This window comes from Lissotriton vulgaris, chromosome 3_1 (genome assembly GCF_964263255.1).
Source record: "Lissotriton vulgaris chromosome 3_1, aLisVul1.2, whole genome shotgun sequence".
Taxonomy (NCBI): domain Eukaryota; kingdom Metazoa; phylum Chordata; class Amphibia; order Caudata; family Salamandridae; genus Lissotriton; species Lissotriton vulgaris.
Window position 1 is genome coordinate 1574218427 of NC_141689.1, and position 144179 is coordinate 1574362605.

Here is a 144179-nt window from a genome sequence, read left to right on the forward strand (position 1 = left end):
AAGGGGAATGTTTTGGGCTGGAAGAGTTTCATCAACAGCCATGATATTATTTGCTTCCAGGAAACATGGTGCAGGGAAGATGTTAATTATGAGGGATTTGTCTCTTACAATTTATTGGCACAAGCCTCCCCTTCAGGGAGAGCTAAAGGCGGCCTTTTGATATTGGTTTCTATCAGTCGGCAAATCATAGTAAAAAGATATTTGATTGTAGGTAAACATGCACAGATTCTCTGGCTCGTTGACGACCAAGGGCGTAACATTCTGTTAGTGAACTACTATAATAATGTCTTTGATAATACCAGGACGACAGTAGTTAATGATTTGGCTAGCGCAATCGATAATTTTAGTGTAGAAAGCTGTGTTTTCTTTGATATTATTTGGGTGGGTGATTTTAATATCCCGCTATGTGAATTGTCAACCCAAAAAGTGTGTGGGGTTACCAATAACGGTGGTTCGGATGACCTGCATTTTAGACATAATAGCTATGGTGAAACGTTGCATAAGTTTATGGGATGCTATGACCTGGAAATCCTGGACCCTGCCAAGGATGAAAGGGGCCAGTCTATTCCCACCTATAAGAACAAGCAGAGTAGTTCAGTCATAGACCATGTGATTGTTTCTTCTAATATTACCCCTTTTTTTGCTCTTCCTAGGATTGAAGTCACAACTCTTAGTGATCATAATGATATAATCCTAGATTGTTCTCTTTGGGGTAGAAGCTCTGTAGGTACAGGAACCATAATTACGAACGTGGAACCCCACAGACCTAATGGAGTTCGATTAAGATGGATAGGAGAGAAAGCCAAAGAATTAATAAGCTCTATCGTTAGAGAAAATTTGATTGACATTACACTTATTCTAGATAACAACATGGATTTTGAAAGGGTTTTATATGTTTTTAATTGTATTAATAAATCTATTGATGCCAGGTTTACCAGACCCAAGAGAACCCAGAATAGTAATGGACCAGGTTGGTTTGACCATTCGTGCACCAGCTTATTAACCGAGTTAAAACACGCACTTGCCAAAAAGCCCAGGGACCCAGGCCCTATAATCAAATTAAGACTACAGTACAAGCAACCCCTGAAGCGGAGGAAGTGTGAGTTACAACAGGAGGCTTGGGATTCTCTTAACCAAGCCGCGGAATTATCCAATAATACACTATTTTGGTCAACGGTAAATTCCCGTTTTTCAAGGAGGAAAATATACCCGAATTAACCTCCAATGTACCTAGTGGTGGATGGGTTTCGCATTTCTCAAATATTTTTGGCTCTGATAGCTGTATAGATACTAATGCTGGTAGGTGGCCCATTATACCTCTGGGAATAACTGTTAAGGAGGTGGAACTTGGGATAAGTGCAAGCAAGGGGGGAAAGCCCAGGGACCCGATGGGGTTCCAATAGACGTTTATAAAGCAGCTCCAGAGATGTGGAGTCCCCTTTTGGCTATTGTTTTTAACGCAGCAGTCTGCACTGAGGCACCAAACACCTGGTAGGAATCCATCATAATCCCAATATATGAAAAGGGCAGCAGGGCAGATGTAAAGAGCTATCGCCCTATCTCTCTTCTAGACTCCTCAGTTAAGATCATGAGTAGAGTCATGCTGGTTAGATTAGAAGAGTGGGTTGAGCAGGAGGCCATTTTGGCTGATAGCCAGTATGGATTCAGGAAGGGCCGGGGTACAGTGGACCAGTGTATAAACCTCGATTTACTGATCGGTAAATACATGGAAGCTAAATATGGCACACTATACCTCTACTTTGCAGACTTAAGTAGCGCTTTCGATATGGTTGACCATTCCTTATTATGGCCAACCCTGTTACAGCTTGGAGCCCCTGAGGGCATAATCTTTTTTCTTGCCAGGCTGTACCAAAAGTTACAAACTTGTGTGCGCTACGGTACTAATGGGGAATGTACCCCCAAATTTGGTGTCAATCGTGGGATCAGACAGGGCTGCGTACTAGCACCACTCCTTTTTATATTGTTTATCAATGAAATCGACGTTATTTTAAAAAATGTAAATGCGGATGCCCCTAAGATCCAAGGTGTTTCTGTGCCAGTGTTATTGTACGCTGATGACGCTGTACTGCTCTCAAGAACTCCGCGTGGATTACATCGCCCGATTGATAGATTTTCCACCTTTATTAAGGATAGAAATTAACAAGGGGAAAACATACACTATGACCTGCGGGGAAAGAAGCAAACTTACTAATGCCTTTTTTATTGACTGTGAAAAGGTGCAACAAGTGGATAAATTCTGTTATCTTGGTATAACCTTCTCAAAAGACAGAAAATGGACTAATGAATTTCATAATATTAGCAACAAAATGGCCAAAAACTCCTATGATGTTTTTAAATTTGCGGCAAAAATTGGGGACAGAAGGACCAGGGATATGCAACAAATATACCAGGCGAGATGTGTGACCATAGCACTGTATGGGGCAGGTGTCAGGGGTCACAGATGTGATCATAACTTACAGAAGGAGGAGAACACCTTTTTAAAAAAGCTTCTGTGTTTACCTCCCTCCGCCTCTTCTGAGTTGATCCATCGGGAACTGGATATTAATTTTTTTAATTATCTATTATCACTAAGGCCCTTTTGGCTTGGCGCTCTATCTGGCTCCAGGATGAAAAGTCATTTAATAGATCTATAATAGAGGATTGTTTATTGTTGGATAAACACCGAAATATCCCTTGGCTTAAATATGTTGCGGATTGTTTTTTTGAAAATTTTTAACATAAATGTATTGGTTGACCGAACCGCCGCTTCTCAAATTCTCAAAGCAGAGCTAAAAGCCAAATTTTTGACTAGTAGAGCGAGGAAGTGGGCTTAAGTCTTTGGATCTTTGTTCACTGTCATGTTTTACAGTAAATATATCACAAAGGAAGGTTTCCCAGTTTATTTAACCCTGGTGACCAGGCCATCCCATAAGTTTGTGCTGACCAGACTAAGGTTTGGGGTAGCACATCATTTAGTGGCCCAACCGAACCTTAAGAAACACCCGATGGGGCCGTGTTTGTGTGATGGCATTTCTAAACAAAGAACCTTGCACTTTTTACTATTTTGTAGACTGTACATGAACTTCCGAACAGCCTATTTGAAACCTTTGTTTGTCAAATATGGTGTACGTACAGTTAATCAGGCAATGAGTTTAATATTCTTTTTGGAATTTGTCGATGTCTGTTTTTATATTGCTACATTTTTAAATCAGTCTATCAATGCACATAAAAGTATGTTATTTTAGGAATTTGTATGTATTCTTATTGAATCTTTTTACCGATTTGAATTCTGAACCCTATAATATTTATATTATGTATTTTTCTTTTTCTTTGTGCTTTTATGGTCATTTTACATGTACCGAATAAAGCTTCATGAATTGAATTGACTGTTTTAGGGTTAGTATGCACTTAAGCAGCCACACATGGGCACATCCTTCCTGTGGCCAATTACTTGGCTTGCCCATGTGATCTTTCAAATTGTTCATTTAAGCTGGAAATTCAAATAGTTGTCACCCAAAGAATTACCAGAATCCATATCTGTATACTTCATGAATTGGATGTGAGGTACTGTGCCTTCACTTACTCTACTAAACAGATGCACAGTGGGCAGAGCTGTGGCCTACTTTTTTGTAAATAGCTCTTGATAAGTATTTCTATAGAGGTATAGGTATACTTTGCGTACAAAAATTGCGATAGTGAAAACTTGACGCATTCAGTGTCAGCTGTACATCATATATACACATCTGGTTACAGTGCTGAGCCAGAATGAATAATTACAAACAATAACAAAATCGCATTACCCACATTATCTCAGGTAATAGTCCACTGTAATCAAATGTCATATCACCTTGCCAACCCCATCACCCTTGAAGAAGAAAAGGCGCAACCGCTGAAACGAGTGTTGTTTGTAATGTGTAATGGCCTACCCGTGACGTCTGCTAGTAAGTACAGTATCACTCTCCAATACGCTTTACCTGATTAAGACTACTAGACGCAGATTCCTTCACGTAGAATTATCCCCAGGAGTGAGACTGGATCCGGAAACATTTTTGTCACAGCATCCCTGCGCGCCGGGGGGACTGCATCACGTGACTCCGCCGAGGCGTCGTCCGCGTACATGACATCAGCGAGGTCACATAAGTACCGCCCCGGCACGCCTATGTCAGTTATTTTCCTTTTCCACGTGCAACGCGGATCCGGTTCGTGCTCTGGGCCGGTTTAGGCCTTCCCTTCGCTATTGCGTGTGTTTAAGGGAACAGTGTGCGGATGCCTTCGGGCTTTAAGACGTGCTCGTCTTGTGGACGCCGGATGTCGGCGACGGACCCTCACCTCATTGGCATGTGGTGCTTGGGGGAAGATCATGGCTCCACTGATTGCGAGGCGTGCCAACGGTTGAAGCCAAAGTCGCGGCGGGAGCGCCGGATGAAACTTCTCTCGGTGCGCCTGTCCAGATCGACTTCGTCCCCTCGATCAGCTTTTGCAGAGGGTTTTCGAAGTAGTCGTCATCGTCCTCATCCCTCTCCTATGCCGCAAGCGCGTCGCTCCCCTGTCTGTGTCGCAGTTTGTCCCCAAGGGCTGGTTTCTGGCCTGTGGGGGCTCGGGCTCTCCGCGGGTGATGCGGCAGCGCGTATCATTCCCCCTATCTACCGCTTCCTGGTGAGGGGGCATCGAGAGCCCAGATGGACTTTCCAGGCCACGCTGGTTTCTCTCCCTCCTCCTGGGACGTCGGCGGATCCCTTGCGATGTGCGGGGCCCTCCACGGTGTCGCCGGTGGCTCCGGCGCAGACTGGCTCGGTTTCAGACTTAGAGGATGTGGTGCTGTTGGGGTGCCTCCCTTCGGGGATCCCTCCTTCGGACCACGGTGCCTCTGCTTCGCCGCACACTCCCTCGGGAGTCCCTGTGGCGTCGCAGAAGGTCGCCGGGGCTCGGGTCGCATCCTCAAGCCACTCTCAGTCCTATGGACAAGCGTCAATCTTGTCTGAAGCCGAGGTGACGCCACTACGGCACCAGCGGCTGCTGGCCCTGGCAGTACCACAGAAGTCGGCGGACCCCCTCGTCCCATCAGGGGTCGAGGCTGGTGGGGGACCCCTCGCCCCTCCTCGGGCCCCTCGCAGGCGACTGGCCCGTCAGAGGTCGAGTCGGAGGTCGAGTCGGCTTTGGCGGTGACATTAGGGTCGGCGGGCCCCTCTCACCCCCTCATGGGCCGAGACAGGCGGAGGACTCCTTGTCACTCCCCGGGTCCCTCTCGTCCCTCCACGCAGGCGGCTGCCTCGTCAGAGGTCGAGTCGGCGCCATTCTGGCGTCGGTCCTTGGTCGCCTCAGCTCCGGTCTCCTGCGCTGTGTGGCGAGGTGGAGGCCTGCCCGGCGTCCCCTTTGGTGCTGGACGACGACATCCTGCCTCAGATTGTGGACTCTATGGCACCAGGTCGATGACTCGTCCTCGGACGCCTCTTCTCCAGAGGTTCGACGCTTGTTGGTGTCATCCTCCCCGGAGACCGGCCCACGCGTCGTGGCTTTTTCCCCGGCGGCGTCTAAGGGCGGCTCCACGGTGTCTCTGCGGTGTTCGCCAGATGAGCTGCAGGCCCCCCACTCCTCGGTCCCTCTTCCTTCTTACCGGACCTGGCCCTTACCCACTCAGATTGGCTTTGGGGATGGCCGCCTTAGTTTGCAGCTGTCGCCTATGGAGAAGCTGCTTTCCCAGCCGCGAGGCCCTACAGAGGTGGGTGCAGCCTTCGCTCATGCGGTCTCCACGGCTGTGGGGATTTTGCGCATGGGTGATCCGGCTGCCCAATTTCCCGCAGATCATCTTCTGGAAGTTCTCCATCAGGGCTCTGGTGGGAGGGAGTTAATGCTTCCCTTTGAGGGTTCACTTCATTCTTCTCCGATGGGGGATTGGGGAGCCCCGCCACGGGGGATCCGGTGCCCCAAAACCTTCTGCACCTGCACCTTCCAGCACCACCTGACCCGGTGTTTCTTTCCCTCCACCCCTCTGCCAGAGGCCCTCTTTTGCAGACTGCCTTTCCCTCCCTGCCGCCACTGTTGTCTCCGCCATCTCGGGAGGCCGCTGGCTGGACTCTTGGGGGCGCAATATGTTTACTTCGACCAGTGCGGCTCTGCGGGTCTTAACACTTTGTGTGTTGGCTAGGGCCACTTCTTGCTTGTGGGAATCGGAGGAGTCCCTTCGTGCTGCCGCTTCTCAGGAGGGTGCTGGGATTGATTTGCGGCACCATGCGTTAGATGGCCGGGAGCTGGCGGTGTTTATTCTCCGCTCTGGACATCTCGGAGGCAGTGACGTCACTAGGGTTGGTGTCACCCGGTGCGGGTAACTCATGGTGTCACCCCCTCACGACTTACCGCATGGACCTCCTCCGCTCCGAGTCCGCCAGTGAACACAAATGGCAAATAACGGGACTTCCTAAGTAACGTTTGTAAATTCAGGTCCCAAATTTGGTAATGACTTAACAGCCGCATAGTGTCTACTCAAGATAGTAGAGCGAGACAGAGACCATGTAGGTCTACGCAAGATGCCTACAACTTGCCCACCTCCATGGAAATATAACCGGCACATGCACACTCGGAAAGAAGCCATTGTATCCCTTGGGCAAGGGTTTGTCAACACCAGATTAGCACAGAAAGAGGACTAGCAAAACAGACGTTACGAGGCCTATTCACAAATGCATTTGGAGTGCATAAAGTACTAGTTAAGGGAGAGTCTAGCATATTTTACAGAGTGGATGTCAATTGACTCCTCTCCTGAAGATACCAAGGATACCAGTAAAAACCCTGGGGCTTATTTTATTTACAAGCCCCTTGCGCCGCCACTTTTTTCCATAGTCTTTAGGCAGCTGAATAATTTTATTGAGTCCTCTCAGCTGAATAATTTTATTGAGTCCTCTCAGGCCCTGCATCCGGCTCAATCGGGCTTCAGGGCGGCCTTCAGCACCGAGACGGCTCTGGTGGAAGTCTCGGAGGCCATCAGGGAGTGTTTGGACGGAGGCGGCAGTGCGGTCCTGGTTTTGCTGGACCTATCTGCCGCCTTCGATACGGTACCCCATGCTCTGCTGCTGAACCGGCTGGCCGAGGTTGGTCTGTCTGGCGCGGTTCTGGCCTGGCTGTCCTCGTTTTTGTCGGAACGGACGCAGCAAGTTTGGATGCCTCCCCACGCCTCGTCTCCCAAGAAGCTCAGCACAGGGGTCCCCCAGGGGTCGACGTTAAGCCCTCTGTTGTTTAACAATTATATGACCCCGCTGATCCATCTGGCTGAGCAGTGGGGAGCCAAAATAATGGCGTATGCCGACGACACTCAGCTGTTGTTTACCTGGCCTAAAAATTGTTTAGATGCCAGTGTCGTCCGCTCTTGTCTATCCAACGTCTTTCGGTGGCTCCTTTTAGCCCAACTTAAATGTAACGAGGACAAGACTGAGCTGTTGTTTTATGGCAATTTTCCGGCCAATTTTAAGGATCTCATCTGGCCGTCCGATTTTGCTTGCCCCAGCTCTCTTGGAGGCCTGGCTAAAAACTTGGGGGTCTGGTTTGGACAGGATCTTAAGTTTGAAGCACACCTAAAAAAACTTACGGCGACCTGTTTCTTGACCCTCAAGTCACTAAAAAGATTCCTTCCACTGCTCCACAGGGAAGCAAAAGAGACGGTTCTGCGTGCTCTGATCCTATCAAGGCTGGATTACGCCAATGCTCTCTTTAGTGGTCTCCCTAAATACCTCATTAACCGAATGCAGATTATTCAGAATGCGGCGGTTCGACTTCTCTTCTCTCTTCCAAAAAGAACTAGCGCATCTGTTTATCTCCGAAAGCTCCATTGGCTTCCAGTGGCACAGCGTATTGTGTTTAAATCCTTGGTTCTGGCCTTTCGTGCCCTGCACCAACAGGGACCACAATATTTGCACAAAAGGTTCATTTTCTATACCCCTCGCCGAGCACTTCGATCAGCTAATCTCCTTCTGATGGACATGCCTAAATTCAGATATGTGAGATTGGGTGGTCAGTCTATTTCTGTCCAAACAGCCCGTGCCTGGAACACCCTGCCGCTCCCTCTGCGAGCGTCAGCGACACTGATAGAATTTAAGAAAGGATTGAAAACCCACCTTTTTAAACTCAGCATCTAGCTGTTTTTCCTCTCTCTTTGGTTTGGCTCTGTTTTAGCTCACATATCGCGCCAGGATACTCTGTATTAGCAGAGCGCGTAATAAAATATTTTATACATTTATTATTATACATATTAAAAGTGATGCTTTTAATATGGGCTTGTAAATAAGCCCCCATGTTCCACTCACTAGTCATAGCTGCCACCAGCTAGCTGCCTGTCTCCCGTAGACTGGTGAGGGGGCACTGTACTAATACCCCAGCGGGCTTCAAAAACAACAAGGAGCACGTCCAATGAGATCCAAGATAGGAAGCCTTTCGTCCTTACAAAAAATCTGCTCTGCCTCTAAACCCCCCCCCCCCCAAAAAAGACCTAATCCAGTTGGCTCTGAAATGTTATGTGTTTTGGCGAAGAAACTATGCCAGCAGTCCCTTCCAGTTCAAGGCCTTCATTTTCGTCCACTGATTTATAAGGCTATGCCTCAAGTGCATAACTGCAGCACACAGGTTTCGACAAAAATAGACCCATTTCTAAAGAGTTCTGGAAATTTTACAATGTTGAATATTGACTTAACCTACTAGAATAATCAGCACTCAAAGGGACTTGTGCACTGACTGATTCTATACCAAACCATCCAGGGCAAACCAACACAACTGGTCAAAGCGGCCGCGTACAGATCTTTGTGGGGTCCTCGTTTTGGGACAGAGAGTTCGCTCTCATGGATTACCCTTGCTACACTGCTGACGCCATTCTTTTTGCCAAGAGTGATACACAAACATGCAGAAACTTGTACCTCAAGGGCCCACATGCTTTGAAATTAGTCCGGCATTGAACTAGCTGCATGCATGGGTAGTACCAAAAACAGAGCTGTGTTTACGCCACTATTGTTTGTCCAAAAGCCATACTTAACTGTGCTCTAATCCCTCTGTAAATGGACAAACACTGGGGTGTAAACAGAGAGGGAGCCCTGGCAGTGGGGTTGGAAGCTGCGATAACACTTCAATGCACAGCTGTTTTTATCAAGAATAACCTCAAAGAGTGGAAGCCTGTAAAGATGAAAGATCTCAAAGTACGGCCCCGAGGCCACATGAGGCCCTCCTGACCTTTACATGTGGCTGCCAGTTTCAAAGAAGCAATGGGATGCTGTTTACTCGACTCCACTAACCTTAAAAATACGTTAAGTAAATAGGCAATCATTTCTTTTAATGTTGGTTGAATCTTGCAGCAAACTATGATCAGTAAATTCAAAAACTGTATTTTGTTAACTTGCTATGCCATTTCATCTTAGTACATACGGTTATATCAGTTAATTGAGAAGTAATTTTTAAAAGTGATAGTTTTCAAACATGAATTTAGAAACATTCACGCTTCCACCCACCCTGACAACAATGCCAGTAGAGAACCAAGAGGCAAGTCAGTTGTTATGTGCATCCTTTGGGCAGCCTGCGTTGCTATTACACAGAAACAACATTATAGGTTATTAAATTAAACACAGGTTTTGTACAGCGCAAATCCCGAAGTCTTGTATTTGGAGGTCCTCTTATATGTGATAATGAAGTAAAAGGAGGGAAAATGAAATAAAACCATTGCCTAGGATCACACAGTTTGATCAGGTGGGGAAGCCAGGATTGATCCAAATGTTACATAGTGCAATTCAGCCACTAGATGTATGTTTCACCTCCCCTACACCCATCTTACCTACACCTGCCTCCTCAACTGACACCATGCTGGTTTCAATGCGGCCCTCTGCCACATACACTACATAGTTTGCTCCCTGGGAAAATGTTTGCGACTGCGAGTACACATCCAATGGATCATACGTAGTTTAACTGTAGTACACCGAAAGCAATCCTCGCTGCAGCATTTAAAGCCATCCTTAAGTCACAAAACAGTATCGAAAGCAATCACAGCACAATCCCTGGAAGATAGAAATGAAAGAAGGACTCACCGCAGCAAGGTGTTTTATTTCTGCAAACGTGTGTACCCTCTCGGGATAGCCGGCAATGGCATACCAGTGCCCGAGGTGCGGAAAGAACTATCCTCAGCCTGGACACTTCTGTGCCCTGCATCTCTTCTAGACTTTTAGAAGCGGCACTCGAGACCCACGCCAGGGCGGATGAGAGATGGCTGGGCGAGGGCAGGCCCAGCGCATCATCGCTGTCACTGAAACGGATGCAATGGCAGCATCGGGGGCATTACCGAATGAAAGGGAGACGACGGTGCTCGCAATATCAAACACAGACAGAGGTGACACTTATTCTAGCAGCGCACACACTCCAGGTCTTGCAGAGACTGTCTCCACAGACATGGTGCTGGCGCGCGAACGCCGTGACGCGTCAAAGGAACACAGCGCGCGGGGGCTGTCCCAGGGCCGTCATTGGTAGCGCTAAAGATTGACCGCCCTGGGACCCATGAACTGTACTCCGCCGCGCATCGCACCCGCATTCATCAAATCACCACTATAGTAGGTGATGCATGCGTGCATGGCGACGTGCACTGCACTGCACTGACTGCAGTGTTTTAATTTGTATTATAAGCAGGTGCGCACCGTGCGCTTGCACTAAAATAAAGCGTAAAGTAGACTCGTACCCCAACACCACATAAAGCAGCAGAGCAGAGGTGAGGCTGCAGTGCAGAGCTGTGTTTGTGTTACACAGCGAGACGAGCCAGCGTGCGTAACCAGATTGGTGTCACCCCATGATGGGGTGACACCCGGTGCGGTCCGCACCCCCAGCACCCCCCTAGTGACGCTGCTGCTCAGAGGTGATTGGTCGAGCCATGGCTTCTTCGGTTGCCCTTCGCCGCCATACTTGGCTTCGGTACAGTGTGTTCCCGGAAAAATGTTCAGGAACAGTTGGTAGATCTTCCCTTCGATCGCACTCTCTTGTTCCATGCCCCGACAGATTCGGCCATCCAGAGGTTCTTGGCAGGGTTTCGTTCTCCTCCTCCTCTTTCTTCTCCCCCTCAGTGACCTGTGGGTTGATCTGGTTCTTGGAGGTGTTCTTCCGTTGGGGCCGGTCTCCCCAGTTGTGTGATCTGTGTGCTTCATGGCCACTCGAGTCCTCCTTGTTGGGGTTGTAGTTCTGTTGATCGCTGGCCGGCCCTTCGTGACTGTTTGTTTTTGCTTTGGGTTTTCTACAACATGCTGGCCCTGAGACTAGTCCTGCTGTTTTTTCTCTTTGGCTGCTTGATAAGCCTTCTGTGGGTTTTTCCGAAGGCATTTTCTGTTGTAAAAGTAAATGTGTGTGTACTTGTAAAGCGCAACGGTCACCCCATTTCGGGGTCTCCTGGCGCTGTACGTATACCGCTGTGGCGGTAGGGTGACTGTGGCAGAGTCTTCCCCGACCCGCTTGCTCATTCGAGGTGCCTGAATTGTGAATAACGCTGTGCACAATAATTTCAAAAGCCTGTTACTAACGTGCTGATGATTTTAATTTAATTTCTAAACTAAAAAGTTGATTTGCAAACTTGCTCGTACTAGCCTGCATTTTAGCGGTGTTTGTGCTGTACTCTCTCCCCTTACCTGATTAGAAAGGGGGAGGACGGTATCCATTGGGCAGCTGGGAAGCCTGGGCTCAATCATCACTCCTGCCCACCCCGTTCCGACGCGGTAGCCAGAACCGTTGCACGGAGGGCGGGTCAGGGAGAGCAAGGCACTTCCTGTCCAACACTGCAGCGGTTAGCGCTCTAGTGGTTGCATTTCCCTGGGCTATTTAGGCTGAGCCTGAACACCGGCAAGCTGCGGTAGGGTGACTGTGGCAGTCTTCCCCGACCCGCTTGCTCATTCGAGGTGCCTGAATTGTGAATAATGCTGTGCGCAATAATTTTAAAAGCCTGTTACTAACGCGCTGATGATTTTAATTTAATTTCGAAACTAAAAATTTGCTTTGCAAACTTGCTCGTACTAGCCTGCATTTTAGCGGTGTTTGTGCTGTACTCTCTCCCCTTACCGGATTAGAAAGGGGGAGGACGGTATCCATTGGGCAGCTGGGAAGCCTGGGCTCGATCATCACTCCTGCCCGCCCCGGTCCGACACGGTAGCCAGTACCGTTGCGCGGAGGGCGGGTCAGGGAGAGCCAGGCACTTCCTGTCCAACACTGGAGCGGTTAGCGCTCTAGTGGTTGCATTTCCCTGGGCTATTTAGCCCTCGCCCCCTCTGAGCGTGCAGCGTTCGCGTGCAGGGGAGCTGAAGACACTCCGAAGAGTAGCCGCGACAGGACGGGGCTAGGGGCTATGGACTCTGTCCCAACTGGCGCAGATGCTATCAGGAAGCAGTGCTTTAGGTATACAGCCAAAACTCTAAAAGATTTGCAGCCACTGCCTTTAGAGGGTTGTACTCGTGATTCCTGGCCATGCCCAGAAGGTTCTTTTTCCTGCATCCATTGCTGATTCCAGGCATCTCATACCATTAGTTTAATTGGGTGTAACAGAGGGGAAACTACAGTACCAAATGGCCTAAAAAGTTTAATCCTGAATATTCGCTCCCTACACAAACATCACTTTGAATTCTGGGATCTTGTCACATCGGTAAAACCAGATATCTGCTTCTTAACGGAAACCTGGTTAAAACCACATAAGGTCCCTGTTATCACTTTAGGGGTCCCCACGGAATATAAGATCTTAAAGCTTGACCGTCCAATTAAAGTTGGAGGCGGCATTGCCATAGTGTATAAAGAAGGACTGAAGATTTCCATCATTGATCAAAGAAGTTGCTCTCAGATGGAAATAATGATTTTCAAAATTAGTTCGATGTCTAAAGCTCACTGGAAGGGAGCATTAGTCTATCACCCACCTGGGCCCACCACGGGCTTTACACTATCCCCGACTGAATTATTGGCCCCGCATTTTAAAGCCAAGGAAGAATTTTTTCTTTTGGGGGATTTTAATATTCATGTAGACACTCCCGATCATCCCGATATGCTGTCCCTACTCGCTGATCTTTCCCTAATAGGGTTGGAAATACAGAATCCTGGCCCTACAAACATAGGAGGCCACACTTTAGACTTAGTCTTTTCTAATTGCCCTAAAATACAGTGTCGATCAATGACACGAGTAAGCTTGTCGGATCACTTTATGGTGGAATTCTCTTCTTGGTTTGGACAAACCGAATCAAAGGTCCTTTCTTCCCCCCATATGGCGCAGACAATGGCCCAAGGTGACACTGGATGAACTACAGAGGGTATGGAGAGAATCCACCATTCTGGCTGCAGATAATGTGGAGTCTGCTCTGCCCAGGTTTAACACTGCCCTCTTAGAGGCGGTTGAATTGTTGGCTCCTTTGAAACCTCACAAACAGTACTCCGCCTCCAAACAGGAGGTGTGGTACACTGTACAACTCAGATTAGAGAAACAGAGATGTAGAAAACTTGAAAGAATCTGGAGGAAAACTCATAATGAGGAGAGCAGGATAAAGTACTCAGAAGCCCTGTCCACCTATCATAAAAGCATCAGGTTAGCTAGGAGGAACTGTTTTACTTCACAGTAGGCAGAAGCAGGCAACTCACCCAAAGAACTCTATAAGATTCTCCAGACTTTTGTGAAACCTGTAGCCTGTGAGAGCCCTGATGACTTTTCCCAATCTCTGTGTGATGATATCTGTTTTTGGAAAATAAATAGTTGATTTATGGAAAAATCACACAAGCCGCTAGACCCAAAAGTAACATTATTAGCACCCCTTCACTATCACCAATACACAATAATGGTACATTTACTGTTTTTCCGGAGGTCAGCCAATCTGACATTAGTTCCTTGATCAGTCATATCAAAACAGGGTCCCTTGCGGACTTTCTACCTGCTAAAATGGTTCCTTCCTTAGGTAACCTGCTTTGGCCCATGATTCAGACAGTGATGAATCTCTCTCTTAAGGAAGGACAGGTACCCCAAGATTGGAAGAAAGCTGTAGTGAATCCCATCAGTAAGAACTCGGCCTTACCCTGGACAGACCTATCCAACCTCCACCCCATCTCTCTTCTGCCGTATTTAAGCAAGATGACTGAGAAGCATGTGAATAGCCATCGGTCTAATTTCATCGAGGCTTCGGGGGGTCTTGACCATACTCAATCTGGGTTTAGACGCAATTGCAGCACCGAATCAGCTCTCCTCTCCGTGACAGATACCATCAGGATGGCACAGGATAGGAGGCTCTATGATTCTGGTGCTGTTAGATCTGTCCGCTGCCTTCGACACGGTATCACATGAAATTCTTCTCGGTCATCTGCAGAAGGTGGGGATAGGAGGTTTGGCTCTGTCCTGGCTTGAGAGTTTCCCATCAGGCCGCTCACAAAGGGTCAGTTTTGGCTCCCATCATTCCATCTTCAGGGAGCTCACTAAGGGGGTCCCCCAAGGCTCATGCGTAAGCCCTACACTTTTTAATGTGTATGTGGCCCCCTTAGCTGACATTGTGAGAGCATATGGGTTCATTCCAGTGTCGTATGCTGACGACACTCAGCTTTTATTTCCATTCCAGACCCTCACTCCTGCAATTAAAAATTATTTTGCGGAAGGTATGAGAGCGGTGTCTGACTGGATGGCCTCCAATTGCCTACAATGTAATGTGGGCAAAACCGAGGTCATGTTTTTGGTGAAGCCCTCCTCCTATGGTCACCGGAACGGTGGTCATTGGAGTTAAGACCTGTTCCATGTCCCAAGCAGACAGTGAAGAACTTAGGCGTGTGGCTAGAACAGGCACTATTGTTAAAAGAACACGCGAATCAGGTAACTGGGTCCTGTTTTCGGGTCATCGGACTCCTGAGACGCGCGTTTCTGTTTTTGCCTGACAGTTACAGAAAGATTCTTGTCCAGGCCCTTGTAGTCAGCCGGTTGGACTATTGTAATGGCCTTTTTATATCTGCCAATGAAGATTAGCTCGGCAGACTGCAAGTGGCTCAAAATACTGCAGCAAGACTGGTCCTCAATGCCCCGCCCAGATCACCTTCACGTCCCCTATTAAAGAAACTCCACTGGCTGCCATTCGCCAGCGGGTTAAGTTTAAAATTTGCTGTATCATACATAAAAGCCTTTTTGGCTCGGGTCCTAAATATCTGGCTGAAAAATGTAATATCTATAAACCTGGACGCCTCCTGCGGTCTAGCAACCAACTGTTGCTTTAGATTCCCCTAATTAGAAAGGCAAGACAAGGTGGTCGAGCACTTTCATACAAGGGACCCACCCTCTGGAACACAGTCCCGTTTACTCGGAGGCAAAATACAAACTATCTGGCCTTTAGAAAATCACTGAAAACAAATTTATTTTTGACAGCCTAATTTTCTTGTGCACCTCCTGACTCAGTCTTTAGGCATCTACGGTGAACCAAGCGCAGAGATACCCCTTCGGGGGTCGAGTCCAGCGCTATATAAGCATATAAATAAATAAATAAAACCCTTCCTGGCTTTCCTGAGAGATCTCCACTTCTGGGCACCCCCAAGGTGAAGCCAGGCATCCAAGCGCTGCTGGGGCCGTTGTGGAGATTAAGCAAGCTATTGCCCAGAGGAACAGAGTGGGACCCATGATTAGAATAGGCACCGAGGCGAGAATTATCAGGTCCGGGGAGATTGAGTCCAAGAGCAGCCGGGGCGGGAATTGAACCCTGGTCCCGGGCCAGACCTCTGCATCAGGGTCTGCCGCTCTAACCATTGAGCCACGCTCGTCACCTGCTGTGGACGTTTGTTCCTAAGAGGTTCCCATGTTTTGGGACGTGACATGCCCTATCTGGGGCAATGGTAGCTGTTATATAGCGGTTATGCACTGTGGAGTTGTGATAGCCTTTGGGTGTCTGTTCTCCGTGGTGTTACGGTATGTTACAGTTGCAATCTTCTTGCTGATGACTTGGGATGGCTCGAGTTGCGCCCCGGGGTGTCCCTTTATGGGGTCACTGCGCTGTTTGCCTGGTCTGGCCTGCTGTCTGTGGCCGGAAGTCTTGGCTCTTCCTGGTTCCACTTCTTTTTGGCCTGTGGGTGCAGACACCTCTCTGGAGTGTGTCCAGCCCCTTCTCGCCTTCTTGCTCTGACGTCTGGCTTGCCCCGAGCGCATCCTTCCAAGGTGCTCTCGGCATCTGGCTCCGTTGCTGGTGCTGACCTACTGTTTTTCTGCACCATTGTGCCTTCTGGGTGCTTTGGTGTGACAGCATCCTTGCCTGGTCAGCTCCTTCCAGTAGGCCTTGCACTCAGTTCTACCTCTCCTCCCTGTGGGATGAGATGGTCCCTGAGTTATATTTCCATTCTGGGTGGTCTGTCCCCGAGGGGCACTGGATGGTTCTTCCTAGGTGACCTTGAGCTTCCCTTTTCGGCTTCCGCCTGCTTATTGCAGACAGCGCCATTCTGTCTGGTCTTTGCCTTTTGGCTGTGTTAGGCTCGGCTGCCCTCTTCACTCGGAATTTTCAACTAATAACAAAAGTAAAATACAGTCAGCCTTTTCTGGCCCCCCAGAACATTGCTTGACCCGATTTGATATAGTCACTGAGCAACATATTGCCAACATAATGAAAACTCTAAAGTCAGGTTCTGCCACAGATTCATGTCCACCAAAAGTGCTTGCCCAGTCTTCGATTTAGTAGCACCAGTGATAACGCAAATCTATAATTCTATGTTTACAGCTGGGATCTAGCCTGACTTGCAGAAAAACACCTTCCTCAAACCACTTTTAAAAATCCCCACCTGAATCCAGAGGATATTAAAAACTATAGACCTATAGCTAGCCTACCTTATCTGGCCAAGGTGGCAGAGAGGGCAATGAATCTGCAACTCTCCGAATTCATTGAGGACCATCACTTGTTGGATGATACGCAGTTTGGGTTCCGTAACTTACACAGCACTGACACTGCTTTAATTAAAGCCTCTGAAGACATCAGAATTATTAGGGACCAAAGAGGTACAGCTGTGCTCATACTGCTGGATTTATCAGCGGCATTCGACACGGTCGATCATTCCATTCTGATCGACCGTGTCTCGGCTATGGGCATTCAAGACAGGGCAAAAGAACTGCTCTCCTCCTTTCTCTCAGATAGGACTCAGGTGGGGACCTTAGGCCCCTTTCAATCAACCCAACTGACTCTACCGTGTGGAGTTCCTCAAGGCTCATCCCTAAGTCTGACACTTTTTAACATCTATGTGTTGGACCTAGCAAGAGTCATAAAAGCTTATGGGATGGGCCTTGCATCCTACGCGGATGACACCCAGTTGGTGCTAGCAGTAAAAAACGATGGAGAGAAGGTGGCAGAGTGCTTTCAAGAAGGCATGCTGGCCATCAGTAACTGGATGGCCAGTAACTGCCTCAAACTGAACTCCGAGAAAACGGAGGTCATGAGCTTTGGAAAGCTGTCCCCTTCATCGTCCAGTTCTTGGTGGCCATCATCACTGGGAACCTTGCCCAACCCGGTCACCAAGGTTAGGAACTTAGGAGTTTTGTTCGATGACAGTCTGAATTTTGGCTCTCACGCCAATCAAGTCGTTTCGACAGCGTTTTAAAAACTCAGACTCATCAAGAAAATTATTCCTTATCTTCCAGAAAGCGCAGGAAAAACTTTGGAAAGTACGCTAGTGATGTCATCCCTGGACTATTGAAACGGGCTGTTCGCCAACGCACAAAGCAAGGTAATCAACAAACTGCAAACTGTTCAAAATGCCGCCGCTAGAATGTTGTCAGGGGCCCCCAAACTAAGCCCATATCTCACGTGATTAGAAATTACCATTGGTTGACAGTTCGAAATCGCATAAAATTAAAAACTCTTAGCATTGACTTCAAAGTCTCACGTAAACTAGGCCCCCAGTTTCTGATAAATCAGTTATCAACATACTGTCCCAATAGACAACTTCATTCCCTGACTGCATATCAGTTACAGGTACCACGAACAAAGACAGTGTCCTGGGGAGACAGGCGTTTTGTGGCGACAGCAGCGAGACTGTGGAATGAGCTGCCGTTGCAGATCCGTTCATGCCAATTACTGTTGCACTTTTGCAAGCTGATAAAAACATGGTTGTTTAACCAATAAGCCAGCCTATTACTGCTTAGTCCACAGCGCTGAGACGCCCAAGGGCATTTGTTTGCACTTTATAAGTTTAAAAAATAAATAAATAAATGAGGGCAGGGGATGGGAGGAGCTCACCTCCAATGAACAAGTCCTGCAAAGTGGTGAAAAGGCCAGACGCAAAGCCCGGGTGGTGCGTTTGTCAGCTACTTCTGCCAGTGCTGGCGTCACCCGCAGTGTGAGATCGGCAGTACAAGACAGTTGTTCCTGCCCTTCTAAGGTATAAACCCCAGCAGGTTTTTATTATTCAAAGCCTCTTGTATAAGGCACCGTAGGTCTGGCGTTTAGGTATAGTGTGCTAAGAAGATCCCTATCGCCAAGGAGGTGCACTATGTCCTGTCTTTCCAAATCGGAGTTGACCGCCAACCATTGTGCCATCCAGCCCAGCTGCATTGCCACACTGTAAATTTCCAGGTTGGGTACTCCCATATCACCCAGGGCTAAGGGGTTCATGGCTTTATCCATTGAAAATGGCCCGCTTTGGGCGCCCCAAATTAGTCCTGAAAAGGTGGACTTCAGGGCCCTGAAGAATGTCCACGCCAAACTAAAGGGAAGGGCCATAAAGAGATATAGCAGTCTAGGGAGGACTATCATCTGGAGTATGGCCACTTGTCCCAGCGGGAAGAGTGGAAAGCAGAGAGCCAAAAAGGAGCCTTCTCCATAAGGTAGCCATACATCTATCTGGGTTACCCTTTCGTAGGTCATGCTTAGCATTTTAGAGCTGCATGGCCAGGTATTTAAATGTGGTAGGGTCCCAACCTATAGGGCCCTTAAATACGGGGCCTGCTTAAGTGACGGGGGTACAGTAGGAACAAACAGTACTTGTTCTAGTTTACTTGCAGACCTGACATTACTTAAATACCTCCAGTATCCCCTCAATATAGAGTATAGCGACTACCGGGAATAATAGTGAGTTATGGGGATGCCATGCTGCTGCATGATCTCTCGCCTATCCTGATCACCCACTATTCGGGTACGTACTCTGACTAGGGGGTGCGTGTATAATAACTGTATCGGTAGGGCCACAGTAGGGTATCAAAAGCCTTCTCAATGTCAAGAGGCGCCACAAACTGGGTACCAGGGCGACAGCCCACTAGGTCCATTATGTGGAATAGCCAGCAGAGGTTTAGATGTGCGTTTTGCTCTGCAGCATACTTGTTAACTTCATCCACAGTCACATTGTGGCAGATGTTCCGTCCATCGTATTACAAGTCTGTTATAGTCAATGCACTGCACATAATGGCAGGCTGGGCATCCGCCACGTTTTGCTACAGTTCCCTACAAGTCAAACTACAATGTCATTATTCTTTCTTGTAATGGTTTTGGGAACTCAAGAGTCTGCCTTGTGATTCTTACCACAGGTTTAAAATGTACAAATGCTTACACTGTTCAAGGACTTTCACAGGATTTCATTAAACATCCTGCAACTTAACAAGCAATGACAGGAGTTGGATTTGACAGTTGTCGAATAAAATTTTGGCAGTCATGGTGCTGATCATGAGCCAAATTCCATCTTGAAAAGCATAGTTCTGATGGTGCAAGTAGGACAAGCCCTCCAGAGACTATGCAGGCTGCCATGGAGAAGCGTATGTAAAGGTTCACCTGGCTACCCACATAATACAATCCAGGACTCTGAGTGAGAGAGACACATGAAGATTTAATCAAATGTTAGTCTAGACTAGTTTTCTTGTGTAGGTCACGGTAGACCATGGCAGAGGGTCAAGGTAGACGCAACACACAGATCACTACACCTACCACTACTCATACAGGTCATACTACAAACACCTCTCTAACCATGCATACAGGTACACCTATTTATTATCCACGATTGTGGCACTTCTGATCTGAAATAGACCATTAGTTATACCTTCCTTATTTTAGAATTACCCCCAGGCATCAGACTGGATCTGGAGACATTTTTTTCTTAGCAGTACTCCTGTGTCGGTAGGTGGCGTCTGTCAACTCCGCATCAGTCATCGGCATCCTGGTCGCCGGGATGACATCGCAGTGTCTACTTAGACGCCGCTCCTGCGCAATATCATTTCTTTCTTTTTTCGAGCCAGCCAGCACAGATCCAGAGAGAGCGTGCACGTTAGTCACTTTCTGACTAAACCTTTTTCGACTTTTGTCGACATCTTTTTTGATTTTTTGACTCCTGGTGCTCGAGGGATGTCCAGCCGTCGGCCCAGTTTCAGGCTCTGTGACTCCTGTCACAAGTTGATGTCGGTCACCAATCCGCATCTCGTGTCTCTCTGGTGCCAGGAGCGCGACCACAACCCGAAGTTGTGCTTCTACTGCTGGGCCCTGAACCCGAAGTTTTTGCGGGAGCGGTTCCGAAAGCTTTTGGAGGCCCGGCAGTCCGTTCTGCACCGATGGAGGGTAGGGTCGCCGGACCAGTCGTAGAGCCACCACCATTTGTCCTTGAAGTCTTCGCACTCCTAGGGTAGTTCAAAGCACAAGAAGAAGGCAAAGAAGCATATTAGTTTTCCCCTTTTCCCCCCCATCAGTCGGTCGACCCGGGCCCCGGAGCGTCGTCGATCTCCCACCACTGCTTCCTGGTACCTAAGAAGGACAAAGGCCTGAGTCCTATCTTAAACCTCCGGGACATCAACCACTTCCTTGGGAAGGAAAAAGTTCAAAATGTTAACATTGGCTCTGGTCTTGTGGGCCCTCAACCCTGAAAACTGGCTGGTAGTGTTGGATTTGCAGGACGCTTATTTTCACATCCCCGACTTGCTTGCCCACCGGCGTTACCTGTGGTTCACAGTAGGCCACGAGCACTTTGTTTACTGTGCTCCCTTTTGGCCTTACTAGCTCCCCTCAGGTGTTCACGAAAGGGATGGCGGTGGTCGCAGCGCATCTGCACAGATCAGGAGTTCCAGTCTTCTCCTATTTCGACGACTGGCTGTTGAAGGTGGGCTTGTCCCAGGCTGTTGTCTCCCAACTCCAGACTACGGCGGACCTCCTGCACTTGCTGGGATTCGATATCAACGTGCTGACGTTGCACCTGACTCACTCTCAGAAGCTCCTTTTCATCAGAGCAGTTCTGGATACAGCGCAGTTTCTGGCATATCTTCCCAAGCAGCGAGCCTGGGATATTCGGGCTATGATGCTGATATTTCAGCCTCTAACCTAGATTTGAGAGAACGGCCATGGGGCTGCTGGGCCTCATGGCCTCCTGCTGGTGGATCTTGAAAAATGGCATATGCAGGCTCTGCAGTGGGACCTGAAGTTCCAGTGGGCACAGCATCAGGGGAATCTTTCCGATGTAGTCCAGATCTCGGAAGGGACTGCACGTCAGTTGCAGTGGTGGCTCACAAACCAGGATTGGGTCAACGGCAGATCCCTCTTCCGTTCACAGCGGTGACAGATGAGTCACTCCTAGGAAAGGGCGGCCACATGGGAGAGGAAGAGGTCAGAGGTCTCTGGTCTCCACATCAACCTTCTGGAGCTACAGGCATTCCATCTGACACTGAAGGCATTTCTTCCTTCTGTCCAAGGAATAGCAGTGTAGGTTTTCACGGACAACACCACCGCTATGTGGTACTGCAACAAACAGGGCGGGTGGGGTCATGGACCCTATGTCAAGAGGCCCTTCGTCTTTGGACATGGCTGGAACGTCAGGGCATATCCCTGGTGGTTCAACTCCTGGCAGGTACCCTGAACGCCAGGGCGGACGAACTCAGCAGACCGTGCACGATGGATCAAGAATGGCGTCTTCACTCTGATGTAGAGCAAGGTCTCTTTCAGCAGTGGGGAGAGCCTTGGTTAGATCTACTCGCCATCAAAGAGAACGCTCAATGTCAGCAGTTCTGCGTGTTGGAGCTTCCAAGGCAGCACTCGGGCAACAACACCTTTCGTCGCGAGTGGAATTGCAGCCTCATGTACGCCTTTTCACCTGTACCACTTCTACCCAGAGTGCTGAAGAAGATCAAGCGTGACCGGGCCAAAGTCATTCTTGTAGTTCCGGACTGGGCATGAAGAGTCTGGTACCCAGAGCTCTTGAGCATGGCCATCGATCCTTCGATCAGATTTACTGTCGTAGCAGCAGGGGATGGTTCACTACCTGAACCTGTCCAGCCTCCACCTCCTTGCGTGGAGATGGAGCGGTGACAGTCAACAGCTTTCGACTTTCCTCCCGAAGTCTGTAAGGTTATCTTGGCAGACAGGCATCCCTCCACTAAAACGGTAAATGCCTGTAGATTGAACAGATTTGTGGCATGGTGCACAGCAAAGGCTGTGGATCCCCTTTCTGCCCCTCTTTCAGAGGTTCTCCTCTTCATTCTTACTTTGGCCCAGCAGGGCTCTGCTCTGGGCACTTTTAAGGGCTATCTTTCGGCCTTTCTTATCAGACTTCTCTTTTAAAGTCCCCAATTGTTAACAGATTTCCGAAGGGCATTACTCATCTCTTTCCTCCTTCTCCATTCGTAAAGCCACAGTGGGACTTGAATCTTGTCCTCACTTATCTTATGTGTGTAGCCTTTGAGCCACTATATAATTGTCCTCTTCGTCTCCTTACTTTGGAGGCTGCTTGCTTGCTTATCATCACCTCTGCTTGCAGGGTGAGTGAGCTTCAGGCGTTCTCTTCCAGACCTCCCTTTCTTGCTGTCTATCCGGACAAAGTGGTACTTCGCAGTAGCCCTCTTTTCTGCCCAAAGTGGTAACCTCTTGCCATATAGGTCAGGACCATCACATTGCACACCTTTCCGCCTCCGCGCCCTACCAAAGAGGAGGAGACACTCCACTGCATGGACCCAAAACGTGCAGAGTCCTTATCCCTTGACCGCACTAAAGATTTCCGGGTGGACGATCAGCACTTCGTGGGTTAAGTGGGGGCCAAAAAATGTTGGGCGGTGCACAAGCGTACCATCTCTCGATGGGTTGTCCTATGCATCAAGATCGGTTATTTTTTTTATCTCCAGTAGGACTGCGCGCCCACTCTACCAGGGGGACAGCAGCTACTACTGGTTTGGGACGTGGAGTCCCGCTGATTGACATCTGCCAGGCAGCCACGTGGGCAACCCTGCGCAAGTTTACCAAACATTATTGCCTGGACAGCCAAGTCCAGAGAGATAGAGTTTTTGGCTGTTCTGTTGTCCAGGACTTCCTAGTGTGAACTTGGTTCGCAGACCCACCTCCGGGGCTGGTATTGCTGAGGTATCTATTCTAAAGTAAGGAATCTATAACTAATGGTCTCTTTCAGATGAACAAATTACTTCCCTTCGGTAACAATGTGTCTGTTAGATACATACATTAGTTATAGATTCCTTACAGCCCCACCCATCTTCCCAGTTCTGCGAAATGACTTCTAGGGATAGGGACTCCCTTCCAGGGCCCTCGTTATGTGCATCAGTGGCCAGTGTCTTGCATGGCTCTGCACTTCTGGCGTGGAAAGTTGTGTCAGAATAAAAGTCAGCACACAGGTGCGGAATCTATGTAAACACTGCAACTTCATCCCGGTCAACCGAAGCACAGGGGTATTGCTAAGAAAACTTTTCTCTGGATCCAGTCTGACACCCGGGAGTAGTCCTAAGGTAAGGAATAAATAATGTATGTCTTACAGATACATTGTTACCGAAGGTAAGTAAGTTGCTCTGCTATACAAATGCCAGACAATACAAAAGTACGTTACCGAGTGCTACAACGGAAAATCTGATGATGAATCATGCCATACTATGAGGGCTGAGGCCTACCTCCCTACACAGTTTGTATCCAGTAGTCAAGATACTCAAACACACAACAAGGAAGTGGGGAAATGTCACGAGTACACCATTTGTGGAATCTTGATATTCGTGATTGAATTAATGTTACATGTCAATGAGGGATGTTACATCATTAATCCTTATCACGGCTCCAAACTAAGTTATACTAGCAGGTATGCATGTACTTTCTGCATGGAACAGAAAAGGTTCATACACTGCACTTGAAGGCAGCCAATAGTGACTTCATGTAAGATATCACTGCAATATTTGGGTCCAGGGTTGACAGATACTCAGGGAAAACTATAAACAAAGAGCGTCTGAAAAATGGACACCCAAGGGAATCCAGCTTGGTGTGCCTTGCACAGACCAATGCACGTTTTCTTAACCAGGTTACACAAAAAGTGGTAATGGGTGGAGGGGGAAAAAAAGAAATCACATTTATGTGACAGAAAACCTTGGGAACATACAGTGCAAGGCAAATAAATGTCTAACTAAACTACTTCTAATGAAATCTGTACCCCCACAAGCGTGGCTCAGCTATTGCCTGTGAAGAGAACTGAACAAACCAGTTGCCATGGAAAGAGCACATGGACTTAATTTGGTCAATTGTAATCGTTTCCTGTAATAGAAAACCTACCCAGGTGCAAAAATGAGGGGTTGTTTTAACCTCATGCGCGCTAGCGGAATTCCGCTCGTACGCTGAGATTTTTAAAAGCGCATGTTACGTGACGAGCTGGGCTCGTCATCAGCGTGCGAGGAGGCTACGCCATGACGAGCCCAGCTCGTCATCAGCGTGGAAGGGGTTAATTGGATGAAGTATGGGAATGCTCTGTGGTAAAAACGTTGGTGAATCCCTGGAGAAATTGGTTAAATCACCGATTTTCAACATACGTTTGACATTTACAGAGCAGTATTTGTAAGATAACATAATGGGACCACATAGGATAAACTACCCTGGACTCATCTGGTTGTCTAGTTTTCAGAAATGCATAGTGGTCGAAGGTTTCCCTGGTTGCCGGCATAGCAAAAAACATAAAACATCCCAGCTACCCACATCATCAGAATGAATTAATGTTAAAGGAAAAACTGGAGGTTTCCAAGTTGCGTTTTGAGGCCATTCCTTAACCGGGCAATATGCCCAACCACACAAGTTTTTTTTTTAATTGGAAAAATTTACTGAAACACAGAATAGTAGTATACTTGTTATTACAAACTGAATTAATCTCTATTTTTGACTTTCAAGAGTAAGCTACTGTGAAAGAAATGTTTGCACAATGCCCTCTAAATTCGAAAATATTATTGGTATATGGGTAACCCCAAATCCTGAGTTGTACAAATAACCACTATTCCAACAGTCATTAGATTTTACCATATGAACTCATTCATGATCAGTACACAATGAAACATCATAAGATGGAGCTCAGTTGATGCCTCTGTGTAGCGCTTGTTTTCAGACACAAACAAGCACTATATTTCCCTGCAGTTAGAAGAAGCTGACAGAAGTTAACAGTATATTAGATTTGTAAATCATCCAGGGGCAGGGGAGAATTACCCATAAAAACTGTCACCCACTTCTTTTTTTTGCTACTTAATTTCCTTTGTTTTTTTCTTTAAACAATTAGTTTAATGTGATCTACACAAATGACCCCTAGCTGAATTAAGAATGTTGTCTACTTATCAGATATGTAAAACTTTCTGCATTAACCCATGGGTTTCCACACCTGTTCCATCACAAACTGCAAATGGGTAGAAACCAAAAAAACAGGAACACTGACTACCTGTTGGAGAACTGCAAAAAGTGTAGAAAAAAAAAAGTTTTACAACTCAGTATGTTCCTGAAAGATGAGAAGGGGTGATCTTAGCACATCGAGCCTTTTTATGGCATTCTTGCAACAAGAAAAAAAACATTGTTGATACATTTTGGCTATTTCTCAGTTTTGTCCAGAGGAATCGCCAAACCCTAGGTCCATTGTAATCTGCTCATGCGAGGGGGGGAAAAAAATTCAACATTTGGCCTTGATACCTTTGGTGGGAAAATGTTAAAAAGATTAAAGTACAACCTGTTCCAAAAATGTATTTAGCTAAAATCAAAGGCATTTCACTAAAGATCAATCACAGCGTAACAAGGTAAACGCACATCAAGATTAAAACTATTTTAGAAACAGAAAAAAACACCTCAACAAAACACTCGAACATTTAGACCACAAACCTAATAAAGACATGTTTTGAAATTGAAGGTTTCCAGCTCTTTTTAAGAATAAAACCACATAATCATGCATATGTAGGATTATTTGTTAGGTGTTTCTGCACCAAACGTACACCCCTGAAACGAACATTCTTTGATTTACATAAAAAGAACAAATGAAAGAATGATTTACATAAAAAAAATAATGAAAGAATGAGACAACACTGAATGCATTAGGGTGGTCTTTTAATCCATCATTTTCACTCGATTCCAGCCTCCATGGGTCTGTCTGGAATGTATTGTGTTGGTATTCATATAGAACATTTTATTGGAAATCGGTCAGAATGCAGCCAACAAATGATCAGTCTTTGATTTACATAAAAACCAAATTAAAGGATGAGACAACATTGAATGCATTTGGGTGGTATTTAATCATTTTCACTTGATTCCAGCCTCCGTGGGTCTGTCTGGAATGTATTGTGTTGTGTTGTTATTCATGTATAACATTGTATGCAAATTGCTCTTCACAAGCATGCCTGACCTCGTAAACATTCAAACATTCAAAACTGCCTAGACAGGAAACTTAATATTTTCTCTCTTGCGGTCTCCAGCACGTTTTTTTGCATATTTTCTTTGAGGAAAAGTGGTTACACACGAGCAAACTTGAACAACAGATCTCACCAGTAGGTACTACAACTTTATCAAATCATGTATTCTTTGAACTACATCTATGCCGCTCAATGGAAATGTCAGAACTAAACCTGCTCGGCAAAACGAAAAAAGCAATTTTGCAGAATTTGCTATGAGGCAACAAATGAGAAAAGTAATGCATGAGAGAACCATGGCAGAGGCATATTTTCAACAGAAATTAAACCAGACAGTACACCCATTAAACATCTGCATGAGATGGAGTGGCAGTAACTTCACCCACGTGATCCTTGGCTGGGTAAAATGACTTCAGATCAGAGAGGAACAAAGTTATAATTGTCACATGGAGGCGCAGACAACAAATGCATAATATTAATCATTTGCTACATTGGGGCAATTAACAGTACCTTATAACAGACAATTACATTTACTGGCCAAATCCTTTTTCTAAACCAACTAATACAGGGCAACGTACGGCTATATGCATTTTCAACTAGGTGATCTGCAGCAATCAATCTGTTGTTTTAAGCCCTGGAGAGCTCATCTGCTTTCGGTCTGGCGCTTTCAGTGACCCACCCACAAGCCTCTGTAACCAATTTCAGAAATTGTGTGCTTGGGCACGATGGCCATCTACGTCAGGTGTTGTGGTAGGTGGACGTAACCCTTTACTCCTTTCCTTGTGTATCTACCTCGAAGTTGTGTGGTGTCCCCAAATAGGCGAAGGCACAAGTTGTTGTGGTATATTCAAAGGCTAAATACTCAGTGTGGCTCTCTACATGCGGATGCCACCCAACGATCAGTCTACCCTGTCAAGTTATCACCTACCGCTCAGCAAGACCACCAACGCAAATACCCTCAATACTACAGACTACAAGTGGGGCAAGGTAAAAAAGGTACCCCATTTAGAAAAGAAAGGCATTATCTTTTCAATAAAATTGGATTCTTAGTGTCATTATTTAACATTGTTTTAAGGGATGCTCTTATACAAAAATGTGAAATCATACTACAGCATTTTGTGGTTCTGAACAGTAAAAGCAGAACGAGAAAAGTGGCAAATGTAACATTTATCTAATGGCAAGAAAAGAGGCTTTTGTAAAATGTAAACATCTGGTTATTTCAAACGATGTTGCTAAAAATGCATGCTACCTTCGGTTATTTATGAAACAAGGAACGTGTTTGTGTATAAAATACGATACAAATATTAGCAAAAGTTCTAGTGAGCTACTCTATTAACATATACTAATAAATATATATATGAAATTGTTTTGGCCACGTGAAAGTAAGGGCACAGCAAACGTGCTTCCATCTTGAGAAGGGAAGGCATTTGTCAGTTGTTTCTTGCTGGAAGATAATTCTAAGCTCGTCCTGAAAAATAAAATATAATCATTAGTTTGGCGAATGTAATGTTCATCTGGATCTGAAGCTGGTAATGCAAGTCAGTGTGCTAGAGTGCCTGCTGCAGAGCATAAAAGTAGCAGTGATTTGTCCAACAACGCCGCCTGCTACTCACAGTGATTTGAAGCCTGATAACAGGCACAATTAATTTAACACATTAATATCTTGGAGTGAGGACACAGGCCCGGCACTTTTCCAATAGGTTACCACTGTTAGAATCATACACTTCTATACATTAGCAAGCATATTATATAGTTAATTTCTCCATCATACACATGCAAAGACTTTAAGCAGTCCCAGCGCTCAGCTGAAAAATAAATATTTATAATGATGGGGGGGGGGGGGGCGGGATTTAAAAAACACATACCAATCACATTTGTCCCAGAAAGAAAAACCCAGTGTCTGACCTCATACAATGGGGGGGGGGGGGGGGGGGGGGGGGGAAGAGGAGGCAGGGTGGGGGTGCAGGCTGGTGCAAGACTCTGGCAAGGATACTGCTGGCTTCTTATAAAGAGGAGATAAGGCTGGCAGGAAACCAGGCAGGTGCAGAGCACGGTGTTTTTTTCTGCCAGACCGTGTTTTCCACCAGTAAGCTCGATGAGCAGAATAGCCCACTGTTGTTCTTCGGTTAAAAAAAGTTATGGGATCTGAGAGTTGAGACTAGAGTCATAGGGACACTTTAATTGCACTACTCTTTCAAAGTGCGGCGGGCTACAAGAGGCTGATGATGCTGGCAGCATAGCTCTAATAAAGCATGCAGTCTCCTTTCACCAGTGGTTCTTTGGGGTAACTGAATGGAGAGATCTCCCGTTTAAACTTCCTTACAGGTTCCAGCAATCAGTGGCCTTTGAAGTATGTAGAGAGTTCCTGGACGCGTATGCGAGGTGCCACCTAGTGTGAGGTCACTAGGTATAGGTGATAGAGTTGATGGTGAAGTAAGGTGGCCAATAGAATAGAATAGCAGCTGGCTCTGTGCCAGGCTAACCAAGATCCATGCTTTAGCTAGGAGCAAGTGAGTTCTGCATTCCTTTTCTTAATGCCACAACTACAGATGTCTATGGGTGGGTGAGAACCACAGCCCCTCAAGTGCCTCTAGTTGTAATGCCCGAGAAACAGCAGCTGTGATCTGTAAACCTTTGAAATCTGAACACACTGGGCTGCTGCACATTCTTGTAAGACCATCTCAAAACAGCCCAGTAGTTGTTCCAGGAAGACTTGATTCTTGCAAGTGCTGACCACACACTCCTGTCCCTTAAAAATTGGGAAGGCTTTAACCACATCCGTGCGGTTCAGATTTACCGCCGGTGCTGAGCCCTAATGAAAACTGGCGTGGTTATGACAGAACCGTTCCGTCATGAGCATCGAAGGGGTTAAGATTGAGAAGGGGTGTACAGCCTGAATGGCTAGACCTGGCCTCGAGTTCTAGGACCCATTCACCAGTAGAGGTTTCCACGTTTCTCCCAACATTTAACGAGGACCTGCACAATAGTACAGCAATGAAGACTTGTACTCCAAGAATAGGACTTTACTAGTTGCCATCTTCCTTCCGCACTAGAAGTAAGCCTGGACCTCGCCTGAAAAACAGCTGTTGTGATTGACCTGTGCAAGGAGAATGATCTTACTGCCAGCCAAGTACAGAGCCCAGCTAACTGAAGGGAACTGCAGGTGATAACTATTGCACTATGACTGCTCCAAGAACATGAAGTGGCCCTCATCCAGTTGGTCAAGGGTCATCAAGTACTACGCAACACCAATAGGTTCCAGGGAAATAACACATTTGTCACAATGGTAAAAGTAAGCCTACTTTGTCAATGGTTCCTTTCGCTCCAAGCAGCAGGGAGTTTGTGTGCACCTTCTAGTGGCCTCCAGAGATTTCGAAGAGGACCTTGACTTTCGCTCCTGGCCTAGGGAATTCATTATTTTAGTTCTAGCCCAAGTTTTTCAGAATATATTATCACTTTAACTCCTAGTTCCTACCACAGACTGGCACAAGCTACAGATTTAGCCTTGCATGTACCATGCCGAGTGATGGATGCCACCATCCCTGTGGGAATGGACTAAACCTGGTGGGTGCAGATCTACCAACCCCCCTAAACTGTGTTGCCATTTTTATAGATATCTAGGTGTAATGGCATGTGCATGGCATTATCCCATACAACTAGCCCAATGAAGACCGAACCAACAGCACTCTAGTAAACATACTGAGCAGTGTCACTGTACCTCCTGAAGAGAATGCATTATTTGCTAAGGGACACTTCACTCTTTAATATAGGAGTGCAAGGGCAGTTTAGAAAGTCCGGACCAGTTTCATGGCAGGTGCATTGAAACCCCACTAACGCTCCTCCATCAGTAACAGACTACATCACTGCAAGTAGAACAGTATCACAATTTTGTTATGAAGGGACGCAGTAAATGAACTTTATGACTGATTTTGTGCGACTGTTGTATGATCCTCTAGTGATAATCACTAGTTTTGTGTCTGTATTGTAGTCACAAATTCTGCTTCACAAATATCTTCAGTAAACACGGACACCCATGCTAACCTTCGCTGGCACTTTAAACACAATAAGTGTTTGGAGTTATGTCTCTGGCTGAGATAGTAATACAAACTTCTGGTTTTCATGGTTGATCTTTATTTTTCATGTATTATATTTTTCTTACGTGTAATAAAGCTATTTTGTTTTCAAAAGTAAAGCACAGAATGGTGTGTTAAACTTGACTGGTGCTACTGTAAGTGTATGGTGAGTGGATACATCTACACCACCTCCTTAAGAAGGCTTTGGACTGCTCAAACGCATCTTAAGCATCAAGGGATAAAAGGGTGTATTTGGTAATTGAATTGGGGTTTAACAGTGAAGTGGCCCCCAAGGCAGCAGTGTGAAACATCAATTGTCACAATCGAGGCCCAGTAACACTCAACTGCCTAGGAACTCCAGGAAAATGTTCTAATTTAAAGAATCTAGATGTTTTCTTTTGGAGAGAGGGATGTTTTTAAAAAGGGGGAGGGCTGTAGTGTGGTGGACAAGAACATTTACAAGAGCTTGATCTGAGGGAGCGGGGCAGGGAAATGCTGATAAAGAGTCTGATAGCGTGCAAGATTTCCCTTACCGGGACTATCGTTTTGTGCACGGAGCATGTTCAGCAGAGCATGATCTGAGATGAGTTGTCAAACAGGGTATGTTGTATGAATGTGAGGGTTCAAATTGAAATCGCCGACAAGATTAATTAGTGGTGAATGCAATGATTCCAGGACAGTGTCAAGTTAAGAGACACACTTGGTGGGAGAATGTAACGAGGTTTGCTTTGAAGGTGAAGTGGTACCTGAAAGAAGATGGGTGTCACGTGCAATATCTGAAATAAATTATGCCTCATTGTCCATACTCCCCTCCATGAAAGGGCAGTCAGGTGCTACAACTGGCACTCTCGGTTTTAAGGGCTCTAAAGGACGACTTTCTTCAGGATTTTGAATGCTCAACACTAGAGGCAGCATTGCACAGCGAAATCTAACACTCATAGCTCGCACAAACAGTTTATTCAACATTGCCTTTATGGACCTTCAGTCTATGCTGTAAAAAACAGAGAAGGAGCCAACTGTTGTTCTATGGCGGACACTATATACAAGGAGGTCCAATTTACTTCAGAGAATGCCTGTGATAATCAAATCAGCTCGTGTATATTTTAAAGACGTGGTAATGATAGGTACAGACAACGGTGCTTCCAAGCCAGACCTAAAAAAACCAGATTGCTCCATCTGAGAACAGAGATGGTAAGGAACCCTGAAAATAGTGATGGGAAGGAGGGTGGTAAGGGGGAGGGATTGGGTAACTACCATTAAACAGGTGAGCTGCAACAATAAAATAATCACGACGGCGTTTCCCCAGGTTTCTGGTGTAATCTAAAACCCCAGGTGCTGTTTGGAAGTACCCATCGCGAAATACAATGCACCTTTTGCTGTCATTTTCCGCATAGACAACGGTTTTATCTTAATTGCACACCTTTGATATGGAAAGCTAATGATAGCCCACAAAACCAGTTGTAGAAACGTTTTAAATAAGGATTTGCAAAGTTATAGAGTAACCACAAATGTAGTTGCTACAGGTACCGACTTTACTTTATTGTGGACAATCTGTAGTAACCCATAAGTGGACAATTGCCCTCTACATAAGTCTGCTAACTTTGTCGCTCCTGGTTGCATCCAGATTAAAAAGCTACATCGTAATCAATTAAGCTGTGCTCTGACACAACTGCAGGCCATTTTTTTTTTAATCAAAGATACTTTGGTGTTCGATAAAAGAGCATCCATAATTAAAAAATGTATCTAAACTTAATAAAAAACAATAAGGCGTTAGATTGTTGTTTGTAACGTCCATGCTTATTTAAATGAAATGGAATAATGAAGCATACAGCAGAGTGTCATCACCAGCTCAATAATGTATCTGGTTATTTAAAAGGTAATCAAGGTCAAATAATCTTCGTCATGGTAAGAAGTTTCATACTGCTGGATAAAAGTTTCTATTTTCATACATGTTCGGCAATAATAAAAAAAAACGCATGAAGCCCTTATCTGGCAATGTAGGGTTTGCACAAACAAGGCAAAAATCTATCCTGGGACCAATATTGCACTCTCATAAATTACAATTTCTATAAGAATCAGTTTAAGTGTGAGCGTGCTAAAGGATCAGAAGAGTAATCTTGTCTGCTTTTTGTGCACATAACCATTGCCTCCAAACTTACATTATTCATAAACTGCATGCCACAACTTAGGATTTCTTGCTCACTCAGTACCTGATTTCAAAGTAAAGCGCAGGATCTTGGCTCTCGGAATGGATTGCTACCGGCTGGCATTCCTATGAGAAGTGCATCCTTGCAGGCGTTCTGCATACAGTACTGTTGAAGCTCAGCAGCCGCTTGTGACACCTGAGGTAAAAAAATATATAATATTCAATTAATCACCTGAAAACTTAAATAGGACAGGTCCGCGAAATGATTGCATGTTATAATATTTAGGTCGAAGCATACCAAACAGCGCAGCTGTCTGGTTTGCTAAAGACATGTTGGGGACATTCACAATGCTTTCCTGGCATTCTGTCCGTTGCGTACCCTTCTTGGCCTTGTGGTTTGTAACTCACATTTTCAGGCTTTCTATTTGTTGGCTTTATTTGTTTTAGGCTGCCCAAATTCAGTTCGCCCCTCCCAATAAGCAAAGCCTTTTCACCCTACTTCTCATTGTATTCTTCCACAAGTTATTCTCCCTGCAAACAGGCCTGTAAATCTTGTTCTCATCTTGTCGCAGTTGTTGTGCATTCAAAGACAGAGGTCAAATGTCAAGCTCTGTTTTTCAATGAAGCTTGGGGTTTACTTTTCTTTCTCGGACTTTAAAGTGATAAAATGTATGCAACAATCTTGTTGGATACTGGAAAGGTTTTTTTTCTAGCACACAACATTTAAATGAACTGGGCCAGCATTTCAGAATATATCAGAATTAAGAAACACAAATGAAGCACATTTGTTGTTAATTCTGAAGTTTGTTGGCAACAAATATCTTAATATGATCAAAATAAATCAATACACTAGGTGATGCCATTTCCACAAATTATCGTTTGTGTGCTGTATAGTTTTATTAGTAAAACTGTACGCAAATGTAATGGTCATTTTAATTCTCTTCATCTGACAATGGCACATACCATTTCTGGAGCCGCAGCTTGCCTTGGCGGCTGAAAAGCAGCATGAACTGCATCTTAGGTGCCGCTCGCAGTCGTGTTTGTGCCCTTAAACGTGGAGGAGAACTCTTTGCACTGCTATCCATCTCACCACTGGGACCCTTGAACGCTGAGCCCGTGTGCTCCATCGCCGCCGGATTGACTTGTGCCTGGGAGGAACGGAACTCTGCCTGAGCCCGTGTGCTCCACTCCAGGGTTTTGCCAGCAGCTGAGGGAGTCGAGGCAGCCAGCGGGAGCGGGACTGCGAGGCCCAGAGGTGCTTGCTTTTTTAACCACAGAGATTCTATCAAAAAAGTGAAAAAGTGATGATTTTTTAATTTTTACCGTTTCTAAAAGGTGCTAGGCTCTCTCTTACACATGGAAAGATGGGAGCACAATGTGCTTGTTAAAATACCCCTCACACACTAAAAAACCGTTAGTGTCATGCTTCATCATAGGGGTCTTCCCGCCCCTATAACGGGACGGGGCGTGCTACGACCAGACGGAATACGCGGGAGCACTAAGATGTGACAGAGGCTATGTGTAGGTGCGTGGGTATCAGTGAAAGTGTAGGGACCTAACACTAACTAGTGAGTGTGCAAAAAGTGAAAAAATAGAAAAAAAGTTAAAAATTCCCTGGCTTAGTAGAAAAAAACAATTTTATTAGCTTCTCTAGCTGGGAACATTAAGAAGGGGTTGTGTGGTAGAGCATTAGCTACTACCTAGTCGACATGTTTCGTAAGCAGTCCCCTACTGCTTACTCATCAGGACCATATAGCGATCCCTACTGTTACTACTCAGTTCTAACAAATAGTGCCTACTGTCCTACAAACAAGCAACAAAAATAAGTTGGCTGTTTGGGCTTCAGGGCATGAGTTGGCCCAGGTGAAGCAGAAAAAATTGACCTGATGTGGTCTTTATCTCAATAAATATCATCACCCCATGAGTATGCAGGCGAGGGGTATTCTGCGCAGTTTAATTTCTGCCAGAAAGAGAAATCATTATTCCTACCCCCGTGCTCCTCCGAGGTGCTTGCGCCAGGTAATCGCGCGCACCTGGTGCCTCTTCCCGCCCCCCTCCTCCTCCTACTTAGCCCAGCTTCCAGACGCGTATGCGGGACGCGTGCGGGCGAAGACCGGGCAAAGAGCGGGACGTTTTAGGCCGTTAGAGGCCGGCAGAGACCGGACCGGGCCATCCCTCTTACGCCGTGCTCCTTCCAAGTACATTTTACCTCCTTAGGTTTGCGACCCCTGCTAACTTCAATTCAATATGACCACCAGGGTATCCAGGAGCAAGGCTGGCCAACAGTGCTCTAGCACTTTGGAAAAATTCTTCCCCAAGGCCAGTGCTCTGGCCAACAAAGGACAAACAGTGCTAGACAACCACCCCGAGGTGGGTACAGAAAACTTGTCACTGGACTCCCGGGATTCTTCAATTGATGCTAGCACCCCACTACTTCTTGATGCCACCCACCTGTCACTCATGGATAGTATTGACCCTCTGCAACGAGGAAGCGCTGCTCCTGAGTGCTGCTGCCCGACCTTTTTTGCCAAGCCACGACCTTCCAACCACGCCTCGTGGCCCCCGCTTCGCGGGAGCCGCTCGCAGGCAAGGACTCCTCTTGGAAAATAATCTCCTGCTTTTCCACAAGTGCATTGTGCACCAGCGCGGCCCCTGGAGCACAACATCTTGCCTACAAGGATAGAGGCGGGACTGCGAGGACCAGCGTTCCAAGCGGCGTGGATCGGCCGCAGCTGGTCCTCTTCCCGCCCCCTCCTCCTCCTTTTAACACCTACGTGGAGCGAGTGAGCCCTGTGACCCTCTGCAACGAGGAAGCGCTGCTCCTGAGTGCTGCTGCCCGACCTTTTTTGCCAAGCCACGACCTTCCAACCACGCCTCGCGGCCCCCGCTTCGCGGGAGCCGCTCGCAGGCAAGGACTCCTCTTGGAAAATAATCTCCTGCTTTTCCACAAGTGCATTGTGCACCAGCGCGGCCCCTGGAGCACAACATCTTGCCTACAAGGATAGAGGCGGGACTGCGAGGACCAGCGTTCCAAGCGGCGTGGATCGGCCGCAGCTGGTCCTCTTCCCGCCCCCTCCTCCTCCTTTTAACACCTACGTGGAGCGAGTGAGCCCTGTGACCCTCTGCAACGAGGAAGCGCTGCTCCTGAGTGCTGCTGCCCGACCTTTTTTGCCAAGCCACGACCTTCCAACCACGCCTCGCGGCCCCCGCTTCGCGGGAGCCGCTCGCAGGCAAGGACTCCTCTTGGAAAATAATCTCCTGCTTTTCCACAAGTGCATTGTGCACCAACGCGGCCCCTGGAGCACAACATCTTGCCTACAAGGATAGAGGCGGGACTGCGAGGACCAGCGTTCCAAGCGGCGTGGATCGGCCGCAGCTGGTCCTCTTCCCGCCCCCTCCTCCTCCTTTTAACACCTACGTGGAGCGAGTGAGCCCTGTGACCCTCTGCAACGAGGAAGCGCTGCTCCTGAGTGCTGCTGCCCGACCTTTTTTGCCAAGCCACGACCTTCCAACCACGCCTCGCGGCCCCCGCTTCGCGGGAGCCGCTCGCAGGCAAGGACTCCTCTTGGAAAATAATCTCCTGCTTTTCCACAAGTGCATTGTGCACCAACGCGGCCCCTGGAGCACAACATCTTGCCTACAAGGATAGAGGCGGGACTGCGAGGACCAGCGTTCCAAGCGGCGTGGATCGGCCGCAGCTGGTCCTCTTCCCGCCCCCTTCTCCTGTCCTGCCTTCATAACTCGCGTGGATAACGCGCACGCGGGACGCGCGCGGGGCTAAGGCCGGGGCGAAGACCGGGCAAAGAGCGGGCCGTTTAAGGCCGTTCAAGGACGGCAGAGGACGGCCCAGGCCCTGAATCCACCATCCAGGTAGGCCGATTGCCACTTAACCTTCTTGAGGCCACTGCCATCCAATACCTGGTATAGCATTTTCATCTTCAACGCCAACCATGCGGCATAAAACAAGAAGCTGTACCAAAAAAGCTACGGAGGTAGCGCAAGTGACTGGTCCCATTGACCTTTTCATCTCACGGGTAAATGAGACAATTGACAAGAGTATTGTACTCCTAGAGAAAAGAGTCTCTCTGGACCTCATGAATGCCAAGCGTTCTTCCCTGGGCTCCCTTGCTAATGCAAATTCACCCTCTCAGCAAGCTTCGAGCAAGTGCTCTTTGCCCTTGCCCTTGTCCACCATAGGCACTGTTACAGTACCGAGTGCTGTCGACTTGTCAGTTACCTGTTCGGAGTCGGACCCGTCCTTTGTGGATCTGGAGGCGACCCCAGACCTAGAAGCCTGTCGGACACCCAGAGAGACTGAGCCGGGCCTGGATGGGTTAACTGCCAAGTCGACCCCTCACGTGCCCAGTGATTCCAGGGGAAAGGTTGCTTTTATCCCCATAAAAGTAGTGACCAAGTCCAAAACTAGGGAGTCTAAACCAAAGGAGAAGACCAAAGTCAAAGTTAGTAACCATAATTTGGTAACACCCACTCCACACACAGCGCCTGGCATCCCATGTTGGGTCGAAAACATGGTCACGGACCGTAAGCATGATCTTGAAGCTACAATTGCGGCCCAAATCAAACCCTTGGTTTCCAAACTTGATAGGCTAACATCGCTCATTAATACTAAATGGCCTGTCCAGCAACAAGGGTATAGAGAACCACCACCCAATTCCCAACCGCCAGCTAAGGTCACTAAGCCCACAATTGATAAAGCGAAAATTTTTCCCTCTTCCAAGGACCAAGCTGCATCACATTCTCCCCATCCAGGGAACAACCCTGCTCAACCGCCACCTATTTCCAATACAAAAGCGGTGAGCAATCCTTTATCTGTGCAGCAATTAGCCGTTGGTACCAAATCTAACACCTCCCAAACTACGGATCCCAAAGGGAAACCTACGAATACCCTAGCCTCTGACTCTACCAATAACTCTGAAGCTCCTAAGCCAAGGCAGACCCGCTATAAGTCTATTAGTCTGCCACCAGAAGTTTCTCCTTTTGTGGTCGTGTTAACTGCTGTCCCCCCACTGAAGGAAGGAGTCAAAGAGACTTACGTAGAGTTAAGAAATAAATGTGCCCAGTGGCTCCAAATACACAAACCACTGCCTAGTAGCGTGAGCGGGGAAATTCTTACTGTACGTAGAGGGGATTGGGTGGGTAGGAGTAAGAAAACAATACCAGGGGATGTAATTACTGTTAACTTTAGGGATGTGGGGGCTGCGACTCATCTGCAATGCACCTAACAGCGGTCCTGCCACCCAGATTAAATCACTCCCCTTGTCTTACTTCCTCCCCAACTCAACAAGACCCAACTTCCACCGGCCAATTATCCCAAGTAACCAAGGGCCTGTACGTCCCCCTCAATATGCCCCTAACCACTGGCAGCAGCCGCCTAACTTCCCACCTTTTGTCCCGCACCATGTTGGCCCCCAGTGGCAACAACCTCTCCACCCCTTACCACCTTTTTTCCAATCTACTCAGCAGTGGCAGCAACTTCCTCAGCAACCATTCACCGCCAATCACCATTGGCAACAGCCAAGGCAGGATTCGTTTCCATCCCTGTCCTTTAACCCCTCCTATACACAGTTTGCCCATCCAAATAGGTACTGTGTACTGGATGAGGTTGATTGACTTTCTCCTAAGGGAGGCTTAGATACTAACCTCCCTCATGCAAACATCGACATGAAGGATGCAGTGCTGGGAACTTCTCTCCCCACAAACTTAGAGGTGTCACCATCTACACTAATTAGGGACAGTGCAGATTCATCCAACCCCCATTGTACTGTGATTCCAGACGGAAACTCAGCACATGGCGAGTTAAAAATCCTTAGTTGGAACCTTGCTGGGATCTCAAGGAAATTAGGCCTCCCGGATTGGAATGCCCTGGTTGATGCCCACAAAATCTGCATATTTCAAGAGACATGGGCCACAGAGCCACTGCACCGGGTGGGGTTTGTCACTTTTTTTACACCAGCAGTAAAATCTAAGGCAGGGAAGGGACGGCCATCGGGGGGGCTTATTATTTGGATAAGTATCCTGCTTAACTGCAGGATAATTACTAAGAAGGCAGGAACCCCGGATATTCTTGGTGTCTCCCTACTGGGTCTACGGGGAAGTATAATTGTTGACCTTTACAATGTCTATATCAGGGGAACAAAAAATGGGTGTATTTCACCCACAATGATGGAGCTTGAGGCTCAGTTGGGAGAGCAGAGTGGACTTGGACATATCCTAGTAGCAGGGGATTTTAATTGTACATATGAACCACTTCCCCTAGAAGGGATTCCAGATCTAGGAGAAGAGGATAGCAGATGGGGTATCCCTACCCTCTCTATCCCACCCATCAAGCGCTGGACTCGCAGTGCAATCCATCTAAATGCACTCACATTGGAGTTTGGATTAAGAGCTGCCAATGGTCGCACTCGATCTGACCTCCTGGGTGCTCCCACATTTAACAGAGTTGGTCAATGCACACGGATTGACTATATTCTGCTGGATAGGGGCCTTTGGAGCCATGTTAACGACATGGTTATTACCAATACCATAGAGAGCGACCATAACCCACTCTCCTTATCTTTAAAAAATCCTTGGCACATTGAAGTACTGCCAGTCCCTCTCAGCCGCCCACAGGGGATTACTGTTGCCACTTGTGGCAGGCGTCTAAAGTGGAGCAAGTTTATGTGCAACATCGACAAACTATCCACAATAGACGAAGTGGTTAAGGGTACGCAAGCCGAAATTGGCTCTATTAATCTAATTATAGCAGCAGACAAGGCCACCGCTATTTTTGAAGCTGCCGTAAAAACTATTGGGGACCTCTTTTGGGTACAATTGCCCTCAGGGAAACTGAAACCTAAACCTAAAGGCAAACACGATTGGTATTCGGCAATATGCAGGAAGGCCAAATCACGCCTAATAGAGGCAGTCAAAGGGAAGTCCCCCCCACTAATCCAAATTGCCAGAAGAGACCATAAAAAGGCCCTGCGGGTAGCTAAAAGGGAGTGGGAGGATACCTACTGGCTAACCCTTAAGGAAGCCAGTATGAAAAAAGACTCTAAATCCTTCTGGGACACCATAAGGGCACGAAACAGACCGGATAGCGACCTTGTAACCTGCAACATTCCGGGCCAGGTATGGGAGGCTCATTTTACCAAACTTTATTCCAGCCAAAATGACATGCATGGAAGAGGGTCAGCCCAATCCTCTCCTTACACTGATTATATTCTTCTCCCTACCGATTCGGATTTTACATTGAAGGAAGTAGAATATGCTATCAACTCCATCATTCCACAAAAAGCTGCAGGACCAGATGGCATCCCCGGGGACCTGCTAAAATCTGATGGTGTTAATTGGGGCAAATTAATCCACTCCCTCCTTCTGGCCATCTGTAGGGGTGCCCCCATTCCCGTGTCATGGAAGGGGGCAGAGGTGGTTCCCATCCACAAGAAAGGCCCTAGGGATGATCCGTCAAATTATAGGCCGATTAGCTTGCTAGACGTAAGCCAAAAAGTTGTCGGTAAAGTCATTCTACTCAGGATACTCAACTGGGTAGATGAAAATAAAATACTTACCGATTTTCAGGCCGGTTTCAGGGTAGGCACTGGAACGATAGAGCAGGCCTTTAGGCTTATGATGATCTACTGGAAGGTGGTAGTGATAGGCAAGGGCAGTCTTTATCTCGCATTCATCGATTTAAAGACTGCCTTTGACCTTGTCCCCAGGGACTTGCTATGGAAGGTTCTGGCCAACATGGGGCTTCCACAGTATCTACTTTCCCTACTAGTCAGGCTCCATCAGGACAGCTTTGCCCAAATCAGGTGGGGCTCTGGAGGGGAGAAAACGGGCTGTATTCCGGTCGAGAGAGGGGTCCGCCAGGGATGTGTTCTAGCTCCCACCCTTTTCTCCTTGTACATCAATGGGGTGGTTGAGCACTTACTTAAATCTCCATCTGATGAGCCATCCCTGGCGGGGGTACGCATACCGACCCTCCTCTTCGCGGACGACACGCTCCTAATCTCCAAAACCCCTATGGGACTACAGAAACTCTTGGACAATTTCCAATCCTTTTGTACTGACCGAGGCCTGGTTATAAACACCAATAAAACAAAATACCTCGTCCTTAATCCCCCTAAACAGCAAGTGCGTCCCCCTATTTTAAACACCGAGTCCCTGGAAAGGGTAAAAGTATTCGATTATTTAGGGATACGCATCTCTGACAAAATGGATTGGACTCCTCATCTAGATAAGATGCTGTTGAACCATAAAAGGATCACAGGTGCCCTATTAAGGGAGCAACGTTCCAGTTCGTTCAAACCAATAGGAACAGTCCTAGAGATCTACGCTGCCAAGGGTGTCAGCTCTGCACTTTATGGAGCTGAACTCTGGGGCTTTGCATCTTCTCAAGCTTTACAAAAATCTGAGAACAACTTCTGTAGACAAATAATGTCCCTCCCTCAAAGCACCCCACTTTTACCCTTATTTATGGACCTTGGCTGTACCCAGATTGGCGAAATTGCGAAATTTCGTCCTCTTCTATTATGGGCCCGTATTTGGCGGGTAGAGGAACTTAGTGCTTACGCCAGAGGTCTGGAAGAAATAATGGCGTCACCACACTGGGCCAGAGTCAAATGGCTAACAGATATGAAAACCTTATTGTCGAACTTGGGCCTATTGGATTCCTGGTCAAGCAGAACCTCTCCTCCAAAACAAGTACTTAAAAACCTTTATCGGGGTTGGGTTTGCTCCCAAAGGCATTCCAGCACATCCATTGGCAGGCTTACAGAGGACTTCTTGATGTTTAAAGACTGTCCCAGGCGAGAACCCTACCTAGACATAATCGGGAAACCGTTTGCCCGGTCTTTGTATTTTAAATTTAGAACGGGTACTTTGCCACTGAATACTTTCACCAAAAAATGGAAATCCTGCACAGACAAAACTGACTTGTGTCCATCATGTTTAGCCCACCCAGAGACATTAGCCCATTTCTTATTTGTCTGCAAGGAATATGCCAATCCAAGAAGGGCGTGGCTAAAGAACTTGTGCCAGCAACTGGGAACTAGGAGCCATGATGTGGCAATTAGGATACTTGTTTCGGACAGCTATGTACCCTATGCCTGTGCTCTAGCAAAATTTTTATTCTGGGCTTGGGCTATTCGAGCCAGAAAGCTTAAATACTCTGTTTAATTTCTTTTTAAACAATAATAATTCTAGCAAATGTTATACTCTTTGTTATCAACTGGATATGTGTTACTAATTTTATTATTTAACTACCAATTCTTTTTAACTTGCTTTTATGATAATGATATTTTATCGAAATAAAGCTTTTTGACTTTGACTGTATTGACCAGACTATTGAGTCAGTCCTACAACAACTCAGGACCCCGTCAAACCTCCAGAAGGATAGAGAGTCATTACGCCTCTCTGGGGTTGTAGATCCCTCTCCTAATGTGGATTGCACGGAAACTGAGTCGCAGGATGTGGGCCAGGCTGTAGTTCTAACAGAACCCGCAAGCAGTAGAGGAGACCAACCATCGAAAAGAAAAAGGTCAAGGAAGTTAAAAGGGGCAAAGAGGACCAAAGTTGATTCAACCAAGCAAAACCTGGATGCAGGACAGACATCTCGGCCTCGCCTGAGGTCATTTCCCCGGGAAACAGGTCGGAACACTCTGGCCCTCCACCAGCTACAGCCCTACCAGTGTGTACAGGGCGATTCATATTTGGTGGGGCCCCTCCTAACACCACAGACTTGCTTATCAGCTCACTTACGGACATCTTTAGGAACTTATTGAACCCTTTGTCTGAAAAACTGGACTCTATAGAGGCTAGACTGATGGCTTTAGAAAATTCTCATAAAAGAAACAGTCTTGGTTCGGGGGTGGGTTCAAATACACAGAGGGTCCCTCGGGACACAGCTGGGAATAGACCTCCGACCCCTGTAACGATTACCCAGGCCCCAAACGTGGCACCAGCCCAGCCAGGGGATCTGCACAGCAATAATAGTGTTTCTGCCCCCCAAATGCTCCCATCGTCATCCCAAACGCCAAGGCCCCCCGTTCCTGCTCCTAGAAGGTCTAAGCAACCCGCACCCTCCCATCAAACGAGAGAGGAGAGTTCTGCCAACGGCCATACCGGCCGCCCCATTAGCCCCAACGCTAGGCGCAGGGTGGTCAATCTGCCCCCCGAGGCAGTGGCATACACGGCGATTATGGTGGGAGTGCCTGAGCTTACTGGTGATGCAAGGGAGCCGCAGGACTCGCTACGCAATAAGGTAATTAGTTGGCTTAACATCAACAGGCCCCTTCCTCCTAACTTAAAAGGAGATGTTTTGATGGTCAGAAGGATTCCATGGATTGGATTTACTCCTAAGAATAGAGCGGGGGACTGTATTATTGTCAGCTTCAAAAGCCCACAGGTTGCCCCATATATTTGTAATTGGCGTGTAAGGCCTGATAAGACCACCATTTAATTAGTGTCTCTCTCACACTTCTATCCAAATGTTTGTAATCCAGAGGTGGGGAGGGAACAGGGCTGGACTAGAGTGGGCTTTGCAGTAGATGGCTCACGATACAGGCCCAAGCACAGTGTATTTCCCGCTCATGGTAATTTTATCAACCAGAATAGATTTTCCTGCCATGATCAGGTGGATTGACCACAAAAGGGTGATATTCAACAGTCTACAGAAAAATCTGCTTTCGGGGTCCCAGGCAGGGGGGAAGTGAGAGTTGTTCCTGTAACTGATAATAGGGCGCAGGACCTCGCCAAAGAGGGAAGGGCTACCCTTGGAAGCATCACAGGTCAAACAGAGTCACCACCCAATACCCAGATTGGTCTTAACTCGCAACCAGCGGAGGTGGCTGTATCGCCTACCACTCTGGCTATTACAACTGGCCCGCGAGATCCTGACCCCCCCTCAGTTACTGTACCATCCCCCCCTGGTGGGCCAGGACCACCACCACAAGGTCCAGGGCTGAGAATTCTCTCCTGGAATGTGGCGGGGATCACAAACAAGGCAGATACACCGGACTGGGATCTCCTGATAAATGGTAGTGACATCTTCCTTTTTCAGGAGACATGGGCGAGGGAACCCCAGACTAGAAGGGGGTATGACATTTTCGAAATCCCAGCAAAGTGGAACGGGAGGGGGAGGCCCTCGGGAGGCTTGGCAATCTGGGTAGCGAGTCACATTGGGTGTCAGGCGGAAAAGATGGACACATTTTCGCAGGACATCCAGTGTGTGCTGCTTAGATGGCCTGGTAGAACATCATGGGCCATTGTCAACGTTTACTCGCGCCCAGTCGCCGCGCCCAATGAATCCCCCACCCTAGATGAATTGTCATCCTTCCTAGGTCAACTGTCAGGCGACCACAAGATAGTGATGGGAGGGGACTTCAATTGCCACTTCGAACCCCTAGAAGGACTAAAGGAGGGTGCTCTCACCGCTGAGGACGACTATTGGGGAGTCCCACCCTAGTCTTCACCTCACCCCAAAGCTTGGTCCCCGCTGGCAGTACAGTTTACGTCCCTCACCTTGAACTTCGCAATGAGGGCATGCAATGGGCGTACCCCATCCGATACCCCCTCATTGTGTACTTTCAATAGAAAGGACCATGAGTCAAGGCTGGATTATATATTAATAGATATCACCATGTGGCCCAAAGTTCACAACTTCAGGGTGCTACCAAGGACAGATAGTGACCACAATGCTCTCCAACTGGAGATCCAGCATCCAGTTCCCCTCGAAGGGTCGCCCACTACTGCCTGCGGAGACGACCAGGGGGACATGCTTCTCTCCACAAACAGGCGCCGTGTTAAATGGGGAAAGCTGCTTAACACAGAAGATGCTATAAACAAGTTATATGGCCTAGCACTCCCCAGGTTCAAGGAAGTGGATGCTTTCATAAATCAACCGAGACCCCTTGATTATAATGAGAGACTAGCTAACATTCACCAGGAACTAGTGAGGGACCTTGCAGAGGTCTTCCATCCGGTGGTACAATCGCGAAGGAAAAAGACTCGTACCCCGACTTGGTACACCTCTTCCTGTAGGAAAATCAAGTCCGAGCTAATTGCTACCATCAAAGAGGGCTCTGATAAGGCTACGGTTGCAGATCTCAGGAGGGAGTACAAAGCAGCAATGGCCAACGCAAGGGCAGAGTGGGATTGGAACCATTGGCATGACCTGTCTGAAGCCCTAAAAGCTAAAGACTCTAGGAAATTTTGGGCCCTGGTAAATAACGGGACGGGGAAACTCAAATCCGCAGTAGAACCTAACATCGCCCCCTCTGTCTGGGAGGCCCATTTTGGGGCACTTTACCAAGATACTATCCTATGGCCCGATGGAGTGGCGGTTGAGCCCCCCTGTTCCCCGGATTTGGCCCTGGAATTTTCCCTAGGTGAGGTGGTGACTGCAATGGAGCGCCTAGCGCTGGGAAAGGCACCGGGGTTGGATAAGTTACCGGGGGATCTCTTTAGACACCCCCCTGACATTTGGGGCCCGTACCTTCTTATCCTCTTTAACGCCATCTTAGGAGGTATGGCGGTCCCCTGCTCTTGGCTGGGGGCAGAGATTGTGCCGATATACAAGAAAGGGTCTCCTCTGCTCCCGGCCAATTACAGGCCGATTAGCCTTATAGATGTTCCCCAAAAGCTTTTTGCGCGCCTCATCCTGAACCATCTGTTAGACTGGGTGGAGGATAATGATATCATGAGCCCCCTGCAGGCTGGCTTTAGAAAAAACACGTCGACCATGGATCAGATTTTCCGCCTCGTCCTCCTTTACTAGAAGACGGTGAGGTTAGAGGGGGGAAGGCTGTACATGGTCTTCGTGGATCTGAGGTCAGCCTTTGACCTGGTCCCGCGCAGGAAACTCTGGGAGGTTATGGAAAAGTTAGGAGTACCCCCCCAGTTACTCAGTATCATAACCAGGCTGCACGAGAACAATTATGCGCAGGTCAGGTGCGGGAGGGATGGCAACCTTTCGTCCAGGTTCCCTGTCCGTCGAGGGGTGAGGCAGGGTTGTGTCCTGGCACCGACCCTGTTCTGTCTCTTCATTAATAACGTTATATTACATCTAGAAAACGTTAAGGACAATGATGCCCCATATTTGGCAGGCAGGAGGGTTCCGGCAATCATGTTAGCCGATGATACACTCCTGCTTTCCAAATCCCGCATGGGGATCCAGAGGATTCTGGATGGATTTGGTCTCTTCTGTAGACAACACAGTCTGGAGGTGAATACAGAGAAGACCAAGTTCATGATTTTCAATCCACCAAACAAAGCCAGGCCCAATCCCACCCTGGGTACTGTCAGCCTTGAGAGGGTTGCTACCTTCATATATCTGGGGGTAACACTACAGGAAAATCTATCATGGGACCGTCAGATAGCAAGATCAAGGGTTAAATTGTCCCAGCTGTCGGGCGCAATCCTGAAGGTGGCCAATATTTCCACCTTTAAGCCCATAAGCCCGGCCCTTGAAACCTATAGGACTCAAGCCAAGGCAGCGGCCATGTATGGGAGTGAGTTATGGGGGTACAAAGCAGGAAAAGATTTGGCGAGAGTGGAAAACAGCTTTCTAAGGCGCCTATTAGCTCTTCCACGAGGCACACCACTCCTGCCACTGAGATTAGACATGGGTCTTCCCCCTATTGCTGAGGAGCTTGTGTCAAAGCCAGTGAAGTTTTGGCACAGGCTTTGGTCCACAAACGAATTACACCACTACAGGCAGGACCTTATCCATGTCATGAGCCTGAATCGCAATAGTAAAATCCCCTGGCTTGCTTTCGTAAAAAATGAATTGCTCACTATGAACCTATTGGAGCTATGGGAGGATCCCGTGCGAGGCTGCCAAAGGATCTCACGTAAAGCCTTGACCCAAATCTATAAAGACAGGAGCCCTTCACTTCTGATGAATGCTCAAAACAGCGGCACCCTTACCGCGCGATTCCTGGAATCCAAAAATTCTTATGTATTTGAATCATTTATGGATTTTATTTTCCCTATCCTGGCGAGGAAATTGTTTGTACAATGGAGGTCAGGCACACTCCCCACCAAAATATTTACCCACAAATGGACCAAGGGGGGGTGATAAAATGTGTCCATGCTGTAACATCCATGAGGAAGATGACCTCCACATCATGTTTGTGTGCCCTGCCTATCATATGTATAAGAACAACAGGAGAAGACCCATAAACCTCGTTGGGATGGGTGTATCATGTGAGCAAAAAACAGTTCCCAACAGGTATTATGTAAAGACAGTTTTAGAAATGTATGCAACATGCATTACAAAGAAAGGAGGACCAAGGAGTCAGAATGCTTTACAGAAAGGGTAATCTTATTTCCGAGAACAAAAGGAAAAAACTTTCAAGGATCAATACAGTTAGAGCAGCACTGTACAGAGTGGATCTTGTGACAACCCAGTGACACTTGGTGCAAGTGCTATATACAATCAGTGATAAGTGAGTGTGCAAGTGTTAAAAACCACAGCAAAGGCGACGCATTGGCCAGAGTATAAACATCAAATAATGGCTCCAACAGAGACAAGTTACAATCACTTGAAACACAATTATTTATATGAGAGCACAAGACGTGATATGCGTCGTAAAATTCAAGCTGTCTAGTCGACGGCGTTTCGATCCCCTTTAGTCGGGATCATCATCAGGATGGGGTTGTCGATGAGAACAGTGATTTAAGTTCAGGCAGGAGAGCGTAGTTAGAATCCGGTTCAAGAACTCAATGGTCCGAAGTTACTGTATGTTTCTTCCGTCTGGGCGGCGAGTGATATTGGCTGAGCCTGACTGAATCAGGACTGTAGGCCGAAAACGGGGCTCTGCTGACAAGCTGACACTGCCTATCATAGACCCAGAAAATACTGGATAGCGCCGCTCTGTAGAAACCTGGGGTTCAGAAAGTACTCACAGGCATTTAGAGTAATGAAAACCAGCACTTTGGGTCACATTGTGTTCGCCATATCCAAATTTCTAATGGCAGTATGGCTAATCAGAAAGAAAAAAGCCCTCTAAACCATGGATATTGTTATGACACTTCCTATTCCTCGCTGGACGAGATGAGAATTTTATACAATGTATTTTCTTAAAAATGTATTTTAAATGTATGTATTGTGTTTTGTACTGTATCTTTTATGGTCTATATGGCCGAAATAAAGAATTTTTGGATTGGATTGGCATCTTAGGTGCTTCTCCTCCACTGACCATTGGCGGACTGCGACCGCGACTGCGGCTGACTGGCTGCCACTGCGACTCATTTTAATTGAAAACATGAGGTTTGTAATGGCATTGTGCTACCACACCATGCATACTCTACTCTATGCCACTCCACTCGGCGCCACTCCACTGTATGCCGCACCAATCCACTCCCTTGCATTCTATGCCAGTCCACTTCTTCCAATCTACTCTGCACCACTGCATTCTATGCCACTGCCCTCTATCCAGCACCAGGCCACAACACTTCACTCTACAACAACCTACTCTACACCGCAGCCCTCTATGCCACTCTACTCCACTCTCCGCCACTCTACTCTGCACTCTACGCCACTGCAGCACTCCACATCACTATACTGTACTCTGCACCACTCTAATTCATGCCACTACATTCTACAAAGCGGTACTGTATACAGCTTAATTCTATGTTGCTGCACTCTACGCCACTATACTCTGCAACACTCTACACCACTGCACTCCTCTACTCTGCACCACTGTAGCCATCGCCACTGGTTCACTTGATGATGGTATCACCCAACAAAAGTGATACTATGTACTTAAATTAGAACATGTGTACAATAAAAGCATAAGCCCAACACATGAAACATAAAACACCCAAAATCAAACTAAAAGTTATCCACAGAGAAATTCTAATCTTACACAATTGCACCCTACTACGGTCTTAATGGACACTGAAATTTACGTACAAGATTTCAGAAGTTGGTCAAAAAGAAGTTTTAAATCAGAAAACACAACAACAACAAATACTTGCATGCTGAAAATAGTAAGACACTCTTAATTTAACGTAGCACATTTCTATTGGTATAGGTAAGCCTTGGATGGATTGGCTCCTGCCTCGTGTCTATCGTTTGCCAATGCTTGTTAATAGAAGCCTATACCACAAAAAGAAATAACAAAACATTCTACCCCCTAAAAATGACAGGCATATGTGTCTCATAAAAAAAATCTAAATAAAAAAATGAACTATTATATATAATTTTTATAGATACTTCCAGGCCGGTGTCCCTGCTTTGGATTGTTGTAGCTGGAGATATAGTTAGTACTGACCAGGACAAATAAGAACGGAATAGAAAGAAAAAAAGAAACACCAAAGTAAAACACCTGACCACTATTCATAGCACATAAAGTGCATTTCCATTGTATTTTTAGAAAGATGTGTATGTGTGATCCGAGAGATACAGTGCAAACACAAGGAGATGAAGGGCAGAGCGCTGAAACTTTTCAGACACTCGCCCCCCGTCACAGATCTGGGCTGAGTTCATCATCTTTCTTTAGCTCACATGCCACCCCAGTTCAGACCCAGCTATATGCAAATCAGTCTTGACCCTGTACCTCATGGGAACAGTCCAGCCCATACTGCCAAGCCAAGCCTTCCCAGGACCGGAAACAAGCACAATGGGACCGGTTTTGGGGTAACACCCCTCACCACCAGGCTAGCTTGGATCCAGTAGCAAAGTGAGCAAGGGACCCACGTCTGGGCATACCCTGCCAACTTAGGGCAAACAAAGCAAAAACAAGGAGCTGATGGACGGAGCGCTGAAACTTTTCAGACACACCCCCATTTACAGATGTCAGTTGAATCCATCATCGTTCGTTAGCTCACTTCGCCACCCCAGTTGAGCCCCAGCTATATGCAAATCAGTCTTGACCCTGTGCCTCATGGGAACAGTCCAGCATGAACTGCCAAGTTGTCAAATGAAAAAATGATTATATATAATTTTTATAGATACTTTCAGGCAGGTGCACTTGCTTTGGATTGCTGTAGCCAGAGATGTAGTTTATATTCACCAGGACAAACAAGAGCGGAATGGAAAAAAAAGAAACATACTGGACCACTAGCCTTAGCACTTAAAGTTCACTTCCATTGTCTTTTTAGAAAGATGTGTGATACGAGATACATTGTCTTTTTAGAAAGATGTGTGATACGAGATACAAAGGCTAAAGTGAACTGTCCCATTGCCCCCCTGTTGAATACTGTGGTGGATGGAAGGAAAAGTAGGACTGACTAGATCTATCTATAATATATATATATATATATATATATATATATATATATATATATATATATATATATATATATATATCATAAGATTTGTTTACATGAGGCATCCAAAACCTAACCAGTTATGTAAGCCTGACCTAAAAGTAATGAATGCCTCTGCTACCAAGTGCACTTCCACAGACGGTACCCAATTGATTGTGGACATGCAGATATATTTCTTATATGTAGAACGCCAACGTGCTGCACTGCTCTCAATATGCTAAACAACAGAGGGAAGGCCAATTAATTAATACGGTCTCCAGGCACCTAGATCCAAACTGCTTCTGAAAAACAAATGCACAGAGGAGATCTAAAAATAGAAAGTGAAATAACAGGTGGTGTTATGGTTCCGAAGCACCATGCAGAAAACAGCATATTATTCCAGAAGGAACAGGCAATAATGATAGGGAGACACGGGTATAAGAGGTATCAATTAAAGAGACGACATTGGCACTGCCGAGGGAGGGTAAAATGGAGAGGCTATGGGGAAAAGCTACCAACTACAAAGAAATTACAAAAATGCAGCACTTGTTCCAAAGACTGGTGTCTGACGACTGCCTCGTGTATAAGAACTCTATGCACAGATGAAAGCTAACGTTAGCTTATACACAAGGTTAGTGTGTCTTTCTGGAGACAGACAACGGCGGCTTCGACTGTAAGGCAGTATGTTCTATAAGCAATTACAATGCTGGCTACGGATAGCAGAAACACTTTAGGTGGCGCCGCTTTTCGCCTTATATACACCCCAATCCTTTCACTTGTGTTGTTGAAAACGGCCTGAGTTTTGGCTACTACATGCTTCACAGCGCGGTGTTGGTCACATCATGAAATCACAGGGACGAGTCAAAAGGATGGTGTGTATGAAATGGGGGCTCGCATCGAGACAAGAAGGCCATAGAGATGGGACTAAACGATACGAATAAATTCATAAGTTCCTTTGATTTTGCTCGATGTTGTTATTCCTGAAGCCTTTCCCAAGCATTTAAAACTGCGTGCATTTTTACCCTGAACGCTCACTTGTCTCGATGAAGCAGCCTAACATTTAAAACTGCGTGCATTTTACCCTGAACGCTCACTTGTCTCGATGAAGTAGCATTTTCTGTAGTGATGTCTAGCTGTACGTGGCTTCACAGCCCCGGGCAAACAGCTGCTCTGACGCACGAACAGCCACATCCATGCTCTGCAGCTCATGTGGCACCCAATCACGAAACCCGGCACTGTGCAATATTTTGTTAAACTGTGCCGAGCTACCCAGGCCCAAGGAAACTGCTTCAGTGAGGGCTTAAGATAAAATGCTGCGCCACATGCGATAGTAAAACGTGACCGCAGAGATGTACAAACCGATAATCACAAACTAGATAATGCAACGGCTGTCATTGATGAACTATCCCTGCCCTCCCACTGTAATCTTGGAGACCCACACAGCCTCTGGCTCCATCTCCAGCGCAATAGAGACTGTAGAGAAAAGGGGTCTTTAAGTACAAATCTGTCCATACTTAATACGGCAGGGGCACCAGCGGACATGGAGTGAAAGGAGGCCGTTCCGTAAAAGAGCTTCGCGAGAGAATTGCAGTGCATGTACTGAAAGAAAATAAACAGTTCTCCGATACTGTGGTCTCATGAGGGGGGGGGAGGGGTCGGCACAGGCTACAGCCCGTCTCCCCCGGGCGACATCGGGAAATTGGGTCATGCCAAAAAGCAAAAGCCATGTGGATAGCTTATGAGTGTTGTGGTGTGGGGGGGGGGGGGGGGGGGGGGGGGGGGGATCCTAGCTACGAGTACAAATAGTTTCTACTGCATCGCATGAGCAGCATTTTTGGGGTATCCATTTTGTGAGAGGGCTTCAGGGCAATTATTTGCTAGGCCCACCCAAGATAGTTGGCTTATGTGAAAGTAACAATTAATTACAGGCATGCCATGATGGAACAGGATGTAGCTATTGAGAGGCACTTTTATTTGGGGGGGTTTGAGTGAGGTGCTGAGGTATCCACCCCTCAGGGGGCGGGATGGACTCTGAGTGGGGTTAAGAGGAGTTTGTTGGAGAAAGGGAGTTCGATTGGAGATAACTGGTAGGGGGGTGAGAAAGATTCGGTAATGCAAGTGAAGGTATGGGAAAGAAAGATGAAAAAGATAATGTTGCGGAGACTTGGCGTTAACATGTTCTGGGGAATTGTTGCAAAGCTTGGGACTCGTTAAGGGAGGGGAGGATGTAAGGAAACATTATGTATTAGTGAGGATTTTATGGTTTATGTATTGTATTAGAAAATAATGAATTTGAGGACTACAGGCCTGTCCTAATAAAAGTGGTACAAAAGGGGGTGGTGATGGAAGGAGCATCTGAACCAATCAAACACCCACAACCAGTGCTCACTTTGCCACTGGATTCAAGCAAGCCGGTCTGAAGACGGCTGAAATGCCAGAAACCGGTCCTCGGAAGCTTGTTTCCGGTCCAGGGAAGGCATGGCTCGGCAGTTCGGGCTGGACTGTACCCATGAGGCACAGGGTCAGACTGATTTGCATATGGCCATGTCTGAACTGGGGTAGCAGAGTGGGCTAAAGAACGGTGATGGATTAAACCCAGATTTGTTAACTGGGTGTGAGTGTTTGATTGGTTCAGATGCTCCGTCCATCACCACCCCCTTTTGTACCACTTTTTCCTAATAAAAGGGCATTTTATTCTACAGGCTTCTGTCTGGATCAGTGTTGCACAAAGTGGACTTCATGAAGGTTGCGTTTATGTCTTTCTCCTTTGCAGAAATATAAAAATTGCACATGAGAGAATTCAAAAATATAGTTTAAGGCTCTACATACAGACTTGCAGGAACATTTAACTATTTTGGAAACTCATCAGACGACACAATACTTCCAGTCTGCTGTCCAAAACTAAAACCAGAGAAAAAAAAAACTCCCTAGCACACGTCAAATATCAAGTCTTTTTCAGTTTTTCACAATTATGTATTCATCATTCTTGCATTCAGTCGTATTTATTTTGCGGTGATAATTCCAACCCGCAGTGGGTTTCTGTTGGGGACGATCTTGGCGTCACAATTAGATATAGTAAGGAAGTCAGGGTGTGTTGCTTCCTAGTTCTGTCAGTTCATACGGAAGGCTTTCGCCATTCGTCTGGTATTCTCCCACGTCCCCGATCATTTAGTACGGCTACGCCAAGATCGTCCCCAACAGAAACCCACTGCAGGTTGGAATTATTACCGCAAAATAAATACAACTGCGTTACCACAGAAAGAGCCTTGAGAAAGTCGTGGGTTATATTCCAAATACGACGAAACACGTGCTGGCTGTGAGAGTCCAAGAATAAACTTCACTAGAAACAACCGGATCATATGAACAAAAGTAATTTCTGAATGCAAGAATGATGAATGCATAATTCTGAAAAACTGAAAAAGACTTGATATTTGACGTGTGCTAGGGAGGTTTTTTTGCTTATGTATGGGCCTTTGCCGAATTTAAAGAGTTGTAGTTCTCTTTACCTTATAGCACCGTTTCCAAATACTGAACTTGCTGCATCAGTGTGATATTCTGTCTGGCGCCTCATAAACCTAAAACAATACCACTGGCCTAGTATTTTCTAAAACGAGAGAAGCAGACACTGGTAGATTCCGAGAAACCACAATGAACAAGGTGGCCATTGGACGAGAGGCCGAACAGTCACATACCTTAAATCGAAAGTCGAGAAAACAGTCTCAGCTAAAAGAAATCTGTGTGGAAAAAAGCATTGGCAAAGCCATGGCATTGCCAATGCTTGTGTTCTCAATGTGCACAGCCATTTTTACTAATAATGCATTTTGAAGGCAGTCACAGAAAGAAGGGTGCCAGTGTGCACAAGTATGGGTGCCAGCGTTGCATTTTTTTTAATACTTTAAGACTGCGTACCAATTCCAGATGGCTTATGTATTTAAAAAGCGTTGGACATCTTGGAGAGTCTAAGACGGATTAAATATTGAAAAAGGTATTCCAAAAAGGTTACTCTGGCATGCATGTACATACAAGGAGACAATCTACAAATATATATATTTTTTAATGTATGGCAAAAATCAATCAAATATTGGCATCGGCACACATGAATGAATCTCGGAATGGATGTAGCATACAATTTCAGGAAGACTGACAGTCTTTTTGGAACAGCGCACAAAGTGCTGTGCAAATTAAAAAGTGACAAAGTGGCCTGATAGAAGTGTGTACAGAGCTGGCAGGCACTCGCAAAACGAAAGAAAAACAAATAATAAAACACAAACATTGTCCTACAAGCCCTGGCACTGAAGCGCACTAATTAATGTTGGAACAACCTCACTGTGCTTAGCCAAAGTGGTGTCACTCAGTGAGGCGAACAAATTGATGAATTAGGCTGACCCACTTGGTAATGCTCAAAACTGTATTGCGAGGAATCAAAATGCGAATTAGTTTATTATCTAAATAGATTAAGACGAACAACCGAAATCCCTTAATGTATGCATTCTGCATGTGTATTTAAATAAACAATTGTCTTGCAAGACAGGCCACACCTAAAAACCTTTTACATTTTTTCTACCAACTCGGAATTGGTGAAAGGTTCACATCCTTTAGTGATCAGGTCAAGAATGTTTCTCCAATGGAACAGCCTATCTTTTGACAGGAAGTGAGAAAAATTATGTTTAGCATTAAAAGCTCACTACTTCACACTTGAGGAGTAATTATATAATTAGAGTATTTCAGGTTTGTTGAAAATATTCCATTTTATTATAGAGGAAAGGAAGTTTTTCGGGTGGCGATAAATCGACCATAGACCGGTCAATAGAAGAATTGTCAGTTTTGTTTTACCCCAGGCTTCTGTCAATACCATAGGACTTTTCTGAGGACTTGTGAGCCAAAATTGTTTATAGCTAACAGCACAGTACAGATGAACGCCGAAAACTCAATTCACACACCTAAGACACACTTGATAAACTACTTGGATTTCATCAACAAATGGAGTCACCGCAGTTGTGTTTGAACAGCCACAGAAAATATTCTGCACTTCAAACTTGCCTGGTAAGTGTTTAAAAGCCTTCCCTTTGCGCTGATCTAAAAAGCACCCAAAAAACAATAAAGGACCAATAGAAATGCTTGCTTACATTTTTTTGATAACGTAAATATGAGCAAGCAGCGAGTTGAATGGATCATGGCAGTAGATCTATAGGACAAAAAAAAGCATCCTTTGTGTGCTACTTATTGGTGGCACTAAATTACTGAAAGAAGGCTCAAAAGAGCCGTTTTCTCATTACATGGGGTGAGCACTGTTGGCAAAACTGTATTTTACCTGGAGCTTCCAATATCCTTGTACCTATTGGGGATGGTAAGAGTCCACGGGTACAGCAAATTCTATGAAACACTTTGCAAGCGTGATTTAGATAACCTTTATTGGAAGACTGTGGTATCCAATAAATGGAAAAATATCGAAAATGAAATTTTGATGGCAAGAGTGTCCAAAGTAGGTCAGAGAAGGCTAGTCATTTAAGATTTAATAAAGATCAATTTTTTAAATGGCTCTTTGAGATTGGTAGGCTTACATATATTGAAACCAACACACAAATGACATGTCAGCTCAATTATGCGTATAAAAAAACAAAGGGGGTACAACGCATCATAGGGTTTTGCATTACTGTTACACACAGAAATAACAAGCATTTACAATGCAATAGGTCTCGCAATGACATTATTTTGAGCTATTGACATTGTAAATGCCTTATAAAATTAAAAGGCATTGTTATTTACAATACCAAAAGCAACACCTATTGCATTGCATGGCGCGGTGTCCTTGAAGACAGCGCCACGCTTATCAAAGTTAAAAAAGGAGTGTGTTGGGGGGGCAGAGAGAGAAGAAGAAATGACGAGACATGCGAGATGGAGAAATAAGGCACGGAGAAGACAGTAAGAGGAAGGTCTCACAATCTGGCAACACTGCACAACAGGTACACATCTTCACCCTGCACTCCCCTGCTGCCCACATGGACACATCTGAGTACTTAACGAGTTTTGGTTTTCTGGGAGGGGATTTTATATTAGAATTGAGCTCATCAAGAAGAGAAAAATTAATCCGATCCGATTAAGGGGGTTAAGGTTAATATATGAGGGTATGGAATCGGGTGAAGAAAAGATAGGGGAATTGATGAGGCCATCAAATAATTGATAAAAACAAAGATTGCCCATGTCTCAAACCGGTCTTAAACTTGAATGCTGGCAAGGTTATCCTCTAAAATATTTAGAATCTTCAGGAGTTAGCACCTCTTTGAAGCAATTTGATGGGGTGGTAATCTACAGTGCTGGTGAAGGAGACTACTTGGAGAACATGGACTACATAGAATGCGATGTACTTTAAAATCAGTTGCTCAAACAATAGAAATCATGAAACGGCAAACACTTACAGTGCATAGTATCAGGGCCTTTGTCGCATTCACACTTTCTTATTTTGTATTCTTCTGTGCAACAGGATGATCCAGCATGTTGGTAGAAGCTGTTAAAATCCAGGTGCTAAGAGCACAAAAGCCAGGTGGTGGTTCATGGAAGGAGGGGGGGGGGGGGGGGGGGGGGGGGGAGACGAAGCCTTTGATGGTTACATTCAAAGACATCAATTCTTTTTCACGGAACATTTGTCTAGGTGGTCTGTGGACATTTTCCCTGCACCCCAGTTCTGTGTAAGTGAGTGATGCGTCTTGCCTCCTCAAGAATCACAGGGCTGGGAGACCATTTGTTGATATCTCTTTAGCCACCAAGGGTTCCTCCGTGGGGCACTTTAGTCAATGTTTGTGTGCCTCCTCCATTAGGGACCACACAGACACAGCCAAAAAAATGCAGACGATCTCCGGGGGACAAAATACGACTACGACAAGAAAGATAGGGTGGGAACTCTGGATAAGGCACGCACGGATTTCAGTCGTTAAACCGAGGCATGTTATTTCATGGAGAATGAAGTGCGGACAACTGATGAGGGCGCGGTCAAAATCCAGGTAAAGTATTCTGAAGATTTTGCAATCCCGTCCTTCGCAACACAAAAAAAAAACCATAAATAAAACAATCAAGATTTGGAAACCCTTCTGCCATTTTGGCAAGATTCTGATCTAACTACGCCACTAAAAGCTCTGCCCAATCGCACAGTTGCTTGAATCACACTAAGGAGGACTACATAAAAAGACTAAACAAAACACCACAAAAGCGTCCATAAAGAAAACAAAATAGTTAATCGTTTCTTTATCTAAATGTATCCCAAGTCTATTTTCTAGTTATAACAATACAAAACACGAACACATGAAACGTCATCTGTTTAATATTTTCCTCGCTTCTTTCAGATGTACAGTTCTGAAACAGCACAAGTCTGTGGCAGGAATACTCAACATTCCTTGGATAAAACATGGTCGCTTTCTTCCGCTATTACTAGTCACAAATGCTGCTGGGGGAACTGAAAGGAGAGTAGCGCAAGTTATCGTTCGCTGGGGCATGATAAACAACCGTTTCCAGAAAACGTATCACTAAGGATGTACACATTTTCAAAGTGGCAGAAGGACAGGGCTCCTGAAACGAAACATAAAACATGAAAAATACGCTGATAAACAAGCCCACTTTATTTCCACCGTAAAGGTTTGGGAGGTAAGAGTAGGAGGTGGGGGTGGGAAAGGAAACAAACACGACGAGAAAAAAAAAAACCAGTAAAACAGCCAGTGACTGGAATATTCTTCATCACAAACAGCACGAGGTGGGTGGGGAATGAGCGAAGAGGTCTTATCGATATGTGAAATGACATCATGGGACGAAGCCGGCAACAGAAAGAACAAGCATTACACGGATAGCCCCTACGCGCGCCGACTCGGACGCAAGGCGAAAACAAGACAAGTAACCCGAGACTGCTAATTATAACCCGATGGCCCAACAAAGCTAAGAATTTTCTTCGCGACAGCCGCAAAGCAGACGATCCTGTCTGGATGGGCCTGACGAAAAGGGGAACGGGCGGCAACAAAAAGACCTCATTTCCAATGGCAGGCCACCGTTTAGCATAAACAGTGACACCAGCCAATGAAAAAGAGGGGCGGGGCTTCAAGCCCCCATCTGAAATATCCTCTCTAACTATAGGTCTTGCTGAGCGCGTAGCACATATGGTGCAACGCTAGGCGAGACCTAAAAAAAAAAAACGGGACTGACAATTGAAATTAACCTATTCTAATTTTGTGCATGTGATGTGATGTGTGCAAGAAGGTCCACTCTGTGGGTCAAGGGCAGCTGTGGATATTTATAATGGAGCGGACGGGCTGCTGGGGCATGCATCCAAGTGCATTTAGGTGGCGAAAGAGGTGCGGGACACATGTTTTTCGTCAGTGTCTGGAGGATCAACGTCTATAACTCCAAGGAAATCATGGTTTCATGTCTTTTGCCTACAGTGGTATTCAATGGGATCCTGGTCCTAGGGCCAGCAGTATCGTGTCCCAACCAAGAGACTGATGCATGTTGGCCCACCTCATGCTGCAGAAGTTGTGTTATGTCGTCTTCCGTCTGTATGCATTTCCGAAGTTCAATTTTCCAAGTGGTCATAGGAGGAGACGGAAACACTGGACTTACAAGCCATCGCTATTGCACATTTTGCTAGGGCAAAGGACAGATCTATGAATTTGTTATGTGCTTTATTCGTTTATGGGAGTAGCATCAGTGGCAGAAGCCAAGTTTGAGGTGTGTTAATGTGCTGTCTGCCTGTCACTTGCGTGACCAGCTCAACATACCCTATCCCAGAAGGGCTGGACTCCTCAGGTGAAAGAAGCCTGTAGATTCTCCATAAAATCTAGGGCATTTGTGAGAGGAAGTGACAAACATCCAATGTAATCTGGTCGGGCTCAAGTACGGACGTTGGAACCACTTAAATTGTAATAGTCAAATGCGAGCATTTCTTGGGATGTTGGAAATGGGACTAAGGATAGGGGATCAATTCTTTTCAGAGAGCTCCATTTGGATGTCATGACATCCCTGCAGCTTAAGGTCAGCGAAGGGTTGTGCGGGACCCTGATGAAGCGCACAATTTAGGTTTATCACTATACGGTACTTCCAGCTCCACGTCCGCAATATATGTAGCATTGTCTCTGTTTCGACATCAGGTTAAGGCCCTATGCCCCTCCCCATAGGGCTCCCCATTAGATAGGGTCCCCATAAGATGGATGTTGCTACGCCATGCACAGCTTTCTGAGTCTTTCGCCCCACCTTCCAAGAAATGGAGGCTGTCAGCTCCTGCAGTCTGCCGTGGAGTTCTTCTGTCTGCGGTTGCAACTGCTGCAGGGATGACTCCACCTGGGTGACTCGATATCCGAGCCTTTTTCGGTACTTCCGAAGAAGTCCCAAGTCAGTTACCACTGCATTTAGTGTGGACTCAAGTGAGCTCCGAATGGAGCTGACCGCCTCCAGAATCAAGTCCAGTATGTCTGGGCATTCCTTGCAGAGCGTGGTGGGTTACCCATGATGCACCAGAACTGGTACATGCAGCATCAATGCCACTGTCCGCGTGCAGTGGAGGGTCAGCTAAGGGTCTGGTCATTCTGGGATTTCCATTTGATCTGTGTCTGGTAGGAGTTACTTGCAAATCTCATGGTCGGACCCAGGTAGTCAATGGCCAGCGAGCCTTTGCTCAGTTTTAGGTCACCGCTCAGTTTTAGTTCACCCTTGTAGTCTGCCATCTTGCCATTTCCAGCAGTCAATGGCAATGATGGGGCATAGCAGCAGCAAAAGCTGGCCCTTACTTTTTGGCGGCGGTCTGTAGTGCCCGGTATGCTGGCACAAAGCCTGTTCTGCTACTTCGTTCCCTCTGCCCCCTGCTTCATGTGTACACCAACCTCCTATCCATCACCAATCTCAGGCAAGTGGTAGATGCCTTTGTAGTCGTTATGTGATATCGACATGCGATGATACAATATTTAGTTACATGTGAAACGCTGTGAGGCAGAGGAGTCCAACGGCACCACTATAGTCTGGGAAGGCCACAGGGGAATCTTGTGAGGGCGAATACATCGCTACGCGACTCCTAAAAATCATGAGATCCCAGGAATCTACAGCGACTGCAAGGAGGTGCTTTCTGTACTGATCCTTTAATTGATAGCACTATATCTGCAGCAAGTTTGAGGCCCAGTAGCCTGTCCTCAGGGCAGCCGCTATCCTAGCTTCAGGCGTGTGTTGTGTCAACCCAGGAGACCACATCTAGAAGATGGTGCCATTTCCTTGCCCCCTCAGGGCAGCCCCCACACAAGGGCTCCAGCAGGCCTCAGCAAACATGTTAGAATACACCCACATTAACGCAGAACCACTGATAGTCCAGTTCCAGCCTGCATCGCAAAGGAGCAGGACCCAGGGTGTCCTCTGCTTCAGGCCTCACAGAAGCAGACCACAGTGGGAGTTCACAGTCACTCTCAGGACACATCGGCTGAAGCAAGATGAGAGCAGGATAGCAGCACGGCTGAGATGACTGATAGTGCCATTTTAGATCATCCAGCTTTAGGCCCCCTTACTGCCCAGAGCACAGGATGCCTCCACCCAGGATTTTTCTGGCAGCCTTTGCCTCCACCCAGTCTGCCAGCATGCAGGAAAGTTCGATGTCGCAGAGGGGACCACTATTAAGGCTGATGTCGACCGATGAGCGAGGCAGGTCAGTGGAGATTATTCAAGCTGCAGCCATCATGTTGTGCAGTCCGCCCCAACCATACTGATAAGATATGCGCACAAACAACAGATCTAAATAGGAGAAATGTACGTGCTCCACAATTAACCTTAAAATTCTGGGGGAAGGGACCTTTATTGGACTTACTTTTGACACCCTTGTTTTGCAATATGGCTTCTGGATTTGCATGGCCTGCTCACAAACATCAGATTTACTGAATGATATGTATTCATAATAACTGAATGTTTAAGTTGCAAATAAGATGATACTCCACAAACATAGTTAGCACATTCAATGTCAAAAAGAGCAAAACATCTAGCTTCTACAGATTCACCCTTATCGGCCTGTGCATTCTGTGTTTTCTGAAAGTTATTTGATTTTGTTTGTATTTTAAAAGAATCATAAAGCAAAGATAAAAAAATAGTAAAAATAAAATGTTAATAAAAATGCTCCAATAAAACCAAAAGATCACTTGCCTTGTCTTAGTTCACAACATGTCTCAGTCTGTGTGCATTTACCACAAGTAGAAGAAACAAGCATTCGCTAAGCCAATAGTTTCCACCGATACAAGAACTATTGGTGTTGACACTTTTTTTGCAAAAACAAAAAAAAAGCGTTAAAGTAGCTTAAAGCGTACCTCTTAACTACCATTGGTTGGCTTGCCCGCTGCTGATTCCTTGATTCTTGTTGGTCAGTGGCTTCCTGGGCTTTGAGTTACTGTCCCGTCTGTGGAGAATGGACCAACTAAATCTTTCTGTCTGCTGCCATGGTCCTTCTACTAGGTACTGCTTGCAAGCATTCCCTGAACACGTGAACCAATGGATTGCCTTGCTCCCACTGTTGCAGGGGGTCTTACAGTGTTTTTCTCTTGAGAACGTTTGGACAAGACAAAACAAAACATTTGTTTCTTGTTAAGTAGTTCCATCCGTTCGTTGGCACCAGCCCTTTCTGAAAGGTTAAGCCGGTGTACTAACACATGCCTCCTTCATGAGTCTGTGAGAACTTTTTAGATTGCTACGTGCGCCACATGCCACATGCCACATGTGATCTCGCTGTATACATTGGACCTTGAGCTTGTAAATAACCCATGCCCTTACCCAAGCTCCTTGCATTGGCCTACACTCCCTGTGCAGAGCCGGACTGGGAATCCAAACCGGCCCTGGCAAAGTGCTCGTCTGGCCCCCCGGGGGGTTTGGAGGTGCAGCCGAGCTCTTTGCCAGGGCCGGTTTCGGCAGATTTTGTTACAGGGCCGATTTTACGCTGCAAAAACGGCCCTGTAACAAAATCGGCACGCAGAGGCCCAAAACCGGCCCCCACCCATGCGGCGCACCAGGGGATTGCCCGGTGCCGCTACAGCTAGTCCGTGCCTGTCCCTGTGGAACAAGTTTCCTTCTTCCCAATCACCTGAAAACTCAACCGGACCTGGGCAGCACTCTTCTCGGCTACTGTTAAAGTTCCTCCAGTGGTTCCCTTGACTCTAGTTCCCTTGACGCATCCTTCATCTCCGCCTCCTGCATGGCTACACCAGTTCCTCTGCAACTTTTTGAGTCAAGACCTCGAGTCGTTCTTCAGACTTAGGACATGTACTAGGGAAAGTTCTTGATATCAGGTTAGTGTGCACTATCCTTTTAAAGTAATAAGCAGGCCGGAGTATCAGCGTCCTCAAGACTATATTCTGGTCTTCAAGTTCCCTCTCATTGACTTCCCTCCAGCTGACTTTGATTGTTCTTGCTTCAGATACTTCCTGCAACCCTGGCCATTGAAAGTGATTTCAAGGACTAGAGACTTGCTCCGTTTTTCTCTGATGAACAATAGTGTCCAGAGAATTCTCTTCAGAGCATTTGATTCTTGTGTGATCCTTGTACCGAAATCAATCAACCTAGTATACCTTGCGAGTATCGTACTCCACACCTTGTGCCCAGTTTTGACCTTGGGAGTGTAATGCTTCAATCTCTGTTCCTAGTATACCTTGAGCGTGTCATACTCCAGTCTGTGAACATAGTTCTTACCTGGGGAGGGCCCGTAACTCCAGCCCATGTTTTGAGTAGAACCTCGGGAGTGCGAGAAACTCCACAATTCTGGTGTTGAGTTTTACTCAAGTGATGAGTGGGGAAGGAGCTAAGTGCCACTCATGTGCGTTGATGTCATTTACTTTTAAAAGTTTGTCCGTAACCTCAGATGCTGAGCCCATCAGCAAAGTGGAAAACCAAGTGTACACTAAACAGGGATTTTAGAGGGCAATGAGGTATCTGCAGTTAGATAGAGTATCCACCAAAAAGAGAATTACCAAAAGGTAAGTAGCTCTTACATCTCTTGGATACTTCTAACAGCAGATTCCTCACCATGTGAACAAATACCAAACCAGTATCTGCTTGGTTCCATTTTTTTTGTTCTTATTTATGCAATTTTTACGGTTATGGTAAACAAGGTCACCTTGTTTTAAGTGAGGTAGAGGCCTCCCTTAGATAACGAGGTAGGACCATGTCTTAAGAACCTTCAAATTCTTTGAGTTTATCCATCATGGATCCGCCATGATGATTCCCTCGAATTTGTTGGATCGCATTGAGTGGAATCATTGGACATCCCCTCCTAACCTACCACAAGATTCTTGTCCCAGAGTTCCCAATGCTTAGTTCATTTACTTTTCCCTCTGAATGGATCTAACTCCCTAAACTTTTCTACAGAACGAAGCCAATCTGCAACCTTAGGCGGAGTTGGGAGAATCCAGTTTACACACACCTCGCATCTGGCCAATAAAATTAAAATAATAAGTATTTCTGGTTTTTACTTAAAACAATAATAATTACTGTCTAAAATGCCAAAAACAACAGTAAAAGGTGCTTACCTTGATGTTCATTTCTAGAACTATATCAATAATCTTACCAATTTCCTCCCAAAAGATATTGAGATGAGCACAAAGGTGCAACATATGAATATCATTCGCCCTTGGCTCACCGCATTTTGGACACCTTTTCCATCACCTGGTTATTCATTTTGGATAATTTTTCAGGCGTCCAATACGACCCGTGTAAAGAGATGATTTTTCTTAAGGGGTGCAGAAACTATAATATACCATAAAAAGGTGCAGGATACCTGCTGTTGCAAGGCTTGAGACAGGAAGATATTCTTCCAAATGTCACCTGGCGAAGTGAACTCGTTATCCTCTTTCTGAATCAAGTCCCAGTACCATTTCAATACTTTTTTTCGGGCTGGATATTCTTTTCTGGTGTTCCAGGTGAGTTCCATATTTGAGCGAAGGGGCTATAGTAGGGAATCTTCCATGCTCTCCTTATCTCGTACCATAATTTATACGCTGATCCCAAAACCTTTATTTTTACTTTTTTAAAGTACTTCGGGTGACCAAACTTGTAGAGACAATGATCATCGCTGGTTGCTGCTTTCCAATAGGAAGGATAACATTTGTGTGATCTGAAAAGGCTTCTGATTTTCTTAAATTGGAAGGCTCTGATATAAGCCAAAAGGTCTGAGCTAGCTATACCCCCCTCGGTTTTTCTTCTGGTATAGCTTTTTCCACGCTCTCCTTACTCTTTTGGAGGCCCAGATAAAGGTATTAATTTCACTTTGGATCTTTCTTATCCATTGGGGCTTAAACTCCAGCGGAATAGCATTAAATAGAAAGGTAAACTTAGGCAGGATCGCCATTTTAATAACACTGGCTCGCCCCAAAATGGTAAGAGAAAGACGGCTCCAAGATCTTAATAGCTTCCTCGTTTCTTTTATTTTTGAATTCAAATTTACCTGAGCAATTTACTTCTATCCCCAGGTATTTGATTTTGCTATTAAATCCAGTCATTGGCAAGTTCATATTCATTGCACAATCTCAGACTTCTGATGGTTGATTTGGTAGCCGGAGACATTGCCAAAATCAGTTAGTATTCTTGTTATGTTGTTGAGGGACGTATTTAAATCACTGGTGTAAATCATTAAGTTGTCAGCATATAGTGCCACTTTCAAAACTCAGGGCCCGATTCACAGAATTAATTTAAGACTCAATCCTAAACTCACTACTATTTTGGTATTCACAGAATGCACTTACTACTTTTGGCATTCACAGAATGAACTTACTCATTTCGGTATTCACAGAAGTTAGTAGTCCAAACTTTAGGACTCCTAAATGCCTTCTGTGAATACCGAAAGTCTTAAAATTAGGATTTTTCTCAATTTAGGAGTCCTAAAGTTAGGAGTCCTAACTTTACTACTATGTAAAGTGACCAATTCACGCGGTCAAATGCTTTTGCAGCATCAAATGTGATAACAGCGCGAGGGGGCAATATTGATAGCTCCAATAAGTTGGTGAGTGAGATCGTGTAGCTGTCGCCCCTGATAAACTCATCCATAATGACCAAAAAGGCTTTATTTGATAAGTTCCATGTCTTGTTGCTAAAATCTGCGTATACATTTTATACTCGTTGTTCAAAAGGGATATGGGCCGGTACGACTCACATTTAAGGGGGTCTTTACCGGGTTTTAGGATCAAACAATAGTTGCCTCTTTCTATGATTTTGTGAGCAGTAAACCTTCTAAGTAGATAGAGTTAAAAAGGTCCACTAATCTGGGGGCCCGGGATTCCTTTAAGACTGAATAAAGCTGGTTTGGGATGGCGTATGGGCCAGCATCTTTCCTGTTTTTCAGTCTATTTATTGCCTTCAAAACCTCTTCAATAGTAATTGCTGCATTTAGTGATTCGGAAGAATCTACATCCAACATGGGAATTTGGGAATCTATTAAGTAAAGATCTACTGTGGAACCTGTGGGATATAGATCCTCCTCATACAACAACTGAAAGAAGTCTTCAAAGGCTTCTTCTACACCTGACCTATCTTCTACTTTTCTTCCTATTCGAGTCAGTTTTGAGCTTCCATGCTAGAGGTTTCTCGCTATTTTCTCCATACTTGTAGTTTGCCAAGCAGCTGGCCTCCCCCCTCTTCTTTGCCCTATCCTCCAGGTAGAGTGACAAGTCATACTTCTTTTTTTACATTTCTTCCATAGCTCTTTCTTATTCTTCCGTCGTGGTTGCAGCTTCACACCTCACTTGTTTAGCTAATATTTCTGTCTCTAGCTGGCTATGTATGCCTCTTCTCCTTATTCCTTCTTGCAGCTAGAAAGATCAAAATCCCTCAAATCACAGCTTTATAAGCATTCCAAACTACATGGCCGGATACTTCTCCATTAATATGACCTTTAAAATAATTCATTGTTGCGTCTCTGTGTCCTGGCGAGTTGTTGATCTAGCAAAAGTGTAAGTCTAATGTCCACCTTGTCTCGCCCTGCCGAAGGTTATGGCTTATATTCATTAGGGAATGATCAGAGAGATGTGCAGGTATGTGTAGCACTTTCTTCACATTTTTACTTAATAGTTTGTCTATTAGAAAGTCAATTCTAGAGGCATGGCCATATTTATGGTTCCTATAGGTATATCTGTTACTTTGATCCCCTTTGGTCTTCCAGATATCAACCAATCCCAGGTCTTCTTTAAGTCTATTCAGCCATTCCCTCATTTTAGGGAGATTCGAGACTCTACCAGGCGGGTGTCTATCATTTTTAGGATCTTGTAATATGTTAAAATCACCACCTAGGATAATTGGTGTGGATGTTAATTAAATGAGCTTATAGGGATTGAAGCAGTGTGGGATCATCTGTGTTGGGGCCATAGTACACAACCACAGATAAAGAGCTAACTCCCAATTTCATCTTTACCGATACCCTACCTTTTGAATCAGCACATTCTTCTAATATTGTTATTTTCGATGATTTTTTAACGATAATTGCGGCTCCCTTAATACAACAGGATTGATTTGTGCAAACACTATTTTCCACCCATTTTTCGTGTTTTATGAATTCGGACCACTCTGTTTTTAGGAGATGGGTTTCTTGCAGTATTATGATGCAACTCTTTAGCAATTTACGGTGTTAAAAAAAATGTGTCTTCTCTTTATTCTAAGCCCATTTACATTCCAAGTTGTGATTTTTAACTCGCCTATCTTAGTAAAGTATTATTTATTCTGTATTTTACCATGACTGTGATTACCAAAAGTCTTACATATCAGACAAATATTTTTGGTTTTTTTCCCCAAATGCTCCCCACCCAAAAGGAAAAAATTAAATTGTGCTCAAAAAAAGTAAAAAGACCTACACCTCTCAACTTCTCCCTGGAGAACCCACCCTACGGTCATTGGACAAACCTAATTGCCCTATTTAAGTTCCGCTGTCATGAGGGTTATTTATATTATCTTTAGCTCTTACTTTATTACTGGTTTGTTTTCATTCGTTCTAAGAATATCTCCACTTTTAGGAAATGCACCACAAAGGACGTTCTAAACAAGGATGCTAATCTGACAACCGCAAAAACAAGCACTGGCGTTGCCAATAGGTTTCGCATTTGGAAAGTTGGAGCTATTGGTTTTGTAAATGACATTTTGTATTTATATATTGTTATTGGCATGGTCAATAACAATATATAAATATAAAATGTCATTTACAAAACCAATAGCTCCAACTTTCCAAATGCGAAACCTATTGGCAACGCCAGTGCTTGTTGATTACTCCAGCTCACGCTCTTATCACCAGAGCGCGGTCAGGACACGCATTTCATGCAGAGAACTGGTTTACAATTACAAAAGCCCCGCATACGCACGACCAGGGACAGGAAACAACACGGCCTGCTCCTGGCACGAGACAAGAAGGGATATGCAAAAGCATGACCTCAATGGGGGAGGGAGGAAACGTGCAGGAGGAAAGTGAAAGGAGAGAACCGAGGAGGGAGTGAAAGCAAAAGGGTGGCGAAGTCGGAGGGAGAAGGAAAGTGAAAATGTTAAAAGTGAATGGAAGGAGGGTAGATGAAAAGCTGAGTAAAGATAGAGGACACACATAAAATTGGAGAATAAGGAAGATACGTGAATAAACAAATGAAGTGAGTGGCATGAATTGAGAGAAAAGAAGAGCTGAAGATGAGAACGATTTTGTGAGGAAATAAAGCAGAGGGCGAGAATAAAAGAACAAGAAGAAAGAAATCAAGACTGAGAATGGAACGACGGAGAAGAACTGAAAAGGAACAAAATGAACAATTGGGAACGGCAAGGTAGAAAGGAGAAAGAAGTAAAAGTAAGTCAAAGGAATGATTGGGAAACGGACCCTCACGTTTTACTTCTGGTCACTACAGCATACAGCTAGGGACAGTGAGTCAGTCATGGGCTCTTTGGGACTGCTAGTGGCAGCTCCTTGCCTAATTGTGCATGCACATTGTGGAAAGGTATTTACAACAAGGGGTGGTGAGGGACAGAGTCTCTGAATTAAGCAGAAAACTCTCACCCAGTCAAGAGATCAGGGCTAGATCCAACACCGTTTTTTAGCTCACTGCACCATCCCAGTTTCAGAACCTGGCTGTATGCAAATTAGTCTGTTCCTGTCCCAGTGCATGATGGGAACAGGGCAAACCAAACTACAAAAGCCAATTCTTACACTGGGAAGGAAACAAGCTCCCGGGGACCGGTTTCTGGCATTACAGCCGTCTTCGGCCCGGTTTGCTTGAATCCTGATGGTGCAATGAGCAAGGGACTCACATCTGAGTATACCCTTCCACGCTTAGGGTGGACAAAAATATTTACAACAAGGGGTGGTGAGGGACAGGGTTTACTCAGACATGAGTCCCTTTCTCACTGCTCCATCAGGATTCAAGCAAGCCGGGCCGAAGAAGGCTGAAATGCCAGAAACCGGTCCCCGGTAGCTGGTCTCCTTTCTGGTGAAGAATTGGCTTGGTAGTTTAGTCTGCCCTGTTCCCATGATGCACTGGGCCAGGGACAGACTGATTTGCATATAGCCAGGTTCTGAGCTGGGATGGGGCAGTGAGATAAATAACGGTGATGGATCAAGCCCTGATCTTTGGACTGGGTAAGAGTGGTCTGTTTAACTCAGACACTCTGTTCATCACCACCCCCTTTTTTAAATCATTGTGGAAAGGAGCATGAAAAGCAGGAGAAAGTTAGATGCTTTAATAAAACCTTACTGTGCCGCAGCAGGAATCTGCCTTGAAGGAATCCGCCTTGCATGAAAACTCTGCATCCTATCAATTTTCAGCAACAGACACCACAAGTCAACTTGGATCATGAACACATAGGTGGGAGTAGTCGCGAACCAAGACTCGCATGAACAAAAGAGCGCGATACAAACCCACACAAGACTGGAAAATACTATGATGGAGTCATAGAGACAGACGGATATATGTTCAGAAATTGGAAAAAGAGGATAGCGAGGATAATATAATAACATAACATACCTTAATAACAAATGCAAAGAGGTGGAGGGAGTGGGACTCATGCATATTAATGGGCTGTTCTTATTAGATCGATAAGAATAGAGCTCCTGGCAAATGGCCTCGCAATGCTGGCAAATGGCCGGAAGGAAGCCGGATGGGGGCGGGAATGCGAGCGAGGGGAGGAGAAGTGTGGCAGGCGGATTAGGGAGATGCGCGTGCTTGTGTGGTCACGTGACCCGCTTTTGTGGTCACGTGACTCACATGCACTGTGAAGAAACCGCAGTGGTTTCACGAGTCGATCGAGCACTAGAATTTTCGCCTATTACATTCGCAAGCGAATGATAATAGGCGAAACCTGAAAAGCTAGGAGGGCCAACAATTAATCTTTAACAGTGCCCACAGCAAATCCTTGCTTGGCTTAAGACATAACGAACCATACAGCTCACATTTTAGTCAGCATTGGGTCCGACGGGCCGGAACCACACAAGGCCAAAACCCTATCTCAGCACCCAACATACACAGATTTCATGAAAGGGAGCCTGGCTCCCAGGAGGACGTCAACAACTTCAGTATGGAGATCAAAGGAGCTGAACTCTCGGCACCTACCCTCCACGCATGAAGGTGCAGGTTGCGTAAGCCTCGGAACAAGACCATGCCCTACTGCTGCAACAGAAGATCCTCTATAAGCGTCATCCGATTAAGTTATGTGCATTTGTAAAGCGTGCCATCACCCACGAGGGTACACTGGCGCTGAACAGGTGTGTGCGTCTAGCCCTGCCCAAGTTGGTTAATTGAAAAGCCAGGTATTTGAACTTGTTTATTGTGCTGGGGATCTTGCCCGTGAGGGAGACTATACATCGCATATCATCGGAATAAGAAATGATATTGAGGTCATGTGCACGGAGGGTGAGGCTGAGCCATGAACCATTAGGCATTCCACAGATGAGTTTGCAGGCTTCCAAGGGGTAAAGTGTCACATGTCTGGGCATCACACTCTCCAAGCCTAACCAGGAGCCATTAGGCTAACTTGGGCCCAGTCGTTCCTAATCTTCAGGACTCCGGTCAAGAGAGGTGGTGACAAGAAGGCATCCAAAAGCCCAGAGCGCCACTCAAAGCAGAATACACCTCCAAGAGAGACTTCTTTGGAAGTCCAACACACAAAACTGTAGACATTGCGCATTCTCAGCAGTGGGGAAGTGATCAGGGAAGGTCGCTACCCATTGGTGAAGACGCCTTGCGCCATCTCTAGAAGTTTTTCTGCCCTGGCATTTAAAGACCACGCCATATGGTTCTTGATCAGGAAATTGCCCTGATGATTAAGCCAGTACAGAGATGCAGGGTCTCTTGGCATATGATCCGGGACCCCACTTTGCCCTGCTTTTTGCAGTGCAGTATAGCAGAGGTGCTGCACATACGAGCCTACACCAATCACCCTTTGATAGTGGGCAGAAAGGCATTCAACACCAAGCAAATGGCCCAGAGCTCCTAACAGATTTATGAAGAGGTGGGTTCCCCACCAGGAGCCTCTGAACTTCACCCCTCCCGGGTAGCCTCCGGAACCCAGTCGTAGAGCATCGGTCAACACCATCAAGTCTGGATGGGGAAGGGAGAACAGTTTGACGATAGTCCAATTTTGGTCAAGCAGCCGCCACTGCAGATCTTTTGCACTCCCCTCCTAAACATGGATGGAATTGGACAGGTTCCTGTGGTGCTGGGTCCACTGAGACTTCAGATCCCACTGCAGAGCCCGAATTTGCCATCAATCATGGTCAGTGTGCAGGATGCAGGAGGCTACCGGACCAAGAAGCCTCAGGGCCATCCTCCCTGAATCTCAGAACAAAGGCTTAAACATCAAGCTCATAACTCAAATCTTCCGGATTTGTTGGTCCAGAGGAAAAGCACAAAGCACACTATATCCTGGATGACTGTAGAAAGGAAGCCTCTGCTGAGAGCCAGGTGTGAGAGCCAGGTGTGAGTTTGGCAGGATGACCGAGAACGCCAATGTCAATAGGTTCTACATTGTTTGGAGGCGGCCCATGACAGACTGTGGCAAGACTGCTTTAAACAGCCAGTCATCAAGGTAGGAGAAGACTAGGACCTCTGACCTCCAAAGACAGGCAGCAAGCACTGCTATCCCTGTTGTGAATACTTCAGCTTGCTTGTGAGTCTGAAAGGAAACACTGCAAACTGAAAGTGCTCGTGTATCACAGTCTACCACAGGGAATGCCTGTGGGCATGCAGGATAAGAATTTAAAAACATGCATCCTGCAGGTCCAACACTGCCATGCATTCTCCAGGATAGAAAGATCCTGGGCCAGTGTGAGCATTTTAAACGTGTCCTTGCGCAGGAAGGTGTCACGAGGACAAAAGGTCTTAAATAGGACCACGGACCCTTTCCTTTTTTGGCACAAGAAAGTAGTTGGAATAACATCCAGTGTCCACTACTGAGGCCAGTAGCCTCTCTTTAGCCCCTGTAGACAAAAGAGCCTGCACCTCTTGGGACAAAACAGAGAGATGGACATCCAAATAAGCTGTGAAGTAGGAGGCAGATGTAATGGGTCAAAAAGGAATGACAGGACGTAGCCCTGTTGGACAATTTGAAAAAAAACACCCGTCAGATGTTATGTTTAGCCACCTACGAAGGAAGTGGTGGATCCTGTCTGCTACTGGGTGGCTGCCTGCACTAATGGTGCACTAAAGAGATTTTGATGTAAATGACAGAGGAGGAGGGGATTGGGACATACGAGGATGGTGGTACCGGATGCTAGCAAAATGCTAGGTCCTTGGCATATCCGCAAAAAGGGTGAAACTGTTGGAAGCATTACCGGACTGGTGGAGAATGTGAGAAGTTGACCTGACATATGCTGTCCACTATTCTAGTGGGTACCTTGCACCAGTCCAAACGACCCTTATTGATGGTAGGTTTATAGACAACCCATTTAGAAAGCTATCCTAGTGGTAGCTGTGGAGAGCAGCCTTCAGGTCAAATCTTGAAGGAATGTAAAGCAGCTTGTTTTACCAGTCTATAATCTCATGAATGACCAAATGAAAGGAGAACCACACCCGGTGTGTGTGTATGTGTGTGTGTGTATATATATATATAAAAGACTCCTCTAGTCTATTTATGAGGCTAGAGGCAAAAGTACATCAAATAAACTTATTTAGCTCAAAGTATATGTTTTGCCCTAGGGGCCTCACAAACCATATACTAAGAAAGTGGTATAAGAACCACGACTGACATAGATACAAGGCCTAGAGCCTGTAGAACCGCTGGGGCCACCAGGAACCACCCAAGGTAGTGACACAGGGGACCCACGGGGGACACGTGCAGTGCCTAAACACAGCCGCAAATCACCATTAACTTCTATGGGGAAAGTCGCGGTTGGAAAATTACAAGTTAAGGACACTTAGAAGGGACTTGGAGCAAACCCTTTTAGAACTAGGCAGTTCTAAAGTAAATACCCACGGGAGCACCTCAGTACTCGAGTTACCTCACCCAAGGAAGCCGGTGCATAGGTGTCTTTTGGTGTCTGGTTTCGTCGTCGTTTCCAATGGCGAGCTGCTGAAAAGTGCTGCAGACGACCAAGTCGAAAGAGCCCGGATGGATCCAAACCTTGATCGGAGTCGAGAAGAACCTGAAAGCAGAGTGGACAGAGTCTGGGTCACTAGCCAGTGACCAGAAAGGCGAGGAGAAGATGCCAACCAATGTCGGGTGATTCCAGGTGAAGCTGGACTCTTCAGCCACGAGGTCCAGGAGGCGTAGAGGAAGAAGATGAGCTGGATTTGAGCTGTCCCACAGAGGATGTAGAGTGCTGCTGTGTCGGTTTCCGGATTGGACCCAAAAAGCCTTGGCAACAGCAACCCACAAAGAAAGCAAAGATGGGCTTTGGTGCAGACCAGCAAGGTCTGAGGGACTCACCCTTTTGAGGGGAGTCAGGGCACGTCTGGAGCAACCAGGAAAGCCCAAGAAACAGAAGAGTTACCTTCATGGGGACCCACCAGTCGACGGACCAGGGATCACGAAAGAGCCTTGAGCGGAAATGCTAGAAGCGGGCCCATGAAACACTTGTGGAGTGTTGGCCCACAATCTTCGGTGCAAATGGTGCTCGGGGCTTGGACTACAAGTAGCCTAATGCACAACTTTGGGAAGGCTCGAGAATTCGATGCACTAGCAAATGTGTACGGTGTCCAGGGGTTCCCGTTTCACGTCTCTCGTGATGGCTGCGGGTCTCAGGTTTGCTGGGAAATCGTGTCGGCCTCTGAGATGTCTGGAAATCTGGGTCCTGTGTCGCAAATCCTTCAGGATCCGACGGGAGCCTCGGAAATGCAGACCGGCAAGATGCCTCTTTGGTGCCTGTTTGAACAGGGGATTCACTCCTTGACCCCAAGGGAGATTCTTCCGTCTTCTAGTTGAAATAGAATGTCGAAGTTCCAGGATGTATGTCGCAGAGTTTCGTCCAAGGTAATCTAAAGTCCTAAGGACAGGGTTCCTATACTTATACTAAGTTTAGGGGTTGGACTAACTCTAAGGCCCCACCTATGGGAGGACCTGGGGAGGGGGTTAGTGCCCCAGCAACCAGTTTGAACTGGGATATGCACAGGGACACCAAGTGTGCCCCCAGCACTGTCTGAAAAGCATTCTCTGAATGCACCCACCCAGCCCCAATACACTAAAGCCTGTCTATGAGGTGATTACACCTCCTTGTGACAGGAAACCTATTGTCCAGGCCTTCCCTGCTGGAGTTTTGTCCAGCAGCAGGAGGTCAGACCCGTGTCTGTGGCAGTGGCATCCATTTTGTGATGCCAGGGCTCTTTAAAACTATTACCGGTTAGACCAGTGTTTACATGTCTCTCCCTCTAATAGGGTGGAATTCTACCTCCGCCGCCAGGACTGGCGGGGGTGAGGGTAGAATTCTAAAGTGTTTGACACCAAACACGACATGTTTCCATGCAGCCATTCCAAAGTTAGCATTAACCGCGAGGTTATAATGCACTTCAGAGTATATGGTCTGGCTGCATCACAGAACAGCTACAGAGAAGTGCTTCCGAAAGCTGCCATGGGGTCCTGCTCATGCATGGGCACCCTCTCACACAAAACCAAGCACTCTGCCTTCAGGATTGACAAGGCCTGCCGTAGGAGTGACTTATAGGTTTATATGTGTCAGTGATATAAAGGTAGATATAGGTAGCCTATATCTTAGTAAGGGGTGCATGCATCACCTTACCCAGGCTGCAGTAGCAGACTTGTGGTGCTATTTTGGAAGGCTTCCCAGGGGTGACATAATACATGCTTCGGCCCCTGGAAGGCCTCGGAGGTACCTATGCCCTTAATACATAAGGTAGCATATACTAGGGACTCACAAGGGTAACCCAGTAACCAATCTGGAGTGTACCTAATGTACATGCAATCAATTTAGAGAGGAAGCAGCTAGGCTAGGGTCCTGGTTAGCAGGGCCACAGCTAGACTAAAGTCGAAAAACAGTTAAACACCAGCAAAAAGTGGGGATAACCATAGTAAGCAGGTCCTACTCTCCTACACAGAAGGCCTAAAAAGCGTGCAGTCAGCTCTCCTTAAAACGCTCCAGAGCAGAGTCTGTCTTTTCACAGAATAGGCAGGAACTGTCAAGGGGCAAGTCCAATTGGGACATCAGGACATCCCAGGAGAAGCCTATGAATGTAATAGTGTGTGGCACCGGAGCACTACCCTTATACAACAGTCCTTCCTAGACAAGCTGTTGTGTCTAGGCCTGAGCGGATGCGAAACTTGGCCGCATCCCCGTCACCCTGAATTATTTGGGTCAATGAAGTCCGCAAGGCTTTTGGAACGGCAACCATGTCCCAAAGTCCGTGGGAGTAACATCCAAAGAGGCAGCTGGTGCTGACCGACTCAAGGTAAGGCTAGCCGATGAGAGCATTATTTCGCCAAATGTTTTCATGCGTTTTAACCATCAGTTAGAGAGCTCAAATAGGAAGTAGGGTTGACATTGCTGGTGGATGCCTGCACCCCCAAACTCTCAGGAGTTGGATGCTGGGGTAAGAAATCTGGGTTGCCTGAAGAGGGTCCTGTGGTGACGTGAGACCTAGCGTATTTGTGAGGACCTCGTTGAATTGCAAGAGAAGTTCGGTCGGTGTCTGGCCAGAATAAAGGACCTCAATGACCACGTGTCATGACCTCCATAGGGAGGAGGTGAAGGTCACGGCCTCAGAAGCATTCCTAATAACAGTAGCAAGTGTGCTCGTCTTCCCTTCCGAGGGTTGCTTTTACCCATGTGCTTCTCCCTGCCCTACTCCATGATGTGCTCGGAGCTGACCATGTTGCTCTCTTCCTACCTGTGTGCTTCTCTCTCCATAGTGCCATTTTTCCCCTCTTTCGTCGGTTTGCTTTCCTACCTCGCACTCCATGTTGCTCCACCCGACCCACTTGCACCTTCTGTGTTGCTTCCAGTCCCTTGCCTGTGTTTTCCCCCTTTCCAGTTTGGCCCCTGTTGCTTCCCCCATCCGCTTTCCAAAAGAGGAAGCTGTAAAACATGGCTATAAGGAATTGCCAAAGCCAACAGTGAATTAGCTTAAAAGTAAGGCAGCAGAAGTAGTTGAGATATGATGGGCTGCTTTTAATTAAAGCCCCTCTTTTTAAATGCCCTCTTCTTGGGACTCGACACAGCACCTCTACATTTCACACAGGGAAACGCGGTCTGATGCGCTCCTGGGAAAGGTGGCCTGATGCTTTTCCACCAGGAGTGAAGAAATCCCTATTACCAGTCCGTAGACAGTAGAAAGCCTCCTTACAAACTATAAAAGCGCTCCAGAGTCTCAGAGGTAGAAATCACTATATAAATGCCGATAATATTCAAGAGCCGGCCGGTCGACATTCCTCCTTTACAGAGTCTTATCCTGTACAAAAACAATCGACACGTTAAGAGTTGGATCCTCGGAAGAGTGCTCAATTTAGTTTTTCTTTGCAGCTAATTCCGGAAGCTCTAAGGTCTTTGTTAATGTCGGGCAAGCCGCGAAATAATCGCAGGGTGACACAGAACATTTGAAATGTGTGCAATCTCAGCCAGTGCATGACAAGTCATTCAAAATAATTAAGTCAGCATATAACTTTATATTTTCGTACAAAAGCATAGCAGCAGAGCCCGGCAATCAATATTTCACTGGTGCTGAAGACTTCAAGTTTAAGTTTATTTGTTTGATTAATTAAAATCTTACAAAAACGTGACCTTAATGAAAATATCAGCATCAATGCTGAAGACTTACTTCTGTCACACACACACACACACACACAGGAAAAGCGAAGCAAAGTTGGGCGGAAAATGTAATAACAAAGAACGCCTGAGTAGGGTGGGTTAAAGTGGGGGGTAAAGGAGACGCAGGTGAGGGAGCGGAGGGGAAAAGCAGCTCACGAGGATAATAGAAACTCAGGGGTTGGGGATAGAACAACACGTATAAACACATGGCGGAGTAGAGCGAGGGAGAAGAATACAGAGCATTCGGGTGAGGGAGAAGCGCTCTAGAGAGCGAGCAGCAGGCAGGGGTGACAGCAACACTAGGAGCGGGGAGAGAAGCACACGAGGGAGAGAACACAGAACATGAGGAAGAAGTACATGAGAGAAACACAGAGACATTTGGGGAAGCGCGAGAGAGAGCTGGAAAACACATGCAATCTCACGAAGGGTTTAATCGAGAAGAAAAAAATTTATTTTTAAACGGGAGCAGTGGAAGGATGCAAGTCAGCTAAACCAAGAGGGCGGTAAAGAGGCTATGCACCAGGGAAGGAATAAACACAGGATGGACAAAGCAAGCCATTGAATAAGAAGCAAGGAAACAAATGGCAATACAGCGAACCGATGCGATGGTCAGCAATGGGAGGGCTTTATGTCCACCGTAATTTCTAGGGAAGAAAGCAATAGGTATTTTTCAAACTGAAGTGGCATGAACGCACTCTCCATTCCTGAGTGCAATACTTATTATTATTACAGGCACAACAATCTTCAAATTTATAATTCAGGGTGTGCTTTACTAATTTAGATACTGCTCAAGAGGTAACATACTTCACTGCCACACAAGAATTGGAATTGTTGTACAGATATTCAAGGCAGGTAATTAACTAGTGTATCAATTTCCATGTATTCTGTAAATATTAGGAGGTTACTGTGTCTCCCAATACCGTCAGCCTTCCCATTTTGCAAAATGCTTTTATGTTCGTTCCCAAAGGCGCAACTTTAAATTTTTCCTAAAATGCATAATTCTTATGTAAGGCTACAGTCAGTTATACAAAACAGATAATTAAAAAGTACATGCCTACAAATTAGCTCACCAGTAGTGTGTGACAACTCGCAAACCGCACTATAACTCCCAGTGAGCTGTATATAGAAATTTGCGGTATTTGCACAGACAGGGGTAGACAGCGATAGACAGCGACACACCCCATTTTCCAAAAAATAACGATGGACACTGGTTTTATTTGACACCCCGCTCTCCTAAGTGGCAAAATGCGGCAGTTGTCGAAACATGGAAGTGTTCCTTTATAACTGATGGTACTCCCGGACTCTTTATATGCCCTCTTAGTGTACAATGAGAATGTTTGTCTTGGCGAAGAAGTACATGTCAAAACAGGGCCTCAGCTAGAAATTGAGGGAGTGCCATGCACACACAATGGAAACCGTTGTTTTCTTTTCTGGTGCTCATCACATGAAAGTGAGTGATTCACAGTTTAGAAACCCAGAAATAGCACTGCATGATTTAAAAACAGCAGAGCTCTGTTGGCCAGATCTGATCAAGCCAAAAGCTTCTGGCAAACGCGTGAACATTTCTGCTTTATCCCCGAGGCGAATTCTTAGGAGAGTCACACGTCATTAGTGCAGACTTAAGAAGATACATCTGAATAGCGAGTGAATGCACCCCCCCCCCCCACCTCGAACTAAATAATGGATTTATTCTTAGGAGTTGTTGCGCACAACCATGACAAATTAAAGTGTCAGAGCACTAAATACCAGAGTTCGAACACAACTACACCGGTTTGGAAGGACAGATTTCCTGGACCCCTTTAGATTGCAATATCGGTCTAAATGTGAACCTGAAGCATTACAGGGGTGTAGAATTTCCCCCAAAAATCACAGGCATGCGGTTGTAGAGTTGTGGCTTTAAGAATGGGGCCCCAAATATACTTTCATGCTGGCCATAATCATTATAGAAGGTAACAATGTGGGGAGGTAGAGTATAGAGATAGGATTCTCACTCCACGGGCACTGATAATTAAACAAGAAGAATCCTACTCAGAGTGCACACCTCAGGGATGGGGGACACTCAGTGTTGTGAAAAATACCCCTCACACACCAACAGGCCCCTTGGTGTCATGCTTCATCACCGGGGTCTTCGCATCCCGCTAGAGGGATGCGGCGTGCTGCGACCAGCGACTACGCGGGAGCACTATCGAAGTTGACTATGTGTGGTGTGTGTTAAGTGCAAGTGATGGGGTATTGGAAAATGTGAGTGAAGGGTGTGGTGAGAATTAAAAAGTACCTGGCTAGTGGGTTCTATGAAAAAACTTTATTCGAGACCCCTAGCTGGTGCTATTAAAAAGAAGTGCAAAGTGAGGTCAGTTGTCTTTATTATGGACACTACCTCTGGTGTGCGTCGACATGTTTCGGAACTGGTGTTCCTTCTTCAAGACGGGGGCACAACTTCCCAACCCTACTCACGTGTTTTTAAGAAAAAAAATGTTTTCTCTTAAAGTAGAAAAAAGTGAAATTATTTACAGTGAAGAAAAGAGGCTAAAATGTGCCTACAGCGGATTTTTTGGGGTCATGCAGTTGCATGTCCTAAAAAGAAAAAGAAAAGACGAGTCAGTTTGGTTTCCACAAGGGACTGGCTCAGACAGGTGCAGTCACCCGGAGCCCCAAACGGTTAAATAAACCTGTAAAAAGAAAGACAGACATAACACATAACATAGATGACACACTAATAGTTTGAAATGGCTCTGTAAAGCATACTCATAGTGACTGTTGTGTCCTGCCTCATGAGCATATCCAGAACGCCAGGGTAGGTAGGTGGATTCGTAATCTGTGTGGGTAAAGAGTTGGTTTCCATATTTTTTAATATTTTTTACTCACTGTCTGGGTTCGTGCTAGGTAAGTCTCCGAGAGATTGTCTGTTGAATACTCACAAAATCCGCCTGAGTAGGCCTCCTTCTACCACCCTACGCTGCTCCGCTGGGAATGCTTAGCGTTCAGGGCTTTGTTATATATGGGCCTTAAGGTGCTTTCTGATTAGTTGATTGACGGATATGGTGCGTAGACCAAATAAGGAGCGTCCGCCCCTGCGCCTATCATAATCATGGACCTGTTTTCAGAGTAACATGTGTCATTCTGAGCATGTTAGATCCGGTAGTGACTGTTGAGCCAGTTGGGCGCATGCGCGTCAATCATAGACACGGCCGTCAGTTGCTACTTCTGGACTCATGGGTAGATGGTGTAGTCTATGAGATATGCGTTTTGGTTGGTTACACTATTCTCATAGTAATTTAGAGTAAATGCCATAGGTACACTTCAATATGATTGAAATCAAAATACGAGTGGGTTACTGGGAAAATTGTGATGCGGTACTTGGGACAACGCATGGGATGGATCAGTGAGTGTTAACATGGGTTTTTTTGAAAAAGAGACTACTCAAGCACACCCCTACGGTTACAGTTTGATAAGAACCCTTGTTTCTCAAAATAGAGTTACAGCCATAAGTTGCAAACCCTTCAGGTTTTTCAGGTTTTACCCGGACAGATGGCCCCATGGAATATCATCATTTAGGCCTTCAACGTGGGTGCCCAAACGAAAAACCCATCGTTGTTCTTTTTGAAAGAGGCCGGTTTCTGATTCCAAACGTTCAATTACGGTCCAATGCAGATCATTGACGCAATGTTGTTGTTCCAGGAAGTGAGATGCCATCTTTGTGGTTGTTTTTTTGCAGCGTATGTTGCTTTTATGTTCTCCTATTCTCACTTTTACAGGTCGGGTGGTCATGCCTATATACTCTAGGCCACATGGGCATGTTATCATGTAGACAACATTTTTTGTGTTGCATTTAGAAAATTGTCGTTGTTCCCATGAGGTACCATTCCTGAAAGTTATGACCTTGCTTTTTTGAGTCAGATGGCAACTACTGCAGTCTCCACAGGGGAAGTGTCCTTGGACTCCAATGGTAGTCAGTCTGCCCGTTGGATTTTGACGGGGTCTTGTATGTACCAGTATGTCCTTAATATTTCTGCCCCTGCGATGTGCATACATTGGTTTTTCGAAATCCAAATTCCCATAATTCAGTATCCTCCAGTGTTTGTTTATCACTTTTGATACTTCGTTAGACATGGTTGTGTAGGTCGTGACACATATTGGTTTTTTGATCACTCCTTTGTCTTGTGGATTGTCTTCAAGGAGTGCGTCCCTGTGATTGTTCCTGGCCCGTTTCATTGCCTTGTCAATCGTTCTGACGGGGTATTGTCTTTGTATTAGTTTTGTTTTCAGATCTTTGGCATGTTTGTTGAATTGGTTCAATTCTGTGCAGTTACTTCTGAGATGCAGGAATTGTCCATACGGTAGGTTCTCCCTGAGGTGTCTGGGATGGAAACTGTCGTACCGTAATAAGCAGTTCCTGGAGGTGGGTTTAAAGTGGGTTGTACTCTTCAGCCTACCTTCCTCCATGTATATGTTTAAATCCAGGAAAATCATTGACGTGCTGGAGATAGTGCTCGTGAATTTCAGATATCTGTTCTGATTGTTGAGCCATGTCACAAAATTGGAAGCACTGTCCAAATCACCATCCCAAATGATGAGAATGTCGTCTATATACCTTTTCCAGGTATTGATCTGGGAGTGATATGGGTTGTCAGTATGTAGGATTCTGTGTTGTTCCAGGTGGTAAACATACAGACTAGCCAGACTCGGAGCAAATGTACTACCCATGCTTGTTCCATGGGTCTGTAAATACAAGGTCTGGTTGTATTGGAAGAAATTTTCTTTCAAGGCCATGGAGATGCATTCCAGGACCAAGTTCCTCGGGGTTTGGTATTTCCATATATTGCTGAAGAGTACTTCCTCTATGATTTGCAATGTCTCTTCATGAGGAAGGCTGGTATATAAGCTCTCTACGTCGAGGCTTAGTAGGAGCTGTTTTGATGGATCAAATTCCTTGTCTTCAAGTAGTTGTAAGACTGCCTTGGTGTCTTTCAAATAAGTGTTAGTGGATTGTACCAAAGGGCGGAGAAATGCATCCGCAAATTTCGACAGGGGCTCCAGAATGGACCCAATCCCGGAGACGATAGGTCTCCCTGGTGGGTTGTTGATGTTTTTATGGATTTTAGGGATGCAATAGAAGTACGGTATTCGCGGTGATGGTTGTTGTAAAAACTCAGCCTCTTTTTTACTTAGCCAGTCGTGGGCTAGGCCTTCCTCCACCATGCCCCCAATCCTGATGCGTAGTCTTTTAGTTGGGTCATCGTGCAAAATTTTGTAGTTACGTTCATCAGATAGTAAACGTTTGCACTCTGTATCGTAAGCCTCAAGGGTTTGTAGTACAATGGCACCCCCTTTATCCGCTGGTTTAATAACAAGTTCGTTATTGTTTGTTAATTCCCTCAGGGCTTGTTGTTCATCACCATTAGTGTTGTGGAAGGGGTTCCTTTCTTTCATCTTTCATGTTGAGTCGATTGACCTCAGTGATGACCGCTTTTTCAAATGTTAGAATTTCTACTAGTATTGTAGAATCCGGTGGGGTGAAGGTTGATTTCAATTTTAAACCAGTATCTGTTTTGTCCTCAGGCGGTGGCTTGTCTTTAAAGAAAGCTTGTAGCTTCAGTTTCCGAAAAAACTCTTGCAGTTTCATGTTGAGTCTGAAGATGTCTGGTTTTTGAGTCGGTACAAACCCTAGTCCTTTGTTCAATACATTTCTCTGTGTCGCTGTTAGTGTCAACGGTGTGAGGTTGACTACTAGGTTCCTCTCTTGCTTGTCGATGGCTGGTTGGGGAGGGACCCGGTCATGCTCCTGGTTGTCCGGGCGTTGGGCTGGTCCTGATCCTCCCAAGCCACGGTGTTGCCTTTCCGGTTCCTTCCTCATGTGGTCTGGCGTGTGCCTAAAAAAGGCTGTTGTTGGCCTCCATAAGGCTATTGTTGACCATAGTAACCTTCGTTATACTCCGGGTTCCATTGTGGGTAACTTAATGCTCCTGGTGGTGGCCCAAATTGAAAAGGGTTGAATTGCGGTGGGCCTAAGTATTGCGGATATTGGGTTTGTGGTTGGTAACCCCTCCATCCCCTTTGTCTAGGGAATTGTTGTCTCCTTTGTCTCCATCCTCCTCTGCGTTGTCTGGATCCTCTATTGCTGCTTGAATTCGATCCTGAGGAGCCGTTATCCGAGACGTCGCTATCCGCGTCACTGTAGGTACTTTTGGAGACATAATCCGCTTTTGTATATGGATATGCATTTTCGGGTGTAAATTTTGCCACATCCTTGGCCAGTTTATTCGTTTTGCTCTGTTTCAAGGTGAATTCGAAATCTGTCATCTGTTGGTTCAATTCATCCAGTCTGGTTTTCAACTCTGCTGGAGGAGCTGGACCTCTATTTTGTTGATTTCAATTTTGAGTTCCTGAGTTATTCTGGCAGCAGTTTTTACTATTTGTACCAGCCAGTCTCTTGAGCAGTGCCAGGATATCAATGACCACTCCTTTTTAAAAATCAAGTCGTTTTGAAAAATCAGTGGTTCGTTTTTAACAATTAGGCCTGGTGGTGCCATTTTATTGCGAAGGTACTCTGTCATGAACAAACCATGAAGGGCTGCTTTTATTTGGCTGCGTCTTAAGTTGAGCAACTCATTCCAATCGTTAGTGTTTGGACCAGTTTCCTGGTGGCTCAAAAAGGTTGGCGTCTGATAGAATCTTATCAATTTCGTCCTCTGCAAAGGTGAGGCCGTGTTCGTCTTCCATTTTGAAAAGACCGCTGGCTTCTTTTAACTATGGTGTGTGTCTCTATGTGTGTGTGATATGGTCGGAGAAAAAACTCCTGCAGTTCTGCGCTGCCTAGAACAAAAAGGTAACAATGGGGGGAGGTAGAGTATAGAGATAGGATTCTCACTCCACGGGCACTGATAATTAAACAAGAAGAATCCTACTCAGAGTGCACACAGTGTCCCAAGTACCGCATCACAATTTTCCCAGTAACCCACTCGTATTTTGATTTCAATCATATTGAAGTGTACCTATGGCATTTACTCTAAATTACTATGAGAATAGTGTAACCAACCAAAACGCATATCTCATAGACTACACCATCTACCCATGAGTCCAGAAGTAGCAACTGACGGCCGTGTCTATGATTGACGCGCATGCGCCCAACTGGCTCAACAGTCACTACCGGATCTAACATGCTCAGAATGACACATGTTACTCTGAAAACAGGTCCATGATTATGATAGGCGCAGGGGCGGACGCTCCTTATTTGGTCTACGCACCATATCCGTCAATCAACTAATCAGAAAGCACCTTAAGGCCCATATATAACAAAGCCCTGAACGCTAAGCATTACCAGCGGAGCAGCGTACGGTGGTAGAAGGAGGCCTACTCAGGCGGATTTTGTGAGTATTCAACAGACAATCTCTCGGAGACTTACCTAGCACGAACCCAGACAGTGAGTAAAAAATATTAAAAAATATTGAAACCAACTCTTTACCCACACAGATTACGAATCCACCTACCTACCCTGGCGTTCTGGATATGCTCATGAGGCAGGACACAACAGTCACTATGAGTATGCTTTACAGAACCATTACAAACTATTAGTGTGTCATCTATGTTATGTGTTATGTCTGTCTTTCTTTTTACAGGTTTATTTAACCGTTTGGGGCTCCGGGTGACTGCACCTGTCTGAGCCAGTCCCTTGTGGAAACCAAACTGACTCGTCTTTTCTTTTTCTTTTTAGGACATGCAACTGCATGACCCCAAAAAAAAACGCTGTAGGCACATTTTAGCCTCTTTTCTTCACTGTAAATAATTTCACTTTTTTCTACTTTAAGAGAAAACATTTTTTTTCTTAAAAACACTTGAGTAGGGTTGGGAAGTTGTGCCCCCGTCCTGAAGAAGGAACACCAGTTCCGAAACATGTCGACGCACACCAGAGGTAGTGTCCATAATAAAGACAACTGACCTCACTTTGCACTTCTTTTTAATAGCACCAGCTAGGGGTCTCGAATAAAGTTTTTTCATAGAACCCACCAGCCAGGTACTTTTTAATTCTCACCACACCCTTCACTCACATTTTCCAATACCCCATCACTTGCACTTAACACACACCACACATAGTCAACTTCGATAGTGCTCCCGCGTAGTCGCTGGTCGCAGCACGCCGCATCCCTCTAGCGGGATGCGAAGACCCCGATGATGAAGCATGACACCAAGGGGCCTGTTGGTGTGTGAGTGGTATTTTTCACAACACTGAGTGTCCCCCATCCCTGAGGTGTGCACTCTGAGTAGGATTCTTCTTGTTTAATTATCAGAATCATTATAGAGCGCACAGCTTTTTAGGTCTCGCTTGAGACAGTACATGCACTGATTTGCCCAGAATCGCATTAAGTTGAGCCGCGGGCGGGATTTGAATCCGATTCCCCCAGTTCCAAACGAGACAACGCTAGCCACTAGGCCGCATCTCCTTGACGGAGTCCTATCTACCATACAAAACCACACAAACCCAGCATTAGAGAAAAAAGCAATTAGGCTTAGGGCGCACAAGTTGAAGCATAAATGAGGGATGTAAACAATGCATTACGGGACTTTAACGCCTTAACAGCGGCGTTTTTTCCGCTGCGGTGCGGGCGTTCTAAAGGGCGGGCGGGGCTGAGTCGGCCATTGGCTGACGGCAGCACTGGGGAGGTAGTGCTCCTGTCGGCCAACGGCAGCACGGAAGGGGTTAAAAATGATCTGCAGACTCAGCACAAATACGGATGGGGAAGAAAAACGCTGAATAATCGCATTTTAGTAAAGAGGTTGGCTTTTTTTTTCAATTTAGCTCCCATCAATTTTCCACTCATGTATAATCTAGGAGACTGACTGAACAATAAACCAGCGCTCAGCTAAAGAAAGTACAAGCATTTGCAATGCAACAGGTCTCACATTTGTAGAAGTTACAGCTGTTGGCGTTGAAAATAACAATATTTTTTACTTTTTTTTATTTGCAGTTGAGTTATTATATTTGCATAGTACTATTGCCAATTGTATAAAAAAGCAAAAGTAAAAAACTGTCATTTTCAATGACAAAAGCTCAAACTTTAATAAATGTGAGACCTATTGCATTGGAAATGCAATAAGTCGCACATTTGTTGGAGTTATTGACATTATAAAGGCCAATGTTTTTTACCCAGCGATACCAAAGGGAATGATTGACGGAACGTTTGAGCAAATCAAACACTCACCCCCAGTCAACTGATCTGGGTTTAATCCATCACCATTCTTTAGCTCACTCCACCACCCCAGTTCAGTCATGGCCATATGCAAATCAGTCTGACCCTGTGCCTCATGGGAACAGTCCAGCCGGAACTGCCAAGCCATGTCTTCCCTGGACCGCAAACAAGCATCCTGGGACCGGTTTCGGATTCATAATCCTCATCAGCCAGGCTATCTTGAATCCAGTGGTTGAGTGAGCAAGGGACCCACGTCTGGGCATGCCCTGCCAACTTAGGTCGAACAAAGCAATACCAAAGGATATGATTGACGGAACGTTGGAGCAAATCAAACACTCACCCCCAGTCAACTGATCTGGGTTTAATCCATCACCATTCTTTAGCTCACTCCACCACCCCAGTTCAGTCATGGCCATATGCAAATCAGTCTGACCCTGTGCCTCATGGGAACAGTCCAGCCGGAACTGCCAAGCCATGTCTTCCCTGGACCGCAAACAAGCATCCTGGGACCGGTTTCGGATTCATAATCCTCATCAGCCAGGCTATCTTGAATCCAGTGGTTGAGTGAGCAAGGGACCCACGTCTGGGCATGCCCTGCCAACTTAGGTCGAACAAAGCAATACCAAAGGATATGATTGACGGAACGTTGGAGCAAATCAAACACTCACCCCCAGTCAACTGATCTGGGTTTAATCCATCACCATTCTTTAGCTCACTCCACCACCCCAGTTCAGACATGGCCATATGCAAATTAATCTGACCCTGTGCCTCATGGGAACAGTCCTGCCCGAACTGCCAAGCCATGTCTTCCCTGGACCGCAAACAAGCATCCTGGGATTAGGAAACCAAGACTGGTCCCAGGATGCTTGTTTCTGAACTCGCATGTATACTAGAGCAACTGTAATATAAATTCTTCCCAACATCATGTTTAAGTCTGAAATAAAGACTTTAAAACTAACAAAAGCATGGCTAAAAAGATGGGAAAATAGACGATGAATGAACTAAGGTTATAGGACTGTCAGGTTTCACGAAATGTTGGGATGTTAGTTCTTTGACAGAATGTAGCTGGAGAGAAACATCTTTGATTCTTAGGGTAAAAAACAGTTCAGAAGCTGAAAACAATTTTGACTAAATTATCTTAGAATCAGGGTAATGAATTTTAACGTTTTGGGACACTACTTTATATAAGTTTGGTGTCACAACATGCAGCTTCATTTGCTCTAATACCAACCATATGGAAAATTCTAAAAGTTTTTAAATACTATGAATTAATGAGCTCAAGTAGTAACTATGGCACCTGTGAAACACTACTTCTGGGTTTGAGGTGTTCTGAAACCAGTGACTAAGTTGCAGGGTAATCTGATCCTTGTGGTTACTTTGCTTAGGCGCTGGTGCACAAAGCTGTCATGGTTAACTAGACCAACATCACAGCTCACTTAACTGCTCTGGACTATTAGAGCATTAATTCACAAATCGGATTATCGCCGGAATTGTTTCTCAAAAAGATTTATTTTTTTGCTGGTCGCAAAAAGTGATTCTATTCATTATCTTCAAATAACTGTAACTGTTTGATCGGACCGGAGATTTCGTACGAACGTCTCTGTATGGAGCGTTAAAGAAAATGACCCATACGTAAGATGGGTCGTGTATTAGAGGTGGCATCCGTTGTAGAGCCAAATTGTTTTGGAAGCAAATACATACAGGATTGCTTGCCTTTTCAATGCTGAGCCCAGAGGATGGTCTTGCAGATCTAGATGGCCACCGTAGACCGAAACTTCAACTCATCCTTTTTAACATTAATAGTTACACTTTATGTTATGTTCAGTTCCATCTGGATTTTTGGAGTGTCTTCAAAATGAATTTGAAGGGACACTTGATTTTTCTAAACGGATTTTGTTGAGGATTGATTACGCTTCCATAGATTGGGCTGGACTGTTGCCACGAGCAAAGGGTCAAGACTGATTTGCATATAGCTGGGTCTGAACTATGGTGGCGAAGTGAGCTAAAGAACGATGATGGATTCAACTCAGATCTGTGACTGTGGAGGAGTGTCTGAAAAGTTTCAGAGCTCCGTCTATCATCTCCTTGTGTTTGCCATCTTACAGAGGCAGCATTAGGATATTGCTGCATATGGCATTAATGGGTACAAGGACCAAATTAGGTTTGGCTACATGAAATCTGTGACAGAAGGGCCCTCATGTAGGAGCAATGTGTGGGCTTTGTCAAGTCACTTCCCCATCACTGCTTTAAAGAACATGCTCAAATATATGTCTCCTCTTCCCTTACCAAATCACTCAAAGCTATGTAATTTTCTGTTTTGTCAAATCAGATATTGGATGATAAACAAGGGTCTAATGCTTAAGCAGCAAAGGCAGAAAACACATTCTCTCCCTCCACCACCATTCCCAAACCTGCCACCCCAACTTTACTATATGTACTGGTTTACCAGCGATCTTGCACTCCCCTTTGATAGCAAGATGGGGAGCTGGACCACCATCACTTGATCTACAACCTCCTCGTATTACCACCACCCAAAATATGCCATAAAAGCGCAATCCATTCACCCAAGCCATGCAATAATGACCTGTGTGCAGCACATGAAAACCTATATGAGCGACTTATTACAAAATGACGGAAAACTATGTTCAAATTGGAAATGTGCAAATTGGGCCATGTTTAGAAAAAACAAAGAAATATGCACAGGCAAAGTTTGCATCATTGATAATATGATGTACTTCCTGACTGCGCCACAGGTTAAAAGGAAACAGTTTCAAGATTATTTGCATTGAAACAGGCAAACACCTTCTGCTGAGCCGACACCTTCCTGGTAAAGTTATTTCACTGCTTTCCCCATAGGGTCAATTCAAGAGAGACTACACAGCTGTTTTGGGACATCAAGAGTTCCTTTAAAAATCCAGCTCAAGGGCTTGCTTGAGAACTGAGCTCCAACAATATCTTTCTTGATCACAAGTTGTGCTACATTTATACTTCCAAGACAGTAATTTGTGTTGTGCATGAAGGGCTATTCAAGAGTACCTGGGAGCAAAACGCATGGAAGTCTTTTTATATAACTTTAAAGGTATTGACTGGAGTGGGGTTTCCAGCAGCTTTCTTGTGCTCATTGCACAAGCCCTAAAAAAAATAGAAGTTGGGTGGGTGAGGGGGGGCAACCAAGTTAGACAGTAAGCAAGTTAGACAGTAAGCAAGTGACATCGAGCACTTCAAATCACACGTAGCATCACAGCAAATGGCCTCACAAGAAGTGACATAAAATATTATGAACTCATGTTTAGCAGGTCTATCATGAGTACATTTGAGTGCATTTATGAGATTTAACAAATGAGATTTTGCATCTAAGTTGCGCCAAAAACGTGGCACATTCTGGACACAAAAGACATACCTCAAAGAATACATTTTAAAACTCTGGCAAAAAAAAGAAGACACATGGCAGTAGATCTGTTCTACATAATTGGTTGCAAAGTCTGCATTTTAAAATGTCTTAAGGGTTTAAGGCACCTGCTGCAGAGATATTAGTGTCCAGTGAAACTCAGGGAACAATAATAATGGTAAATTAAGTCTGGAGACTAATGCTTCTGCTGGAGAGATCTGTGTTTTGTCTAGTCCTAGATTTGAAATTCAGTACTATGGAAGATTAATGTGTCTCCTGCAAAGAACATTGTGTAACGTGCAAATGACAGGTTTTTATTTTATGTAGACAGGTAAGTGGGTTATTGCATATAAAAGAGATAATTTTGTTACTTGCAGATAATAAATTGGAATCTTTCTAATATAGCACAGTGAGCTATGAAGGGAACGACTGCTACACCTTATAATCAGCCTCGTCTTATGTAACGGATTGTATAAATTGGTTTACACACTTACCCGATATATTGTTAATGTATAATGTGGATGTTACTTAAAGTGCTCTGATACCCTGCATTGGGATGAGTAGACAATAAAAGAAATAAAATACTGGTATTTAAATGGTTATTTAAGTAAATACTGGGAAAGCTCAACATATTTGACATTCTTAATAACCCTGGGCGTAGTTCGCGTAGTAGCGCTACACGTAGCTACGCATAGTGCACTTTGCACTACGCGAGCTACGTGTAGCACTCCGCAAACTGCGTAGTGCTGTGGGGAAATGCTGTTCGCAATGATTGCACAGTGCCCGATGCTTGTCCGCACTGTGCAATAATTGCAAACGGCATCTTGCACAGTGCAAGCTGTTTTTTGCCACGCGAGTCGATTTTTACTCGAGCAGCAGCTTTCTCAACGCAGACTGGTAGTTTCTCATCGCGAGCTGTCGCGAGCACACATGACCACTCACAATGAGAAACCGGACCTCATCGCGTTGAGAATATCGCCGGGAGGTTTATTTTCCACGCTCGCGATCGGCAACTAGATGTTGCTGATCACGAACAAGGAAAAAGACACCACGGGATGTCATTTTGCTCACGCGCGGTCGCCAACTTGATGTTGAGGACCGCGAGTGAGCAAAAAATGCCCGCTACGCGTTTTTACACGGTGCTACGTGCAATTCGCGTAGTTGGGTAAACTACGCTAGCGTAGCGTAGCTTTCCACCCAGGCCTTATTCTTACAGTCCATGCGTATCTCTTATACACAGTGACTGAACAAACTCAAAGGCATGCGTCTCTTAAGTATCTGTGAAGTGATAAAAAGCTATGTGCCTTTGTTTCTTGTCTGTTGCATTTACATCCAAGTGTGAGACTAGACCCGACAGCCAAGTTCATATTGGAACAAAAGGAAGCCTGACAGCCCCTTAACTTCGCCCCTTTTCTTTGGCCGAACTGGAGGTGCATGCATGTTGCTGCTAGGAATGGAAAGCAGACAACAGTGCAGGCGCTGTTTAACATGTCATGGTGTCTGCAAATTACACCGGGACAAGTTCAGCATATTTTATTCAGGCCCAACTTCTTGTAAGGGTGAACGGCGTATACCCGGTAAATATAGAGGGTGGACGCCATCTACCCGCGTGTACCCCGGAACTGTGCTTTGATTGTGCTTCAGCCTTTGACATCTGTACTGCGAGAGGTTCCTACCAAAACTTGCCCGCAAGTCTTCTATCGACGTTTTCCACTCGCACAATGTTTACCTATTTTAGATCCAATTCAAACTTGGCCCTAAATATACAACAGTGGGGCTGTTCAACGAAATCTGCCTCCTGATTCGGGATACCGACTATTGTTCTACTAAAAATAATCCTGATAGATGGGCTCAAAAATAAGTACAAAATAAACGTGTGTTTAGTGCATAACTTGAACACCGACATATTAGCTCCTGTCCATAAAGCAGGCAAGAAACTGCTCAACCTAAAGCATCATTAACAATGGTCAGTGGAAGAACTGAAATATCTCAAAAATCTTTTCTATATGGAGCGTGTTATTTATTTTTTTTTGTAGGGGTCACCCAATAACTACCTTCCTGTAAGATGGCGATAAAAGTGCATCTTTGTTTAAAATGTATATAGTATTTAACCATGAATCCCTACGCTACTGTTTCCTCTACCGTGAATACTGCAAACAGCAACAACAGCTACTCTTAAAAGTAAAAAGTACAAAAACATACAAGCATACACTAGGCGCCCAACACTGCGAGCACAGTCGATAAAACATATCACGCTCAGACATGGCAGCATCTGAGAACACTCTGCTAAGTGATATTGCGGCGTATATGGCAACAAGCTTGGCCTGGAACGATGGAAGCGAGGGCACATTAAAAATAATTCAATATTCAAATGAAGTATGCTTAAAATTGGTCTTGGTCAATCAACAGGCAGTCCAGCGTAAACGCCTGCCACAGGAATAAAAGCAGAATCAGAGATGAGGACTATGAAAATGTATTTTAGGTTTATCCAAGATGTAAAGCTTAACGCCACTCCCCGTCCTCAAATATGTTGGCTGTCTGGATTCAGTACCGGCCACATCAGAAATAACATACGCGCATCCTCCAATGGCGACCCTTTAAAGAATGTAAACGCTGGCATAGCCACTGTGCACAGACAGCGCAGAAACAACCCGTTTGCAAAGCAGAAAATACGACAGTATATTTAGATCACTGCTTCGGCCGATAATGAATTTAAAAAGACACATTTTGCCACTGCACCGGTTAAGCAGCCGATACACATCCCACTGATTCACTCCACTATAACGGTAGATGAGAAGTGCTAGATTACTATGCTGTGCCAAGGGGCGCACGGTAACAACACGTCAAAGACTGCGTCCTATCGCACACACTTATATAGTAAAAAGTGCGTGGGTAAACCCAGACCCCGCTAACCTTGATCCGCTCCACGCCCGCCTCCATCTTGAGCTGCTCCACCATCCTCTGCACGTTACCAATGCTAGAGTTGGACATGTTGTCGCCGGGACTAGCACAGAGAGAATGGAGGCGAAAGAGAAGACTGGCGCGATGCCGGGTGGGTGAGGGCGGTACCAGTCGGCGGCGCTAGGACCACAAGGATTGCCTGGCACGTTAGAAGATGGGAGGGCAACGTAAGATGGATCCCGTTCCCAGCCAATCACGTCCTTCCCTCAGGACCGGGCCTGCAAGGACGGCAGGACATGTAGAGGTAGAAAGGGGACACCATACTAGCGAAAGTACTAAAAACAAACAACGACACTAAATGAGAATGCCACAGCAGACCTAGAAAGGGTGCCAGTGCTTATGTTACGTGCGAAGGGCGCTCTGTACTGTACCCCAGTGGCAAAACAAAGGCCAACATACGAGCTCCTTATACGTGGCTCAATTGTCAACGGTTTGTGCACTGTACATTTCATAAAGCGTGAACGACCACGACTCTAACATTCACAACCGGACTTTCCTGTCACAAAGAAGCAGATTCGATTTTATTGGATTGAATTATTGTAGTGAGTCTTAGAGTCTACCCTGAGAGGATAAGTAGACCTCCCAAAGAATAACCCTCACTGTGGTTCTTGGGAGTAACTGGAGAGCCGCACCAGCACGACCTCGTCCGCTTTTTTGGTTTCGCCTGCACAGTTGTGAAATCTATTGTATTTAAAATATCGTAAAAGGAGCTTATTGGGTTTCGGCGTTTCGCTTGCGCTGTTCTTGTGAAATCTATTGCATTAAAATATCTTAAAAGGGGCTTACATCCCGCCTTCACATCTTATTCACTTCTTATTTGTGGGCTTGTCACTTTAGTTTTCCGTAGTTTCTATTGGTTGAAATTGCATTTGCATTTACCAATTTTTGTTAGGTCGAGCCTTGGCTGTGCATGCACTGCTCAGCCAGGCATGTTGCATTCAGGGTTGGACTTGAAGCTCCGCCCACTCTCCTACCATATTTTTCATTGGCATGGAGGCCCGGCTCCAGGAATATTTATTTGGGTGGGCCAAAGGTACTTTCGGGTGGGCCAGATTTATCGCTTATATATCTAGCCAGGCCTGCTTCTGGGCCCTCCTTACTCTCCTTAGTCTTACAAGGCACAGTAAAACGCACTCTTTTCCAAGTCTCTTTCTAAATGTTATCACTTTCAAAAAGTGCTTTTCTTCCATGTAATGTCCCTTTGATGGGAAGTGGAGGTTTCTAAGGTGGGAGTATCAAGCAGGTGACACTACTCTGGCTCCCTCTGTGCGATCCTTCAGGGAGAAACCCTCTTCATTACTACCTCCACTTTACCCCTGACTCTGCAGCGCAATCACTTACAGGCTTGATTATCCACTTTTCTACCATCCCCCTCCATTACACCTTATCTCACAGCTGACCTTGGGCCCCAGCCCCATATCAGCCACCATACAGTTCCACTTTCATTATTCCCAGTAAAAAATAATAGCAAAATCACCTTCAAACTTGAAACATTAAATATAGCAGTAAATGTAATTAGCATGCATGTTAAAGTATGCTCCACAGTTGTCCTAATCGGTCGGCTTTAGTGCTGGTGCAAAGGTCTTTTTGACCTCTTTTTTTTACCTCTTTGTCTGTAGATAACTCAACTTCCACCCTCCAGAAGTGCCCTTCATCTCTCCATAGCCACTCCCCTTCTTGGCCTCCTCCTCAGAATCTCTAACTTCCACCCTCCACCAGTGCCCCTCATCTCTCCGTAGCTCCCTCACACCCCAAGACCTCCTCCTCAGATTCCTTTACTGACACCCTCCACCAGCTCCCCTCATCGCTCTTTAGTTCTCCCCACCCCGTGACCTCCACCTCGGATTCCCTCACTGCCACCCTCCACCTGTGCCCCTCATCTCTCTGTAGTTCCCCCACCCCACGACCTCCTCCCCGGCTTCCCTCACTGCACCCTCCACCAGTGCCCCTCATCTCTCCATAGCTCCCTCACACCCCAAGACCTCCTCCTCAGATTCCCTCACTGCCACCCTCCACCAGCTCCCTCATCGCTCTGTAGTTCTAGCCACCCCGTGACCTCCTCCTCGGATTCCCTCACTGCCACCCTCCACCTGTGCCTCTCATCTCTCTGTAGTTCCCCCACCCCATGACCTCCTCCCCGGCTTCCCTCACTGCACCCTCCACAAGTGCCCCTCAACTCTCTGTAGTTCTCCTCCCCCGTGACCTCCTCCTCTGCTCTCCTCACTGCTACCCTCCACCAGCGCCCCACATCTCTCCGTAGCCCCCCACCCCATAACCTTCTCCTCGGATTCACTCACTACCATCCTCCACCAGTGCCCCTCATCTCTCCATAGCTCCCTCACACCCAAGACCTCCTCCTCAGATTCCCTCACTGCCACCCTCCACCAGCTCCCCTCATCGCTCTGTAGTTCTAGCCACCCGTGACCTCCTCCTCGGATTCCCTCTCTGCCACCCTCCACCTGTGACCCTCATCTCTCTGTAGTTCCCCCACCCCATGACCTCCTCCTCAAATTCCCTCACTGCTCCCTCCACCAGTGCCCCTCAACTCTCTGTAGTTCTCCATCACCCCGTGACCTCCTCCTCGGCTTCCCTCACTGCTCGCTCCACAAGTGCCCCTCAACTCTCTGTAGTTCTCCTCCCCCGTGACCTCCTCCTCTACTTCCCTCACTGCTACCCTCCACCAGCGCCCCACATCTCTCTGTAGCCCCCCACCCCATGACCTCCTCCTCGGATTCACTCACTACCACCCTCCACCAGTGCTCCTCATCTTGCCGTTGCCCCTCTCTCATATCCATTCCATTTGTTGCATAGCGCTACTCATATGAGTGTAGAGTGTCACAGTACTTTACATAACAGCACACTTTAAACAGAGACAATAAATCTGTCTACTGGGAATGTCACATAAGCCAATGAGGATTACAAGGTGTAGAAATCACGTCATCCACACAGGTGGGCAGTATATTTTACAAGGGTTTGGTCTGGAGAAGCACACACTCAGGATTTAAAGAGAGTACTCCAGTGGCTGGGGGTTGGCTTTACTGATAAAAAGGTATAACTGCCCAAACAAACTCTTTGTAGTAAAATTAGAATGTTGAAAGAATGGAGAAGTTCTAACTATATCACAACACAAAAAAGTTAAGTTTGTATGCAGCTCTTTGATGACAGTTCATTGGTCACTGTCCTATGTTAGGATGGAAACTTCTGAACTGCAAGTAACACAAGGATATCCGTGACAGGACAGAGGTAGTAACCCACTGAGCTATTCCCATAAAATTCAGTTTATCTGCATTTAAAAACTACCAACAGACAAATGGTTGCTCTGCAGCAGGATCGTAAATCACCAGTTATCTGAACAGTTTTTATTGATGTTGTAGATCAGTGGCAGATTTACTGCTCGGGCCAAGGATCATGTTTTGGTGGGCCAGGCTCATGTTTGGGTGGGCCTGGCCCACCCGGCCCACCCTCTAGAACCGGGCCTGTTGGCATGTGTTATTGTCCTTTGGAAACTGGGTTATCAATGGTCAATAGGATTAGTAGTCACTCCTTGGTACCGCCTTGTCTCATTTTGTAACCTTCCATGAGGACAGTTAGGACTCCTAAATGCCTTCTGTGAATACCAAGAGTCTTAGTGTTATAATTTTTCTCAGTTTAGGAGTAGTAAAGTTAGGACTTCTAACTTTAGGACTCCTAAACTGAGAAAAATCCTAACTTTACGACTTTCGGTATTCACGGAAGGCATTTAGGAGTCCGAAAGTTAGGAGTCCTAACTTTACTACTCCTAAACTGAGACAAATCCTAACACTAAGACTCTTGGTATTCACAGAAGGCATTAAGGAGTCCTAAACTTAGGAGTCCTAACTTTACTACTCCTAAAAAGAGAAACATCCTAACTTTAAGACTTTCGGTATTCACAGAAGTCATTTAGGAGTCCTAACTTTACTACTCCTGAACTGAGAAAAATCCTAACATTAAGACTTTCGGTATTCACAGAATTCATTTAGAAGTACTAAAGTTAGGACTCCTAACTTCTGTGAATACCTAAAAGAGTAAGTGCCTTCTGTGAATACCAAAATGGTAGTAAGTTTAGGATTGCATTTGAAGAATTCTTTTCATGGCAGCACGCATGGCTACATTTCTCCCACATTTTCCTTATTTAATTGAGCCTTTACTAAACTTTTCCTAGCTCTGACGCCAGGGACTCTTTTCATCTTTTCCTTTCTTTGTTATGACTGATTCAATTTGTGCATTGCCATGGCGTGATCGCCGACATGTGTTGTGTTTCATTATACGTGTGTCCCTCATGGGACACCTTACCCTGTGTGCACGTCAGTGTCCCTGTGAGGACACCGTACCAGCAGTGAGGTCACCAGCTGATAATTGTCAGAACTGACTGTTACCAGCTGATCGCCGAGCTGACTACAGCTGCGCTCCACGTTGAGGAGCATGCGTGTTGGCCTATTAATAAAGGAGCTAAGAACAACATTCTTGTATTCGTGTTCTTAACAAAACTGGCGACGAGGGGCCAGCACGCACGAACCCATGAAGAGGAGGAAAAGCAGAAAAAAAAAACCAGGACAACATCTACGTTAAGAAAAAAAGAAAGAAGGAGAAAGCTAGGCAACTCAGAAAAGTACAAGCGCAGTTAGAAAGAGCGGCTGAACAAAGGAAATTCGTAAAAGGAACAGAAGAACAAGCATTTACAATGCAATGGTTTTGCCTTTGTTAAAGTTAGAGCGATTGGCATTGCTCTTGACATTATTTTTATTTATGTTTTTTTTGTTACATAAATAAATGGCATTGTCATTTACAATGCCACTAGCTTTATCTCTTGCAAATGACACACACCAACACCCACAGAGAGCCCCCCAACACACACAACCCCCCCCCACACACACACCCACACAGAGCCCCCCCACACACAGCCACACAAAGCCCCCCACACACACCCACACAGAGCCCCCCCACACACACACCCACACAGAGCCCCCCACACACTGCGAGCCCCACCCCACACACTGTGGGCTCGCTGCGAGCCCCCCCGCAGGCAACAGAGGCACGAAAACAGGGTCACAAGCAAGCAACAGGGTCACAAGCAAGCAACAGGGTCCCAAGCAAGCAACAGGGTCACAAGCAGGCAACAGAGGCACGAAAACAGGGTCCCAAGCAGGCAACAGAGGCACGAAAACAGGGTCCCAAGCAGGCAACAGTGGCACGAAAAGAGGGTCCCAAGCAGGCAACAGAGGCACGAAAACAGGGTCACAAGCAAGCAACAGGGTCACAAGCAAGCAACAGGGTCCCAAGCAAGCAACAGTGGCACGTAAAGAGGGCCACAAGCAGGCAACAGAGGCACGAAAACAGGGTCCCAAGCAGGCAACAGCGGCACGAAAACAGGGTCCCAAGCAGGCAACAGCGGCACGAAAACAGGGTCCCAAGCAGGCAACAGAGGCACGAAAACAGGGTCCCAAGCAGGCAACAGAGGCACGTAAAGAGGGCCACAAGCAGGCAACAGAGGCACGTAAACAGGGTCACAAGCAGGCAACAGAGGCACGAAAACAGGGTCACAAGCAGGCAACAGAGGCACAAAAACAGGGTCACAAGCAGGCAACAGAGGCACGAAAACAGGGTCACAAGCAGGCAACAGAGGCACGAAAACAGGGTCACAAGCAAGCAACAGGGTCACAAGCAAGCAACAGGGTCACAAGCAAGCAACAGGGTCACAAGCAGGCAACAGAGGTACGTAAAGAGGGCCACAAGCAGGCAACAAAGGCACGAAAACAGGGTCCCAAGCAGGCAACAGAGGCACAAGCAGGCAACAGAGGCACAAGCAGGCAACAGAGGCACGAACACAGGGTCACAAGCAGGCAACAGAGGCACGAAAACAGGGTCCCAAGCAGGCAACAGAGGCACATATGGAGGAATTACGATGCCTGCTTAATTAAAAGAGTTTACAATCTAAAATGAGAGCGTGCAATATTGGGAGTACTTCAGGACGTTTGACAGTGCGGGGACACCCGAACTGGTATTAACGTGTATATGGCGTTCACTGCCCCCGGCGAGGCGCGGGGCTACTTTTATATATTTTTTTAAATACGCGCGTCATGTTTTGACTGTGAATGCCATACAAGCAACTAGAGCATTTTCCTTCGTCGAGATGAGCGCTAAATAAAGCTCGTTTAAAGCTTGCTGTGTGGCAAGGGTAACACATTTCCACTTTAAAGACAAGGAAAGTATAAGCTTTGGCCGCGTTTGGGGGGTCTGTGTGAGTGTGTTTTGGTGATAGTAGGAGCAGAAATTGCTGATTGGTCTGTATGTTCATTTACATAGGCGACTGCAGGAAGAAAGTGTTCTGTAAACAACATTGTGTTAGTGCAGTGTCTTTGCCTGCATACATCCGTGTATACAACTTGGTATACTTATATACATATATGTGTATATAAATATATAGCTGCGTGAATGCACTTGTGTATGCATCTCTGTAAGAATATTTGCATATGTGTGCAAATCTGTATGTAGCTGTGTGTGTACATATATGTCTCTGCAACTTTGTATCTGTATGTATGTACAAATGTATGTATCCATGCACACAATTGTGCGTAGCTATAATTTAGCTCTACATGCGTGTATCTGCGTTTCTTAAAGTGTGCGATTGCCTGTGTGTATCTTTTTGTGTGCATGTGGGCTTCAGTTTGCAGTTTGAATTGTTGCATTGCTCTATCTGGGTGTTGTGTGTACCAGTGGAGCGGACGTCATTTTGAAGTAGTGCTTCTCCGTGTGCGTGTTTGTGCTGCTCCGGTGTTTTAGTGTGGGTGTGTGGCGGTGGAGAGTGTGGGCAGATGTGGAACACGGCTAACTTCCGCGTGCTTCACCAGGTGGCAGCGCCCCAGCGCCCACCGCGCTCACCCTAAACACATAGATGGACACAGATCGCGAATCAAGATGCCTGCCTGCTGGTATTATATCACAGCCGATAGTTGGATGTTACGAATGATACAGCTCGCATTCGGTTGTTTAATTCATGTTGCATTACTTTGCTCAGAGCATCGCAAAAAAAAAAAAAAAACATAAATCAGTTTCTGGTTCTTGTTTTGTCTACGTGCAATTTGTCATGTTGAATTAGAGGGCTGCTTCTGATCGTCGGGCCTCTTAATTCGCGGGTTTCGGTTTAACAAGTCGCTCGGGCTGGCTGTTGGAAGTTTACACCAAGGGCTGCACCTCACAAAGCCATGGGGCACAGGGGGCGCGCGCAGGGAAGGGCAGGGCTGTGGTCGCTGCACTGGGAGGTGCGGAGGCCATGTGATTGCCAGGCGTTGCTCTAGGATGTGCCCTGCTGTCAGTCCGGGGTGTGCACTGGAAGCTCTCCTATAGGCGCTGCAAGCCCTGGAACGTGCCGTCAGATGTGCACTGTCAGGCCATGGGAGTGCACTGGAAGTTCTTATAGGCACTAGTAGCGCAGGTATGAGCACTGGCGGGCCTGTGCTGGGCGCTGGCTGGTCTGGGATGTGCAGTGAGTGGTGTGCACGCTTGGCCCAGTGCTGTGCATTTGAATCACTTCACTAGAAGGTCTGGGGTGTGCCCGATCTGCCCAGGAACGTGCACTGAAAGACTTTATCGGCGCGGACAGTCCTGGGATATGAAGTGCCAGTCCTGTGATGGGCAGCCTGTGGTGTGCCCATCACCGAAGCCCTGTTATTGGCGCTGACATTCTTTGCATGTGCATGGCAGTCCTGAGACATGCGCTGGCACCCCTATAATGTGCACTCAGGTTCTCTGCCAACCCTGAAAAGTGTAGTGGTGGCACCCCTCAGCTGTACTACGGCAGCCCTGGTTATGCACGATGTGCACGGCGCTTGCTTAGTACTGGAGGATTCGGCGTGCTGGGTGCCGCGGCGCTCCTGGCGTGCCCTCGGTGCCCTGCTATGCCCCGGTGACTGCACTGCAATAAGAGTTGCTATCTCAGTCTCGCTGCTGCTGCAGAGAGCAGCTTTGGAGACCCGGAGATCCATTTCTCCATCCGAGTGAGCAGGCTGCAGCTCGCAGAGCACGCGGCGTTTAAAGATGCATCAAGGCCACCGGGGCCACGAAGAGCTGCCTGATGGGAAAGGCCGGCTCCTCGTCTGCAAATGAAACCGCCATTCTATAGGCGGACTGCAGTTAATTAATTAATATTCAGTCCAATTATATCTGCGTCGCGGTGCTTTTGTTTTGTGCCTGTCTAGTGCGGGACAGAAAGGAAACCCGGGCAGTTCTGAAAAGGGTCTTCATGCCCTGTCAGATAGTGTGAGGGAAAAAGTGGTGAATGGGCAGAAAAGGGGCAACAGGGCTTCTGTAAAAAGGCCATTGAATGCAAACAATTGGGGGCGTGCACTAGGAGAGGGCTGCAGGACATGTTTGGGTGCACAGAATGGGCTGGAAGGTTGACAGGCAATCACTGTCCTTGAAAAAAGGACATTCCCAAGAATTGTAAATCAGGGTGGCGACTGTATGCGTGCCATCTTTACCTCTCCTCCGTGTAAACGTGGGGTGCAATGGTCGGAGGCATGTCAGGAAAGTAAGACTGATCCCTTCTCCTTTAAGCCAGTGGGTGGTAATACATTCACCCAGCAGACAGCACACCGTACGCCCTCCGTAGGAGGAGTACGTGGAAAAAAACAAATAATAAATGCCTTGTACGGATGACTAATAGCAGCACCCACAGTCAAAAGTACACTTTGCACACGCCATATGCAGATAAACAAATGCGCGCCGTTGGCACCTTACGCCCAATTCGCATTCACACTGAAAAAACAAGGAAGGTGGCATTTGCATGTCAAACGAGCAGGCGCTGCCAACTACACACACTGTACGGGAACACAACGAGCAAAATTGACAGTCGTGTGGAGGAAAGAAACAACGGGATCTCGATCGTGCTCATCATTAAAACACGTTTTAATTGGGAAAACATGGCCATCCTGCTTTCAGGAGGCTGTTTTTTTCTAGGCGTGAAAAAATACACTGGCCCATGTTGATTTTTCACATCCCCTTCAGAAAGGGGGGCGTGATTAGGGTAGTTTCGTCCACTTCAGAGTCCGGCATGTTTTCCTTAGTAATTTAAAAGACCACCCCAGGTGTTAATGAGTGGAGCCCTTGATGTCCTCCGGACGGTTGTGGTCGTCATAAGAAGAGCATTTGTTGCCGGACCGGTGCCCTGCAGCAGCTGCAGGGGTTTGCCCCCTCCCGCAATTCTGCATCTACGTTCGAACGACAGCTTTCTCTGACGCGGGGTCAGTGCGCTTCATGGCGTAGCCTAGCGAGTCACACGGACAACTATTAGGGTGAGTGCACGATACCAGAATAGACGCAGCCGAACCCGCTCTGCTCCGCCCCAGCAGCTCTGGGGTCTATGGAGGGGAACAAACGAGCAAAGAGAAAACAAATCATATCAAAGCCGGCCTCGCAGAGCAATCAGAGAAAAAAACGACACTAGATTTATAGAGACAGTCAAGCGTGACTCCTCGCTGTGCCACGGGTCCTCGAAAAGAGGAGAAATCAGCTGACCACAGGTACACAGAGCCTACTAAAACGTCTGGAGAAACAACGCGATCGTCCCACAAATAAGGCGCGCAGAGCGAGAAGCGCCGAGAGGGAGAGACCAGGGGGTGGGGAGTCTGCGGGGAGCGGGCCTGCCCTACAGTGCCGGCAATGCCGGACCAGACACGGGGGCGTTCCCGGCGTCGCGTGACGTCGGCAAAAGCCAAAGAATGTCGGGAACGCCCCCGTGTCTGGTCCGGCATTGACGGACAGGCCCCTCGTCCAATGGCAAGGCTCCGTTTACGGAGCCAGCCAATCAATGACGAGGGCCGACCGAAACCCACACACACAACTCAAGAGGTTTTTTGGCACATGCGCAAAGCGCATGGCCAGTCAAAACCTAAAAAGGAGCCGACAAACACTGTGAGTGTGCTGACGCCCCGCATGAGTGTGTGGAATTAATGCGCTGAGGGAAAATCTGCATGCAGTGATCAGCGGTGAAAATATAAGGAAACAAAGTCCAAAGGAAATCCCTGGGATAGGTTTGATGGGCTGTGATTTATAAACCCTAGCAGTTGCACTATAGTATCTAGTTTACAGACTACTATAGAACACTGTCTGGCAGGAAAATATTAACATAATGATTTCCACAGAGAAAATGTTTGTTAACAATCTAGTACTTTATTAAAACAACCAATATTTTACAATAAAAAAGCATACATTTAAAATTTCAAAGGATCTTTCCCTGAAACATAAAAAGTTAATAAAAATAAGAACATACAAGATGGTGATAAAGCATATAAATTCATACACAACACATTATATATCATATACAAAAGAAGATATCACAATCAACAGCAAAGTAAACAGACCCCCTTTAAAACAGTGGTACTTGGATATTTTTACCACAATTGATTATCAGATCCACTAGCCTAACGTTACTTGTACGATCTTACACAAGTGTGACAAAATTGCATGTACATCCAGTGTGTATTTAGGCTTAAGTGGATTCCCTCGTGTACAACTGCGTCGACGCGTTTCGGTGCTATCCACTTGATAAGGTGGCACCTTCTTCAGGACTTCTTAGTTGGGGTTTTCCCTGTACAGGCAGGGCTTCGCTCTCCCTATTATGAGGGGCAAAATAATATCATATCAGTGCCTATTATTCTGTTTACATATCTTAATCATCTCCTTTTTCACCGTTATCATAGTGGTACATCCATATGTTGCGGTTTTGTATATCGTTCACCCCTTTATCTACTAACTGGTTATCTATATGTTTTCTGGTGGGTTATGAAAGACCGCTACCCATTTGTCTGCCTCCTATTTCGGAACCTTATCTACAGTCTAGTGACCATATGGTATAAACATTATCTTTCATTGTAAATTTGCAATCATTTACTCTATATTCCGATTTACAAAGGCCCTTGTATCCTCCAAACATAATTCTTTGTGGAAACCAGTAGTTAGGGACTCTTAGATTCAATGTGAGACGGTTATAGCATGTTATGTGTTACCCACATTCTCACCTTAGGGTGGAGGAAGGAAGGTTCCTTAACTCCTCTAACAAAAGATAGTGACTGGGCGCCCGTGGCGTCGTCCCAGGACAGTTGGATTAAAGAAGTTTTTTAGCTCTGGCTGGTTTGGCCTAAAGATAAACATATGGGTTTCAATTGCATGAAAAAGAGGGGTCAACACCATATACTCTAGTTGGACAGCTTGGGGGCTTTGTTTACCTTTTTTCTTCCTCAAAACCTCCTTCTTCGGGATTCTATTATGTCAAAGTTTGTCTGATCTTTTTCTTTATTAGAAACATGTACCTGATAGAAAACAAAGGTATAATTGTAGTTGTTTATTCTAATATTTAATCTAACTCACTCCTCTTGGTTGGTAATTACCTTTTTGTCTTTAGAGGGACTCCTCCTATGGGGTTCTTTTATCTTCTTATTTGTCTGGTATTTTTCTTTTTCTTTTCTAACCTTGTATCTAATTAGATGAAGAAAGGGGAAATTCATTTCTGGTCGTAGATCTATTAGTTCTTTTTGCCCTAACACTCGTTTTACATTTACTTATTATATATGAAGTCTTACCTGAAATCGTTTTAAAACCCACTTCAAACGGGCATATATTAACTGATGTCCTTGCAGGAACTGGATACGTTCTAATGGAATCAAAAGAACATGTGGGTCGGTTGGGGTTAAAGCATCTATCTCTTTGCTTAATCTTTAATTCAAAGGGATATGATCTCCTTCTCCTGTACTCTAAAGTTAGACTTGAGGCGTATTCTATGGTGTGCTCTACAAAATGTGACTGATGCCAAATGATCTTATACATGCGGCGAGAAAACCGCCATATCCCGCTTTTTATACATGGCGAGGAAAACCCTCTTTTATTGTAAAATATTGGTTGTTTTAATAAAGTACTAGATTGTTAACAAACATTTTCTCTGTGGAAATCATTATGTTAATATTTTCCTGCCAGACAGTGTTCTATAGTAGTCTGTAAACTAGATACTATAGTGCAACTGCTAGGGTTTATAAATCACAGCCCATCAAACCTATCCCAGGGATTTCCTTTGGACTTTGTGTTCTTGCACCCTGTTCCCTGGTGACAGTGGGGTACCCTCTCTTTTGAAATTTGGAAAATATAAGGAAAACTGTAATATCAGGCACTTTGAGGATGAAGATACGGAGCGTCTGAGGATAAAAGCACTATTGCCGAGCTAAATGAAAAAACCAACGGCCGCAGCTGTCAACTGTCACCAGCAGCTGAGGAGAATCAGAGCCGATTGCAACGTCATCGCGTACAGAGAAATTGACGTGGCGGCCATTTTAGGTGTCCTTAAACAAACACCTAACGCAGCCGGTCTAGTGCTTCTAAAGTAAAACGAGGAAGCTGAAGCAGAGTGCAAACACGACGCGACCGGACAGATCCAATCAGTAACCAAGAGGGTAGCTGCGCATCTAAGCAACAACAAGAAATGGAAGAAAAACAGTAAATTAAAGCTAATCTAGTTACTTTGAACTTTGCAGCAAATTACAGTGACTTTAAATTAACGATTATTAAACGCTCATTAGACTACAGTACAAACAAACTAACTACAGAATAGAAAGGTCACACAAATAAACAAAAATAAATAGAAAGGCCGCATTTAATAGAGTCATTACATATATAAGCGAACTACTCTCATCTCTGAAGAAAGAAGAGGCGTACCTGTGTTTCTGCGCAATACTATAACAGAGGAAGAACGGTAAATTCTAATAAAAAAAAATAGAAAAATAATAAATACATAATACTTACAGCATATTACAGTGACTTTAACTTTAGCAATTAGAAAACGCACATGGGACTTTAGCAATTCCCCCTTGCAATAGCAAATGAAAGGTCTTGCAGGTGCAGTAGTGGCAAAACTTTGAGAAGTCACAACTTATAGAAGTCATTAGACCAAACCCCCAGAATGAGTGACTTAGCTACAGGATGTATATGGAACCTCTCTCCCCCTGAGTCATTTCTGCGTGCAGGTAGAGTATCAGTTTTAAAATGGGAAGAGTGGAGGGACTATTTCCTCAACTACATTTCCACAATTGAAGAAGATACAGAGTTGAAGCCCGAAAAGAAGTACAAGATGTTGATGCATAACTTAGGTGCAGGAGGAATAAAAGTGTATAATTCCATTAACAAAAAAACTAGGGGTGGAAATGATGGTGACGTGTTCACCAACGCAATTGAAGACCTGAACGCATACTATAAGCCTACAGTTTGTGTTGGGGTAGACAAATACTAATTTTTTCCATAGGAAACAAGGGAAGGAGGAGACAATAGATGACTATGTATCTGCCCTAAAGGATCTAGCGATTAACTGTCGCTTTGGAGGACTACATGATGAACTAATAAGGGATCAAATAGTGATGCAAGGCTCAAACGAGAACATTCAAGACAATCTTTGCGCTAAGGGGGAGTACCCACTGCAGAACATAATTGATATAGCGAGGAAAGCGGAAATTACTGGACGATGTGCCAAAGCTGTGTTAAAAGACGAAGAAAGAATCTGGCCAGGTCAGCAAGGTTTCTGATCAAAAAAGTTGGAAAGTCAGCAAGCAAACGGTAAGAAAGGAAGACAATATACAACCAGAAAGAAGACAAGAGAAACGGGGTAAGGGATATTGTTACCGATGCCTGAGCACTGCACACATGGCTTATGATTTTAGATGTCCCGCCCGTGATGCTAGGTGCACATTCTGTGGCCTAATTGGTCATTTCAACAAGGCATGTAATAGGAAGAAACCGCAAGATGTAAAAGCTGTGGTCGACGAAGAAGATGAGTTGGAAGATGACACGGATGAAGACATCAACATGTACATCCTCAACATAGACGATGAACAAGAAGAAGAAATGGAAACAAGAAAAGGAGCAAAGACAAGAAAACCGATGTGCACCATGACGATTGGTGGGGTGGAAAAGGAGCAAAGACAAGAAAACCGATGTGTACAATGACGATTGGTGGGGTGGAAATAAACATAGCTGCGGATTCAGGCTCGCCTTACACCATTGTGAATGAAAAGGTGTGGAAAGCAAAGTTCAAGGTGGTGATCGGTGAGAGACTAAACAAACCGGACATAATTATCAAATCATTTGAGGAAAAACCAATTGAAATAATAGGGTACAGGACTCTCAGGTTCATATTCAAGAGTAGAGAGGCCCAATGTAAACTCTATGTATCGAAGGTAGGACAATCTGTACTTGGATGGATGGACCAAGGACGTCTAGGGATCAAGCTGGATCCCAACAGCCATGAACCAGTGCTCAGTATGACAGACGCAGACGACAACGCAGAATCTCAAAGTAGAATGCCTATCAGGACAGACAATGACACTAAAACAAATGGAATGGTTGAGTCACGCATGTCTAATGTAAGAGAGTCTTCCAGCAAGACAAAAAGGGATGGATGGTTGGAGGAACAAATGAAGAAGAAAGACATAGGAATACCATCCAGGCCTTGGGAGATGATTGGCATCGACGTGATTGGACCGGTGTCTGATGGAAATGAACTACAATATATAATGGTTATAATTGATCACTACACGAAATGGCCAGAAGTAAGGGTCAATAAAAAAGCTGATTCTCTGCACGTGATCCAATTCTTGGAAGATACGTTTACGCTTGAGGGATTACCAAAAAAGTTAGTAAGTGGTAACAGGGTACAATTCACCTCAGACATTTTCAAGGGATACATGAAGAAGCGCCACATCGAACACACAACAACGTCAATATACAACCCAACGGCCAACGGATCCGTAGAGGAATTTAACAGGGTACTGGAAGGTAACATTCTGATATCCACGTCAGACCATCAGGACTGGAAGAGAGAAATATTTAAAACAGTGTGGGCTTACAGGATAACGCCGTGCAAGTCCACTGGCACAAGCCCATTTGAACTCATGCGCGGACGGACTCCACTTGCAAAGGACAATGTGGGTTGGGTTGAGGCTGCCCGCAGAGTACACTGGTCTTCAGCGGTGGTGAAAGAAAGACTAGCTCAAGCACAATCTAGGGGCAAGAGTCATGACAACAAGGAACCCGGGTGCAGGGTAGTGGAAACCAAGGCAGGAGATGTGGCGAGGGCAAGAAGAAGCAGACATCTCGGCATGGGTCAAGAGAGATACACCAACCCTCTTCCCGTTCGCATGGAGTACTGCAATTCTGCACACCGGAGTGATGGTAAAGCTTGGCGTTTCTCAGCATTCACAACTCGCAAATATCCCGCAAACGATACAGTGGGCAACACACTGTTTAAAACCACTGCAGAGAAATCCGGAACGCGGAAGGGTAGTATGGCAAGACAATACGTTTCTGACACTGAATTTGACATTGAACTTCCTGCAACCCTGGGGCGGAGAAGTGATGATGGGGAGCACCAAAGTACCCGACCAGAGGACTGTTTGGCCTCTTCATCCAGACCTGCAGGCGCGAGGCGCAGGCTACCTGCCATCCCGGTCTGTGACCTGGCGCAACCTATGGACAGAAGCAGGGCTGGTAGACTGTTGGGTCCACCAGCTAAACTTAAGGACTTTACATGCAGGTAGCGGAGCCCTATGCTTCCTTCCTGTTCTTGTGGTTCTGGTTCTCCCCAAGGAAGGGGGATGTGTTGTGTTTCATTATACGTGTGTCCCTCATGGGACACCTTACCCTGTGTGCACGTCAGTGTCCCTGTGAGGACACCGTACCAGCAGTGAGGTCATCAGCTGATAACTGTCAGAACTGACAGTTACCAGCTGATCGCCGAGCTGACTACAACTGCGCTCCACGTTGAGGAGCATGCGTGTTGGCCTATTAATAAAGGAGTTAGGAACAACATTCTTGTATTCGTATTCTTAACAACATGGCATATCCGTGAACTGTGACGAGGCAGCAGTGACATAATTAAAGCTGATTTTTATCACTAAACCAAGGAGGGGCGTTCCCCTTGCTCTATTTGAGGCTATGGTCCTTTCGTTACTTCACTGCTTGCCGAGCCCCGCAAAGGACAATGTGTGCTACCTTCCCAGAACTGTGCCATGGTACAACGTCAACACAAGCATTTTTTACTTTCTCGTAAAATGTTGTACCCTTATCCTCCCTCCGAATAATCTCATGAGGTACGAGAATTGTGTAACCCATCCTTCCGGGTGGGGTTAGGGCAGCATAGAGTGAATGCTCTCTGAGACGGCAGAGCTCCTCGCCAGAGGCAAGGTGTTATAGTACTTTACGCTGTTTGGCATTATGACTTTGGCATTATGGCACTGTCGATTTGCCAACATTACATGATACAATCGTTGTTTTTCACCTCCTTTACCACATGAATCTTGAGATATATGCTCAGCCTGTTATTGTATCCGAGGATACTGGTCTTAGCTCTGTATGAGTAATCAATTTTAATGAGATTTGGGGTTGAATACATTTGTATTTTTGCAAAGGTGTGTGTGGCACTAGCACCCTTAAAGAGCATCAGCACTAAGCAAGAATAAATATGGTGCTCTCCTGCTCGCTCCTCCTTTTGCCTTTTGGGTTTGCTTCCTAAACAAAATGCAGTGAGGACCAGCCCCGCAGATAGGATCGTAGCTCCTGTCATCGGTAGGGGTGGCAGAGTGCTCTGGTCCGGCTTTATGATGATTTAATCAAAGACACCCAAAGTCAGCATTCTGGCATCTTTTTGGCCACCAATGTGAGGAATTGGACCAGTTGGCAGTTCAGCCACAGATCCTCTGGGGCAAAACAGGCCAACATGTCCTGTGTCCGAGTCCGAATCACTCTTTGATGAAAATAAGCTTTTAACAGCTGCACCTGTTCTGCCCCAAGAGCTCTTTGCAGGTGCAAAGCAGGTGCAACAGATCTTCCATGGTCGTGCTGCATAAGCGGCAAGCCGTTTCTGCACGATCTTTATCAGTGCGCAAGGTGCTGGGCGCATGGTAACAACCTGAAACGATATTTCAGAAATTGTTCTTTAATGGTTTTTGAATAACCTATGCTGAAATGTTTGGGGTGCCGGTGTGGTATAGGTGCTTAGTGTCATCCAGGCATGTGCCCTCTTTGCTAATGCGGCTTTGTCTTCTACCAGCAACAGATATTTTCCTGATTTCCACATTAGCTTTTTAAATACACCATGGTTGATTCCCAGAGCTGAGACAGTCCTGGAGTGTTGAGGGTGGAATGTACGGGGAGGCTGTAGAGACGGTTGAGGAGTCAGGGATTGAAGAGGTTGATGTTGATGTCCCCTGACTGCAGAGTTGCCAATAAAATACTTGAAGAAGGAATCCTGCCTGGGACTCATCTTTACAGTCATGGCCTGTGATGAATCTCTCTGTTGAAGCTTTAGCCATAGGTAGTGATTGAGAGTATCTGAGGGAGCCTTCCAGATTTTGTCCCAGCAGATTATGAAGGTTACTTACCTTGCAAAGTCTGCCTTTGTAGTCCAAACTCCAGCCTGATCTGTGCTGGCTAGGTGTTATTTGGCAGGCTGAAGATGATTCTATACATTTTTATTATGCTTCTGTCAAAAGTTTAGCATCCTTTTCCCTCTGCAGTTCGCTGCCATATGCTATAGATGATATAAGGTTGGTTTGTATTACTTGAACTAGGGGGCATAGCGTTGGCGGTTTCAATTTTGACTTGATGTTATTTAATGTAACTGCCAATGCCGTCTAAATTGACTCCCTCTTGCAAGCAAAATGATCACCCTTGTCAATGATTACCCCTAGGTATTTGTATTCTGTTGCTCATTCAAAACATGTTTTGCCCCAGAATCAAACCTTTGGTTTCCTGCAATTTTTGCCAATCGTCATGGTATGTGTCTTATCAAAGTTGATGATTAGGCCATTTGCCTCAGAGTATACTTGTGTTGTAGTGAGAAGATTCTGTAGGCTGACCTGTGCATGACTAACCAGGTCTACATTGTCAGCATAGAGGAAACGTTACAGTACTAGGCCTCCTAGCCTTGGGGCATGAGATATGCTGGCATTAAGTGACAGTACCAAGTCTGCCAAGAAGAGATTGAATAGGGTCGGAGCCAAGACACATCCCTCCTTGAGCCCCTTGCTCATTGGTATACATCTTGATAAGAACGAGCCACCACCCATCTCTACCTGTACCCATGTATCTGTATGGAGGGTGATTAGCAGGTCCAGCAGAGGCTGTGGAATACACAGGCGTGCCAATTTGATCCAGAGTCTGCCATGATTCACATGGTCGAAGGCTGCCTTGAAGTCAATATTGCATAGCTGTAACAGCATTTTTGATGCTTTTAGCAGATCAATTAGCAGTGACATAGCCAAGATATTTGTTGTTGTACCAGAGAACTTTGAAAGCCCTGTTTGATTAAGCGGTATTATTGATTTATCTGTGGCCAGCAACAAGAGTTCCTCTATTAATGTTCCTGCAAAGTATTTTGCTTCATTGTCTAAGAGGACACATAGACAGTAGTTTTTTGGCAGGGACTTATCTCCACTTTTTTCAGTATCGGAGAGGTTTTTGAGACCCTCCAAGAAGGCAGAATTGTGCCAGATCGCCTTACTTTGGAAAAGAGTGGCGCTAATGCTTCTGCCCAAATTTCTGCATTCTGTTTGAATAAAGCCAGGGGGATTAAGTTGGGTCCCAGGGTCCTGAGGTTCCGTGACAATTATAGTGGTGTTTTCGACTCGTTCGAATATGGACGAGTTTGGTATCTATGAACCGCATATGACGAGTTTAGTGGGTGTACGCGTTTTCGCTACACTGGCCTGAACCGATCGTCTTATTCATGGGTTTCTTCATCTGAACCCACGGGTTCCATTTTAGATACGGCATCCATTTTGTCTCTTGCCCTCAAGTAGCCAGCGAACAGACACTGTCCGCTTCGTGACCCTGGGATTCCCAAGCTCTTGCGGAAGACACGTGTTTCTTTGAGGGTGTCTTTATGACGAGGGGGATGACACTGCAAAGGCAGATGGCCCCGCTCAAGGATCATCTTGCCGTGCCGGTCTATTGTTTCAGCCGTGCATACATTAGGCACGACTCCTTTGATCCTGCAATCGTGTTTCCGACATCACCCCCTACACTCTCTTCAATCTGTTGTCTATCTTCCTTGCACCTGTTTCTGTCTCTTCCTTAAACTTGTTTACAGCCGGAATGGAATGTACTTAATGATGGGATAACGTACTTTTACAGTTGGGAACCGGCGATGCTACTGTAATTATGTTCCGGGACCCTGAATACATGAAAGCAACCCTTTTGAAGTTTACTGTGGGAACTGAGTTGTAACCTTTTGTTCGCCATGTTGTGCAATGACAAAAATGTGTATAAAAGGAGCAATCCACTGTTGCAATTTGAAGCAGTCTCCTAGAACCTACACACGTTGTACTTCTTGTGACTTCTGTGTTCCCTGCAGTAAATAAATCTCGATCTTTGACGCCGAAGGAAGTGTCCCGTGTCTCTGTGATTTGCACGCCGGAACAGGTAACCCACACTATTGATCATAGGTCCCCAAAACGGCAAGAAACCCTCAAAGAAGTCTCCTGCTTCTTGACTGGCAGTGTCCTCTTCGCTAATAACGCCTCTCACAACTCTAGTCTTGTGATAGTCCGAGGCAACTGTGAAGGTCGGTGGCAACAGATTCGCAATATAACAGGTGCCCGAAAAATCACGGGGCAACCATGTATATGCGCGGTCGTAACATACATAGTATGTACCCTTGGCAGTCAAAAGAACAGGGGAAGAGAGCGTTGGTAAAACATACGTTTCAGTGCAAGCACTCCTCCCAAGCTGAGCTCGCGGGCTTCAGCCAAGGCCTTTAAAGCAGAAATTACCGAGATGGGGTACGATCCAGATCGAAGACGAGCTTTTAAGCTGTCTATCACCCACTGACATGCTATACTCAGCCTCACTCAGATCCTTGTATGCTCGCACCTCTTCCTCTGGGATAAGCGATGCGTCAAAAATATCTCTATCTAAATCAGCAATCGCTCTTGCCAAAGGCTTGTGGTACGGGCCGGGACCATGATCTGCAGTGCGTGGCTCTCGATGAGGGTAGGAATCTAGTGCGCTACGAAACATGGTTTGGAATGCTCGAGCTGACCCCTGGGAGCTGTAAGGAAGAACCAGATGCGGAATACCCCTATCCATGGTACAGTTAGTAGTATTCATCACCAACTGATGTTGATGAAGAAGCTGGACAAAGGAGTTATTCATGAATTCTGCACGTCTAACCTGTTCGTGTTGGGGCAGAAGATGAAAGGAATGTGGAGAAACAGTGGGAATAGATTTCGGTTCAGAAGAAGAAGTAGGTAAAGCAGAAGGCAATAACGACTGTAGACCGAAATATACTCCACCCACCAATAGCATGGAAACAGTCAGAAACAACAGGAATACCTGAAACAGAAAGCATTTTGTTCGTACAACCGTATGCAATGTCGATCTTTGAATTAGCATCCTCTCCACTTCCGACAACGTAGAGAATTCCATCCTCTAAAAACCGTCCGCAACGTTCTTGACGCACTTCGTTCTGAGTAGCGATTATCAACTCCCAGGAGTTCCCAGGAATCGACAAAAGTACCGACCTAGTGTCAGGAACCTGCTAAACAGAAGGAAGTACCCGCACGGCCCTGCGGTCAACCCGGATGTAAGGTTTTCTTTTAATCAGACATTCAATTTTAATGTAAATCTCCTAGCTGTGGAAAAACATGCGTGGAAAAGAACTCAATAATTAATAGAGGATGCAATTGTTCATAATGTTCAAAGCAACAGTAAGGGGGTAATATGAATTCAAAAAGGGAAAAAAAACAAAAAGGGGTTTTTGTTTATTAGTCTTTGTTATGAGAACGAAGAAAATATCTGCTTCTTCCAGGACGAGTCTGTTCTTCAAATAATTGTTCAGATTGTGAAACAGCGTCCTGTCGATCAGATGACAGTTCAAGCCTCGAGTTCTCCAATGCTGAAGGTTCAACAAATGTATCTGACTGCAATGAAGTGTCTCCTACAGGTTGAGCATCACTGAACGGCACAAATTTTGTTGGGGTCTCCGCCTCCGTTGCGGCAATTCCCGTCCTCACCCAAGAATCTGCTGGTAAAGGGATAGGCACTTTTTTGGTGTGGGTGGCATGCACCCAGTTCTTCTGGCCTTCCAGACGAACTGCAGTCCTTGTGGCTAGGAGGACTTGGAACGGACCCACAAATCTCGGCTCCAAATTGCGTTTTCTGCCAAAGTTGCGGGTGACTACCCAGTCACTCGGTTGGAGCCGATGTCCAGGACCCTCTGTCTGTGCCGGTAGAGCTTCAAAAACCTGTTGATGAATTAACCTCAGTTTAGCAGTCAGATCATGAAGATAATCAATTAACATCGGGTACTCAAGACTATCAAAGGCCTTAGACCTCGGGACTCCCCAAATGTTCGCAGGACGACCGAAAACAATCTCATATGGGCTAAGCCCTACTCGAGAGTGTACAGTCGCCCTGGTCGACAAGAGAGCCAGAGGCAAGGCATCAGGCCATGACAGACCAGTCGTAGCTTGAATCTTAGCAAGTTTCAGTTTCAGAGTACCATTGTACCCTTCAACTAAACCCGCTGACTGGGGATGATTGGCACTATGGAATTTTTGTCGAATTCCAAGGCCCTTACACACACTCTGCATCACACTCCCCACAAACTCACTTCCGTTATCCGACCATACAATCCGTGGCATTCCATACCGAGGAAAGTATTCCTTCAGTAGGACTTTCGCTGTGGACAGGGCAGTATTATCTTTGAGAGGATAGGCCTCGATCCATCTGGAGAACACGCAAACCAAAACTAAAACGTACTTCAGGTTATTACATCTCTCCATATCGATGAAGTCCAGTTGGATAACCTCAAAGGGACATGTAGGAGGAGCAAAATGGCAGGGTGGAGTGGGGGTGCCCTTGCCGGGATTGTACATCATACATACCATACAATTTTTAACCACTCTCTCAGCACACTTAGCGATACCATCATTCTTCCATACAGGGGACAGCAACTTGCATATACCTTTCGCGCTAATATGTGACAAGCCGTGAGCCATAGTCACAACGGCTAGCACATATGCATCCGGTAACGTCCACCTCTGACATTCTGACAAATCAATCCAACATCCATGCGCATCTAACTTTCCCGTGCTTTCTTTCCACTTAGTCTTTTCAGTTTCAGTGGCCTCATTCTGAATCGCTTTCACGCTCTCAACAGTGTCCTCACACATACCAGTCTCTGCCGGCCACCTTACTGAACTCGTAACGTACATTCGGGTTGCAAGGTTCTTAGCTGTCTCTTTAGCAATCTCATCCGCAAACGCGTTACCACGACCAACATCATCCGTAACCTTTCGGTGCGCGCTGCATTTAATAATTGCCACCTGCTTAGGCAATGTAAGTGCGTCCAAAAGATCGTTCACGAGCTGTCCGTGTTGGATCTTCGTGCCATGCGATGTCATAAATCCTCTTTCTCTCCACAAACGACCAAAGCTATGTGCAACGCCAAATGCATACTGGCTATCCGTAAACACATTCACTCGCTTTCCCTTAGACAAAACACATGCTCTTGTCAACGCAATCAACTCTGCCGCCTGCGCGGAATTCTGGCTCAATCTCGCAGTTTCCACAACCGTACTCAACGTCACCACAGCATACGCAGTCGTCACATCACCATTCGGCAACTTGAAACATGAACCATCAACATACAAGGTACCATCGGGATCTGCCAATGAAGTGTTTTTTAGGTCAACACGACCCTTCGTTTCTTCCTCAGTTCGCAAATAGCAATCATGTGGTAGTACATCCTCTGATTCCATATTAGTCGGCAACAATGTCGCCGGGTTTAGTACATTACAGCGCTTTATTTGTATATGACTTGCCAAAAGCGTCAACTCATAACCGGACAACCTTGCGCTCGTCAAGTGTTGAGTTTTCGTTCGATTCAAGAGAGTGTCAACTGCATGCGGAACCATCACCGTAAGCATATTATCCATGACCAGGCCTGCAGATTGCCGGATGGACACCGCAGCTGCCGCTGTCGCTCTTAGACAACTCGGCAATGCTCTAGCTACTGGGCCCAAGGTCGAGGAAAAATATGCACATGGACGCTGCTTACCACCAAATTGTTGCGTCAAGACACTCAACGCACAACCCTCTCTCTCGTGAACGTATAGTGTAAACGGCTTACTGTAGTCAGGAGTACCTAACACAGGGGCCGAACACAACGCATCACGCAATTCAGAAAAACTTTTCTGACACTCTTCAGTCCATGGCAAAGGAGTTGGAACATCCTTGCACGTGAGGGCTACCAACGGCTTCGCTAGCAATGAAAAATTTGGAATCCATTGCCTGCAGTATGACATGATACCTAGAAAGGCACGCACATCTCTCTGAGTTGTTGGCACAGTCATTCGAGCGATCGCTGCAATTCTCTCTGGGGTCAACCTTCTTCCCTCCTTTGACAATAAGTGACCTAGATAGGTTACTTCTTGACAACAATATTGCAGTTTAGAAGGTGACACCTTGTGATGTAAATCACAAAGATGCTGTAACAGCGATACTGTAGCAGTTTTGCAGATCTCTTTAGTGTCAGCAGCCACTAATAAGTCATCAACGTACTGAATCAAGGCCGCACCAGCCGGTAACACAAACGCACTCTTCAGGGCTTGGCTGTAGATCGATGGACTCTCACAGTAGCCCTGAGGAGCGCGTTTAAACCTAAAGCTGCGACCACCTAATGAGAAGCCGAATAGATCTCTGCTTTCCTCAGCAATCGGAATGCTAAAGAAAGCATTCTTCAAATCGATCACTGAGAACCAAGAAGCAGAGGCTGGAATCAGAGTTATGTTATGTTATGTTAAGTGAAACTTCTTAAGCGCACTAACACCAGAGGTTTCTTGGCGCTAACTGACAAAACAAAGACAGAATCCCAAGGCAGAAACTAACCGGTGCTGGAGAACAGAAAAGTTTTTAAAAGCTTCCTGAATTGGAGTAAGGAACCATTAGATTTAATGACTATTGGAAGAGAATTCCAGAATTTAGGTGCAAGGTGGGCAAAGCGACGGCCCCCAACCTTGCTGGTTTTGACTTTCGGAGTGACAAGTAGGTGATGATGAGCTGACCGAAGGTTACGTGCAGGTTGGTACGGAGTGATCAGTGAGTTAAGAAAGGCAGGACTGGTGCAATGGAGGGATTTGAACGTAAGACAACCCAACTTAAAGGCCGCCCTCCGTTCAACTGGCAGCCAATGGAGTTTATGAAGCAAGGGCTTCGCAGACTGCCATTTTGGGACTTTGAAAATAAGACGGGCTGCCTGGTTCTGCACAACCTGGAGACGGCCCACAAGAGAACATGGGAGTCCGTGATAAAGGGAATTAGAAAAGTCCAGGCGGGAAAGAACCAGGGACATGACAACCTGGGCCAGTGCCGCATGTGGTAGTAGGTGCCTGATCTTCCGGATCTTTCGGAGCTGGAACATACATGAAGAGATCGTGGCACCTACTTGGGCTTTAAGCGAGAGCTCGGCATCGATTGTCACTCCAAGGCTCTTCACCGTCTTGGCCGGAGCAGGAGGGGGGCCAAGCTCAATGGGCCAGAACTGCGGACCCCAGTAAGCAGCACTGGAACCAGGGAGAAGGAGCTCAGTCTTCCCAGGATTAAGTTTTAGTTGGTTGTGATTCATCCACTGCTGAATGTGGGTCATAATAGAGTGAAAGTTATTGACAGCTTGTGGGGAGTGAAGCGGAAGGACGATCTGCAGATCGTCCGCATAGTTGAAAACTGTAGCGTCCCAGCTTTGAAGTGAGTGAATGAGGGGGCGGAGGTACAAATTAAATAATAAAGGGGAAAGAGAGGAACCTTGGGGGACACCACAGGTGATGGGGGTTTTGGACGCAGTGAATGATCCCAAACGAACGGCTTGGGTTCTGCCGGTAAGAAATGACTCCACCCACCCAAGAGCGAGGCCCTGGATGCCAGCCTGTTCGACACGGTGGAGAAGGATGTTGTGATCCACCGTGTCGAACGCGGCAGATAGATCCAGAAGTACCAGGGCCTGAGGGCTTCCCGCATCAGCATTCCTCCTCAGGGTATCCAGAACAGCCAGGATTACAGCTTCCGTGGAGTGGGCCGGTCTAAAGCCCGCCTGATTGGGTTCAAGGAAGTGTGAACTCTCGATGAAATTAGAGAGACATCTAGTGACGTGAGTTTCGATAAGTTTAGACAGGTAGGGCAACAGAGATATTGGCCGATAATTGGTGAGTTCTGTAGGGTCCACGCCAGGCTTCTTCAAAAGGGGCACGAGAATGGCCTCCTTGAAGGAGCTGGGAACCGTGCCACTGGAGAGAGATCTGTTCAGCAGGGGTAATATACACTCAGTCAGTAAAGCCGTGATGTCAGGCACCACAGGAAATTGTGGAATCACAATTTTGTTCACCTCCCGCGAATCAATAACAAAACGGTAGACAGGAGGCTTGGATGGATCAGTTCGTTTCAGAATAGGTAACACAGGACTATTACACACGTTTCCCTGAGTTTCCTCAATAACGTCTTTCTTGATCAAGTCATAGATGATCGCTAACAACGCTTGTTCACCATCGAGTGAGATACGATACTGGGGAATACGTGGTAACCGCACATTCGATTTCAATTGGACAACATAAGGTGAGATGTCCAGCAAGCCCACATCATTGGGACCTGTTGCCCACAAAGACTTAGGAAGAGAACTCAATTCCGGTGGGAGCTTATCAGTTGACAAGTACATAGGAGAGATCACTCTCATACCCAATGTAAGCTCCACTCCCGCAGGAGAACAGTACAGGGTTGCATATAACCGTTTCAGCAAATCCAGGCCCAAAAGATTCTCACCACAACTAGTAGTCAAAATCAAAGGAGCTTCCAGCTCACGAGGCCCAATTGTGAGGGGCAAAGGGCTAGAAACCGGATTGCTAACGGGGGCGCCAGAGAATCCAACGGAAACATTCGTTAAGCCAGACAAAGGTGCGCCAGGGAGATTCGAATGCATGATGGAACTTTTCGCTGCACCAGTGTCCAACAGAAAAGGCTCAACTACGCCCGATGTGGCAACTGCGACGTAAGGCCCTCTCTGATCAACCGGAACTGATACTACTCTCTCTCTTTGTCTGTGGCTGTCCTAGTAATTACCGTCATCAATATCATGCTCGACATAACAGTCATCCACATGATACTGTGCAGATCGACCTGACGATGAACCATGCTGATCAAAGCAATTGTTAGAATCTGATGAAGTATTAGAACGCTCGTTCTGATTTTGAGTAACACCACGACCTCTACCTCGTGAAGCCTGTTGAGGACCACTACGACCTCCTCGAGCCGAACCACCATTATTTCGGTCACGCAAAACCGGACAATTAAACTTCAAATGGCCCTCACCTCTACAGTATGCACATTGATTATATCCGAGCATAGATCTCGGTGTGGAAGAGTCATTACGCGACTGCGACCTAGAAGACTGTGATTGCGATCTATTTTGCTGCTGAGAGTCATTTTGATTCGAACGCGGAGGATACGCTTGCTGTAACAGAACTTTAGTTTTAAGATCCTTAGTTTTCTTATCCGCACGATCATTTTCCTCCTTCTTCCTGTTTTCGTAATATTGAGCCGTGGCTAATATCTGAGCAGAGGTAGAAACAGCCCACGAACTTTCGGAATTTTTCAATTTGTTGCTGAGTTCAGGCAACAAATTCGATACAAATTTGTCTGCAAATAATCGTTGACCTCCCTCAGTGCTCATATCCTGACCACTGTGATCGATGAATGCCTCCTCAAATCTCGTAAAGAAATCGGAGACACTCTCGTCCTTCTTTTGCTTGCACGCAGACAGTTTATCCCAATTAACTCTCATTGCTGGCATAAGTGTCTTCATAAGTGTAATAATCCTCTGGGGCAGATCAGTAATAAGCTGTTCAGGCTTAGCCCCGCCAATTTGTCGTCCGTCAGCCGCCGCAAGAGCAGCCCAATCACCGCCCAACTCGGCTATGTGATTTTCTTGATGGATTTTTGCCCAAATTGGTTGAGGTACTACGTTACCGAACAACATGTCGATATCGGCAAGATTTATAATAGTAGCATCCACTAATTGGGATAACTCTTTATAATAACCTGCCGGATTTTTGCGGGGGTCAGGCAAAGTTTGTTTCACCTGCAAAACTTCCGATCCATGGGAGGTGTATCCAAACTCTCTGGAAGTGTGGCGGAATAATAGGAACGGCATTAGCATCACCTGGCATCCAAACTGGAGGAACTTCTCGCATGGGATACTGACCAGGTGTTGCCATCCACTCCTCAGTTTCGTCCTTAAACAATGCTCGAGGTAGTACGGTAGATCGAAAGATAGAAGACGCTCTACAGCACGTCGAACATTACTACCCACAATCATACCGTTCGAAAACTGATTCTTGAGTTCAGTCATTTCAGACGGCACATTGTGTACCTCATCAGTATCCCATACCTCTCGTAAGGACTTACACATTTCCTCAAACACGAATCTCTGCGTGGGCTCATTAAATTGAGAGAACGTCTCAAAAACCATATGCGGGGTGTTTTTAATGGGATACCTAATCCAATTACGCACCATTTTTTTTAACCTATCACTCTCCCTACCACCAGGAATCTGACTTCGTCGTTGAGGGACATCAGAAACATCGGACCCAAGGATCGGTCCAAATGGAGAGTAAAGATTAGCAACAGCATTAGGTATGCGGCTGCGAACAGACGGAGAAGAGGAGAGAAGTACAGGAGCAACAACATGAGGACTAAACACAGGAGCAGTAGGAGCAGTAGGAGTAGCCAAGAGAGCAGAAGCAGCGGGAACAGCAGACTGGGAAGGTATAGGCAGTGGAGCAGTAGGAAGAGGGGCAGATAAGGGAACAGGGACGACTTGAGGAACAAGAGGATTCGGAAGGACAGGACCAGCGACAGGCTGACCAGAAGCTGCCGGAACGACAGGTTGAGGAACAGGAGGAACCACAGGGGCTGTAGTATCCTGTGCGTATGGAGGTGGTGACTTCAGTAGATAGGACAACAAAGGGTCCTCTACCGTTTCCTCTCCCTTCTTATCAGTACTCGACGGTAAAACAGGATAACACTTATCCACCGCCATATGTTGCAGTCTAGCAAAAACTTCCTTTTCCTTCTCTTCTTTGTCTCGCTGGAACTGCTCTGCATTTCTCAGCACCGTAACGATACCTTCCCTCTTATTTTTATTAAGCTGTTTAATTTCTTTCTGCCTGGCCTCTTTTCGCCATAGCCGAAAGGAATCAAACATGGCCGGCCTAGATTTCTTTTTGAACAATTTTGCTTCGAGATTATCCAGAATTGCTGTTTCGAAACTACCATGGGGTGGCCAACTAAGGACACCATTGTCTTTGGTGTAGCGGATCCAATAATCATTATACACGATAGGACCCACTCCGTGGCGACTATAGAGCTCATAGATCGGAGTTCCAACTGGAGGTATCGGACATGAGTCCTCCAATCGGGAATCCGCACCGCAACATTTAAAGCAACTAAACAAAGTACTACGGCCAGGCATCGTGCACACTAACCGAGTTTACAAACTTCAAGGTTATCGAATTACGATGTCCTCGCAAAAATGCAAGACCCTTGGTTTTTGGCAATTGCAATCGTCAAATAAAACCCAACAACTAAGAACCAATAACTAAGAACCACAAATGCAATGGAACCATGCAAACAACCAAGTTTCAACAACACCCAAGGACTCTGGGAGCGACCCACAAATACTTAACTGAAAGAGCAATGGCGTCACCAGGAAGGCCCGTCTATCGTCTCGCTGTACAAAGGACTACGCCAGGCGCCAAAACAGGTCGACAGTCAGGGCATCAGTCCGTGACAGCCGTCAGGAGGCGGGGATCTTCGCGGGAAAAGTCTTCGGACCACTTATTTCGACAACAGGATCGATGAAGCGATGTGCACCTTCCCTCGGAGATTTCACACGAAGTTCCTCACGATCGTCGGACTTTGGACCGGTACCGCTGATGTCGCCACAAGTTGGGCGCCAACTGAAGGACTGGGCTATTCTAAGGCCCAGCGGTGCCAGGGGACAACACCTGAAACCTTCGTGGGTTACCTGTTCCGGCGTGCAAATCACAGAGACACGGGACACTTCCTTCGGCGTCAAAGATCGAGATTTATTTACTGCAGGGAACACAGAAGTCACAAGAAGTACAACGTGTGTAGGTTCTAGGAGACTGCTTCAAATTGCAACAGTGGATCGCTCCTTTTATACACATTTTCGTCATTGCAAAACATGGCGAACAAAAGGTTACAACTCAGTTCCCACAGTAAACTTCAAAAGGGTTGCTTTCATGTATTCAGGGTCCCGGAACATAATTACAGTAGCATCGCCGGTTCCCAACTGTAAAAGTACGTTATCCCATCATTAAGTACATTCCATTCCGGCTGTAAACAAGTTTAAGGAAGAGACAGAAACAGGTGCAAGGAAGATAGACAACAGATTGAAGAGAGTGTAGGGGGTGATGTCGGAAACACGATTGCAGGATCAAAGGAGTCATGCCTAATGTATGCACGGCTGAAACAATAGACTGGCACGGCAAGATGAGCCTCGAGCGGGGCCATCTGCCTTTGCAGTGTCATCCCCCTCGTCATAAAGACACCCTCAAAGAAACACGTGTCTTCCGCAAGAGCTTGGGATTCCCAGGGTCATGAAGCGGACAGTGTCCGTTCGCTGGCTACTTGAGGGCAAGAGACAAAATGTTAATTAAAATTTATAAAGCGCGCATACGCCCAAAAGCTTCTTGGCGCTGAAGATGGATGCCGTATCTAAAATGGAACCCGTGGGTTCAGATGAAGAAACCCACGAATAAGACGATCGGTTCAGGCCAGTGTAGCGAAAACGCGTACACCCACTAAACTCGTCATTTGCGGTTCATAGATACCAAACTCGTCCATATTCGAACGAGTCGAAAACACCACTATAATTGTCACGGAACCTCAGTCCCCTCCCTCATACGTTTGCCAATTTACCATCTAATTACTGTGATGTCAGCGGCTGGAAGGGGTTGGTGTATCATGCTTACTTCTGTTGAAAGAGGCTTTGAGGAGTTGCCTCTTTCTAATGGGATGGCATGGAGGTTTTCTGTTAGATACGTTTTTTGGTTCTAGGCCAGTAGTTTGAGGGGTGCAATCCTGATGAAAGTGGTCCCCTATATACCTTACCCAAACTTCTTCAGAGATATGAGAGGTAACGCCCCCATGTGAGACGCGAGTGAGCCTGTTAATCACCCCCCCAAAATCTAGTGCTGTCGTTGTGCTTAATATCGGTGAAGGGCTTTGCCCAAACCTCTTCTTCTCTTGATTTTTTGGCAGCCCAATTCATCCTCTTTAGATAGCTGTGTCTGCTAAGCAGTGTCCATCGGGTTGTGGCGGAGAGACCTTTAGATATGATTTATTATTGTTTTAGTTTGCTTGATTTGGATCCATTGCGTTTTCAGGATGCTTCCCATCCCGTTGATAGTTTGAAGCACCGTTGGTTTGAGTGGAACTGCAAAGGTCCCCACCAGGTTGTTAGTGAAGGACTCCCATTTCTCTATTTCACTTATTGTTGTTCAAGTCCGTGCCTGAAAAAGAGAGAGCGGACTTCAAGAGGTGCCTGGTCGTTGCCTGTTGCCTGTGCAAATTTGATCCTCTTGTAGTAGAGATCAACTTGGGTGTGACCCTTGACCATTCGAAGATGGGAATAGTTGTTTTTATAGATTTCTCTTGAGGGCGGTGGTCGCTGTCACCTTTGTCTCCTAGCTGAAATGAAACGACCTCTTTGAACAATGAAAGGAAGACAACGGTATAATCTATTGTCGTGCAGGCTGTTGGAGAATAATAGGTGGCTGCCACAGGTTTATCTTCTGGGAACCTCCCATTGGTGGCTCTTAGATTGGGGTGCTTAAGGTCCTCCAGTAAGCACAGACTTGTTCTGGTTAGGCAGCCTTGTGTTTTTTTCCCTGCGTAGGTATGTACCAGAATGAAGTTTGATCAGTCACAACGTCTTCTGAAGAGGAGCCTAGCAGAAATAGATTCAGGTCACCAGTGAGGATAATGCCTGCTGTTTCCCCCTCGCTTATGTATGCCACAAGCTGATCGATTAGTTGCCATGCAGCCTTGATTATGCTTTTTTGGTGGATATAAGCGTAGATGAGTTTTGTTTCAGATGTCCTGTGGTGCCATGGTTATTTTTATGGTGTTAATTGCTGGTGAGGCAGAGCGAAGAGAGAGCGCAAAACTGTGCAAGCAATAGAAATATAAGTAGTCAATCACCTTGTAGGTCGTCATATTTAGCTTCTCTGATTGCTGGTGTGGTAGAAACACTTAAATCCTTTGAGATGCGGTGGTTCTGTCAGCCAAGTTTCCTGCAGCACAATGATGTCAAAAGTATATAGGTAATTAATAAAGTCTGTATCTGACAGCTTACTGGCTAGGCCATTAATGTTCCAAGAGCACAGGCAAAGTATTTTGTTGCTTAGTGAAGCAACTGCTGTTTTTTTCCGCTCTTGTCATTGGCCAGGTTGACTGTTATTTGTTCTAGAAATCCACCTGAGGTCATTATACGGATGGTAGGGATCGACTATCTGTTGACAATATCTGTTTGAGTCTTGAGAGGTTTTTGTCTTAGTCAGTGAATGCATCTTTGCTCCTCTGAGCACATGTTTGTCCCCCAGTTCCCAAAGGCGGAGCTTTGCACAAAGACTTTCTGTGCAGTATTCGCTACTCCCCAAGTTGTCTTTGTAACATCTCTCGTCTTCGGGGTTTTGGAGCGGGTGAATTCTGTAGATGCCAGGTCTGTCAAGGATGGAATGTTTGCCAACAGCCAAAAAATATTCTCTTGGTTCAGGATGTCATGAGTTCCTCTGGATTTATATTCTGGTCTGAAGATGAGTATGTTTGTATCTCACTGTGAATTTACCACTGCAAGGGGCTGGTGTGTCGTAGTTCCAGAAGGGCAGCAAGCTGAGTTTTGTCCTTCAGGTGGTGTTTGTGCCCTGTCTTCAGCCCTTCTTCCTTTGTCAGTTTGGTATGGGGCATTAAATTCCACCTGGGTAAGCAGAGCTGTGACACCCAGGGGCACAGTGCCAAGTCCATGCCATTCCTGGCCCACGTATCAGGTGGTTCTGTGCTCCATTTTTGGCCCAATGTGGGGGGTGGGCTGAGACTGATCCCGGATCATGGTCATGAGGTGCACTGACATCCACCGTGATCCCCTGGGCCATGTGCCCTGTTTGCTGTGGTGTAGGTGTAGTGTGCCCGGTCCCTGGTCCTGTTTCGTATTTTACAGCGGTTAACTGGAAACTGTCTTCTTCCATATGACTGCTACCTTCTAGGGGTTGAAGAGGAGTCTGCAAGCCTTGAACCCCGGTGCTGCTAGAAAGAAGATCGGAGCCCGCATCTTTTAAAAGCAGAATTTAGTGTATATTTTTGGTTGAAAGAGAGCGGTGCAAAATGTTTTGCCGTGGTCTTTTCTCTCTTCTTACAATGCTGCTTAATGAGTTCTCCTTGTCAGAGTCAATTTCAATGAGCGGGGAGATCTGGTTGAGTTTCCGCAGGAGGCTGAGCTGATTGCAGCTTCCTTTTGTGCTTTTTTAGGTCTCGCCTGAGCCAGCGCATGCGCTGATGGGAGAGACATTTAGTATATGGGTTTTGAAAGTGCTGACACAGCCGGCCTAGCTCTCGCCTTCATGCGAGCGTGCACGCGCGCGCGCAACCGCCATCTGCCTCCCTTCCAGTGATCACTGCTGCGCACGCACCACTCGCGTGATTTCCACAGAGCGCGTCCGATCACTTTCGCTTTCACGGCCAATGTTTGTTTTCCCTTTCTTCATGCCCGCATGCATGCACTGCATCTGTATTCGGTTTTCCCTTTCATTCGCGGCCAATGCTTGTTTCCCCCTTCCTTTCATCATGCTCGCATGCACGCACTGCATCTGTATTCAGTTTTCCTTTTCATTCGCGGCCATTGCTTGTTTTCCCTTTCGTCATGCCCGCATGCATGCATTGCATCTGTCTTCGATTTTCCCTTTCATTCACCACGTGGTTCGGGCAGGCACGGACGCTCGCCCGCGCTCTCTCTTTCTCGTCAGAACCTCAGGGGTTTAATGGGGTTTTGTTCGGTCATCTCTTCACTCCTTACAGAGAGGTCAATCTGCCTACTAGCGCGTCCCGACAGCCACTACAGGGCATCCTTCCTCTACTCTTTGATGACACCCTCACTTAGGTTACCTATTCCCTCCTTCTGAGGGAGCATGTGAGTAAAGGAACGGGGTTTCTCATATGAGCTATTATTTAATGACGCAGTACAGGTTGCTATCTGCTGCTGAGGTACGTCTGAAAATGACAGTGTGGGCCTGGAGCTCGAGTGGGTTTGCCTTCACTTTTCAGTTTTTCCGGAGGTTTTCATCCTTTCATCCACTGGTTTACGCTACGTTAGTGAATTAAGTGTATAGACACGCATCAGGAATATTGCATAGTACATGCTTTCAAACCTGATACATTTGCAAACAAAATTAGAATCTCCATAGTCATCATAAAATGTATTATCTCGGTGAAAAACGATTTACATAATTTACAAGAAATCTTTAATTAAAATGGCAGAAAAAAATAAGTGAAAAAAATATAGGTGCCTGGCAAGTACAGCAGTGTGACTTTAGAACATCAGAACTGGAACACTTGCGGCCAGGATTAGCACGTGGCTGCAAGCATGAACCACCCAGTAATAATGCATTGATCAAGTATATTAAGCCAAGCAAACTAGGAGAGGTACTGGTGCCCGTTTCTCAGTCATTTCAAATTCTTTTAGTATTAAAAATAGCAAGCCAAAGCTTAAGTAAGGCTCCAAAAATAAGACGCTTCGGTCTCATTTATCAACATTTGTCAAGGTGATATCACCTTGCAGCAGCCTTTTTAATAGAATAAAACTTTTTATATGCATCAGTTATATTATAAAGAAATGCCAATAGGTCTCGCTTTTGGGACCTTATAAGTTTTTAGCCATGCAATAGTTGATCTTATTGCAAAATGGATATTGTGCTGCATAACTAAATACTTATAAGGTCCCAAAGCGAGACCTGTTGGCTATGCCAATGCTTGTCTCCTCTGTCTTTGGCAAGGGGGCCTCCTTGTTTGCTCGGACCTCATTCTGAGACTGTGCTGGTCGAGGTTGCCAAGCCATCTCTTATGATCTAATTTTTGGCTCTGAGTTTGTAACTGTAGCCTTCTGGTCGACTTAGCCTTCTGGTGGATAGGGCTGCCTCAGCCTTACTGTTGGTTGTGCCTTATAACGATGGGGGTCACAAGCATGCACATTCCATGGAGGGAGGGACAGTCCTCTTCCTGAGCTCGTACTTTGGGACGGTAGTTATCCCGTTGATCCTTTGTGGGTTCTTTGTTAGATTTTTGTTGGACAGCGCTGTCTCTCACCCACTCATAAAGGTAGGGACTTAGTGAAAGAGGAAGGCACGAGAGCACACACCCGACAGGTGGCAGAGGTGCATCCAATCCTACATGTGGCTTTGTGCTTCACACTACCAAAGATATGCCATGCTAGTTGTCAGTTTGTAGGCAAAGGGAGGTTCTCTGTGTGCTGCTCCACCCTCCTGTATGGAGGGGGCATGAGCACACTTTTGGTTTTCACCGGACAAGAGTGCGGCTGAGGTCCGAGTGCTGAACTAAATCAGGTAAGCGCAGATGAGTGCAAGTAAGTCCCTTAAGTTTTTATAAGGGGCAACAGGTGGGAAAGAGTCTTAAATTACATTTCCAAATTTCAGTTTTTAAGTTTCAATTTTCGGTCCTTGTCCACTGCTGGGGTGTAGCAAGGGTGTAGGGTGCGTTGGTTGCAAGAGCGTGTGGGGGAGTGGTCCCGTTGATGAAGCAAGCCGTACTGGCCTAATGCTGGCTGCTTCTGTCACAATGGGGTTAACACGGCTCTATCCTTCCCTGCTTCCTAGAAGTGCTGCACTCCTGCTCTTTATCCTCAAGGCCTCCCTTGGCTGTGTCTCCGTCGGTGAGGAGAAGGGAGTATAGCATCTGGCATCTGAGTTTTTGTGCCTGCAGCTGCAGTTATCATGGTCTCAGTGGAGGCCAAAGGAAGTGGCTAACTAGAGGTGGTGGGGCGGTGGAGGAGGTGAGTGGTGGGAGGGGCTAAGGTGTTTGAGGTTTGCTGAGGCCAGCCATCAGGTTATCAGATTGTTCCCCAGTTGTAGTCTGACTATGGTCAACTTCAACTATGGCTCCTGGCTTTCCAGTTCATCAGGTTCACTTGGCACGGGACCACACACGGCGACCGCCCACTTGAGTATTAGCAAGATGATTGCCGCAGATCAGGACATAGGAATATTTGCATCACCATTCAATATGGAATTAAATAACTTTTTTAGCCCTGGGATCATTCAAACTATTAGAGTCTTATAGAGCTCAGCCAGAATGGCATTGGGACCAGCGGCTTTTCCGTTTTTGGAAAAGCCGCTGTGGCGGCCCACAATAGCAATGTCAATGGCTTTGGTAACACAGGCAAATGCAGGCTCTCAGCGGCAACCGCTGCTCAGCTGCTGCGGCCCACAATAGCGATATTGATGACTTTGGTAACACGGGCAAATGCGGGCTCTCAGTGGCAACAGCTCCTCAGCTGCAGCGGCCCACAATAGCGATATCGATGACTTTGGTAACACAGGCAAATGCGGGCTCTCAGCGGCAACAGCTCCTCAATAGCGATGCAATGACTTTCAGCCCGAGTTCCCCGCAGTAGAACCAGAGGCTCTGGTATTTTCAACAGAGGTCTCACCTGCGAGTAGAATCCCCCTCAAATAGGAATTTGGACGGCTGAGGGGTGAAGTCTAATGTCCCTGAGACTTCCGCAGGAGGCAGCCTCAAATCAGACCCTTGGGTAGTTGCTTCAGCAAGATCGATGAAAGTTTCAAAGTCCTTTCCCTCTAGTTACACGGTGTTAGAACTTAGGGTCTCTAGTTGGCAATGGTATACACCTTTGAACAAATAGGGACCCTTGCTTCTAAGTAAGGAAAAGGGGATTACACTACTGGATAACCCCTGCTCACTCCCTTGGTAGCTTGCCACGCGCAGACATGCTTATCTCAGAGGCAGTGTGTTAAGCATTTAAGCATTTATGAATACACACAGTAATACAGTGAAAACACTACAGATGGACACCACACAGGTTTTATAAAAATAAGAATTCTTTATATAGACTTAACACAAGACCACAAACGACAAAAATCTACAATACTGTACTCAAAAGTGACTTAAGGATGGTAGAATTAACCTAGTTCAGGTTGATGGTAAATGCAACACAGTTCTCACAAAAGTACCTGGATGCGTAACGCAAAATAAACAAAAGGCTCGCAGCGTTGGAGATGCGCCGGTTCTGTGCTTCAGGGGAGATGATGCGTCGTGCCTCAATGCTTGCACCGGGTAGGGGATGCGTCTTGATCCTTACCGGAGCCGAGATGATGCATAGAGTCTTGTACTGTGGCCCGGTTGCGATGCAGCAAGATGGCGCCTTGATTCGATGCGATAATCCGGTGCGATGCGATAAGATGGCGCCCTTGATGCGATTATGCGTACACAGCACACTGGCAGGGGGCAGTCCACTCCTACAGCTTCCTTTGGTTCTTCTCCTTGGCAGAGGTTTTTCTTGTTGTTCCAGAAGTGATCTAAAGTCTTGGGGTCTGGGTACCCATATTTATACTACTTTTCTCTTTGTTCTCTGAAGGCAGAGAGGCCTTTGCCTAGTCCAAACCAGTTCTGGTCAGTCCTGGAGCACTCTGTTTACATGACTCCTTCTTTCCTTTCACAGTGCAGGGCAGAGACATCAGACGCACCAAAGGAGGAGGAATAGCATTGTGGAAGGAGGGCACAGCCCCATTCAGGTCCCAGGTGCAACTCCCACTCCTGTACATGCAGATCTTTCTATTCATCTCTGTGCTGACTCATCCTCTCTCCTGGAATCCCCCAGCCCCTGTCACTCACAGAGCCAGACACAAAATACACAACCTAGTAGAGGCAGGCTTGGATAGTTAGGCAAGAAAATACCTACTTTCTAAAAGTGGTATTTTCAAACACAGAATGTTAAAACAGTATGTTAAAACCAACTTCACTAAAAGATGTATTTTATCATTCTGAGTTCAGGCATACTAAACTCGAATTTCTACCTAGTTCCCTGAGTCTGTTAGGATTATAAGATGTAATAATCAAAACCGCCTATTCTGGCCTATGGGGAACAGGTAGCCTTTGTAGGAGAGTAGGATCTGCTTCCTATGGTTACCCCCAATTTTGGCTGTGTTTCACTGGTTTTTCGACTTTAGTCTGGCTGTGGGCCTGCTAATCAGGACCACAGCCTACCTCTTCTCTCTCTAAATTGATACATACCCGATTGGTTACTGGGTTACCCTTGTGAGTCCCTGTATATGGTACCTTAGGTACCCAGGGCATAGGTACCCCAGAGGCCTACCAGTTGAAGCATGTATTATCAAAAGGGAAAAAGGGCGCACTACGTTTTTTTTGACTGTCTTTAAAGTTGTGTGGTTCTCCGGGGTATCACTCTCCGTTACAAGTGTGAATTAGTAATTATGTGGATGCACCCCCATGTGTTTGGGGTATGTCCCCCGGGCTCCTTTAAATCCTCGTGTGTAGAGGTTCAATAAATTCGTACCAAAATTTGATTATTAAACTTCACGTTTTATTTCATCACTTATCCATCTCATGGATCACGTGTATCACTGGTCATTTTATTCATGAACCAATATTTTCATTTCCATTATTGTGCTAAACATTTCATCTCTCCCAATGCATTTCGGCACATCAAATGCCTTCTTCCAGGGGATATTTCTAAAAATCAAAAAAACGAAATGACGCAACATTTACTATTAGTTTCATAAGTCTATGCACAATACATGAAAGAATCAACACTATTAACCCTGAAACTTCCTTTGTTACTTCATGAATTGTACCTTACTGTCTAAACCTTAAATTAACCATGACAAATGACAAAATCGCCTGAAAACACTCTTTCATACGTGACTGAGGGTTCTCGTTTCGAATATCCGTGTGGGTGTGTTTGAACTAGATCTTCAAACGTGATATATGTCAGTTAAGAATAAAATGGTGGTTACGTGAATGCGCTGCAAAAGTTCTATAAACTAACTGCCAAAGTTTAAACCCTAGTGTTCCTTGAGAAATGTTAGAGCCACGCTGTGCTCGAGAATGTGGGCTTACCGTGAAATGTTTGTGTCTCCCGCGACCGTTCTCCTGAACCGGAAGTGTTTGGTGTACTGTTTCCGGGAACTCTACCTATGAATGGCTATCGTTGCTAGGCAACGCTCGATAGTTGTGTACGAACTGTTGCACTCGTTGTATGTAGTAAAGTGGGATCTAAACTATTTCATGTCTAAGTTATCTAAACGATAAGTTACCTAATAAAGGAGTAACCGAGTAAACACAAGTGTGTAAATATGTGCATGAGTTACTGGGTGTCTCAAATGAACTAAAGTAAGAATCCTAAGAGTTCTGAAAGGGTGTATGGTAAGGTGTAGGGTTGTGTGCAAACAAGGTATTTGTGTGTATAGTTCTGTGGTGAATCTATATGATGTATGTGTATACGAAACTGCTATGTTTTTTAATTGCATAGTCACATGACGCATTAAAGGAACAACAAACGTATTTACAGATAACAGGTGAATTCCATACGGTCATTGAGGCCGTATGGGGTCATGCTGGTTAATAAGGAAATCCAATAATTTTCTCTTTGCAATAGTCTTTTTTTGTGGTCTTGTCCTTCCCTTCTGTGTACATTCTCTAGAACACAGAATCTGAGTTGACTGATGTTATGATTCATTTCCACGAAATGTTGAGCTACTGTTGATTTTATCTGCTTAGTCCTGATGTTGGATTTGTGTTCATTTAGTCTCGTTTTTATTTTGCGATCAGTTTGACCCACATATGTCTTTCCACATGGACATTTCAGCATGTATACTACGCTGGCGGAATCGCACGTCGCTGTTGCTCTTATGTGAATTTTATTGCCCTTCATGGGGTGATTAATAATTGTACCTTTGATTACACTGTTGCAGTGGTTGCAATTCCAACAGGGGAGTGTCCCCTTATGTATCATTGGCTCAATCTGTGATTGTTTCAGTCTTTCACCCAAGTTCTTAGCTCTTGTGTAGGCGAAGATGGGATCCTCATTGAAGATGTGTTGAAAATCTTGTTCAATTCTCAAAATTTCCCAATGTCTCATGATAATATTTCTATATTTTGTACTAGCTGTAGAATATTTGGAGACTACTGTAATTGATTCTTTGGTCTTTGGTTGTGTTTTAGTCATTAGTTCTGTTCTGGTTTTTGTCTTAGCACGTTCTTGCGCCTGTTGGAGGATATGATCAGGATACCCCCGTTTTTTGAACCTCAGTATCATGTCTTTGGACTGTTGCTCCAGTGTGCTTGGATCAGAAACTATTCTTTTGGCTCGCAATAATTGACTGTATGGTAAATGTTCTTTCAACGGTTGAGGATGAAAGCTCGAATAGTGCAATGTATTGTTTCTGTCCGTGCTTTTTCTAAACAGATCAGTCTGAAATCCAGTCGATGTTTTTGTGACTCTCACATCCAAAAATGATATTGACTCCTCTTGTATTTCATAGGTAAATTGAATGCGTGAGTCTATATTGTTCAATTGCTTCAGTTGTGTTTCCAAGATGTTTCTTGGACCTTCCCAGAGTAAAAAGATATCCTCAATGAACCTTAAAAATATCTTGGTATGATTTTTCCAGATTTCTTTGTTCAATATATTCTCTTCTTCGAATCTACTCATGAAAATATTGGCATACGCCGGGGCTGCCGAATTTCCCATTGATGTACCTGTCTTTTGTTGATACCATTGGTCATTCCATGTAAAGTAGCTATGAAATAACGTGAATTCCATTAGTTGCATTAAGAATATTTTGAAACTGTTTTCCAGCTCTGTTCTCAATAGACAATATTCTACGGCTTCAATTCCTTTGGAATGGGGTATTGATGTGTACAAAGCTGTGACGTCGATACTGCACAATAGTATGTCTCCGATGTTTGTTAACTCTAGCCTTTGTAACTTCAATAGAAAATCCGTTGTGTCTTTGATGTATGATTGAGTTGATGTCACGCTTGGTTGTAAATATTTATCTAGAAATCTTCCAACTGGGTCATGTATGCTGCCTACCGTGGAAACAATAGGTCTACATGGTGGAGTTTTCTGGTTTTTGTGTATTTTTGGTACCAAAAAGAACTTTGGACTTCTGGGATGTTCCTGTGTAAGATATTTCTTTGTTTTCTCAGTGATAATCCCCTCTTGCAATGATTTTGAAAGAATAGTGTCAATAATTGCTTTGAATTGGGTTGTTGGGTCTCCATCTAGTCTGCGATATGTCTCTTGATCCGAGAGGTGAAGGGTTGCTTGGCTGTTATAATATGTGGTGTTCATAATTACAATTGCTCCTCCTTTGTCTGCTTTGGTGCTTGTTATATCTGGATTAGAGGCTATTGTTTTGAGAATGCTCATTTGTTTCTGAGTAAAGTTTTTATGCTTTGACACTCGTTGACAATTCATTTTGTTTATGTCACTTTTTTACCAATGTTTCGAATGTGTCAAGCGTTTTGTGAGACGTTGGAGCCATATATACGCTGGTTGGTCTTGGTCCTCTTAATTGATCCTCTGTTGTCTCCATGGTTGTTTGGACTACATTGTTGAAAAAATGGCGTAAACGTAATTTCCTCATTAGTGTAAAAAAGGAGATGTCGATCTCAAGTTTATTCGTGTTGGACGTTGGGACAAATTATGTTCCCTTTTGTAATGTTTGGATCTGAATTTGACTCAATTGAAAGTCCGAGATGTTGATTACTAGATTCTCATCTATTTCACTGTCTTGGGTTTGTCTTTCTTGGCCGTTACCATCCGTGTTTGTGGAGGTTCTTTTCTTTTTTCTTTTTGCCCTCCTGGGTCTTCTTGTCTGTCTTGACCTGCCTCTAAAAAAGGATCTGTGGATGTTGATGCTATTTCTACGTGTCTTTGTGCTGCACCTGTTGTTGTTTCTGTCCTTTGTGGCTGATAACAGTTCCCTCTTCTCTGTTGGTTGGTAGTTTCCCCTTCTGAGGAGGAAGTATCAGTGTTGGCTGTATATGGTTTATTTTGGCGACGTTTGGCGTATATGTCCGCCCACGTATAAACTTCTCCCATCTTGTAGTCAATGGTGTCCCTTCTCAGTTTTCTTGTCTTCCGTTCACTTACTTCAGCTGTATGTTTGGATAACTGGATGTTAATGTCTTCAAGAATTTTTGTTAATTCTTCCGGTGTGTAACTGTTTTCCAATTCCGATTTTACTATGCTGATATCTCTAGCCAGTTCTTCTAAGATACTTGAAAGTTCTTCGACTATCAATAGTATTAGGTCTAATGAGCATTTGTTTAAAATTGCGTACCATCTATCCTTGAATTTTTGAACATTTTTGCACAGTGAAGGTTTAAGTGGGATCCTAAGGCCTCTCGGTATCCTCTGCGCCTTGTGGTATTTGATCATAGTACTCGCGTGCAGGCGTTGATTTATTTCTTTTTTGGACAGATAAAGTAGTTGTCTTATGTTTTGTTCCTTTGTACGGTTAGTGGCTATGTCTGTTGCTTCTTCGTTAATGAGAGCATAAATCCTGGAAGCTTCGTCATCCTTATATGCAAATGTTTCTGCTCTGTTGTCTGTCATACCGAAAATTTCATCATGCTGCATTTTGTTGGTATGTTTCTTTGAGGGTGTGCCGCCCTTGATAAATGAGATGAGTCATATAATCAAAAGGGAAAAAGGGCACACTACGTTTTTTTTACTGTCTTTAAAGTTGTGTGGTTCTCCGGGGTATCACTCTCCGTTACAAGTGTGAATTAGTAATTATGTGGATGCACTCCCATGTGTTTGGGGTATGTCCCCCGGGTTCCTTTAAATCCTCGTGTGTAGAGGTTCAATAAATTCGTACCAAAATTTGATTATTAAACTTCACGTTTTATTTCATCACTTATCCATCTCATGGATCACGTGTATCACTAGTCATTTTATTCATGAACCAATATTTTCATTTCCATTATTGTGCTAAACATTTCTTCTCTCCCAATGCATTTCGGCACATAGAAATGCCTTCTTCCAGGGGATATTTCTAAAAATCAAAAAAACGAAATGAGGCAACATTTACTATTAGTTTCATAAGTCTATGCACAATACATGAAAGAATCAACACTATTAACCCTGAAACTTCCTTTGTTACTTCATGAATTGTACCTTACTGTCTAAACCTTAAATTAACCATGACAAATGACAAAATCGTCTGAAAACACTCTTTCATACGTGACTGAGGGATCTCGTTTCGAATATCCGTGTGGGTGTGTTTGAACTAGATCTTCAAACGTGATATATGTCAGTTAAGAATAAAACAGTGGTTACGTGAATGCGCTGCAAAAGTTCTATAAACTAACTGCCAAAGTTTAAACCCTAGTGTTCCTTGAGAAATGTTAGAGCTACGCTATGCTCCAGAATGCAGGCTTACCGTGACATGTTTGTGTCTCCCGCGACCGTTCTCCTGAACCGGAAGTGTTTGGTGTACTGTTTCCGGGAACTCTACCTATGAAGGGCTATCGTTGCTAGGCAACGCTCGATAGTTGTGTACGAACTGTTGCACTCGTTGTATGTAGTGAAGTGGGATCTAAACTATTTCATGTCTAAGTTATCTAAATGATAAGTTACCTAATAAAGGAGTAACCGAGTAAACACAAGTGTGTAAATATGTGTATGAGTTACCGGGTGTCTCAAATGAACTAAAGTATGAATCCTAAGAGTTCTGAAAGGGTGTATGGTAAGGTGTAGTGTTGTGTGCAAACAAGATATTTGTGTGTATAGTTCTGTGTTGAATCTATATGATGTATGTGTATACGAAACTGCTATGTTTTTTAATTGCATAGTCACATGACGCATTAAAGGAACAACAAACGTATTTACAGATAACAGGTGAATTCCATACGGTCATTGAGGCCGTATGGGGTCATGCTGGTTAATAAAGAAATCTAATAATTTTCTCTTTGAAATAGTCTTTTTTTGTGGTCTTGTCCTTCCCTTCTGTGTACTTTCTCTAAAACACAGAATCTGAGTTGACTGATGTTATGATTCATTTCCACGAAATGTTGAGCCACTGTTGATTTTATCTGCTTAGTCCTGATGTTGGATTTGTGTTCATTTAGTCTCGTTTTTATTTTGCGATCAGTTTGACCCACATATGTCTTTCCACATGGACATTTCAGCATGTATACTACGCTGGCGGAATCGCACGTCGCTGTTGCTCTTATGTGAATTTTATTGCCCTTCATGGGGTGATTAATAATTGTACCTTTGATTACACAGTTGCCGTGGTTGCAATTCCAACAGGGGAGTGTCCCCTTATGTATCATTGGCTCAATCTGTGATTGTTTCAGTCTTTTACCCAAGTTCTTAGCTCATGTGTAGGCGAAGATGGGATCCTCATTGAAGATGTGTTGAAAATCTTGTTCAATTCTCAAAATTTCCCAATGTCTCATGATAATGTTTCTATATTTTTTAATTGCTGTAGAATATTTGGAGACTACTGTAATTGATTCTTTGGTCTTTGGTTGTGTTTTAGTCATTAGTTCTGTTCTGGTTTTTGTCTTAGCACGTTCTTGCGCCTGTTGGAGGATATGATCAGGATACCCCCGTTTTTTGAACCTCAGTATCATGTCTTTGGACTGTTGCTCCAGTGTGCTTGGATCAGAAACTATTCTTTTGGCTCACAATAATTGACTGTATGGTAAATGTTCTTTCAACGGTTGAGGATGAAAGCTCGAATAGTGCAATGTATTGTTTCTGTCCGTGCTTTTTCTAAACAGATCAGTCTGAAATCCAGTCGATGTTTTTGTGACTCTCACATCCAAAAATGATATTGACTCCTCTTGTATTTCATAGGTAAATTGAATGCGTGAGTCTATATTGTTCAATTGCTTCAGTTGTGTTTCCAAGATGTTTCTTAGACCTTCCCAGAGTAAAAAGATATCATCAATGAACCTTAAAAATATCTTGGTATGATTTTTCCAGATTTCTTTGTTCAATATATTCTCTTCTTCGAATCTACTCATGAAAATATTGGCATACGCCGGGGCTGCCGAATTTCCCATTGATGTACCTGTCTTTTGTTGATACCATTGGTCATTCCATGTAAAGTAGCTATGAAATAGCGTGAATTCCATTAGTTGCATTAAGAATATTTTGAAACTGTTTTCCAGCTCTGTTCTCAATAGACAATATTCTACGGCTTCAATTCCTTTGGAATGGGGTATTGATGTGTACAAAGCTGTGACGTCGATACTGCACAATAGTATGTCTCCGATGTTTGTTAACTCTAGCCTTTGTAACTTCAATAGAAAATCTGTTGTGTCTTTGATGTATGTTTGAGTTGATGTCACACTTGGTTGTAAATATTTATCTAGAAATCTTCCAACTGGGTCATGTATGCTGCCTACCGTGGAAACAATAGGTCTACACAGTAGAGTTTTCTGGTTTTTGTGTATTTTTGGTACCAAAAAGAACTTTGGACTTCTGGGATGTTCCTGTGTAAGATATTTCTTTGTTTTCTCAGTGATAATCCCCTCTTGCAATGATTTTGAAAGAATAGTGTCAATAATTTGCTTTGAATTGGGTTGCTGGGTCTCCATCTTGTCTGAGATATGTCTCTTGATCCGAGAGGTGAAGGGTTGCTTGGCTGTTATAATATGTGGTGTTCATAATTACAATTGCTCCTCCTTTGTCTGCTTTGGTGCTTGTTATATCTGGATTAGAGGCTATTGTTTTGAGAATGCTCCTTTGTTTCTGAGTAAAGTTTTTATGCTTTGACACTCGTTGACAATTCATTTTGTTTATGTCATTTTTTACCAATGTTTCGAATGTGTCAAGCGTTTTGTGAGACGTTGGAGCCATATATACGCTGGTTGGTCTTAGTCCTCTTAATTGATCCTCTGTTGTCTCCATGGTTGTTTGGACTACATTGTTGAAAAAATGGCGTAAACGTAATTTCCTCATTAGTTTAAAAAAGGAGATGTCGATCTCAAGTTTATTCGTGTTGGACGTTGGGACAAATGATGTTCCCTTTTGTAATGTTTGGATCTGAATTTGACTCAATTGAAAGTCCGAGATGTTGATTACTAGATTCTCATCTTTTTCACTGTCTTGGGTTTGTCTTTCTTGGCCGTTACCGTCCGTGTTTGTGGAGGTTCTTTTCTTTTTTCTTTTTGCCCTCCTGGGTCTTCTTGTCTTTCTTGACCTGCCTCCCGGTCTTCATCGACGCCTCCTGGTCCTCGTGGCTGAAGAGTCAATCTTCACCTACTCCACTTGAAAGCACCCAACATCGGCTGTCATCTTCCTGTCGTTATCATGGTCACTGGCTAGTGACCCAGACTCTGTCCCCTCTGCTTTCAGGTTCTTCACATCTCCAATCCACCCTTGGATCCACCCGGACACTTTTCCTCTGGTTGCCTGCAGCACTTCTTCGCAGCTCTCCATTGGAATCGACGACGAAACCCGACACCAAAAGGCACCTATGCACCCGTCTTCCCTGGGTGAAGTAACACAAGTACTCCGGTGCTCCCGTGGGTCTTGACTCTCAAAGTGTTTACGTCTAAAAGGGTTCCATCGTAGTTCAACTCCAAGTTTCCTCAATCTTGAAAATTGTAACTTGTTTGCTCTCCATCGAAAGTCAATGGTGATTCGTGACTGTGTTTAGACACGGCACGCCTCCCTCGTGGGTCTCCTGCATCCCTACCTTGGGTGGTTCCTGGTTGCCCCAGCGGTTCTACAGGCCCTAGGCCTGCTTTCTATCCCTCACGTGGTTCTTATACCACTATTTTCGTATATCGTTTGTGAGGCCCCTAGGGCAAAACGTATACTGTGCAATTTATTGTATGCTAATTAAGTTCCTTGTATTGTATCTTGCCTCTAACCTCATAAAGAGACTAGAGGGATTGTGTTTAGAATAAATACATATATTTTATATATATACCTTGTGTGGTGTACTTTCATTTGATCATTCAAGAGATTATAGACTGGTAAAACAAGCTGCTTTATATTCCTTCAAGACTTAGCCTGAAGGCTACGCTCCACAGCTACCACTAGGATAACTTTCTATAAAGGTTGTCTTCAACCTTACATCAATAAGGGTCGTTTGGACTGGTACAAGGTGCCCACTAGAATAGTGAACATCGTATGCCAGGCCAACTTTTCACAGCCTTTCAATAGTGAAAAACGAAAATGGCTGTAGTTCACTATTAGGACATGCCACCCACACCAGGGCATGTCCTGCCTTATACTTACAATGCACCCTGCCCTTGGGCCTACAATAGGGGTGTCTGATATGAAGAAAAGGGAAGGTTTAGGGACTGGCAAGTGGGTGCACTGGCCAAGTTGACATGGCAGTACTGGACTGCCCATAGGCTCTCCAATGGCAGCCCTGAGACACACTTTACAAGCTGCTTCTGTGGGTGGCACAACCAGTGCTGCAAGCCCACCAGCAGCATTTGATTTACAAGCCCTGGGCACACATGGTGCACTGTACTAGGGTCTGACAGGTAAATCAAATAACCCAATCATGGAGTCACTAATCAATACATCAATTTAACATGGGGAACACTTGCACTGTAGCTCTGAATAGCAGTGGCAGAGAGCCCAAAGCTTCTAAATCAGCAAAACATATATCAAAAACAGAGGAGGCAATCAGAAAAAATGGGAGGGAGACTCACGCCAATGGTACCAGGTCTAACACACGGACAAGTTCAAGTTCAAAAATTTATATAGCGCGCTACTCACCCAGAGGGTCTCAAGGCGCTTGGGGGAGGGGGGTGCATTTACTTATCGAATATCCAAGTTTTTAGTTGTTTTCTGAAGGAGAGGTGGTTCTGAGTAAGGCGGAGGTGGGTGGGGAGAGAATTCCAGGTCTTGGCCGCTAGGTAGGAGAAGGATCTGCCCCCCATGTTGGATCTATGGATGCGTGGGATTGCGGCGAGGGCTTGATTGGATGATCGTAGTTGGCGGGTGGGGCTGTAGAAGGCCAGTCGCGTGTTGAGGCATTCCGGTCCAAGGTCGTAGAGGGCTTTGTGTGCGTGTGTGAGGAGACGAAATGTTATTCTCTTGTTGACGGGGAGCCAGTGGAGGTCTTTCAGGTGACCGTAAATGTGAGCTTGCCGAGGGATGTCCAGTATGAGTCTGGCTGAGGCATTTTGGATGCGTTGGAGTTTTTTCTGTAGTTTGGTTGTGGTTCCGGCGTAAAGGGTGTTTCCGTAATCCAGACAGCTGGTGACCAGGGCGTGGGTGACCGTCTTTCTTGTTTTGGTGGGGATCCAACAGAAGGCTTTTTTGAGCATGAACACTTTGTTTACAAGGCTGCATCCTGTCTTTCAGGAAGATGGGGTATGCCATCAGACACACAGTGGGAGGTGGACCAATCGTTCACCTTGCCAGGCACAGCCCTGCTCAGATCAAAGGGTCACCCCTCCGCATACTCCAACTGCGGATCTCTCTATTCAATCCGGGTCAGGCTCAGCCAGCCCTGTCCCAACAACTGAGCACACTGGAAGGTTTAGGCAAGAAAATACCCACTTTCTAAAAGTGGTATTTTCATCCACAGAATATAAAAATAAGCTTGACTTTCAGGTGCACTTTAATATTGTGAGATCAGACATACTAAATTTGGCTTTCCTATCATGTTCCTTGGGTCAATTAGGATTATATAATGTACGACAGTCTATTTACAATAGGGAGCATTCGCGCTGTGGCACTGAATGGCAGTGTCACAGCGCCCAGAGCATTTAACGCCAGCAAACACAGAGGAGACAAAAAGCGAATAATGGAAGGGAGACCCACGCCAATGTTGCCAAGTCTTACACTTCCCTTCTAGCTCTTTCTTTCACCTCTAGCCTTATCTTAAAATTTGTCTTCGCTTGTTCCAGTTCTTCCTCTTTTCTTTGATCTTTTCATGACACTTTTTATCAACTCATTCTCCATTTTTCTTATCTGATTTAGCAGTTTATCAACTTCTAGGACATTTTCTTTTTCTGCTCTTCTGAACCATTTAGTTATTAACTCTCTTAACCCTTTCGATGCTCATGACGAGCTCAGCTCGTCATGATGCACAGTTGAGCTGTGCTGATGACGAGCTGAGCTCGTCATGACACCAGCAAAATGGCAATTTCCAGCACAGGAGGGGAAAACACCTAGCAGCCAAGGTGTTAAGAAGGCCTTGTAGGTGTGCTATATAATATTTAATGTTCAGCTCTGTAAATTTCGCTCAAGAAAAAACCCTGATTCCCGCTTAATCCAGTCTGCCTCCTGAAGGTCTGTTCTTGTTGAATTTTTAATTTCTGCCAGACTGCTGCATGGTCCGATAGCTGGACGGGAATATGTTTTATGTCTACCATTTTATCCCTTTAAGTGAGGTTTACTAACAAGAAATCTACATGTGAATTATGCCCCTCTTTATGGCTATGAAAAGTGTAACCTCTTTTCATCCCTGCCCTCTCTCACTATACATCATACATACCTAAATCTAGCATTATGTGCATCAAAGCTCTCTTTGGAGAAATCATTTTTGATCCTGCTGATGATCTATCTAACTCATTACTAAGTAGTGTATTAAAATTGCCATCCATTAACAATTGAGAATTACAATGCACCAGTTCTGCTAACAGGCTTCTTAGATGTGCTGGGTTGGCAACATTTGCCCCATAATATACCGCACAAGCCATACGTACCTTGCCAATTTAATCTTGGCTGTAGCCCATCTTTCCTGCCCATGCTGCAGTGAACCCTCTAGCTTGATATTGCATCCTTTTCTAACAATAATTGCCACCCCCGTTATGGCAGCTTGTTTCATTACCACCACATTCTGAACCTGTCTCGCCTTTATGCATTCCAGTTTTATGTGATTTTGTAAGACTATTATCTGAGCTCCACACTCCCAAAGATTTTCCATGACCCACCTCCACTTTCCTCACCCTTGTGTGAGTTGTTTTTTCCTTTTCTCATAATAGATGGTGTTAGAAATGGGGGTCTCTAGTTGGCAGAGGTAGGTACCTTTGTCAAAACAGGGGCCATTGCTTCTAGTCAGGGTAAGGGGGATACACTCCTAAAATAACCCCTAATAAGCCCCTTGGTAGCTTGGCATGAGCAGACAGGCTTATCTCAGAGGCAGTATGTAAAGCATTTGTGAACACATACAGTAACACGGTGAAAACACTACAAATGGACACCACACCAGTTTAGAAAAATAAGGCATCTTTATCTAAACCAAAACAAGACCAAATGACAAAAATCCACAGTACAGTTATCCAAATATCATTACAAATAGGTTATTCACTCAAATAATAATAATAATAGGCACATTTATAAACGTGCATGGTTACATCCCCGCACTGCGGTGCAACTGCACAGATCTTCACACCCTGAAACCTCACCCATCCTAACTATCCCGGGGGAAGAGATCCATTTTCAAATTTTTCCTAAATATGCCCTCCCGGGCCTCGATCCAGAGACTCAATGGGAGTCTGTTCCAGTGCTGGGAGGCCAGTAGGCAAAGGGAGCGTCCACCCATATTTGCTCTCTTAATAGCGGGAACGCATACCAAACCCGCCAACCTGATCTCAGTTGGCGCGTTGGGGCATAAGACAGATAGGGAGGAGCGGTCCCCTGAATAATACGATGGCTGAAACACAGTGCCTTAAACAAGACTCTCTCCCTTATCGGCAACCGAGGGAGTGCAGCCCGCGCTGCCTTCGAGGAGGCCCTCCTCGGGCGCATAAGAACCAAACGCGCTGCTGCGTTCTGCACCCCCTGGAGTCTGCGCATACTCGTCATCGTAGCACCCAGGTATAGAATGTTGCCATAATCCAGGCGCAATGTTACCAGGGCATGGACCATGGTCTTCCTGACTGCAGTAGGCAGCCTATCCAGGGTTTTGCAATGGACCCTCAGGACTCCAAAACAAGGTTTGGTACTCAAAGGAGAGCCTAGTGTCCAACCACACCCCCAGGTTCTTTTTCTGAGTGCAGGGGACAGGGGTGGTCCCCAAACGCTGGGGCCACCAAGCCGATGACCATGCCGACAGGGCTCTTCCCACCACAAGCACCTCGGTCTTATTGCCATTCAACTTCAGGCAGTTGTTAGCCATCCATGAGGCCAGTTCTTGACGGCATGCCACAAAATTGGAGGCTGCCGTGTCCTCTGCCTGTGTGAGGGAGACCACCAGCTGCGTGTCATCGGCATAGGACATGACCCTGATCCCAAACCCATCAGTAATCTCCACTAGTGGAGCCACGTAGAGATTGAACAGGGTCGGGCTCAGAGTCGATCCCTTCGGCACCCGCTGTCTTAATTTGATGACTTTTGAATAATGGGAGCCCTGCCTCCCCTGAAAGAGGCCCTCAGACATAAAAGATTGCATCCAACTCAGGGTACTGCCAGACACACCTCCTTTCCTCAGACATTGCACCAGAGTGTGATGGGCAACAGTGTCAAAGGCGGCACTTAAATCCAATAGGATTAAGGCCGCTGTCTGACCCCCATCCACATATTGCCTGATGGTTTCAGTGGCAAAGAGCTAGGCAGATTCCGTCGAGTAATAGGCCCGGAATCCAGACTGAGTGGGATGCAGGAGATTGAATTTCCCAATATGCGCCGTCAGCTGCCTAGTTACCACTTTCTCCGCCACCTAGGTGAAGTACGGTAAAAGAGAGATGGGGCGAAGATTACCCAGTTGCTCTGGGCCAATATGAGGTTTTTTGGGCAGCGGAAGGACCACAGCTTCCTTCCAGCATCCTAGCACTATTCAAGTCCTGAATGAGGTCTCCACCAGGTGTCTGATATATGGCTCCAGGATATCCAGGCTCCCTCTCAGCACTTTAGGGGGGGGCGGGTGTCTGGGAGAGCCATACTTGATACTAATATAGATATTCATTAACTGTTCTAGAGGGGGCACAGTAAAACTCTTCAACCCTTCGCCCTCCCAGGCGTGCTCTATCTCCTCCACCCCTCATCTCCTACTCCACCTTGTCTGAGAAAAAATCTGCATAGCTCTTCTGAGCCCACAGCCGGAGCCGCTGACGTAGTTAAGGAAGATATCTCCTTATAACCCCTAAATAGTTCCCGGGTAGAGTTGCCCGCCGACCCAATTCTCTCCAAGTAATATACTCACTTTGCTCTTCTAATGAGCCCATGGTACCTTTTCAGTGCCTTTTTATACTCCCTCCTCCCCTGGAGGAAATAGAGCGTGTAGCAAAAAAGACCTCCACTTGGAGTTATAACAACATTGTGAACGGTGAAAATCTCAAAGTACGGCACCGACCACGAGGTGCGCGTCGGGCCCACAAAAAACAGTACAGTGGAAATGATGAAAACAAAGACAGTTCATAGCGTTGGGGAGGTGATGATTCGTTGGCGGCGCGCAGCATTCGTTCCTTACGACCCCAGAGGAGGTGAAGCCTCTGTTCCTTACTGCAGGGGAGGCGAGACACTTGTTCCTTACTGTCTCAGGGAGGTGCCGCCGCGATGGCGCCGAAGCCTCTGTTCCTTACGTTGGCGCGATGTTGATGGATTCGGGGATCATCCGCGTCGAGGATCGGCTCCGGGATGATGAAGTCGGCTTCGGAGTCGATGCGGCACAGCAGCAGGCGTCGGGCCTACGTCGCACGTCGGAGCAGCGCTCACGGCTTCGGTGCAGGTTATAGCGTCGCCCGCTGGCCTCTGTGTTGCAATTTTCTTCTTTAGCAGCTAAAACAGCAGTTACAGAGGCAGAGAAACAGAAGGGTTGAAGTCTTTGTGTTCCTGAGACTTCAGAACAGTAGGCAAGCTCAATTTCAAGCTCTTGGAGATCTTTTCTTCAAGCTAGTGACAAAGCAAAACAGCAAAGTACTTTTCTCCTTACCTTGGCAGCAAGCAGCCACTGTAGGCCAACCCTAGACAGCAAACAGCACAGGGGCAGTATTCCTCTTCAGCTTCTCCAGCCCTTCTGCTTAGCAAAGGTTTCCTCTTGATTTCCCAGAAGTGATCTAAAAGTCTGGGGTCTGGGCCCAACCTTTTATATACACAAATCCTTTGGTCTCTGAAGGCAGAGAGTGCCTGTACCCAGCCAAAACCAGTTCTGTTCTCACTGGTGCAGCTTCCTGGCAGGAGGTGGAGACAGAATTGTTGAAGGCAGACCAGGCCCAGGCAGGTGAAAGGAAATCTCCCCCTACTCTAAATGCAACCCAGGTCCATTCAGCCAAGCCCTGACTCATCAGACCCTCTCCAGTCCCTGTCATTCA

The 144179-nt window shown here is 45.7% G+C and overlaps 1 protein-coding gene across 1 annotated transcript; it reads right to left on the reverse strand.

Moving 5' to 3' along the window:
* Positions 1-26238: 26238 nt before the first annotated feature.
* On the reverse strand, positions 26239-91877 carry GNG10 (G protein subunit gamma 10). Its single transcript, XM_086962066.1, has 3 exons — positions 91710-91877; positions 32838-32969; positions 26239-28022 (listed from the first exon to the last, which is right to left on the reverse strand). Exons 1-2 carry the CDS (start codon positions 91785-91787, stop codon positions 32844-32846), a joined length of 204 nt encoding a protein of 67 aa, XP_086818192.1. The 5' UTR covers positions 91788-91877; the 3' UTR covers positions 26239-28022; positions 32838-32843.
* Between the last annotated feature and the right edge of the window lie 52302 nt (positions 91878-144179).

Excerpts from the sequence above, each read along its gene's own strand:
- GNG10 (XM_086962066.1), bottom strand. The coding sequence starts at position 91,787 with ATGTCCAACTCTAGCATTGGTAACGTGCAGAGGATGGTGGAGCAGCTC. Across the intron at positions 32,970-91,709 it reads CGGGCGTGGAGCGGATCAAG|GTGTCACAAGCGGCTGCTGA; the intron begins GTTAGCGGGGTC and ends TTTTTACCTCAG.